Genomic DNA, 144,179 nt, shown 5'->3' with positions numbered 1-144,179 from the left:
TGCTCTCTTGTGCCCCAATGGAAAAGCAGGGCAGTGGCCACATCTAGTATATATGTACACCAATGAATATTTCTTCCATCTGAATTTTTTTAAATATATTATAACTGCAATGACTTTTCAATGAGGCATCTCCTAGACCATGAAGACCATTGCTATAATCAGCTGAAACATGCTACAATATATACACCTTGAAAAACACATCCTATTCTTAAAAAGAAAACCATAATAAGAAACCCATTTAAAAATAAAACACAGACAGTCAATTGGGGAAACATTCAATTTTGTTTTTGAATGTTTGCAAAAGCAGCAGATAAAATTAAGGATGTAGGTGAGGGTAAAATTTTATGTGTAAAACACTATCACTTTGTACCTCTTTCAAATGAAGGCGCCCTCAGCATGTCTTTGTAGAAGGAATAATACACAGCACCAGAACCCTGAAACGTAATTTCTCGTTCAATATCCTGAAAAGCAAAAGACAAAAATCATGCTTTGTGGGTATGAAATGTGATTCAAAACCCTGAGCGTGCTTGGCTATCCTGCAACTGTCCTAAGATTCAGGGCTTTGCTTTATACCCTAAGGGCAGCAAATTAAATTAAAGGAAAAGTAACACAAAAAAATTTTAAGTAAAAAATCTATTCTACCCTGCCCCAATAATTGCCCTATCCTGCAAACCATTTATTATTTTGAATGCTTTAGTACAAAATACCTGTTAAAAGTTGGCTTCCAGTCATTTGAAGAAAGGCGATACAGCGATGCAGGTAAAGTATAAGGGGAAACGTCCACTATGCAGCGATCGACTGATCGAGCCTAGTCTTCCTTCTGTTTAGGAAGAGGTCAGGCTAGGCTCGATCAATCGATCGCCGCATAGTGGACTAGTCAATCACATCACATTTCTGGTTACTATAGAGTATTGGAACTAGAGCTAATTTTGTTGCCTGTGACTAGGTGAAAAACACTGCATTTCGTAATGGAGGTAGCTACATCAAACAGGTCCACAGTGGGCTCTGACAGACAGGTATTTCCCCTGGTGCCAGCCATGTCAAATTTTTGGGTGACAGACAAGGTGACAAGAGGGCAGAGAATTAACAAGGACTAAGCATAATGGTGGTCATTGTACAAAGGCATTATGCTAGTGTTCAGTTCACCCACCATTGCTAACAGCCAATCAGTGTGGTTGGCACTGGGTGAAATCCCCATGTAGCAGAGCATAAAGTTTTCTCTAGATGTAGTAAAGACTAGACACTAGAACCAGAAAATCAGATTTTTGCTTTCAAAGATGTGACGAGTAAATGATAACTGCTAATTGGTTGCCATGGGTTGCCATATATTTGGTGCAAACTTTGGGACTTTCATTACTTTGCCCCTTAACTAGTGCAAATCACATTTGTTTTACAACTTCTTCTCCTCGGAAGTTATCATTCTCACTTCCACCTCAACAGTGACAAATACCTTGATCCAGCTCGCTGTGAATGAAGAACTATTAGCTGTCTTTAACTGATTCAAAACATGCATGCTTGTAGCAATAATAGTCCCCTTTCACTTACCCTCCTATTGGAAAACCAGAACTTGCGCTCATGATAGGTGGAAAGATAAATCGCGTACATCATGCCACTTATGACTGCCCCCATACATCCAACGAAAAGTTTTATAAACCTCTTCAGAATAATATCTGGGGGGGAAGGAAACAGTGTTGAAATCACCTCATGTGGAAATGAGTAAATAACTGACCAAGAGAGAAATACACTGCATATACTGATAAAATAAAGATATACAGACATTTGAATCAAACAGAAAATGAAGTGACATTTTTATCAATCAAATTATTCAAGCCATGAAGAATCCCTGTCTATTGCTCACCAGTGACCAGAAAGTGGATCAGAACTTCTACCTTTAACACTTTTAAAGAGGAAGCAATCCTCAAGTACTTGAAGCACAAATGGATGTGAGCCACCAAGGGATGGGGTATGGGCTATGGCTCATGGTGTCTCCCATTAGTGATGTGCAGGTCAGAAATAACCTAACCTGCACCAAACCCTAAACTGCGAAAACTTAACCCACAAATGTTGCACCAAACCCGTACCCGCGTCTTTCCGCTCTGCACACTACGTCTACATGTGCCTTAGTTTCCAAAACAAGGACAGTCAAAATACCTTATATATCATAGCTCTTAAGAGTGGCTTCTGAATGAACAGACCACTTTGATCCCTCTATAGACCTCCAAGTATGGCTCCTGAGATGGGCTGAGATTACAGTTAATTGGTTCTTATCTGGACATTTACCTTGTCGGTTCAAACAAGCAGAAAAAGCAAATATGGCAAATACCAATAAATATGCATAGTAGGAATTCAAGCTATGCTATAGAAAAAATTTACTGCAGTGTTAACCTTAACTATGAACAGGGTCTGAACTCCTTTTAAAAAACTTATACTAAACTCAGAGTATTAAAGCATTTCAAAACAAGAAAGTCTCTATAACTTAAATCAGGGATCCTCAAACTTTTTTAAGCAGGGGGCCAGTTCATTATCCATCAGACTGCTGGGGGGTGGAATAAAGTCCACCCACCGTGTCCTCATACTATGGCTTGCTCCCCGCTGCTTCCTCCTGTTCCCCCCCTGCGTCCTTGCATCAGATCATAGTGGGGGTCCGGGTAAAGTACCTTGGGGAGCTGTATCTGGCCCACGGGCTGTAGTTTGAGGATGCCTGTCATAAATGCTATGTACACTTGAGCTATTTTTCTAATTGCCTGATTTCAGATTTATAGGCCATTCCCAATAAAAGCAAAGTGCTCTGTCAGGAGACTAACTGTGGATCCTATCAGACCTTACACTCCCAGGATTTTTTTTTTGTAAAAAAGAAGATTATATGAAATGAATGTGCTTGACAATTCCCTTCCTCTGTGGGCTGAGCTACAGCGAATTGTGGTGCACAAAGAATGGTCTGTGCAGTTCCTGCACACTGGGCTGAGCAATGAAATACACCTGCTCTGTGAGAAGGTTCCCACCGCCTTGTGTAATGTGAGAGGCCAAGGTAACCTGCAGCATTAGGTTACAGACAGTTAGCCACAGAGGTTGCATGAGATGGAATGTACGCAACGCTACACTGACTCCACTATTAATGGCAGCGTTATTATTTATATAAGATGGCAGATAGCCTGTCTTCATCTAAACTTCAATTCCCATTATCCTCCAAACCTACACTGTATGTGTAGGCAGTTTATATTTGCTCATATTCTCAGCAGGCATAGTATGTATAAGCGTCTGTTTTACTGCTCAGTTGCACCATATAGAGCAGTGATCCCCAACCAGTGGTTTGTGAGCAACATGTTGCTCCCAGTGGCCTCAACGCAGGTGCTTATTTATGAATTCTTGGCTTGGAGGCAAGTTTTGGTTGCATAAAAATCAGTTGTATTGCCATCAGAGCCTTCTGTATGCTGCCAGTCCACATAGGGGCTACCGAAAAGCCAACCACAACCCTTATTTGGTACCCTCATGAACATTTTTCATGCTTATGTTGCTCCCCAACTCTTTTTACATTTGAGTGTGGCTCATAGGTAAAAAAGGTTGGGGACCCCTGATATAGAGAAACGAAAACAAATCAATACTTACTGGTACCTGTAATATCATGACCAGTAACACCAAGAAATGTAAATATTTCAAATGCATTTACACAAAATGTTGCAGGAGAAGAAAGATACAAACCATGGGCCCCTGTATAGGACCACAACCCACAATTGCAGAAATCACCCTTCTGAAAAACAGCCCTGCTGTGTTTAACAGCAGGATTGGCAGGTGCTGTGGCACTGAAAGTCAAGAGGACAAACATGGTGACCACCAGCACAGCTCTGATTTAGGGCTAGGGCTAATGCCCAACGGAGCGAGTTAGTCCTCCACGACAGATCTCTGCTATCGTGGGTGAATGACCCCTCCAAAATGCCTTTCCACCAGCAACAATAAGAGTCACCGGTGGAAAGGTCTATGCATCACTTCGGCTTTCCAAAGCCACGCAAATTTGCCTGGGGATGGAAAGGCATTTTTGAGCAGTTAGTTGCCCACGATAGCAGAGATCTGTCGCAGGCGACTAACTCACTCCATGGGGCATCAAACTAAGGGCTCTGGCACATGAGGAGATTAGTTGCCCACGACAAAACTCCCTGTTCGCGGGCGACTAATCTCCCCGGATTGCCATCCCACCGGCGAAAATGCCGGCGGCGCGTTTTCAGTGAAATTGAGCAAGTTGCTTCGAGAGGCGCTGCCGTGTATGCCATCCCACCGGAGATTAGTCGCCCGAGACACGGGAGATTTGTTGCAGGCAACTAATCTCCCTGTGTGCCAGAGCCCTAAGACAGAAGGAGCTACTTAATAGCAGCTACTTGTCAAGGCTTCAAAATACCAGAAAATACCCTGCCATAGACAATACTAAGAACTGCCTTTACAGTAAATTATCAGCATTATCTGCAAATTAATTTAATGTGGTGCCACTAGAAACAAAAAAAAACAATGGCTTAGGCATGCAGGTGAATGGGGCAAGGATCTGTCACATTGCATGAAAGGAAAACAAAAACTGAGCAATATAATCCAATGGCAGACAAATGGGAGAAGCCACATAAGGGTTAAAAAATACCAAATTGTCATTATCATAAAATGAACAACAATCTAACCCTAACACACTTACATTTTTGTAGCCTCTCTTTTTTCTTATTATCTTTGTTTTTTTCATTGGTTGTCGGTTCCTCTTTTTCAGAGGGATTGCCTTGTTTTCTTTGCCTCAGTTCGTTCACTTGGGAACCTGAAATCAAATTTGAAATATTGAATTATCCATTGTGCTGAAATCCATGTTTATGTGCAAATACTAGAATACCTCTATCTACATGGTACTAAAAGTTATATTTAAGGCTTATATTAAGCCTTGCCTGTCCCCCAAAATCTTTTGTGAAGGCTTTGGTTTATCCACTATATATAGATTGAATGCATCCCTGTTTCCTTCCTGTCTAATGTATAAAAATAATATGGGTAGCGGATACAAGTGAATTCAATGTTTCAGTGAAAGATCTGATGGGCGATGGACACATATTTTTGTATATGGCCCTGAATCTCAAAGCAAGGTAAAGAAGGCAAGAAAGAATTTACTACTTACCCTCCATCTCCATTCTGGCAGCTTTAGTGTGAGCTAACAGTGCTGTGCTCTGTCCTCTGGTTGGTACTTATGGCTGACTGGCAGTTAGCAGTATGATGGGGGCACCATACTATACTGAATGGAACATTCTGGAAATAAGCCCAACCTGCGGTTTATTATTTTGTGGAAGAATCCTGCAGGGAATTCTAAGGCTGTTTCACCAGGCAGACCTGTAGGAATGACAAAAACATCCTGTGTGACATTAATTTATAGAAAAACGTTATACATGGACTCTTTAAACTAATCCTAAACTAAGCTATAATGTTTTTAAAATTTGATTTGTTTGCTCAGACTGGAAAATATAGTGAATGGATAACTGAGGAATTGGCTGACCTGCAAAGAATTGAAAAGGAATGCTGGGAAATGTAGTTCAAAAACCACAATTTTTACATCCCCGATTTGCATTTTGTTCTTTTGCTGGTGGCCTTGCCTACATTTTGAGATGCCAAACCAATTGGGCAATGTGCCATTCTGCTAGATACTGTGAATATTGAAAAGGGCTGACTGATCAGATCATTACACAGAAAGGCTGGCATATCCTCTTCATACAAAATATTGCACTGGCAAAGAGCAGTATACGTACCACATGCACAATGCCCCTGCACAGAACATGGGCAGGCAAACAAAAAAAGGGCATTTTTTAAATGTAAACTCAGTTACCCTTTAGTTGGGTTTATTTATCCCTTTAATAGACTGTAGTTTCTCATGTGCTTCTCACAGAACTCTACAGCAAAGCAGAGCAGCTTATATATAAACTATAACAGCATTAAAATACCAGTTTATACAAATACAAACAAGCCAAGCTGTTCCACAGCCGTGTGAGCAGAGACTCGCCCAGCACCTGATTAGCACTCGCCCAGCACCTGATCTGGGAACTGGCACTTATACTGTAATGTCACCCACTGTGACCTACAGCACCTACATTTGCCCATTTGTGTCTGTTAGTTACCCCTCCCATATAGATTGTAAGCTCTACGGGGCAGGGACCCCCTTCATCTTGTGTTTCTGACTCTTATTGCAACTACACCTTGTATTTATTTATTTATTGTTGTACTTTGTATTTATCCATTATCTTTAACCCCCTGCCTGTATTAATGAATTCTACTGTACAGCGCTGCGTACATAAGTAGCGCTTTATAAATAAAGATATACATACATACATACTAGCCACTAAGCTTCTATAGGTATAGGGCAACACCATGCAGTTTGCAGATATCAGTAAAAAATAGGTAAAAATAAGAGTGAAGCCCCTAATGGAGTTTGTGGTGCAGTTTCAGTTAAAGCAAACCCAGGAAGTAAGGGTTAAGGCAACCAGCAGGCCAGTGCAAACACAGATCCCAAAACTTATTTCCCTATAGATCCTCCCTGTTTTACCTGCTGCCGGTCCTGTGGAGTTCAATGCTGGGCAATGGTAGGAAGCAGAGCCAAATTCACAAGCAGGAAGTGCTGCTGCAGGGCATCTCAATCAAATACCGATACAGCGAGTCAGATGTTACACTTTTCTGAGCAGTCAGTGTATGCAGCACTAAGCACAGGAATGCTAATGCCATTATAGGAATATCTGCCTTTTGCTTTATACTAGAGAGCGACGAATGGCCCTTTATAAAGCACAAGTATATTCCCAATCACTGCACCAGTGACATTTCCAACCCATGTCGCCCTATTCATGGATGGGCAGCCTTAGTTGCTTATAGCAAAGCACACTGTAGCAGCGGATAAAGGCTGTTGCTGATCGAGAATTATATACTATTAATTGCCTCCAAGATGAAATATATAGGAATTCAAGTATGTCCAACTATCAGCTCTTGTTGAACTGCAATTCTCAAACTTTTTTAATAGCCTTCCGCTACCTGTGGCATGCAGAATGTTTTTTTAGCTAGAAAACTAGTTACCCCAAACGCCCCCACATGTTTCCTCCTAAGGGGCCACTATAATACCGAGGGTATTGGGTTATAGTTCTCTCTACCCTTTTATTGGCCCTGAAGGTGCTACCTATCATTTTCTATACACACAAACCTAAAGCGCTAAATCTCCCCCAAACTCAAGGTGTGCAAAGTGGAACATTCCACTCGTGATGCTTTAAGCCCCCCCTCCCGTTAGTCAATGGTATCTCCCCCCCCCTCACGTTAGTCAATGGTATCTCACTTACTGTACAGCGGAATAAGAGCAGCCGCTTCCCTGAGCAAGAAAGGATCCCGCAGCCCAGAGTAATCAATCACCCACCTCACACTGTTCTCCTGACTGGGAGCTCTCAGGTTACACAAGTGGGAGTTTAACAATAGTCATGGTTATTGGTTTTACCAGCACGTACCTAGGGCAACAGTGACTCTTCTGCTCAAGGACAAATCAATGAATCAAACGTGGGATTTATTGTTGTAAAATGACACAGCCCACAGGGTAACTAAGGATATATACCACATGGTCTCTATTGATATATACCACAAAGTACTGGGGTTACAGAGTTGTGCAAAGGGGGTCAACCATTAGCTTCTCCATAATAACTAGGGTTGAACTTATTTTGATAAAATCTTTCCTCCAAAATTTCAGTGAAGGGGCTAATTTTGTTATGTAGTTCTCTTGTCTTGGAATTACAACTGCTGTGTGGTTGGTAGGGGTTAATTTTCCTAGCAACCAGGGGAGAGTCTTCAGATCAAAAAGGAAGATAAACAGGAAAGTCCCTGAAAAAAATGAAGCATTAAAAATGAGAATAGAAGCTAAATGTTGCCAGTAGGAACCATAAGGGAAAGGGCACAGGAAGCATTTGCTCCACTTCTCCCCACCTGCGTGTGCCCTTGCTCAAAAAAACTGGGCTCGGCACATAAAAACAACTGGGCTTATAGAAACAAAAACACCCAGGGAGCGGCTCCCAGCTTAGCTTTGCAGGTAAAATGGCTGCCGGCTTTAGTAAGGAAGATGTGGGCAGAATACCTACCATTTGGCTACAAAGATTTCTACACAGCCCTGAGAGACAAGAGACTTGACTGTATTATGGTGGTTGCACGGTGCAGATGTGGAACAGAGTATAATGTAACTGGGGTGCAAGATTCTCTCAGCCGATTATTCAGAATTCTGAATTTGTCACCCCCTTCATAGTTCTGCATCTTATGTTGCTAAACTATGGGTGCCATGTCACCGCTTTAAAACCTTATGAATTATTAAATGCACATCCGGCAAGGCTATTTAATAATCCATTTAAATGCATGCTGCCTGGCCACACAGTACTATTGCAGTCTGCAGCATGCACCTCATACACCTGCCAGTGGCAGCTGGCATTTCCAAGAATAATTTGCCTTAAAACAGCAGGCAAATGCCACTGCAGGCAATAGGGTTGCTGCCTTTCCAGTATAACCTGCAGGGAGGGAGGGTGATGACAGTCATTTGAGGGGAGTGGAAAGGGTTGGGGAGCTGTACTTGGTAGAAGTGGTAAACATGTTAAGTCACCAATATTTTGGGAGGGGGTCACCCTGATTTACTCTCTCTCACCTGGTCTCCAACAGTGACAGGTAGAGCTGGGCCAACACATACAGGCACCCAAGGAACAGTGGAATTACTAAAGTTTGTGGGTCCCCCCTGCAGAGGAACTTTCATTGCTCCCACCATTGATATTAGCGTGGTGGTGACTCGGGCCCCCCTCCGCATTGTGGGGTCTGCTGGGGCCTTATTTATGCCACTGCCAAAATCAGCCCCCTAGGCCTCAGGCCTCTCTCCATCAACACCCTCTCCATCCCCCCCCCCCCCCCCCCCCCCAGCAACTCCCCCAACTCGTACCTTAGTTGGCACCTTGCCACCACCGCTTCCCAATGAAAGAGCAGAGCAGAAGCATGTGCCCTAGGGTCTTAGCACCCCAGCACTATTGCACCCTAGGTAACCTAGTAATGAGTCCATTACCCACTGTCAGTAATTTGTACCCAAAAGTCCTCTGATATTGCCCAAAGCAGTGGTACAGGGAGTACTGGAAGGCAGGGGGTGGGAAGGAACTGTGCACACCAGGCTCATCCAAGATTCTGTTTCAGGGGTACTCTGCCCTTTCAAGTTATGCTGCTGTATACAAGCAACTACAGTGCCAGTAAATTTGTGATACCAGCCTTGGCTGCTGATTTACTGGCTAGACCTGTAAAATAAGTGTCAACTAAAATAGGTGTCAACCCAACCATAGCAAAAGGGGAGTGAAACCAGGCAATTTGCCCTCCTCAACCTGCTTGATAAGCACAGAGGGAGGGCGAAAGGGGCAGTATCGAGGAGGCTGCCCCAGGGCAGCCTGGGAAGCAGAATCAGCCCTGGCTCCACCCAGAAAGGCTTCTAAAATAACCATTGTTTGCCATTGCCCACACAGACACTGCATCAAACAGGAGAAACATCTTCCTGCCAGATTCACTAAAACCTACACAAACAGCAAAAATTCTACAGAGCAGCAAACTGCAGCCAATGCAGTTGTATCATGTAACCATGTGGTTTACTTTTCTACCAATTAATTGTATGTCATTTCTTTGTGGATTGTAGCTGAATTAATTAGTAATCAATCAGCAGATGTTCCGTCTCTGGATAATCGGATAACTGTCTCTTTAAAACCAACCACCTTTCAAGTCTAAACGCTGGGGGACAATTAGGAATTACACATATAGAGTTCTGCATGGCTGCATAGAAATGAGTACAGTTTGCAGCATGAATCATCATCATCATCATTTATTTATATAGTGTCAGCAAATTAGTATTGCTTCACAATAAATTTAATCAAACATGGATTTTAAAAAGTAACAATAGGATCAGAGGGCCCTGCTCCCAAGAGCTTACAATCTACAGGGGTTGAGGGTGCATGGAAACAAAAGGAATGTGGATACTGATTGATGATTTATGATACATATATAAATGTCTGATCAGGTTTAGATACATAGATACACCCACCCAAGTGGGTCTTTAGGGAACGTTTGGAAGGAAGAGGAGAGTCTGATGGGCCGAGGCAGAGAGTTCCAGAGACAGGCAGAAGCCCGGGAGGAGTCTTGTAGTCGGGAATGGGAAAAAGTTTTGAGAGGAGAATAGAGGTGAACGTCATAGGCAGAACGTAGGTTGCGTGAAGGAGTGTATTTTGGGATCTTTATAAATTTGCTGTATGGGAGGACACATTATAAGGATTATATAATTATACATATAATGATAAAGTCAGTGTTAAAAAATGAAAAGATAATAACATACAATGTATCAGCGTTAATTAGTTATACATATGATTTCCTCTAGGTGGCACCGTCTGACAATCTCACTGTATATATGGGCTGGAGAGGTTATTACTCAAGTAAGGGATTAAAAAGAGAGTTACAAAAACGATTAACTGTTTAGCATGAAAGTAACTGAGGCTTAAAAAGCATAAACAGTTCTTAATGAAACTCATGTAAGGAACATGTGTTGGCATAAATCAGAGTATTATTATTTTTATTTTTTTTTTATTTTAACTTCCAATTATGTTCCAAAAAAAAAAAAGATTTAGGGAGGCTACCTCCCCTGCAGCTTCTAAAATAACTAGCATCCATACCAGGAGATTGAGTCCTGGGTAACACATGGGCATGTTTTCGGAAAATTACATTTTTGGACATGGGAAAACCTATGTCAGTGTAGATTCATGGTTTTTCCTACTCCCCTGTAACTGGAGGAGTCCCAAGCCGGACTTGGATTTCTTACTATTGAGTGCTATTCTGATACCTACTGGGAGCTGCTATCTTGCTCCCTTCCCATTGTTCTGCTGATCAGCTGCTGGGGGGAAAGGGAGGGGGTTGATATCACTCCAACTTGCAGCACAGCAGTAAAGTGTGACTGAAGTTTTCCAGAGCACAATTCAAAAGGCTGTGGCACCCTGGAAAATGAAGAATATGGCCATACAAGGGTGATTTTAGCCTTTAGACCGACAGTTATCTGCTGGTGTATGGGCATCCTCCACGGGCCTACATGACCGAGATCTGGCCTAAAATTGGGCAGATCTCAGTTGAGCAGGTTTGATTTTCCATCGTATCGGCCAGATATCAGTTGGGCAGGCCTGTTGGTGGTACCCATACACAGACCGATAAGTTGCTGACCATATTTTGGTGCTTCTTGTCTAGCAACAAACTGAAAACAATATGACAACTCCCCTACTAAGGGCTCTGGCATCAACGGTGGGGGTAAGTGCTGATGACTGCCACTACCCTTACAAGTACAAATACGCCTGGTATATGAGTCTTGCATAGAACGTTAGTCATGTAAAAGGTTAATGGGGTCTGCAGCAGGTATTGGGCTTAATAGTAATGTTAGCACTTTATTTTCCCTTAAAACAAAAGTAGCTTTCTAAATGACCACTTGGAGCACTCTTGTTAGTGACATATATATTAGCTGAAGCAGCAATATGGCAGAGAGGCAATGTTTTGTGCCTAGAGTAGATAATACCTTCTGTTTAAGATAACAAAAAATATATGTTTAAAGGGGAACTATAACCCATGGAACTATTAGATTTAAAAAGCAAGTTTTTCCACCCAATAAATCTTGTGGCTGGTAGAATCACATGACATACACTAACGAAGGCAATGGCATGGTGGACTTTTTTCCTGGACAGACCAATTGCAATATAACGGACTTACACAATGGCTTTTCTATACTGTCCTTTCATGGGGGTCCAACACAGAGTGATAGCTGGGCAGTTATGGGGAAAAAACAGATGAACTACTGACTAGTGATGTGTGGGTCCTGAAAAACCCAACCAGCACCTGGCCCTAACCTGCAAAATGTTGCCATTATAAGAACAGCACCCAACCCATACCAGCGTCTTTCTGCTCTGTACGCTACTTCTGTGCACGGCTAAAGCTGGCCACACACATGGCGTTCAGGGCTGAATCGTCCGATATGGAGGTAGAAACAATAGGATTTCTACCCCCTTCTGTCGATTCAGCCCTGAAGGCAGATTTTGCTCAGGTGCCTTCAATGGTGCCCGATCAAAATCTTTTAGCTGGAGGAAGCAGGAGAATGCTTGGGGGGCACCCTGGGGGAAGCAGGAGGACACTGGGTGGGGGAACTGGAGGATGCTTGGGCGGGAGCATGCTTGGAGGGAGCTGGAGGATGCTTGGGGGGGAGCTGGAGGATGCTTTGGGGGGGCCCTGGAGAAAGCAGCAGGATGCTGGGGGGAGCTGGAGGAAGCAGGAGGATTCTGGCGGGGGAGCTGTAGGATGCGGGGGGGAGTGGGAGGAAGCAGCAGGAGCGGGCCATAGTATTTGGGGGAGGACCACCAATGTTTTAGGGGGCCCTGGGCTGGCTAGCAATGTTTTAAGGGGTCCCTGCCCTGGCACCAATGCAAAATGTAACCCCTGGCCACAAATGTTTTAGGGGGGCCCTGGCTACCAATGTCTGTGTGTCCTTTGTATTGATGGGGGGGTCACTGGGGGAGGGGCCATTGGGGGCGTGGGAGGAGGGGGGGCCCAGAAAATTTTGTTGTGAGGGGCCCCGTGATTTCTGATGGTGGCCCTGATGGCCAGCTTTAGGTTCCAAGACAGGGAAACTTTTAGAGCAGAGGAACTGCACCCAACCCCACCCAGTCTAACCTGCACCCAACCCCAACCTGCAATGATTGCCCAAATTTCAACCCTAACCTGCCTGACCTAAGGGTAAACCCGTGGGTCCCACATATCAACATCACACAAATCTCTCCAAGCGTGGCCAGCTTTAGTCTTTGTCTGAATCTAAGGCTTTGTTCTATGTTCTTTAGATCTGTGAATTCACCTGCTGTCGTGTTTTCACACTTCCCCTTTACCTTCTCTTTGAATATTCAACATACAGCACCTCAGTTGTTTCCCTAAACACTTTGCTTTCTAAACACAAACCTTGCTTTATAGAGTTTTAGCACCTTCTTTTCATGTCTTTTTTTCTTCTTGCTTTAATCAGTTCTACAATGAACCCCTCAGGATGAAAAAAGCATTTGAGTAACCCCTCCTGGCTGATAATACTGACATATTGTGTGGTGTAGGCAGTTAGATTTTGAGGCATTTGCAGCTGGCCTTTATTATTCTCTGGGGGGGGTCATAAAGTTTTGTACCACAGCTCTCCAGTTTTGGAACTGTAAAAGAAAAGTAAAAAATGAAATCATAGAATAAATCTAGCCTAGGATTGTATCTACTTTCAGTGGCCCCAATAACCAGATTGCAATTTTAATTGCAGGCGGGAGAAATGCAATGTTATAGGCAAATAGTTCAAAAGCCACAGACAATAAAATCTGATTGCCAACAGTGAATTGTCGCAATGTCTTAAGGTGGCCATACACGTGGCGATTTGCCACTAACGTTCAGGGCTGAAACGGCAGATAAGGAGGTAGAAACAATAGGATTTCTACCTCCTTCTGCCGATTCAGCCCTGAAGGCAGATTTTGCTCAGGCGCCTTTTATGGCGCCCGATCAAAATCTTTTAACCCCGCCCGATCGGCGAGTTGACCGATATCAGCAGCCTCCTGTGATATCGGTCGACTCGCCGACTTGCCATACACGCACCGATTATTGTACGAAACGAGGTTTTGTACGATATTATCGGTGCGTGTATGGCTAGCTTTAATCATAAGGTGAAGCTTTGATAGGAGCCTAAATATAGAGCAAGCAGACCCAAGGTCTGTGGAGGCCTTTATGAACTGAAATTCCAGGGCCTGTGTTGAAACTCAGTCTGGAACCTGTTCACCCCACTTTATTTCCTTCTTTAACAATCTTCTCTTCCCTCACCCCCATATTCGTTATGCAGTGTCAGACTAGATCATTGGCATACCAGAAAAACTCTTGACTCTTGGGGGGGGCCCAGTTTTAGTGGGCCCTGTTACATCATTTGACCTATTTCATGGTCCCTATTTTTCTATGGGAACAAAGAGGCTTAACAGATGAATTAATAGAGTATTGTATGTAGAGAAAAGATACTAGGAGAATAAAGCATTTGAGTAAAGAGAGGGGGTAAAAATAGTTTGGAGGGCAGGTCCATGGACTAAGGTTTTTGGTGGGTCCCTGATTCCCAGTCTGACATTGTCCTTATACATTCCCCCATAAATACTCCTTCTCCTTTTTCTTCTTCTTTCATTTGTCCTTTTGTGTTCCCTAAATCATACCGTTCTTTCACCCATCCATGTTTACAATAGTCTTACCTGTAGACAATGGCAGGCACACAGGTATGGGAGAATCAAGTGCTTTACCTAAGAGAAGATATATGGTGCATATCTTTCCATTGGAGTAAGTTATGATCTGATTAAAGATGGACCCAAATATCGCCTGGGTCATTTAACCAACAAGGAGTAAGATGGCAGACAATGAGCTAACCCAAAGATAAGAAGTCTCCTGTCTGAACTCAGAATCTTGGCATGTCTCTGCCTGTACCACTGCACCTCCAATTCTGGGGTGTTTTTGCTTTGGTGCTGACTGTGCCATTATATGCAGGGGTCACTATGTCACATCACCTTTACATACTGGGGATCAGTGTGTTATTACATGCCAGGGGGCAATAGGCCATATTGCCTTTATATACTGGTGGTCACTTTGCCATTATATGCTGGGGTGACTATGTCATATTGCCTTTACATAGTGGGATTCACTGTGCCATTACCGTATATTCGGGGGGGGTCACTATGCCATATTGCCTTTACATAGTGGGATTCACTATGTCATTATATGCTGGGGTGACTATATAATTATGCCATTATATACATGGGATTCACTATGCCATTACATGCTGGGGTTCACCATGCCATATTGCCGTTATATACTGGGGTTACTGTGCCATTATATGGTGGCAATCATTTTGTGATATTGCCTTTATATATTGGGGGTCACTGTTCCATTATAAAAATTAAAAAACAACAGCAGAATAGATATTAAAATAATAATAATCACTGACCAATCAGAGTGATCCCTTTTAAAGTGGTCTGTGAAAACCAGCTTAGTCTGCAATAGGAACATTCACACTCACAATGAAGTCTGAGCTGAGCAGCAGCTGCTTATTAGGAAGGGATTTGGGGGGAAAGATGAATACCATTTCTCAAAGGAGCTCTTTATTTCTAGACACGCGAGTGACATGAGGCCACCCCCTGCAAATAGGGGAAAGGAGATCTTATTATCAGCCGAGAAGTGCAATACAATAAGTGCACTAATATTCCTTGCCTAAAGCTTGCAATGTTTTACTGAGTAGGTGAATTTACACATTTTGGCAGCCCCACACAGGCCCAATATAACGCACAGGTCTATAGAAGCTTACAGCAGCCCCTCTGCCATTAGCCAGAATTTCCAGATTGCCAGTCCTGGCCTGGTGAGAACCCAGGGTAACTTGTGTTTATGATTTTATTAACTCTGCAGTGAAAGTGGTGTAACTTTAGGAAGAACTTACCTTGTGACTGTGGGGAACCCAGCAAAGATGGGGGTGGGGGGGTGGAATCAGGTAACCCACAAGTCTAGCCACAAGTGCATTTCAGGTGAAATGCATGGCCATTTTAATTAACGGGCAAAAGGGGCATTTGCCCAGGGCCAACCAGTAAAGCAGACCCCTCATTTTAATCACCTGGAAGAGCTCTACAATAAGGTTCTATTAATTGTTTTGCCTTTTACTTGTGGCGTCACCATTTTGCCAATTTTCTGGTCCCATGGCTGTTGGTACATGGCACAACATCTGGGGATCATGTCTACTTCAGTGAGTGCAGACCATTTCTTCACTGCCTGCCTTTAATAAACTTCACGTTCTTAAGGGTTATTCTGTGACAAATTTTAAGGGGCAGTGGGGGCCCACCAATGAAATTGTGCCCATTGCCCCCTGGTATCTTGAAGTGGCCCTGATGATAACACATTAATTTGTTGAGGGGCCCATTGCTGGTCACAGATAATAACAGTATAAAGCAGGCCTAGGTCTTTTTATCTGATGATTATTTAGGTATAAGCCTCAAAATTTGTATTTCAGTTTCTTTTAAACTTGAATAAACATGGCTGTCCAGGGCCCCACAAAAAGTGAGCCTCCACTGGACTGCAGTTGCAGATACCAAAAGATAAGGGAGGGCCTAATTGTGAAGAAAAACAAGATGGTCTCACTAGGATAAGATGGAGACAATAATATTTGAAAGCAGTCCTGCTGCCCTTGTTCCCCTGAACTCACAGCAGTGACGGACAGCTGAACTCTCTCCTCCCATTGGCTGCTTGGTACCCCCTCCAACTCTGGGGGAAGGGCAACTCCACTGGAACATCTGGTTTTATATATATATATATATTTATATATATATATATATATAGTTTTCTGCAGTACCTGGAGAGTTAAAGCAAGACACTGGCCAAACGTGTTCTGTGTTTGAATGCAGGAGCTGTTGACATAAACAAATACCCAATATCCAGTTCTACAAGCCGCCTTCACTACTACATTATGCACCTAATATTATATATGCAATATATTACAGATAAACATTAATATTTTATTATTAAAGGCCTGTTTAAAAAAAGCAGTTTTCATGAGCAGATCACTGGCTGGGGCCCCTCGGTGGATGGTAACTCCTTCATTTGCATTTCCCAAAGTAGAACTTGCTGATTCTAGCAGAACAGCTGTTCTGAGAGGCTACAGACTGGCGGCTGGGAGGTGAGGGGTCAGCCCTGTGCAACATGTGCAGCCGCACAAGGCTCCTTCTCAGAAACAAAACAGCAGTTTGAAACTCCTTGGTGACTGCAGCAGCCTCTCCTTAACCCTTTCAGTGTTCCTAGGCAATGTCTCAACAAAAATGATGCCTTTTCAGCTTGCTCTACCAAATTACCAAATCAAACAGACAGAAATGTGGGGCCCCAGATGCACAACTTGCTTATTTTAACCTTATTATAATTTATTTTCTTAATTGTTTTTAAATGATTTGATACCAGAAATCCTTGCAAACAGAATACCTTTGGGGTTAATGTTAGTTGTTAGTCGAGCCCAGAAACATCCAGTAGGGGGCCCCTTTATCTTTTACTGCTCACAAACTGAGTATGTTATGGGGGTCTTTATGGACTTATGAAGGGTAACAGGTTCAATATAATCAGATTCAGATTGGGATTTAAAATAGACCCTGACATTTCAATTATAGACAGAGGCCCCACAGGCTCCATAAAAAGTAACTAAAGCAATGTAATAAGTCTGTCTACATATTTGTGATAGCATATTCAAAACCAGATTCTGGTTCTTTTAAATGGAGACCAGGATCAAACTATAGGGCTCATTTTCTGATCCACTGGACTGAAGTTCTAGAGAGCTGAGGAGTGCAAGGCATATGTCTTTTTGCTTGTTCTAAGACCACTTGTGCCTAGGGGGGTGCTGCTCTTTGCAGGGAGTGCTGAACAGGGTCGGACTGGGCCGCCAGGACACCGAGAAAAATGGTGGTGGGCCCTGGCAGCCCAGATCCGAATCTTGCGGCGCTCCCCCTGCCCGACTGTTCCTCCCCTGACGCGTTAAAGTTATGTGCACTCAGGGGAGGACGCGGGGTGGGGGACCCTGCGGGGAGGGTTAGGGGATGAGGCCGGTGGGGGCATCTGCAGGGCCCCTGGGGCGGGAGCCCCGGTGGGCCCTGCACCCCCCAGTCCGACCCTGGTGTTGAATCAAAAATACAGTACAGTGCTCCCTACAAAATAGAGTAGCATCAGAAGGCACAATCCTTAGAGAAGGCAGTAACCTGTACCTCCTGCTGCTCCGTAACTTGTGCATCTGAATGAAGTGCAAGATCCAGGACAGGTAGAGGGCACACAGCGCCCTATTATGTTTTATGTCCAAATTATGACAACAGCTTACAAAGTTGCAACATCATTTGTCATTTACAAATCCAGTCGCAAGTATGGACACTATTGTTGGTAATACTTGAGTCAAAACACACTGTTGCACTTCTTTACAGTTGTACCAAGGGTCATTGTGCCCCTGCTGAATCGAGTGTAAGTGCACTTCTTGACGTAACAGAACCCTGGAGCTACCAGCAGTAATTTACATTTTCCAAAACTGGGGGAATAGTCCGGCTATGTAGTGTCAGGGAGTGCAGGCCAACAGAGAGGAACAGTGGCCTCTGCCAACTTGTGCATCTAAATGGCGCACAAGTTATGGGGTAGGGACGCCTAAGAGCCTTCCCCTCTTGCCTTTCATAAATAAATGAGCTGCTAAAATGGAGAGCAGAGACCTGAAGCAATTCAGGATCTGAGGAAGGCACTGTGCAAAGTGCAAAAAAAGTTACACTGCAGCAATTTTTGCACACTGCCATCACATAAGTGACACCTACTATAACCTTGAACTGGCAGTAATGTCATAATTCCCACAGTGCATCAGGTGCAGCTCACTGCAAGGATACAATTATGGGAAAAATGCTGCATTACATGTATAATAAACATGCCGATTTGTGTTCAAAATTGTACTTCGCACCCTGCACTTGTGGTGGTAAATGACCCTTGAAAATAAGGTCCATCATGTTCAGCCCTCCCAAAAAATCGAAAAACTACTGTGTATAGGATTTATATATGCAAATCCAACTAATTGTTTCATCTCTCAGGTCACAGTGATCACTTATAAGAGAAATATACAATTCGTTGAAGAAATCTGTGAGTCGAGAGGGTCACATAGGTTTTCCAGCTTTTTGCTAAAGAAATACGTTTTTTTACATCTCTTTTCTTTTCCTTCCTTACTAAAAATGTTGTCATCCAGTACCATTTTCCCTATCCAATTATCAATACACTCCATAATTGAAAGGGGAAACACTTTTTTTCTGTTTGTGGTTTGTTTCTGTTTATGGTCAAGAAAAATAGGGTCCTGGATTATGGATAAATTCCCAATTTATTAACATTGGTAAAAACCCTAACCTATGTTGTTTTTGACTCCACAAAACATCTTCTAAGAAGATCCACCTTTGCAGTGAGAGGAAAACCACCCTTCCTTCCTTTATTTTCCTGATAAACATCAACATGAGTGTGAAGGAATATTTCATTCCAGGATATTGCTGCCTAAATATTTTGACTCCCTGCCTTACTCCTTTGGAAATTCCTTCACTGCCAAAATATTATTGATATGTAATGCCAGACACTGTTTGGGGACCACTTGGCTAGGAGGAAAAGTAAGCTTCATAATCATCATAGTAAATTAATATTGAATGAATGGACCCTGGCTCCACAGGGCAAAAAAACATGAAAAAACAGTTGGGTTTCAGTTGCACATGGTAGGAGAAAGTGTGGAAAATAGAAAGCAATGGCACTCAGAACAATTACAAGCAGGGCAAGCCCTTGCAAATTTTATTGCAGAGGTGCTTGGTGCAAGGGCTTGCCCTGCTTGTAATTGATCTGAGTGCCATTGCTTTCTATTTTATGGAATTGTTTGGGAGGGTGCCGATCCCTCCAGCATTGTGCACCGAGCTCCTCACCTTGGAATGCCAGGGTGTGCGAGGAAGGTCTCCAAGTTGATTAGGAGAAAGAGTGGAGCCATATCTTGAGTACAGTACAAGCTCTGCTCCTGAGTTCTCTTAACCCACCACAAATACAGTAGGTGCCAAACGTAGTTTAAAACTGTCAGAGACATACATTTAAGATGGCTATACATTTAAAGACTATAAGCTGTGCGATATTGGGCTTAGAGGGTTAAGAGCCCAATACAAAATACTTTAAATAAATAAATTAAAAAACAGAGCCGAGAGCTGCATGTAAGGGCAGAATTGTATTCCATGCAAATAACAGATCGCACCTAAGATAACAGACGCAAGGCAGCACTCCTACCTGACAGCTGTTTCTCACCATCAGGTGCTTTCCAAGGTGAGAGCGTACAGAGCAGCTGGGGGGGGGGGGTGATGAACAAAGAAAAACAATGACTAAACACTTATAACACATTTGTATGCTCTACATTTATCATACATTTCTATTTGATTGCTGAAATTACAGAATCGAGGGCCACTATATTTTCAAAACGACCTGCTGAATTATGCTTAATATGGGGTAGTACCCGTGCTGGCGTAGATTTCTTATTACAGGTTATGAGAGAACCTAGGTCCCTGCGATAAATAATACCATGCCCAGTGCTGGGCCCAGCATTAATGGCGCCCAAAGCATGTCCCCAGGCCTTATTCGCACCCCTCCCACAGCCACACTATAGTGACAACTGCGGTGGGCAGAGCTGCTGAGGAGTGGGAGGTGGAGAGATTGCGTTGCTTTTCTGCCTACCCCTGGTTCTGGCCCTGGCCATGCCCCCCAGTGACCACACCATCTGAACAGCTGTTTCTTTTTTTCTTGCAAGGGGGGCTATAACAATGAGAGGAAGATAAGGAAGCCTATCACCAGCCTGCCAGTGAGACAATGGATCCTTAAGCAAGGCTAAACCTGCAAGGTGACACAGTGACATCTTTTTATTAAAACACAAAGTAAATATATCTAAAGGTGTTTTTTAAGTAAGGGAGTCTATAGACCAGTTTTTTACCCTGCATAACTGCTGCAGTGAGTTCCGGTATGAAAACACAAACACATTAAAACACAGAAAAGCCAAAATTCCAAAATTCAGATTTATTCATATAACATTATATAGCACTACACTTAAAGAGATAATGAGACCAGAAATGAAACCTTTTTTATATCTATCATAAAATTGTCTTTGCATGCTATTTATAATTTTGCCCTAAAAGTATTTGTCCAAAGCTTTTACACTCCCTATCTGATCCCTATGTTCCTCTTTGAGGGGGCGGCCATATTTGTGCAGCAGGAGGCCGTTAGCATTAGAAGCTATAACTGACAGGCTCAGAAGGGACAGTCAGGTTGGCAAACAGTCAGGTTTAGGAACTTCAAATAACAATTACTTACAAAAGCAGCCCTAACAGTGAAAAATGATCAACATGACCTATAGGGAAATATTTATGTATGACTCATATTTTCAAAAGTAGTTTTTTTCATGTCAGTATCACTTAGATACCAGAGGCTGAATAAGACATTTGAATAAGTGGTTGAACTTGATGGCCTGTGTCTTTTTTTAAACATCTGCCACTATGATCTCTGTGCAGTTTCTTAGTAATGGCCCCTGTCTCAGCAGTGACAAGAAGACAGGTGTCAGGGAAGAGCTAAATCTTAGGGAACTCACTAATCCCCGGCTATAAAATCCCACATGGAATTCTTGCATAGCAGAGAGAGACACAGCATTCCTCTCTTCCTAAGTAGAGACTGTTTTTCATGGCACAAGAAATTAGCAGGTGGAAATATCAGAACAGATATACATTCAGAAAGGAATAATGATCTATACAGCGGAGATCGGCCTGAAAAACGTGAAAGCATGCATTTTCAGGCCAATCCCCGCTTTGTGTAGCCCAGGCCAATGCTGTACTTATCATTGGAGCGTAGAGGAGCGGATTCACCTCTTTCCACAAGTCTATAAAATGCAGGTGGAGAGAAGTGGATCCTTCACATAGTGTGCCTTTGCTCTTTGAAGGTACTTTTGGAAAAAGAGTCTTCGAACTGCATGTCAGATATTTGATAGAGTGACTTCTGTCACAGCATTCAAGTGAGTTATTTAAAAACACCCACAGATTACATGGAAAATCCTGTGAAAGCATTTATAGATAATATCAGTTAATGAATAACTTTTTAATGGCGGGGTGGCACACACTCGAGGTCCAGCAGCTGTTGAATCTACCATTCTCAGCATTCCACAACAACTTTCAATAGTTCATAAAACCAGGAGGGACATGAGAGTAACACCCATGGAGTACTGGCATAATAAGGGGGGCCCCCTAGCCCATAAATCATTTTTGGGCCCCCAACTGATGACCTGCTATCTTAGCCACACCCCAACTCATGTGCGTGTATATTCTCACTTGTTCATTTGCCATGAGACAGGCAGGAACAAGGATGTAAGGACCTATACAGAAGACCCCAAAGCCTGCTAGAGAGTCCGGGTACCTGAAGCCTCTTACCCTTTACAATAATAACAAGGCTTCTGAATAAACAGGCTGATCTACTGAGTGTTCTTGCACTGATTTTCAAAAAAATTCAATATATGTTTCAACGAGGTTGGTAAACACCCATTAAATAGACACAGGTATCTTCTATGATAAATGTGTCAATTTCTGATTATCAGGAAAATTTGAGCCCCCAACCTTTAAGCTTGCATCATATAGATATTCATAGCCTAGTGTGAAAATCTGTCACACTGCATCAGGAGTAGCAGGCGAACCTGACTCAGGAGGACAGGGCCCCATTGCAACCTGCAGCTCCTATACTTGCACATCTGAAAGGTATGAAAGATACTTATGTGCCTCCTCACCCCTTCCCCTCATCAATACAGAACTGACTTGCACAGTTAGGTCTCTGTGCTCCGAAATGTGTGCAAAGTGCAATTTTTGGATGCAAATCCCCATTTATTTATTTTTACCAGAACTCTTTTACCCAGAATTCTAACGTCAGATATTCCATTTGCACCTGATGCATCAAAATGAGTTTGTGTATCCAGGGTCACAAATTAGGTGCAATTTGCAGCTAGCGTCTCCAGAGCCAATGTTGAAAATGCTGTAATTGTCCAATTCACTGGGTGCAAGTCTGGTTCACCTACTAATGCAAACTGGAGTGGGAACCATTAATACCATCATGTTTAGCATGGGGGAGGCTCCAGGGTACCCCAGTTTCAATGAACAATGAACTTGCACATGATTCATCAAAAGGGACAGGACAAACACAATGGCAGTTAGGGCTTGTGAACCCAAATGTAATCTTTTGCTTAATAAATAACATACATTAATTACAAATATTCACTCACTTTTGTTCTTTCGCACAGGGAGACTCAATTATCCACAGATTTTTGTTTATTTTTATTAGTGGCAACTGCCATACTATTCCTCACTGGTCACTCCTAAGTCACCGTTGGTCTATATAAATGGAAAAGCTGGCCTTTTGATGCCTGCCGCACACCAGAGCAATTAGGCCATCTGCGTGCCCTTTGTATAAAGTGTCCATTGAATCAAATATTCCTATGCCTTTTTAGCTTTACACTGTCCCCCTAGACGTCTGATTTATGCCTTAATATATAATATCTACAATATTAATTCATCCTAAATCTGCCCGTGTCACATCAATCATAGGGACAGGTGGACAAAAGGCCTACAGGCACCTACATAATGAACAAAGTGGAGTAACTGTTGGATTCAGTGTCCTTTTGTTTTCAGAACCATATCGTCTATCATTTCCTTGTTCTTGGAAAATCAATAACAAGTGTATAAAGATGACATAACAATTCCTATTGTAACTAACACAGAATGGTGTAACTGATACAGTTAAGTACATATAGCGTTTTTTAGCATTTCAAATGTTGAAAATGTGTCTTGATTAATTGCAATTCATAGTTAAGGCTGATACCACATGGGGCTAATTCTCAGCCTGAGTTAAAATGCAGCTGGAACCATTGTGTTTGCCCAGGTGCAGGCACATATGACAGATATCAGCCCTGAAATGCAAACTCTTGTGTTTCTTTGCCAATATCCACCGTATGTGCCTGCACCTGGGCCAACACAATGGTGCAGGCAAAGTAGGAGGTTGATGTCAATAAAGGGGGGCATTTTTCCACAGGCTAAGAATCAGCCTCATTTGGCATCAGCGTTAATCTGGCCATACACACAACAATATTACCAAAATTATGTTTTGTACGATATTCGGTGCGTGTATGGTGGATCAACGAGATCACTGATATTGGCAAAAGTCTTGGATGCTGGTCGTCTCGACGATCGGATGGGAAAGGCAGCTTAAGGGAAGGGCAGAAAAATGTAAAAGGGGCCCACAAGATGGGTTGACGAAAATGGCCACAAATGTAGATGCAACCAAACACTCATCTTGCACTAACGTAAGGTAGATGTATTTGTTTTGACGGATTGGGAACAATTTTTCTGTATGGCCATAATTACTGGAATTATAGGGGGTAACAATGATTGTGGGTAAAACACATGGTGATTTACATCCGAAAATGGCATTTTGCACACTGTACTGCATTCATAAAAGACCCTTGTACAGCTAGAGGTAACACTTGACTGCTACATTTTTGTATAAACTTGGTAAATGCTTTTTTTTCAGTGCCTTACAGAAGGTCCTATACCTTCCCCCATTCCCCTGTCTTTTCATAAATATAAATAATGTGCAAACATATAAATCAGCCGGACTGTTGCATACTTGATTTATGTAATTCTCCACCATCACTTGTGGCTCCCAGTCTTCCTGCTTTGCCAGGAACCCCTTATTGGCTAAATATCAATCTCATCTCTATGAAAAAGACATGTGAAAGTAACCTGTTAAGCTGAACATGTATTAGTGCTAAGAATTCCACTGTGTCTAGTCACCCCAGTGCTTTCAAAAAAGGTGACCAGAAAATACTACTTTCTTGGTTTTGGGATTGGTTTTTATGGGCTGCTAGACCTGGGGAAAAATGTGATATATGGAGATAAGCATTTTTAAATAATTGCCCAATATAAAACGTCAACAAATTGTATCTTATCTTTCATTCTATAACTATACAAGACCGATTATTGTTAACTGCTAGTCAGTTGCTATGGGTTACCAAACCAAGTAAACATGTAGCTTCACTAACCCCAGTATGAATTATTTTACATGTTCGCATACAGCTGCTAGCTTTGATTTTGGTTCAGAGAACATAGCTGCTCAGCAGTGACGTTCTATTTATTTGTTGAACTCCTTAGGCCAATAATTGCTTTCTTTGAGTGACAAAGTAAAAAAAGAAACCTTTAAAACCACTAAACTTCGGTGACCTCAGCTGCTGCACCAGGATAAGATACGTCAGTACACAAAAGTGCTGTATCTTGAGTTTATTGAACTCCTTCTGCTGTAACCAGCACCCAACTGGCTGCTTTTAGCATTAGATACCTTGGGGGTTATACAAAAAGAAACCCACGTCATCAATGTTAACTCTTTCCTTTACTAAAAAAGGGGACATTCACCTTTTTAATAACTTACATTGTGTTATAAATGAACTGATTCTAAGCAATTATTGTTACTGATCTTTGTTTGGTTATCAAAATATTAGCACTGCCTGTTTCCAGCATGCAGCTGAAAATGGCATCTGTAATGGGCTTTAACTATTAAAATTAGCCCGTAAGAACAATATGTTGGTCAGAAAATGCTTTTAAAAAAAAAATATTTCACCACTAGGGAGGTACAGGTATGGGATCCTTTATCTAAAAAGCTCCAAATTACAGGAAGGCCATTTCCTGTAGAGTACATTTTAATCAAATAATTAAACATTTTAAAAATGATTTCCTTTTTCTCTGCAGTAATAAAACAGAATTACGGAAAGATCCCTTATCCGGAAACCCCCAGGCCTCAAGCATTCTGGATAATTGATCCTATACCTGTACCAGCCTGTAAAAAAGGCAAATGTAGATAACTAGGATCATAATTGGGATTTATTCATGTTCTATGCTGATGATGACAACTGCAGCAGACACAACTGGAGGCATGTTATGGGGCCCACCATCTTGCCAGTGCAAAATCTTGTCAACAGTACTTACAGGATGGGAGTGTCAGGCTGCTCAAAAACCTATATATCTTAATTATCCAGACAGGTATCACTTTTGCACCTCTTTTTTTCCCGCACCATTTTGATTTGGTACCAAACTTATAGTCTGAAGCACAGGCCCAAAATTTCTGTGCGGCGGGGCGGCATGCCAACCCTAAATTTGTGCTGCCCCAGGCCTGGGACTGGAAATCGGGGCCTGGGTCTGGAACAATGATACCTGTATAGAGATTGCCTGATCATATTTTTTTAATTAGTATAAAGAAAGGAAGGAGGGTAAAGAACTATCCTATTCAATGATACCCTGGCACAGATGAGGACCTATTTAACAAAGAAAAAACAAGTCTCATCCCATGGAGGCCTAAATTCTTCATTTAATCCACTGGCAGGGTTTTGTGCAAGTGCGTCCATCTGTGACGCTGGATTCTGAGATCAGGTAGGGAAAACAGTATTATGTAATAATGTAATAGTTACATGAAAGGGGCAAAAAGTGTTTCACCCTGTTTTAATATCCTGAGAACTTGCAAGGTTTGCATTATGGACGACCTCACTATGATTTTTTTTAAATAACATTTGTAAGACTGCTCAGCCAGTTTGCTTGTTTAGATTTTGTGCTTATACCTTTTAAATTCTGAAATTTTTCGTTCTTAAGTAAAAGCTTTGTCGGCATTGTTTATGCACTGCATGTGAAGCAATAAGTGGTTAAGCTAATTATCTCTAATATGGAGGATATACTTTACAGCAAGCATTACATATATAATTACACTATTATTTGATCAGAATCCTGATAAATAAACTGTACCTTTGTAAGTAAGAAATAAAGCTGGTCATAACATTATTTTTACAATATTCAACATTTTGGGGCTGTTAGTCCTAGGCTGGTCACACATTAAGTTTGTTCAGGCCCCCACATGTGGACTAATGGCATTCTGTTTTTCAGAATTATATATATATATATACAGTGCAACTATATGGAAATTTAAGGAGAACATGTTGACGCAAGTACCTTTAATGTATGGGATTTTTTGTGCAACTGACTGGGCTGACTTGGTTTGGAGCGGCAGAGTCAGTAGCTTTTATGAGGCCAGTTAAAGCCACCATCTGGGACAATAAACCACTACTGGAACAAGTTATAACAGCAGTTTTAAAGTGTTTGGTTTGGTTTCCCCTCATACAACTTAAATTCCCCCAACAATGTCCCCCTAATATTTAGAAAATGGACACAGTTACTCAATCCAGGAGATTAAGCTACACACTAGTCAACTTTTAAATCAAACGATTATTCATCTGGACTTCTCAGGAGAGTCTTTGACTTTACCATCATCCCTTCAGGCTAATTTTGTAATCCAAAGATTAAAAATCCCTTCTGCAGGGTGCCTGTTCTCTAGATGTATGTATATTTATTGAGTTGTGGGGATTTTCTAGGGACACTTGGCCAGGGCTCAGCATGTAATGTCCTTACCTGACAACAATGAGCTCACAAGAGTCCTAAGGGCAAGAGTATGGATTACATTTCCAAATACAGGATACAATAGGACTCACACAATGTTCCACAAACAGTGCTGTGCTCAGACAGAAAATCATTCCTAAGTGACCCTATCTTCACAGCATCCTATAGAAATTTATGGCAAATTCCCTGCCTGCAATGCAATGCAGATTTGATGGTAACAGGTGGATCATCATATAGAATTGCTCATTTCTGCCCTACACGCAATAAGGCTTAGGGGTTGACACTGATAAAACATATTTTATCAGCCTAAGCAACTTTTTAATATATATCTAATAATGTATGTTGGTTAAGATGGCCATACGTGGGCAGATTTCAGCTGCCGACTCTAGTCCTTTAGACCGATTTGGCAGCTTATCGGCTGTATGGGCACCCTCGACAGGCCTACCCGACCGATATCTGGCCTGAAATTGGCCAGATCTTGATGAGGCAGGTTTGATTTTCTGTAGGATCGGCTCACTGATGGCCCTCATGCCCGGCCAAACGATCGAATTAGCTTGATAGCTGATTTGGACTACCTAGGCTGGCAGTGAGATATTATGACCTTTGGGATCACAATATATAGCCCAGCTTCTGCACAAGTTCAAATCAAATTCAAATCAAAACACGCATTCAAATCAAAACACCCCAGAAATTCTTAAATATATTTCTCACAAACAGAGTTGTTTTTTTTTTTAAACAGCAATGGGCAAAGGTATTTAAGAGGCGTGGCTGGAGTTGAGTTTTAAGGTGGTCGTACACAGTGTGACCTCACCAAACGAGCAAATCGTCTCCCAATATGCACACCTATGGCAGACGATATCGTGCTAATTCGATCGTTTGGCCCTAGGGGCATTGACGCCGTCGGACAGAGGACTGCATCAGTGAACCAATGTGGTTCCTGATCTGATGGGAAAATCAAACCTGCACGTATTGCTGGGCCAAATCGGCAGCTGAAATCTGCCCATGCATGCATAGTGATACTGACACTAAAAAACTCTTCAGAATATTAATGTACATAAAAAGTTACCTATAGGTCATGTTGATTGTTTTTTGCTGATAGGGCTGCTTGTGTAATTGTTACTCGAAGTTCCTAAACCTGACTGTTTTGCCAACCTGACTGTCCCTTCTCAGCCTGTCAGTTACAGCTTCTAATGCTAACGGCCTCCTGCTGCACCAATATGGCCGCCCCTCATAGAGGAACATGGGGGATCAGGTAAGGAATGTAAAAGCATCAGGCAAGTGCTTTAAAGGCAACATTATAAGTAGCATGCAAGATAATGTTATGATAGATATAAAAAAAAGTTTCATTTCTGGTGTCTTTAAAGGACAATGAAAGGTTAATATAAATTAAAAGTAAGTCTAAAGGCATTCTTTTTAAGTTATTACTGCATATCTAAATTCCCAGATCCCTGCTTGCTTCTCTGAGATATGGTGCTGGCAGCCTACAGCAGTGTGAAGCCTACAGTGACATCACTGAAATCTCTCTCCCCTTCCTGTAGGTGCCAGCGGCAGCCTTCCTATTCTCTGAGCATGTGTGTAACTTGATCCTGTCTCCTGTTCTGAGCTACACATGCCCACCAGCCAATCAGAAGCAGATCTGGCAGAGGGGAGGGGGGGAGGGAATGAAACACATGTGCAGTATGAAGCAAGGAGGGAAAGGAAGGGAGAATACCTTTTTAGAGATGGCTGCCTGTTCTAGAAAATGTGAAGTAAGTGTGACTGAGTAAATATGTGATTAGGTGAGCCAAAGGTGTGGTGTTTTTACTAAACAATAGGAGGACTATTGGGCAGGATGCTTTTTAAATTTTGACTTGCATTCTCCTTTAAGTCTTACCTGGGAAGTAGTAGTGGAACAACCAGGGGCGGCTATCAGTGGGACGGCCTTAGTACTTTCATGCTGCGCCCCTATCTAGGGGTCCTTGTGATGCTAAGGGCCCAGGGTCAATGTCCTACCTTAACTAAAATAATTAAATTTACAGTTTTTAAGTTATTTGCCTAAATGTTATCTGCCTGTCCCTTGAATGTTCTGCCCTGCTAGTTCTACTAAAACATCCACCTGGAGTCCAGCTTTTACCCCATTGTTTCCAGAGTCAGAACCAGCAGTGCTATAAACAGCTGTTGCACTTACAAACACCATTGAAGCCACTAAAAAAAAAGTTGAAAGAGTCTAGATTGCATTTCATTTTTTATTTATTAAGTTACATTTCTCAGTTTACAATGTCCTTCAAAACACAGTTGTTCCAGTGCCAAAGGCAATAGAGAGATGAAGTGGATATTAGGTGTACCCGTTTTTCTGTGAATTCACTCGGAAAAGACAAAGATGATGAAACCAGGGCAAAACGTCACTTCTTCTCCCAGAAGCATAAACATCCTGCTCGCAATCCCACAGCCCCACTACTAGGGTTCTGTCAGGACTTGCCCTACCAGCAGCCGGCGTTGAAGCCACGCCCCCATTCACTTAATACCCGCCCAAGGGCACGTGTACCACCGCCTGCCTCGCTGCCTATTGGTTCGGATTCTTCCTTAGCCGCGCCCGCTCTCCGTATCAGACCCGCCCCACAGGTCACATGCGTTAACGACAGCCCGCCCCGCGGCTCTCATTGGCTCGGAGGTTCCCCGTGACGTCAACACCGATCAGCTGTTTGCAAACTCAGTTGTAGAACAACAACAAAAAAAGCTTCAGTCGGGAGCGGACGGTTAGCGGGTTCGTGTGCCTCGTATTCCAGCCCGTGGGAATATTCGTTTCTATGAACGGTTTTGTCGTCGTCTACCTCACCCGTTTCAACGGAATTAAGCGGTTAGAAGGACTGCGCCAGCACACAGGATATAAAGCGACCAAAGAGTAAGTAACGGCCGTGTTAAGTGCGGCTGCAACAACAACAGCAGCTAGGCACGCAGTGGAACTATAGCTATCAACTACAGCTAACTGCTTAAAACAGATGAGAGTCGTAGTTCCACAACAGTGCGTAATGTTTTGTGTTGGGAAACTAATTACCAGAGGCCGAAGCCGCCCAGCACTAAGCTTATTGTAGTTGTTGCCTTTCTCCGGCCGGCACCTTCTGCGCCCCCTATTGTGAGACAGTGAGGGAGACGTTCGCTATCTTTGGGAAATGTGCCACAGCGCCCCCTAGCTGGGCCGAGCGTAAAGCAGCATCCTGAAGCCCTGGCGAAAAGGCGTGGCCTAAATAAAAATAGTCCCCCCCCCCCCCCCCCCCGCTTTGTCTCCTTGTTTGGCCTCTGCAGCAGGTTATGTTATGGTACAAGCTGGCGGGCAGCCCTCTGTGTCTCCAGTCAGACAGGGATCCGCTGCTGCCATAAGGATGACGCATTTTCCTGGAACCCTAGCACCAGAGGGGAAACGTTAATAAAAGTACAAAGTGCACACTATGTTGTGTAAGAGTTGCGTGTATAGTGCGACTTGTAGTTCAGTAAGGGCGAAGAAAACGACAAAATAGAATTTTGCCTATTTTAAGCAACTTTGCAGTATGCATTAAAGTTCTTATTGCTTTTTAAGTTATTTGTAAATATAAGTGATATATAAAGCCGTGTGTTTCTATTGGCAGCCCTGGTAGTTCTGACTGTTCAAACAATGTAGCAGAAGGCAGCTGTTTAAAGGAACACTGTCATGGGAAAACGTTTTTTAAAACCCATCAGTTAATAGAGCTTCTCCAGCAGAATCCTGCATTGTAATCTGTTTTTCAATATATATATTTTTTTTATATTTAATGTTGAAATTTCACATGGGGCTAGCCATATTCTTCATTTCCCAAGGTGCCACAGCCATGTGACCTGTGCTCTGATAAACTTCAGTCACACTTTACTGCTGAGCTGCAAGTTGGAGTGATATCCCCCCCCCCTCCAGCAGCCGATCAGCAGAACAATGGGAATGGAGCAAGATAGCAGCTCCCAGTAGGTATCAGAATAGCACTCAATAGTAAGAAATCCAAGTCCGACTTGGGACTCCTCCAGTTACATGGGAGTAGGAGAAACAATAGGTTAGCTGAAAGCTGTTCTAATGTGTAGCGCTGGCTCCTTCTGAAAGCTCAGACTCAGGCACAATGCACTGAGATGGTGCCTACACACCAATATAACAACTAAAAAAAATACATTTGTTGGTTCAAGAATAACATTTTAAATGGTAGAGTGAATTATTTGCTATGTAAACAGTGTCATTTAGAAGTAAAAAGTATGCCATAAAAATCATGAGTAAATCATTATTTTGTCTTTCTGTCATTGACGTCACTGGCATGTGCCAAACCTGACCCTGTGTAGTGAACATGCGTGCCTGGATCCAGCGCATATAAAAATAAATATTAAAAGTTTTGGAAATAGAAAATATAAATAATAATTGAAGGTAAATGGGCCCCTGATCAGACTTGACCCATAGTCATGCAAGTTACAAATGCCTTGCTTGCTGTCTACTGTTGCCCTGTGCCCACTAGGGTGGCCATAGGGACCAGTCTACAGGTCATATTTGTGCAGCATTAGAAGCTGTAACTGACAGGCTGAGAAGGGACAGTCAGGTTGGCAAAACAGTCAGGTTTAGGGACTTCAAGTAACAATTACTTACAAAAACAGTAGAAAAATTATCAACATGGCCTATAGGGAACTTTTAATTTACTTTAATATTTTCACAAGTAGTTATTTGGTGTCAGTATCACTTTAAAGTATGATGGTTCAGATTATGGAAAAATGCAAATTCCCAAGCTATATGGATACTAGATACTATAGCTGTATGCTTGTTTTTAGTGGACTTAAAAAATGAGACACGGTATCAACAGTTTTATTTGTGTAGTAATAATTATCACATTCTTTCTTTTTCTTAAGGTTTTATACAGAACAGTTTACATTTCCTTGTGTATCTCTGGAGTGAGATATTATTTAGCACTTTATCACTGCTTGTGCCACCTTGCTACACCTGAGCCATTACTGTGAGTCGGAAGCACTGCTACCAAAGGACTGTGCTCTGCCTGGGAATGTTCCAGATGCTTAACAATATGTTTGCTAGAGAATGCAGCAATGCCTTAAGCCAAGAAACCAAACTGAGCGAAAAAGAAGATGATGAGTGGATTCTTGTCGACTTCATAGGTATGAATATAATGCAGCTAGTATGTTTTGTCATGTGCGTGTTGTCTGCTAGTACATTCTGTGCAAGTGCAGGGCATACAGAAAAGATAAGCCTAAAAACACCCACTCAACTATGCTTGCCCACAAGCTTCCTCCTGATTATGACATGTACGTAATCTATTCTCATAACTAGAAACCAAACTGTAATTTGTAAAGATGCACAACTGCTGTAAAGCTGGCTATGCAACTTAAAGGAGACATATTGGATAAATGGAATAAATCCCTAATTTTGTAGGCAATTATGAATAATGTACGGTGCACTTTAGGCTAAAAATGAATCATATCTGTAAAAATGGCCCCTTTATTGGAGCTCCCAATAGATCCTATCAGTTCTCAGTCCTTGTTTCAAATGAAGGGTGGGCGTGTCCTAACGGTCAAAGACAGGCTTCAGTTCCACATCAGGTCAGCCTAGCTGAATTAATTACCAATTAGCCTTGTATCATGACATTATTATAATGTACAGACTTCCTTTCTACTCTGCATATACTCTACTCGGGACATATATGGAGGCATAGATCTTCCTTTATTTCATTCATTATTATTCATTTCATTTTTTTCTGATACCAATACAAATCTTAATATGCATTATCCTTCATGATTACCTCATTCAGCTCAAGTGGATCCTGGTTCGAGAGTTTCTGAAGAAGCAGCTACATTTGAAGTCATATCACATTCTGATGAAACATCTGTTCTGCCACACGTTTCAAATACATTTGAACGTTTAGGAACCACAAGTGACTCGTGCTTTATTCATTTCAACCTATGCCCCATGGAGGAGAGCTGGTTTGTGACACCACCTCCTTGTTTTACTGCAGGAGAACTGACCAGCATGGCGGTGAAAACCAGCCCTATGGAAAACCTTCTCATTGAACACCCAAGCATGTCTGTGTATGCTGTTCATAACATGTGCCATAAACCGGAGACTAGTTGTGAATCTGGTTTTCCCAGCCCTGATAGAACAGAGTAAGTATAGTGTAAGTTTCCTGTCATTTTTGTTACATATTTCTTGTTTTTTTGCTTAATTATTTTCTATATTGCTTTAATATGGAGGCCAGTACTCCTTTAGGAATATCCAAATTGTTTATACTTCACTGATTTTTATTCTTTTTCCTCATCCAGCTAGCATATTAGATTATTAGGGTTGCCACCTCACAAACTGAATCCGCATCCTGCACGGCTACTTAAAACTTCAGATGTATGCTGCAGACTGCATTGATTTCTGTTCAGTCATACAGCATACATCTGCACAGAGGGTTGACCCAAGCCTTCTCTCTGTAGACTGTGCGATTGGATTGTATGTAAACACCAAATGCAAGTTCAGTCTGTTTGTACAGAATAAACAGTGTCTGTATCCATCAACCCTTTAATCTATGAATGTGATATACATTATTATAAAACTATTATAAAGTGGCCAAATAGTACTTAAGCTCATTAGTCACAATCATGTTTGTTTTGAAATCCTCTAGTGTGTATTTTTATTTCCATATGTGAGAGTGCAAGAGAGTACTACTGCTGCTGGTAAGCTTCCAGTCCTAATAAAGGGTCTTCAGAGCAACAGGGGCTAAAAAATACAGCCTGGGGCAAATCACCTATGTCTCTCTGCAGTCTGTTTTATACTGCGGCAGAAATGTTACTCTTCTATTTGAAAATATAAATATTGGTTGCCAGCTCACATACTGAATGCCACCATTCATGTGTAGTAGATCAAACAAAGCCTGGGTGCAGTCCATCAGTATATATATTCCAGAGTTGCAAAGAAGATTAACCTCACAGGACCCAGCAGAAATGTTAGTCTCCCAAAAAAATGCACATTTAAAATTATAAGCCCTGTAAATTAATCTTTTCTTTGAATCGTTGAAATATGAGTATGTACAGGTATAGGATTATCCAGAAAGATCAGAATTACAGGAAGGCCATCTTCCATATTAGGCCATATAAGTCAATTTTAATCATATAATTCACATTTTAAAAAATAATTTCCTTTTTCTCTGTAATAATAAAATTGTTCCTTGTTCTGTTTCCTGGATGTGCAGTGTTAGTTTTTTAAATAAAAAGTATGCTGAGATGTATGCTCTTGATTTATTGTAACATTATAAAGAATCTGATCAAATAGCAAATGTAGCTGGTAAATGTATTGCACAATTCCTATTCTAAAATGTTTTTATTTATTTTTAGGTTGGCTACAGAGAATAAAAAAAAGGGTAAACACATACATTGTTCTATTGCAGCTCTTGCTGCTCGAATAAAAGGACTGGAGAACACCAAAATATATCTTGGTGATAAGTTGACTAAACTTCATTTGGAAAAACATCCAAGCAGAAAGGGTTTCCGGCGCCAGAATCTCATTCGAGGATGCCGTTCCCAACAGACCAAGCACAGCAGACTCCTCGTTCACCAGCCTTCCCCACGTCAATACAATTATTGAAGGAATATCCGTGCTTCGTTCCCTGGGTTGAGTAGCAGAGCGACTTGCAATACACAGTGCAGCATACAGGTCATTCTGGTATAAGGGCTGTGCAGGTCTCAGTTCTATACCTTGTTCAGCACATGGTTAATACATTCTTGTTAACCCACACTTTTATGGAGATTTTGTATCTATGAAACATACAGGGACAGACTTATTTTTAAAGATCCTTTAAGCATTTATGTAACGCTAGCGTCGACATAGTCTCCATACAGAAGAAACACTGAAACCGATGCAGTTGCCTAAGAGACTGTCAAAACCAAAGCTAGTGTGTGTTGGTACAGAAAGTACATATTCTGTAGCATTATGGTAATGGTTATTCAGCCAATCAACTCATTATTCTTTGTTGATATTTCTCCCAAACCTCAGGACCCCTCTAATCATTTCTAGACTGAAGTTCCCCACCAGCACTTAGAGAAAATCAATAGAAATAAGAGAGAACACCTCTTTGGTAACTACAATGATTACGGTTAATTTACACATTTTCAGAAATAGGGCTAGAGGGCTTCTTAAATGTTTCTTGGACTAGATGTCTTATCCACTGCCATATGTAAGTGAATTGTACTATGTACAATAATTACTGTGAGGGAAAATTTTAAACAGGGAATAAAACAAAAAAAAAGTTGTATTTCTGATGCAGAACTACTTGTATACATATGTTTTACATGTTTGATATTAGTACATCAAAAGAACATGTCTGAATTTTTATTCATTTTATATTGCTTGTGATGGGTAGCCATAAAGGGAAAAAAGCAATATGTAACAAAATAAAATATATGAGCAGTTTAGGGCGAGACTTATTGTATTTTAGAGAATCTTTATGTTAAGAGAGCAAAATAATAAGAATGTGTTTTTATACTGGGTTTTTGTTCACAGGAAAAGTTTGGGGGGTGGGGTGCAGTTTGAAGCCATTTTATTCACAATCTGTTTTTTACTCAGGGTCACACTGACCTGCCAGAGCACCAGGGGATTTTCCATGGCCCAGTCCCTAGTGAGTACGAGCCTGGTTCAGTTTCCTTCAGCCCTTTTTAAGTTCCACCAGAGGCATATATAACAGCTAGAATATTGGGCACTGTCTGCATCTTTGGAACTAGGAGTCCCACTATGCCCCTAAGTTACTTGAAAATCGCTAGAGATCATTATCAGAGCAGTTTGTGTCCTAATGCACCATACCTGTGTTCTTCGGGTTTATCCTCCCTGTTTGTTTTTTCACTGTTGGTAGGAGAAGCCAAACGCTAAAAAGTATTTGGAGGGCATTTCTATAATGCTGAGATGAGTATGTTTTGATGTACTCCCAGTCCCCTTTAGTTCTGCCCAACAGCTGTATCTTTTGGGCCATTGAAATTATGATTTCATTGTGCATGTGGGACATACAGCAGGATAGGACAATGTATAGGGACATTGAACTTGACACTTTGAAATGGCACCACAACATATGAGCTCCTGGGGCTGCAGGGGTGATGCCATTATAAATCAGGCCTACCACAATATATATACTTTTTTCTGATAACTGTGCTGTTCGGCACCATTTCTACATTTTTAAGGCCTGTATAAAGGCATATAAAAGTTTTGTTATTCATTTAAACTATCAGTATGTATCTAGTAATTATTTTTCTCACTTGTAATTTGCTGATATACCTCCTTTGTTGTCTATATTCAACATTTCTGTGATATTTTTTTTCACACGTAAGCCATAAGATACTGTTAATTGTGCATATTGTAACAGACACCATTCCTTTTTTTTTTTTACTTTAGTCTCTTCGTACAAATGCCTAAAACATAATGTGCGCTTAGATTAATTTTCTTATTTGTTTGACAACTGAAATTACTTGTGATTTTTATCTAACCTACCACTAGAAGGTTACAGAGGTTTAACATCCTATCCATTTAAAGGAGAAGGAAAGTTTTCTTCATTGGGGGGTGCCAAAATATTACCCAGTGATTGTATTTACTTACCTGATACCCCGGCCAGTGCTCCTGATAGCGGAAAACCGCACTGGTCCAGGTTACATGCAGGCGAATGATGCTCTTCTTTGCCCTTTCTTCATGCCAGCTGCACATGCGCAGTAAAGTGAAACACTGGCTTTTCTGCTCAATTGCGCATGCGCTGGCCCCAGGATTGCAGGGAAAGAAGAAGAAAAGAAGAGGCTCATTCGCCTGCATGTACCCTGGGCTGGTGCACTTTTCTCCTAATAGGAGCACCTGTCTGGGGTATCGGGTAAGTTAATACAATCAATGGGGGTTGCCTAACATTTTGCATCCCTCCAGTGCTTTCCTCCTTCTTTAAAGGAGAACTAAACCCTAAAAATGAATATGGCGAGAAATGCCATATTTCATATACTGAAATTAATGCACCAGCCAAAGTTTCAGCATCTCTTTAGTAGTGATGATCCATGCCTTCAAAGTTGTCGCAGTAGGTCACCATACTGAATCGTGTTGGGAGTGTCTGCAACATATTCACAGTGGGCTCTGGGCAGCTGCTGAGAAGCTAAGCTTAGTGGCCGTCACAAAATATCAAGCAGAAAGTCAGTCTGGCCTGTTATAAAAGCTGATGCTACAGGGCTGTTTATTAAATTCAGATGCTAATGGCACTGGTTTCAGAGCTGCCATGTAATGTGACTCTAACTAAATTACTAATTTGCCATATATATATAACATTTATATTCTATATATACAGTATATTGTTTGGGGGCACAGATCTTCCCTGTTAAAGGGCTGTGGTTGCCCCAAAACAGAATGTGCAACATTTCTCCCCCTACTTTGGTTAAAATTTGCTTCTCCTTTAAATACTGCCTTAATTATTAATGTTAAATTTCCAAGACACTATTAGTTATATGCCTTGAGGTCATGTGTAGGTACATGCATGTTTTCTTTGTGAATATTGTGTGAGAGTTAGTGGTTATAATTAAATGAATTAGGGCAGGCTTACTGTAAGCAGCAGGAGGGTCATTTTTTGTTGATCTTCATTATTTATTTTGTATGGTTTTTGAATTATTACTGTTTTTATTTTGCCTGCAACAGAAAATGTCTGGGGTCACCAACCACTGAAAGAACTTCTGAACTACTGTAAGGGTTTAGTTCATTTTAAGTGTTGTTCTTATTTATGATTGCATATATATTTTTTTCTGGATATCTCCTATTGTTCTTCCATTCTGACTTCCAGACAGCTATGTGGATACTGGGGTTCAACCAGATGCAATTGACCTTTAGAGTGGCAGAACAAAAAATAAAAATATTTCAAAAACCACATAAAATGAAGACTTGTATTAGAATACTGCTTGATGATATAGTGAACCAGCCAATGTGGCTGTAGAAAATATAATCTATATAATATATAAAATCTCTTGCCTGGTCTTTTTTGTAAGGTGCTCTGCAGTAGGTGGGAACATTAGAACCATCACATCATAACTGTATTCAAAGTCAACAAAAACAGAATAAAATGATATGGGCAAAGCACACTTCTAGTTCATAGAGCCAACATTTTGAGAAGCCTGGTAGATATCTGGGTCACATTTTGGTTCTGCAATAGATTAGATGGGTGCAGTTCATGCCTTCATGTTATGTCTGAGTTTCCAGGATAAAGTAAAAGGATTATTAATCGTTAAGTTTAATGTTTTCTATGGCTTTGCCAAGTTCTTCCTGTTGTTTCCTGTGATGGCATGTGTTCCCCAGATTAGACTGGAAATCTGGCTGCTCTTCAGAATAAGTGTCAGACTTTGAACTTGATTGCTTAAAGGAGAAATAAAGGTTAAATTACTGGGTCCCAATTTGTTAGGAACCTGCTATCTCCAGGTTGACCCCTTGTACTTCTCCTTCAAGGAATGCAGTAGAGGGTATGACTCTGTATGAAGCAGTCTGATTCTTCCTGAATACTCTGTCTGTGCCACTGTGTGAATATAAACGTGTGTGTGTGTGTGTGTGGACTGTATAGTAGTAATTGTACTCAGGGTCAATACAAATCAGCCGAACATTGAAAATGTTAAGTACTTAAGACATTTGTTTGTGTGTATCCATGTGTACTTTTTTATGCATAGTGTGTTTCAACTTAAGATATATACTGGGTTGTGTCATTGATTTGCTTTCTGTATATAAGTTGTTTTAGCCCTTTTTTTTTTATATATATCTGTTGTGTGGCAGTATGCATAGAGAGGGTATTAGGGTTGTGCGCGTGCTTCATGGCATTGTGTTGTATATTGCCAAGGAACGCCTTGCAATCCATATGCTTCATAGACTGAATGTGTTATTTAGGCGCTGTTTGTGGCACTACATTTGGTAGATGCAGGCATATGTTAAGTACGTTTTGTTTCCTTTTATATAGTTTTTTGTTTGTTTCTTTGGTTGTTGATTAATCAGAAATGTGTATACTTTCACAGTAGTGCATAGAAAACTTGACCAGAGTTATCTTATATAGTATGTTTAAAATATGTAGTAGTCTGTTATGATTATACTGTATATGTATAGCCTTTGTATGGTTTGTTGGTTTTTTTTTTTTTCAGTAGTTGCAAAACTGTATGTTTCAGTATGACAAAGACCACTGCTTATTTACTGTTAAATATACATGAATATTATGGATGCCCAATAATGGAACTGTTCATGCTACAATTTATTTCATTAGGCTTTTTCCTTGACCTGCGCTTATATGCAGGCCAAAAATACGCCACATGTGGCAGTAGCCTTACCCTCTGCATAAACAGTATACACATGCTGCATACACTATTTGCCTTGTGCAAATTATCTGATTTCAAGCATTAACTCATTTCAATACCCCCCCCCCCCCCATGGCAGCAAAGTGTGTATCTAGCATGCTAGTTGTTTTAACCTATATTTCCTGGTTTAGGAAAAATTATTGATTATGGGATAGAAAAAATGATCTCCTATAATCCAGGTATGTATTTCAGAGGATACTTTGGGGTATGTGACATATGGGAGATGCACAAAAGCATCACTGAGTTAGTGGTCTCTCTTAAAAGGGATTTCTGTACAAACAGACCACCCTTCTATGCCTTCTGTATGACTTAATGTGAACCCCATGATATATAAAGGCAGCAATCACAATTAAGGGCATTACTAAGGAAGAAGGGTTTAACTTTTTCATTGGGCATTGTGTTCATTAATCACAAAAAAAAACTTTCCTAATGACCTGCTTTGTGTATCTTCTTTACAGTTTTTCCTTTAATATCATTTCAGTAGACGTTTACAACTTTCTTAATATGAATTATGGAGAATGGAAATGGGAGTTTTGTAATACTTTTTAAAGACATTTTAGTTATTTTAGAATAATATGGCAAACTCTTTGTGGCTTAATCTAGAGCTCATGTGTAGCAAATGTAGCATATTAATGGTTTTAGAAAGCCTAAGTACTATATAGAAAGGCTCTCTGTATTGGTGGCTATTATATAATTATTAAACAGATGTTGCAGAGAGAAATTGGTTTTATTTATACACCGTAAGAGCTAAAATTAATAGAACACATTATGCCTTTGTTGTCTATTGAAAATGGGTCTAGATTGTCATCATAAGTGGCATAATCTAGTAGTAACCATGCTGTTGGAAGGAATGATTAAAGCTCAGTAAGATCATGTTATTGCAGGCCATTGTGTTCATGTAATTAATGTGTTAATAGTGCTGCTTGTTGCACAGTTGCAATACAATGAGTCTGAAGTCTGTACTGCTGTAAGGAAGCAATAGCCTTGCCTTGAAGGAACAATAAAGCCTAAAGAGATATTTATAAAAAAAATCCATCCATAATATTACTTTTACATTTATATCTATAAACAAAACAATGATTTCTGTTGTGTGCCACAAAATGATTTTACCCAATCATAAAACTTGTTCAGGCAAGGGTTAAACTGTGCATCCTCTAACTAGCTGAATGCCTACTTGCCAGCAGATGGTAATGGAGGGGCTGAGGTGGGGGGTGAGCCATCTGCACTAAAACTGACACATTCAAATGACTGTTTAACATAATGGCTAGCTGTCTTTGGTTTTATTGCCTGGCTGGATGTTATAAGAAATATGTATTCCCTCTCTGCACGTGCTGCATTCTATACATCTATCAGTGAGAAGTGCACCAAAAGCAGAATCTGCTGCAGCGCAGCCAAGGGAAATGCTGAAATCGTAGTTCAGCAACATTTGTTTGCAAATCAAATGACAAACATTTTCCCAAAACTCATCGAAATGATGTCAGAAATTTACTGTCAGATTTTAGTCAAGTATTGGGGTGATAATCTGATATATCGCAAGTACCGATGGCAGATTATCCACAATTGATTACAGCAGTTGGTCTGTTGGTTAGACTGGACTCCAACCCACCGGCCTCCAGTTCTACAGCCTGTTCTATGCTGTCTAGCCACAGTTTTATACCCAGCAATAAATACACAGTATTATATTATTTGTACTATTTACCTAATACATTTGATTTTTAAGGGCCCTTTGTGCAGTTCACTTTTAGCTTGTTTGGCTTCAACAGACGTGGGTGCACATTTTGCACAAGTGACCAGGTTACTATCAGGTGTTATATATCAGGTCTGTCCTCACTGTGTTTCAGTATAATTATATAAGAAATATATGCCTTTTAAAAATGTGTTTCTTCTCCGCATGCTAGGGAATACTAAGAGAATAGTTGTTGATTTTATATTCACAATTTGTAGAATTTTTTTACTTTTTGCTCTGGAAAAATCTTAATACAGTACATTTGTTTGTCTTATGCACAATGTCTCAGAGTCAGTATTTTGTGGATGAGATCTGTAGAGGTAACTTTTTTTTTTCCAACACCAGCAAATTGGTAAACCCAAATATTTATTTGACCTAATGAAATAAATTGTAATTCTGAGCAAATTTCCACACAATAATTACCACATGTAAAGGGGTAATGCATCTCTTAGTATAATGTAGACTGATATTGCAAGACAATTTGCTATTTGTAAGTAAAAACTGTGGCTTCATAGATCAATAGTATTTTTGGCTGCTGGGGGCAACAAGCCTCCCATTTGAAAGCTGAAAAGATTCAGAACAGGAAGGCAGATTTTTTATACATATATAAATTTAATTGAAAAGTTGCTAAGAATAAGACATACTATAACACAAAGGTGAACTAACCCTTTAGATGTGTTATTTGTACAGGTAATTGCTATTATTTTGGTGTTTACAACCCCTGTAGAGTGTTATTTCCTGCCCAAACTTTTGGATCTGCTCTTTATGCAGGACTGGGATGGACAGCCCTGTGATGGGCAGGCATCATGTCACAGCTTGGCCATTGTGTATATTGTCATTATTATACCGACAGCACAAAGGCCTGTCAATTAGTTATGCTGAATTGGTTAAAAAGGGAAACCGACAATTCTACAGAAGCCGCATTCATGGTAGTGAACCTGTTACCATATTTTTTCTACTTTATCAAGTGGAAAAACGCCTGCATTAATTGTGCTTAGTAGGGGAAGGCTTTGCTTAATTAGGGTTTCATAATGAGATTCCTAGTGACAGGTCTCGCCAACGAGTGTCGTAGCTCAAACTCATGTTTTGTCCCAAATGGGAGAATTGATAAGGTAGGGGAAATCTTGTCAGATACCTAGTGCCTGAACCTAACCCTAAATAGCCAGGTATAACCTGCTCCCATAGCAGTTAATTCGTCTGACCCTAACTGAGCAATGAAATGACAACAGGCAGGGTTGGAGTAAGGTGCAACATGACATGAGCCTGCCTACTCGGGGCTGACTTGTGCATTAATATTAAGGTGTCAGATTCAGCAGCTTATTTGCCCTTGTATAGGGCCCATCTGAGGGCCTACCTGAGTGGTATATGGCCGAAAATTAGCCAGATGTGGTTTGGGCAGGTTTGATTTTTCTGTCAGATCAAGGACCGCGTCGGCTCGTTGAAGTAGTCCTTACTACAGAGGCTCATATTTCCGTTGTTATTATCCGATTGTTTGGTCTTAGGGCCAACTGATTGTATTTGCCCGATATCACCCACCTTAGGTCGCCAAACGAGCAGCTCTTATAGTGTATGGCCAGCAGTTAGGGTTTATGTTGAAATAATACCATTATACTGTAAGTACTCAATAAATGTTTTGGTCTGAGTGGTCTTCCCTTTCCACATGGTTACTGTACTTTGGCTGTTTGGTGACAGAAGCAATAAGACTCCAAAACAACTTGCTTCTAATCCCCTGTCTTATATATCAACGAGGCAGTCACTTCCGTCCACTTTTATATAAGGAAATACTTTATTACTCTAATTTTTATATATCTTATTGCTTTCTGTATACTGTTGCTAGTATGTTGGTACAGACTGTTGTGAAAAAGGCAAACTCTCTTGTGTGATTGGATAGGTTCTGTTCTTTTTGTTTTATATATAAATCTGCCGGTGACTGAGCGACGGCACGACTGAATGGTTGTTACATTTTCACGCTGTGTTTGCCTGATAAGAACTTGAACATTTTAAAAGGGACATTTCCAGTAAAATAAATTCTATGCATAGACGGCAGCTTATTTCTTGAGCCACATCCTTATAATGAAGCAGTTCTTACTGATAGTGTTTCTGGAGACATGAATGTTGTGTGTAAAGGTTGTATGGTTTGGTGAGCAAAATTTAAAATACAGCACTTTGCCAAAAAGAAAAAAAAAAGGGTAGAATTATTTAACATAAAATATGTATTGTGAATTTGTTGTGAACATTATGTTATACACATCATGATGGCCTTTTTTATTTTTATGTAATGCTCTGTATCTTAATAAATAAAATATTGGTTACTTTATTTGTGGTGGTGTTTTTTTGTGACATGTTCATTGATTTGTCTCAAGCTGAGAATTCGTTATTATTCATTCTTTATAGTTTGTGTAAATTCTTTAGGCAGTTTTTTCATGATAGGTAACCAAGTTTGCAACCATGGAGGCAACTCTTAGCACTGCAGATGTCGCCGAACCCCACTATCTTTTGTATAGGTATGGGGCCTGATATCCAGAATGCCTGGATTGTTTTGCCTTTAATAAGGATTTATTATATCTTAGTTGGGATCAAGTACAGGTACTGTTTTATTATTACAGAGAAAAGGGAATCATTTAACCATTAAATAAACCCAATAGGGCTGTTCTGCCCCCAATAAGGGGTAATTATATCTTAGTTGGGATCAAGTACAGGTACTGTTTTATTATTACAGAGAAAAGGGAATCATTTAACCATTAAATAAACCCAATAGGGCTGTTCTGCCCCCAATAAGGGGTAATTATATCTTAGTTGGGATCAAGTACAGGTACTGTTTTATTATTACAGAGAAAAGGGAATCATTTAACCATGAAATAAACCAAATAGGACTGTTCTGCCCCCAATAAGGGGTAATTATATCTTAGTTGGGATCAAGTACAGGTACTGTTTTATTATTACAGAGAAAAGTGAATCATTTAACCATGAAATAAACCCAATAGGGCTGTTCTGCCCCAATAAGGGGTAATTATATCTTAGTTGGGATCAAGTACAGGTACTGTTTTATTATTACAGAGAAAAAATGTGAATTATTTTATTAAAATGGAGTCCCATACCTGTATTACATTCAGTGTCTGGGATGTGTCATTAGCAAGGTATTTTTTATTTCAAATTCTTTTTTAGATTTAGAGTGTTATAGTTTTATTAAAGAGGTTGTTCACCGTTGAGTTAACCTTTAGTATGAAGTAGAGCGTAATATTTTGAGACAATTTGCAATTGGTCTTCATTTTTGTATTTTTTCGTTTTTTTACTCGAGTATAAGCCGATCCGAATATAAGCCGAGGTACCTAATTTTACCTAAGAAAACTGGAAAAACATATTGACTCGAGTATAAGCCTAGGGTGGGAAATGCAGCAGATACTGCTAAGATTCAATAATCATAATAAATACCAATAAAATTACATTAAATGAGGCATCTGTGGGGTATATGTTTTTAAATAATAATAATATTTCAAAGAAAAACAGTAAACTAGCTCTGTAAGTGGAGAAGAGGGTCAACAAAAACAATATGGTATCAACAATGATACCTTGAGAGTACTACCCCCTAATTTGCACACAAAGGACAGAGGGTGCTAGTCTGGAGGGACCCATGGCACCCGACTCGAGTATAAGCCGAGGGTGACTTTTTTCAGCACATTTTGGGTGCTGAAAAACTAGGCTTATACTCGAGTATATACAGTAATTCACTTTTTGTTCAGCAGCTCTCCAGTTTGGAGTTTCAGCAGCTATCTGCTTGCTAGGGTCCAAATTACCTTAGCAACCAGGGAGCAGTTTAAAGGAGAAGGAAAGGCAAAGTCACTTGTGGGTGCCAAAATGTTAGGCACCCCCAAGTGACTTAAATCGCTTACCTTGTACCCCGGGCTGGTGCCCCTGTTAGGAGAGAACAGCACCAGCCCAGGGTAGCAGCAATCGCTTCCTCTTTACTGCGCATGGGCACGCACTGAAGCAGGAGAGTGAATAGTGGAACAGAGAAGTCGACTTTTCACTCTACTGCGCATGCGTCTGTCATTTAGTCCTTGCAAAACGAAGCTGGAAGGAGGAAGCTCTCGCTACAGGTACCCCGGGCTGGTGCTGTTTTCTCCTAACAGGGGCACCAGCCCGGGGTACAAGGTAAGTGATTAAAGTCACTTGGGGTGCCTAACATTTTGGCACCCCCAAGTGACTTTGCCTTTCCTTCTCCTTTAAACTGCTCCCTGGTTGCTAAGGTAATTTGGACCCTAGCAACCAGATAGCTGCTGAAACTCCAACCTGGAGAGCTGCTGAACAAAAAGTGAAATAACTAAAAAGGAAAAATACAAAAATGCCTTTCCTTCTCCTTTAAATGAGATGCATAGGGGATATGAATAGTGGAGGGCCCTAATAGAAAAGCAAGTTATAAAAAGTAGCAATAACAATAAATCTATAGCCTCACAGAGCAATAGATTTTGGCTGCCGGGGTCAGTGACCCCAATTTGAAAGCTGTAAAGAGTTAGTAGAAGGCGGCAAATAGTTCAAAAACTATAAAAAGTAAATCATGAAGACAAATTGAAAAGTTGCTTAGAATTTGCCTTTATGTAACACAGTAAAAGTTAACTTAAAGGTGAACCACCCCTTTATAGTCATGAGTGCAATTCCATGGGCCTTACTGAAAAGGCATAGTGTTCCATACCCCAGGCTGCAGAATTGCAAGCTTGATTAATGAACCAACCAACCACAATCATAGTAACCATACAGTATTTATGTATGTTTATTTATATAGCACTACTTATGTACACTCCATGTAAAGCAGAACAATACATTAATACATTGAACAGGGAGTCATTACAATAATAGATAAATACAAAGTATGATAATGAATGCAAAGTCCAGTTGCATTAAGGATTTCACAGAGTTAAGTGTCAAAGAGACAAAAGGATGGAGATGGAAATTAATATGACTTAAAATGCCATATTTTATATACTGAACTTAGTGAGTCAGCCTAAAGTTTCAGCATCTCAATAGCAGCAATGATCCAGGGCTTCAAAACTTGTCATGGGGCTCCCCATCTTGGTAAGTGTCTGCGACACTCACATGCTCAGTGGGCTCTGGGCAGCTGTTGGAAAGCTGAGCTTAGGGGTTGTCACAAAATATCAAGCGGAAAATGAGGGTTGCCTGTCATATAAGCTGATTTTATAGGAATTATTATTACATTCTGATGCTAAATGCATTATACAAAACATGTCTAGAACAGCACCGGTTTAATAAAGAAGTTAAGTTGCCCAGAGCCACATTTGCCACCACAGACTTCACACCAATTTATGTTCAGGACATTAAGATAAACTAAAATCTTGAGAGGAGATAGGTCAGAGAACGGATCATTTGCAGTACCAATGGATGAGACAAAATCATGCTCAGGGCGGCTCTGGGTCATACACAGTGGAAAACACAGCAATAAGGCGTAATATAGATAATAACCACCAATATCAATGTGTACTCTTATTGAAGTAAAGCTGGAATTTTATGACAATTACACACCCATGTAAGGGATCCAGAAACTATATTGCCCAATATATTGGGTTCAACTTACAACAGGGTGCTACTGCAGAACATCTTATTGTCTGTAGATATATATTTTCATTCTATGGTGTTGGCTGCTTGAAAAAGGAACTAAAATGTTCTGAAAGCTTGCTATGATTATCTTAGTTAGCCAATAAAGGTATCACCTTTATACCACTTTTGTTATTTTTTATTTCAAAAGGGTTACCCTGTAAACATTTTTTGACTGGCTAACACGGTACATCACCTTTTCCTGCATCTGATATGGCACTAATGCATGTATTATCCTAACTACTTGTATCTTGCAGTTATTAGCCTTAGATTCTTAGACTGATGCCCCCACAATTTGATTTATTAGAATCTGTGACATCCCCTTTGTATGTGGTTGGAATGGTGGCACCAGTAATAAAGAACCACTAGTTCTACCAGCCTTTTTGGCACACTATTGTGCTTACATTTCATGACATTGTGGTACCCAGCATTTCATGGCATAGTCTGGCCCAGCAATCATTTTATGACACACTATGCCTCCAAAGCACACAAAGCCATACAGTGGCCCCCAGACCAAAATCGGAACTGTCCAGCGATATGGTAGGGGCAACATTATTTCCTTAATAATTTACACAAGAGAGTACATAATGCAGTGATCTTCTGAACAGCCAATGCTATGTCAAACCTGCCACTGGAATTTACTGTAGCTGCATACCTAGGTGTGTCCATCTGCCCACAGACCTGGAATAACTCACATGTAGCCATTACCAAAACAAGTGAAAGGGCATTTACATGTTAATCTGAATCCAAAAAAAGCAAAACAAGGCCAACAACTAAGTGCATGTCTATGGGAATAGGGGTATTTGGATGCACAGTTTGATAGGCTGGCTTTTTGTTTTTCAAATTGACCAGGTTTAAGGCTGTGTCCTGTAAATTCCCCTTACATAATGCACTCTTTACTTTCACATCTCAACTGAAATCTTGTGTTCAAAATAAACATCCACTTACCCACACTGAGGGTTGTGCCTTTTCCTTGACTTTCAGTGCATATGGCTAGGACCCCCATGGGATTTAACCCACTTTAGGGTTTACTCACAGTACCTAGGACATCACTGGGAACTTAAAGAAAAAGTGGGGAGCAGATTGTAACCAGAAGCCAGTGGACATGCATATGGTACCCCCAACTGGCATACACACATAATATAAATACAACTGGTTGTATTTATATGCATCTGATATAGGTACCTTATTTGTCATGCAACCACAGGGGGTTGTTGAAATAGAGGCAGCCCTGTATTAGGCAAATGTTATAGGTTTCCCTCTGTTTTAGACCTGGTATAACCTAATATAAACAGTATGATTTCTAATACAAATTGTTTGGACTGACCTTCAGGTTGGAGTGACTAGGGGGGTGTGGGAAGCTTTTAAATATTATATCAATCTTTAAAGGTGTCAGCAGGAAAACAGAAACTAGTTATTTCAGCAAAGAAATTATTGCTTTTGCAGCCCTGCCCCCAGCCAAGGTGCATCTATATAGAGGACAGAATACATGCCTCCAGAATTCTCTTTCTTGAATCACCATAGCTGAGGGGTAAAGTTAGACACTGTTGCAGAAAAGCTACACACAGGAAAAACCCATCAACACAGCATACAGGCAAAGCAAAATGTAAACTTTGGCAAAGATTTTGCTAATAAGGAATAATATACTGCTCCAACCTTATATATGTGTGAATGGACACAAAAACTTGTGTGACCCCTCCAGACTGAGTTATCAGCATATTAACCCCTGGATACCCTGCTGGATTTCTGTCCAGCACTGTCCTAAGCACTCCTCCCCTTGTCGAAATGGCTTGTGCGCATTGACTTTTGCGCATCAGGAAGAGTTAAATGCCTCTTACACTCAGCTCTGCCTCTGGATTTCATAGCAAATTATCTGGTGGTGGACAGAGGGATTTAGGGACACCTGAGGGACACTACTCACTAAGCTGCAGTCCTTGGCACAGGTCCTCAGGTGCCTATATAGAAAGTACAGTCCTGTATGCATGGGCCCTCCCGATGGCCAGATATCTATTGGGTAGGTTAGAAAATCCAGTAGGGTAAGGGCTACATTGGTACATTGATAAACTGTTCTCTGCTGGGCCGTAACTGGATCAGCCTTTGTTCGGTCCAATGCATAGATGGCCAAATCAGAAAGGGCCACAAGAATATATGACTTTGTGCCATACTCGCTTTAGAGCAGATATAAAAGCATGACTGCCATGCCTCTGCACAGGACTGGCCTTATCTTACCTCTTAGTGCAGTCCTGAAAGGACTAGCATGTTTTATGCATTTATACAGATAATCGCCAGCCTAGTGCATGCTTTCCAGATGGTGTTCTCAGGACTGGGGCCTAGAGGGGCTGCTGTAAGATGCCATAGACAGTCACTAATTATTGGGCCCAGGTCCTGGCTGGGATTCACAATAGGCTCTGGCATTTCAAGCACACAGAGACCCAAACACCAGCACCCCACAGGCTCACTAAATAGTGACCATCTGTGGCATCTTACAGCAGCCACACTTACTGCCAGTCCAGGTTTGATTAGGCCTGTGGGGGACCTTTTGGGCCTAAGTGTGCTTAAAATATCATGGTTTAAATCCCAGTCCTGACTGTCCTGTGTAGCTGCACAGGTGGCACACTGGGAATGCTGCCAGTCACTGTTGAAATCCACTGAAAGAGGAGATTACCAGTTCTTGGGGAAATGTCACTTTTGAAAAAGGTGCATGTAATGCACAGGGCCAGGATGTTGCATTCTGGGAAGGTGAACTAATGTGGGTGGGGCTTATTTTTTAGTACAGCGAACGGCACTAAACCAGATTAATAAATAACTCCCTGGCCTATAGAGCTGAATGAAACATCTGAGGCAAGATATGAGGATTTGTATAAGAAGTTCCGGCCAAAGGAAGGACTCCTGCATCAGCCTTGGCCCTAAGTCTTTAATGAATACGAATAAAGTGGTGATTTTTTTTAAAATTAACTTTTATACATTCCAAATAGGGAACCCACAAATACGCAAATAATGCATAATGTAAAACGCGGCTGTACAGCTGTTACTTGTACTACACTACATCTCCCATCGGGCTACGTCAGACACATCCTACGTTCCAACAGCCCTGCAGTAAAGTTCCTTTCTATTGAGCCAGCAGCCAGCAGCCAGACACCTTATCCCGTCCCAGCTGACAGCGCACTTCCACCCACATGCTTTCTGAGCGCTGTGTTTACATTCTCCAGCCGGCCACGCTGTTTTGACATCCAGGGACGCGATTGGACACGTCTTTCCGTAAGCCCCGCCCCGGGGGCGTGCCGACCGTGCCTACTTCACCAATTCAGCGGGAAATTCAAATAGCTACAAAAGAGCGGGTTCAGCTTTCAGCAAGCGTCTGTCTCTGACGGCTTTGATTCTGCTGGGCGCCAAAAGATCGACCCTGTGTGAGTGACAGCAGGGCCGGCTTTTGGGTAGGGCAGAGAAAGCGTTTGCTTTCGGCCCCCAGGATCAAGTGGGACCCCTTGGGGAAAATATTTATGGCAGCACAAAGGACGTTATATGTGGTTTTAACAATTATATTTGTCTATGCAGCAGGCATGGCTGAGCTGTGGCCTTACATCTGTTGTTACAGCTACAGCACATGGCTGATGGGGGATTGTGAGAGCTATAGTTCTGCAACAAGTTGCAGGTTGGGCAGCTGTACATTTTGAAGCTTCTGATTGGTGCCATTGCTGGGACCCCCATTATCTTTAGCTCAGGGCTGGTGAGCCCTAGTATGGGGGGGGGGGCTGGGGGTTAAATATATATTACAGAGGGGAAATATCTATAAATATGGCAATCATGATAGTAAAATTGAGTCATAATATCTCTGCTGCCTTAGAAAACAATACTGAAATGCAGAGCTGTTGGGAAAGTTGGTCACAGCAAAGTGCATGTCACTTCCTTGGTGCACCCTGCCCCCAACCATTGCTGTTCCCTGCATGCTCGCTGGATAATATCTTTGCCCTCAGCCCACTGTGCTGCTTTAGGGAAGGGTAAGCCAATGAGAAGGACACACAGCCATTTTGTAGATTCCAGATGCAATAATTGTGCTGCTTTCAGTCAGGGCTTTGGAAATGTGCATTTTATTTCAGTACAGCACATGAGCAGGTCAGGTTGAGTTATAGTTGCACCAAATGTATGATTGGAGCCTATGATTAAGTGCTGGGTAAGCATGAAACGCGTTAGACTTTGTATATGGGGTGATTGAAATAAATGCAATTTTTTTTTTAATCTTGCCATCTATGCAAGAATATACATTAATTGGTTACCAAATATATGATGCCAAACATGGCTCTGAATAAATGGCACAGAACTAGTTTACAGGCTTATTGGGTTCAACTGGTTAAGTGGGGTATATTGCTAAACTACCAATGGCTGTTGGAGGATTCTGGGAGTGGTAGTACAGCAACAGCTGCACAACAACTGCTTGGAAGATCAGAGGAAGGGAATACCAGTGCCTGGCACTTTCCTCCCTGTATATAGGTTTGCTCAGCTGTTGCCAGAGGCCTACTCTGCCCTTCCGCAGCCAAATGTGCTTTACATTGAGAGAGGTGCTGTTTTTCACCAGGTCTGGGCAGTCACCCCCACTAGCACTCCTTACTTCCTAGTCAGGGGGGAAATGTGTGCGAGCACACAGCAGGAAGTGAGCAGTGCTAATGACATGGCTCTCACACTGTGAGGAACGGGGGCAGTGTGTTGTGGGAAAACTGGTTTTGGAAACATACTTAGTTGGTCGCTGGCGATAAATAATCCCATAACATGACTAGCATGGGCTACCATTTATTTTCTAAGCATTTATTGTTTAGCAGTGACAAATAACTCAAGTTATAACTGAAATTAAACCAAAATGATAAGGTTTCACATGTATTAAACAAGTCTTGCACAGAGTAGTCAGTAAGAAGGCGTATGTGACCCTGGATTCACTAGTAGCAGGCCCGGACTGGCATTCTGTAGATTGTGGCAAATACTAGGGGGGCTGTTGTAAGATGCCATAGACGGTTGGTTTATTGGGCCGGCAAGTAGCTGTTGGGGCCTCTGTAGCAACTCCTGTATTGTGTATCTCAGTTTGGGCCTGCTAGTCTGTGCAAGGCTTGTTTGTTGCAAGTAAAAACCCTTGTAGTTTTGGCCTAATTTCAACTATAACGTTGAGATATTTGATATATCAAACAGTAAATGCCAGCAGTGGATTATGGCTGAAGCACAAGCTAAATACCCCAGTCTGAGATGCCATGTGGGCACTGTGGCTTTAATCCAGTCATGTTACAAGGGATACACATTATTAAGGAGCCAAACCATGAGAGACTTAATGGCTACTTATTTTTAAAATGATAAAAACAAAATGCTAGTTGTCACTTTGATAAAATGACTTTGTGTGTGAAACACGCTTCTTGTAACCAGGAATCGTTATTATAGGCTGTGGCAGATTGCTAAAAATCTTTGCAAGTGTTTTTTCACCACATCATTGTTTCATTATTATTATTATTAACATTTATTTATAAAGCGCCAACATATCCCGCAGCGCTGTACAATAAGTGGGTTACATACATTGGACATACAGAGTAACATATAAGGCAATCAATAACCAATACAAGAAGTGAAGAGAGCCCTGCCCAAAAGAGCTTACAAGTTTCATGGCTAGTTCTGTGGCTATCTCAGTTGGTGTGGGATCTTTATTCTAAGGGTTAAACCCATCCCCCCTATAGAAAATGCATGTAAAGGTAATTCTTGCATCCCCTCACGATAAGCCTTTGCCCTCCCTTTCTCCTCACCCCCAGTGGAAAGAAAGGAAGGTGAGGTTGTGACATGTCTACCCCCTCTTGCTATTCAGCAGTGGGCCAGCCGGTATTGGGAGTCAGGCGCGCATGCGCAGATCCCGCCTGCGCTGTATAAAGAGGCTTGGCGCCAGCTGATCAGCTGAAACCCGGTCTGGGCACTGACTGCTGCTGTTGCTTGCTGGTGAGTACATGGCCTTATTGAGGTGCTTTTTATACTGCTGACCCGCCAAAATTTCTATGGCACTATATTAATACTGCAAGCACTAGTGCAGCCCAGCAATGCTCCGCGTTATAGAACTGCAATGTCAGCCAATCATTTCTTTCATGGAGGGGTTTCATTTCTTTTTATTTATTTTTTTGTCCTTAAAATGTTCGGATTTTATGGGGGGCGGGATGTGAACCTCTATAATCGTTTGATCGATTAGTCCTTGCTCGATGTTTTAATGAAATGCGCTTCTTTCAGTGCCAGACCCCCCCCCCCTTGGGGACAGTGGGTTAGCCTGCACCCTGGCAGCGAGCGGGTTAATGTAGAAGCACCCCAGTGTCCCCCATCTTTATAACAGGGGGTCACGATATAGATGTGGCCCCCAGGCCAAGGCTCAGCCCCCCGAGATGGGCCAGATTGGGTTTATTTTGGAGGGAGATTCCCTTCCCCCCCTGCAAGTCTCAGAGCTGCCCGGGCTGGGGGATTCTTTCATGTTAGATCTTCTTCTTTCTGGGGGTGAGGGGACAAGGGACTGAGGGGTATGTGTGCCCCTGGCCGCCCCATAATGCCCCATCTGCCCCGGGCTGGGAGGGAAAGCTGGGGGAGATTTGGGCGCTCTCGGTAAATTGGCGCGGAACTGGCGCCTCACGAACAAACTGCCCTACAGGCTCCCGGGGCCCCTCAGCTGCACACACAGGGGGGAAAGGGGCCCTTCGGCTGCTCTGTCCCTACAAACCTGGGCTTTGTCCCCCCACAGTCTGTGGTACCGGCCGGGGGAGGCGGAAGGGGGGTGCTTGGCGGGAGTCTGCTGATGAGCTGTCCCTAAAGGGATCCAGCCCTGTGCCCTGCCTGCTGCCCCAGCACTTATATTGCCACTTATTCCCTCATATTCATTCTTTTTATTCATATAATCTCTATTAAGTAATGAGAGGGAGCTGTTATACTGGATTGTGCCACTAGTTGCTTTTTGTCTGCCCTTCACCTCCATGCCCCATTGGCATATCTGTTTGTTATTGTTTTCTCTTAACAAATCTATCTACTATAGAATAAATGGAGCAGAAAACAATGACTAAAGGAAAGGAATATTTTTGCTGAAAATGCTTTATTCGTATGCTTATCCATACTGTAACTTTACTTAACTTTATTTTCGTATGTCTTTTTCAGGTGGAAGTTTCCTCACTTTGGAATAATGTCAAGAAGAAGGTAAATTTATAACACTTATATTTATAATGTACTATGCCCAGCCCACAGAAGTTTTTGGGCCACTTTGCAGCATCCTTTACAACCTATTGAATTCATTGACATTATTGATAAGCTGCTATTTGGCTGATCTGTTTCTTCTGACTCCACTAGTGCAGTTATGTTCTTATGGCAATAAAATGGCCTTTCCATCCCTACCAATCCTAGTACTCCTTAGAATGCCAGTTCACCATGTTGAAGCTTTGGCTCCACTAAGCATACCAGTTACTACCAGGCTTGTTGACAGCTACTCAAATATTAATCTCAGCCATTCATTTTAGATCTGTTTCTTCATGAACAGAAATCAAAGGACAACAAATGTTTTACTCATAATTTACAACCCCTGGAATGGCCTCCTTCTCAAACAGCCATGCTGCACTCCCATTTTTCCTACCTCTTTCCCAAAATGAAAGTAGGGCAGTTGGGTTGATGGGCACCAACTTTATGGTGTTTATTTTTTCTCTTTAAAGCAATTGCCAAAACTGAGTGCACACTGCTAAAGCCACACACAGCAAAGTCCAGAGTGACTTCAACTGTACATGCTCAGTGACTGCAATTGCATTTAGGAGTAGATTTTAAGTGGCATTGCACAGGTCAGGAGGGTCACTCCAGTATACATGTGGTTTTGTTCTCCTTTTAATGCTCATGAGCGAAAAATATTAGTATCTGATCATCATGTTTTGCATTTGGCAATGATGGTTGTGGTAGGAACAGACCCACAGGATATTGGAAGATAGATTAAATCAGTGTCCCCATTGCCCTCGCATTTGGCTGGTATTGATTTACTTTTTGTTGCCATCTGGATGCATATATTGTGTCCTTTACACCCAAATGCATAATATAGCCTCACACAAAAGATATAACAAACTGCACACAATTACACTCTGCTATAGCCTATCCTCATTTTCCAGCCAGAATTGCTTGAAAACAGTGTTGGGAAGTGTAGCTCAGCAACAGCTGGATTTCTATAAGATGCCAATAACTTCAGTCATGTAACTAACAAAATGTCTTCTTTCTAGTGGCCGTCTACAAGCAAGACATGAAACCTCTGACACCGGGAACGATTGCCAGCTTGCAGTTGCAACAAAGAAACGTAAATCTGAGGTGAGCTGTGATTTTTTTTTTTTTTCTCCCCCCAACCCTTTTGATGCCCAACCGGCACACTGCCATACAAGGTCTGTAGAAAGCCCACAATCAACATAGAGTTGGAGAAGGAGAGCACTAGAACTTTACCTGTTGATTGCAGAGAATAATATATATAATTTTTTCTTTTCTTTCAGGAAACTAGCACAACATTTGAATGCCACCAGGATGCAAAACGGCACAACTATGAGATCCAGGTAATGTGTGGGCTTCAAGTATTTTACTCTGTTCCTAGAAGAGTTATCCTAATATTTGAAGAAATATAGAGTAACTTGAGATTATAGGATCCGCATTTAAACTGTCAAAACTTCCTAGAAAAAAACCTTTGGTGTACTCTTAAAATTATCTCTATTATATATATTTTTTTTAATATAAATATTTCAAAATTTTTTTTTAACAGGGCTGCTGGTCAGAGATCACTACAGGAACAGTGACACCTTGTATTCTGATAGAAACCCCACACAAAGAAATGTCGATCTCCACTGACATATCGCAGTTCTCACGATACAGGTTCAAGAATCTCTTCATTAGCAGATCCCCTCTGCCAGAGCTAAGGTGAGGTGTTTCCTTGTGATTATCTGTTGGCTCTTACTAAAGGTTCTAAAAAGTAATAGACAATTTTTTCATGCTAATGTAGATATAATGTGTTCTTGGGGGAAAGGAAATGGACTGACGTTTATATTGCACCAACAAATTTGCCCTAATTATAAATGTACTTTTACAAAACTACTCTTGTAAAATGTGCATACTGTATATAACTCTGAAACTATAATTTTATAGCTGGGGCAATTCAAAAGATGTGTGGATGAAGATGATAAGCAAAGAGTCAAGATATGTGCACTCAAGTCGCCTTCTACAAAATCATCCCACGCTGAACCCAGACATGAGGTCTATTTTGCTGGATTGGCTCATAGAGGTATGTAGAGTTTTGAATCCCTTTTTACAGAATTCTTTGTCAAGGGACATTCGGTCTAAATCAACTATCTAGTTATTCTGACTTGGTTAGGAGCCCTGTGGCCCATCAATGAGGGCAACAATTTCTTCTTAATCAGACTGATTGGGACCGATCATTAACAATCAAACCAAGTAGAATGAGGCCAAACGCAAGGGTCACCAGGGGGAGGTGGCCAGATGGAGCAGATCTTTACCAGTGTTAACCATTTTTATGTGTTACATGTGGTGTTAACCACATTTTGAACAGCATGTATTGGGCTTCAGGGCTGTCTGACTTATTTAGAGGAGGTGGGCAGTGTTATGGTATTGTAATGGGTGGGGGGGAATCTTCATGAATTTGAGGTTTTGGCTCATGAACTTAATGCTTAAGTTTTTTTTTTTTTTCCCCTAGGTATCCGAAGTCTACACGCTACATAGAGAAACCTTTTATCTGGCTCAGGATTTCTTTGATAGATTTATGCTGACCCAAACATGTGTGAACAAAAGTATGCTTCAGCTTATAGGAGTTACAGCACTATTTATTGCTTCCAAATTAGAGGTAAGCTTCAAATCTGTTGGAGGACTCCTGCAAAATGCTCCTGGCTTAGGGTTTCCAAAGCTTACTGGTGTTAAATGGTCCTTAACCAGTGCTGAAAGTATATCTTTTCTTTTCGCAGGAGATCTACCCGCCAAAACTTCATGAGTTTGCATACGTCACCGATGGTGCATGCAGTGAAGATGATATTCTTCAAATGGAGCTCATAATGCTAAAGGTAAATCAAATACCCTGCATGCTTTCTAGAATATGAACAGGAAGTTTCTATTTTTATTGCAGAAATAACTTTTTTTTTTTTCCCCCCCCCCCCCCCCCCTTTTCTTCAGGCTTTGAAGTGGGAACTGTATCCTGTAACTGCCATAGCATGGCTGAACCTATACCTACAAGTATCCTCTCTTAAAGATCATCCAAAACTGCTGCTACCTCAGTATTCTCAGGAGCAGTTTATCCATGTTGTTCAGGTAAGGAGTGTGAAGATATTGCTTCTTGTTCAAAACAATCACTTTCCAGTGATCCCTTTGTTTGTGTTTTATTTTTCATTTTCATGCCAAGAATGCTGTCTAGCCCATTATTTTCATGGCATAGTCAGTTCTTTTCATGGCACATTGCTTACATGTATTTGCCGCTAATTCTAGCTTTTCTCTGCTACAGCTTCTAGACCTATGTATTCTACACCATACCTCGCTTGACTTCCAGTACAGGATTTTGGCAGCTGCTGCTTTATACCACTTTACCTCGACAGAAGTAGTTACCAAAGCCACAGGTAAGTTTTACTGTAGCTTTAAAATGTGTTTGGTTTGTAATGGCCAAATTTGAATTTTCAGGTTAAGACCCAACATTTGACCAGGAACCTTTTTGTAGCTTAAAACAAAGTTACACCGATTGATTAAACATGTATCGGCCATCGGCTACCAACTGGTCATGTTCAGCTGAGATAAGAAGCCTTGTGCGTATTGTGTATTGTCAAAATAGTTCTTGGAAAAGATTTGACAATTTTTTCTTCCCCACCCGCAGGTCTTGATATGGAAAGTATTGGTGAATGTGTTCATTGGATGGCTCCTTTTGCGAGAGTTGTAAAGAGAAGCTCCCCATTTAAGCTTAAAGTCTTTAAGAAGGTCGCACCAGAAGATATGCACAATATCCAGACCCACGCCAATTACCTTGATATGCTGGTAAGTGTATTTACAATTGTTAATTACAAGGGGAACTTATTCATAAATTAAATTCTGTTGGACATGGAGTATTATAAGGGTTCAGCAAACATCCCCTTTAATATATTTACAATCAAAGGGTGGGGGTGCACTGCAAACACTTATGTACAAGGTGGGGTGCAGGAAAAAAAAAATAGAAAAGCAAACCCCTGCATTCATTAAATGTAGAAATTCTACAGATTATAACATCGGGGAGTAAGACTGGCTTCGTGTTTGTGAGGAAGGACAAACAATCTTTTCCAAACACTGAGATAATAAGGAGTGCAGAATTTTGGACAGATGGTATGGATTGGAGCAGCCATATTTTTGCACTACCACATTTATGCTTGTCAATGACGGATGCCTCTGCTCTAAAAATAATCTGGTGACTTCCATATACATTCAGTTCTGAAATGTTAAGCATACCTCAGCTGCCCTCATACAACATGGGATTTAATTGGAATTAAACTCTTAAACTGAATGTACATTTGTGTTCAGTTACCCTGTATGTTAAGATCACATGGACAGGAAGGACCTGTTTGATATAAAGGATTACCTTTTGATAACTTTTAGGATGTCAGACAGTGATATTTTGAGCCAGGTTTGCAAATGATTTTTGATTCTTGGATAATTTAGCTTTTTAGCAGTGGTCAGTTTTGGAATATCAGTTTAAATAGGATCTTAGCAACCAAATGGCTATCAGCCAGGCAGTGGCTTGCATGTGACATTGGTATATGAAATGGAAAGAGTCTGAGCACTATAATATAAAGAAATATTGAATACCATCCACTTGCGCCCACAGCAGTTGACTTGGTTGCCAAGTAGAAATTAACTTTATTTTTTTTCCTTTCTGTAGGATGATGTGAAGGTTCCAGATAGTGATTTGGGTGAGTCTCCTGTGGCCATTGGGGGTATCCTCACACCTCCCAAGAGTACAGAAAAAACTTTCTGAACGATGCAGCTGAAAGCTAGTGGTGCACCTCTCTCCCTGCATTTGAGGATGCAGCCGAGTACTGGAAATGCAGGAAGCCTTAGACTGGGACACACTCTGCCTGGATCTTACCCGTATTTTAACTCCTGTTTTAGAAGTGACTTGTACAGTAGCTTCAAGTTTGCTAACTAATTTATTGCCATGAGATTTTCCCCTTGATGGAGAACATACACTGCCTGTCTGAGGACAGCCAAACCTTTTTACTAAGGTTACTGTTAAGAAAACATGACTATCAAATATCCCCCATAAAACTGCTGTAGCACTGATTACTGCAGTTACTCTTTCTTAATCTGTTCATAAATTGAATTAAGCGCCTTGTTCTGTATGACTGTCCTATCGGCATCAATTCTGCTATGAGGCTACAACTCCCTGCATTCCTGGACAGCTAAAAAGATGATGCTGGGTCTTGTAGCTCACCAACCAGAAGATTATATTTGATATTACAATTTCCCCTACTTTCTGCTTCTATAAAAAGAGCAAATTTGGTTTTGTGGCTAGAGCCTCTTAAAGAGGAACTGTGCAAATCTATTAAACAATGTTAATACAAAATGTTATTTTTATATAAAGAAACTTGTATTTGTAAACATGGTCAGAATTGTGGACATTTTGTAGAAAAATGTCATTGGTAGGGTGTTTTGTATGTATTCTGCTTCCATCTCACTGGTAGAATTCTTGTGCAAGGCAAGTTGTAACACTTTGTGCTCTATATTGTCTGGGCTACCATTGGCCTGTGTAACCCCCTTATGGCGCATCTGGGCTGTTACTAAGCATCGGAATAAGTGGGTGACTGTTTGGAATTGCTCTTTATTGTTATTAGGAAATGCTGATTACCCCTAGTACCTCACCTGCTATGAGGCTATACTGTGTAATTGTATTTACTAAAGCTGAATACTATTAATTTCTATGTAAATTAAATGTTACTATTTATTTAGAAGCTGCAGCTTCAAACCCTTGTATACATACAGCGCACTAGCAATAAATAGTAGTCTAGGAATTCTAGTCCTTTACCCTAGCATCCATAGGAAATCTAGTATCTTAGGTGGAGTGTAGGGGAGAGATCCCCTAACCTAAACATGAGCCCCCCTTCCTTATTAGTAACTGACTGCACTGATCTTCTACCATAGGCCGCAGCGGTGTAATATTTCTCTAAATTATTTATTACTGTGAATAGCATGAAATGGCTAGCATGGGGCGGCAGCAGTTAGCTTGGCAGGCATTGCAACGAAACTGGGCAGCCAATGGAATTAACTGGTAACGTGGCTTTTTCACTGTGAAATACAGCTTTGGGTGCTCTTTCTATGCCAGTACAGAGGGGTTGTTAGACCATTATCGTGCGGCAAACTAGTTCATGGGTAAGAATGTTGCAGTAGGAACCCCTCTGTACCTGCAGCTTCTACATTTGTGTCTTCGTTCGAAGACTTTTTATAACATGCACTGTATATTAATGTAAATAAGTTGTGTAAATTGTAAAGAACTTTTTTTAGAGTGTACATGTGTAAATATGTATTTTTCCAAATAAACACAAGTTCACTTTTTGTAAAAAAAAAAAAAAAGTTTTAATTTGTCTTTAAAGTGGATACAAAAATATTTACATGTTCTGTATTACTTTTTAAAAGTAAAGTTTTGCCATTGATTGCAGAAACTTCTTTTTCCTCCTTTGTGCAGCAAGTTGCAAGACTTCTTCAGGATTACTGGAATTTAGTTCTGTTTGGCCAATTGCTTTAATCTGCAGTAGAGAGATGGTTTAATACAGCAGCACCTATAAAGCCAGACTGAATTAGACATGTTGATCACAGTCCGAAGGCTTGTGGTTAAACCTGCACACAAGTCCGATTTTGGAAAGCAGCCTTGGGTTTCCTCTTTAAGAGCAAAGGCATTTTCCACTTACTTACCCAGTACTTGTTTTGAGAAAGAAGTGCAATCTAGGGTGTAAAAGGCTCGTTTATATGAGCAAATGGGGTTTAATGCGCAACTCACTATGGGGAAAGTGCACTTTTTGGTTGTAACTGACCCCTTGAGGTTACTATTAACACACAGAATGCATATAAATAAATATGCAGTACACATGTTAATGTGCCAACTTCCATGCCAAAGATGTGAGATCTCAGAAAGTTGCATGTTGATAAGGGGTAAATTTAAAAAGGGGCAGCCTCAAGATAACAGGTTTCGGTTTAAAGCTACTCCATGTTTGATCCTTGCGAGGCAGATCGATTCCCAGTGTACAGATAAACAGAAGTCAATATGTGTGTGGTTTTCAGCCAGTGCTGTGTTTTGAAAATTGAATATGAAACTGCCCAGTTACTCACCGCTATCTGTCTTTTATCGGTTTCTCCTCTTTTATGATGTAAATCTGGAAAATGGAATTAATGAAACAACAGTACATGTAATGCCCAGGGGCAGGCTAACTAACATACCTTTTAACTAGTATGAGTGGGTATTTATTTTCTCATTAGGAAGATTTGCTCTCACTCGCTATTCTTATTCTTAATTTTACACCACTCACTGGCCATGCAGTTCCACTCTTCTCAGCCTGCACTGCTTTAATGCAGCCCTCCTCTTCTCTATTCACAAAGTATTCTTTTTCCAGCTGCTTCTTCCTCTTTCCTGCACTCGGCTTCCTCACACCTGCTCCATCTCTCTATGCAGCACTCTCCTTTCCCCTCAGCTCCACTTTATGCAGCAGTGAGCCTCTCCTCATTCATCAATTCCATTTAACCCCAATCATTCATTACTTTTACACTTATCTGCACCCACTTCACATTGCCCCCAACACTCAGCATTTTCCCACTCACCTTCTGCCCCACTACCCAGTATATTTATACATTGCTGGCCCCTTTTCATGTCATTGCACTCTTTCCCTGTACACCCCCCCCCATATATCCGTCCAGCATTTTCACACTTGTACTGCTCCCACCACCTTCCTCACTCCAGTGTGCATAAGGCCACTTTCCCTCATCGCCCCGCCCAATGTTCCCTGCATTTTCCTGCACACCCTCTCCTTCTCATCCACCATGAACTAATTTCTTCCTTCTCTGCTGTCAGCACAGTGATCTGCAACCAGTGGCTCAGGGGCAACATGTTGCTCACCAACCCCTTGGATGTTGCTCTCCGTGCCCCCAAACCAGGTAGTTATTTTTGAATTCCTAACTTAGGGGCAAGTTTTGGTTGAATAAATACAAGATTTCCTACCAAATAAAGCCCCTGTAAGCTGATAGTGTGCATAGAGGCTGCGTAATAGCCAATCTTGGCCCTTATTTGGCTCCTCCATGAACTTTTATGGTGCTTGTGTTGCTCCCCAAGTCTTTTTACATTTGACTGTGGCTCACGAGTAAAGCTGGCCATACACGGGCAGATCCGCTCGCTTGGCGATGTCGCCAAGCGAGCGGATCTTCACCCGATATCCCCACCTACGGGTGGGCAATATCAGGGAGGCATGTAGGCGAATTAGATCGTTTGGCCCTGGGGCCAAACGATTGAATTTACACACGCTTCAATGGGGCAGTCGGTTAGGGGACCGCATCAACGAACCGATGCGGTCCCTGATCCGACTGGATTTTCTAACCTGGCCGATTGATATCTGCCCAATTTCAGTCCAGATCCCTCGTTTCTGCCCCTACACAGGCCGATAAGCTGCCGAATCGGTCCCAGGGACTGATATCGGCAGCTATAATCGGCCCGTGTATGTGGACCTTAAGAAAGGCTGGGGATCCCTGTTTTAGCACATACTGCTCTATATAGGACCCAGCTGGACAGACTTGTGCAGGACTCTACCACACACCTATCTCTAGAGATGCTCTGGAATGAGGCAGAGATGTTCCTTACGTGGGAGGGACAAGCAATCCCTGGCCTGTGGCCCTCATAAGCGGGGATAGAACACGGTGCTTACAAAGCATTTGGGCTACACACGATAAAAGGATACATGTTAGATATTCCAGTATGGTCACATCCCAGATATAATCATAGTAAGAATCCATTCCATCATGGCTGAAAGAAAACAGTCCCATTTTATTAGTGATCACTGTTACCTGCTAGGGATTAAATGTAATTCTAAATAACAACTCCAGTGCCTTTGATGTAAACCTTGTACGCCCCCAAATCTATCCTGTCAATTAAATGCACTCATTTATGCTCCCATTCAGCAGGTAATGCTATCCATTCCAGCTGCAAGGAGTTTGCATGTTCTCCCCATGTCTGTGTGGGTTTCCCCCGACACCCCAAAACACAGAGTCAGGTTAACTGGCTCCTGATAAAATTACCCCTACTGTCTGTGAATGTGATAGGGGCCTTAGACTGTAAACGCTACAGATATATAATAAGTGTAAAGAGCAACAGAACATGTTGGAGCTATAAGATTGCTAGGTTAGTGCTAGACTAAGATTCTCTTATTTGAACAAGAGAATCTTAACTAGTACTGTCTGTGCAAGCCCTTGGCTCTGACTTCCATGTAGTTTGAGGGGTGCAGCAGCAGCAGCAGCAGCAGCAGAATAACAAATATTTCATTCTGTACCATGATGACATGTTGCCTATACAGTTATACTTACCTGTTCTGTTCTTGGAGGGCTTTAAAGGCTGTTTTGTAATCTATTTCCCTGAGAAACTGACACAGTATTGCCACCTGGAAACAGAATAAATGCATGTTGCCTTGTAAAGGGGGGGTTTCGCTTTAAATACAAATTGCTTGCGAGCTTTGAATCTGAATTAGTAGCTTTCATTACTACTGGAACTATTTAATATATATATATATATATATATATATATATAATGTCTAATAACCTCTGGCTTATATTTTGGCCCACTGTACTTTTAATGGATGAACCCTAGGAAAAGATAAGAGGCAAAGGATGGCCCTCAGTCTCTCCCATTTATTGGAGGGCCTTATTAGCCTTGCAGACCTCATGTCTGGCACACAACTGTAGAGCAGACCGTAATAGATCTGAAAGTACTCTGCTAAGTAGAGTCTATTCTGAATGCTTATACATATAACCAGGGGCTAAAGCATGCTGGGAGCTCAAGCATCCAATAATAGTTAGGGAACCAAGGTTAAGAAACACAAAACACAAGTTAAAGGACAAGTCAAGTTCACTGGGCAGTGACAAAGTGATTTGGCACCCTGGGTGGCACTCCTGTTTGCTAAAAAATGCGCCAGCCTGTGGCACTCCATGTGGTGGTTCAGGGAGGGTCCCATTCTGGAAATGGATGGCTTTCACTATTGGGCCTCTGTGTACATAAAATGCTAGGGCCTATTTTGAATTGCAGTCTGGGCTCGGAACACTGGTCTGGTGCAGTTTTTTCACAGGCACAGGCCTGACAATTATATTCAGTGGGGATGCCAAACACATTTCCACATCACCCAGGTAATATGATTTGACTTGTCCTTCAAAGCTGTCTGGGGTATGGCTACATAACCAACGGCAATACCATTCATTATTGCTAGTTGGGGCAAAGCAGCATGCTGCCCTAAATGAGAACCCCCAGTTGGGTGGAACTGGATACTCACTATAGAGATATCTGTGTAATATGCCCTACATCAGTAAAGGGGTGCAGTAGGGGAGGTTAACACTGAAAAGCAGCATGCTGCCCTGAATGAGAACCCCCAGTTGGGTGGCACTGGATACTCACTATAGAGATATCTGCGTAATATGCCCTACATCAGTAAAGGGGTGCAGTAGGAGAGGTTACAACTGAGAAAGGGACACAATATATAAAACAGAACTGAAACAAGGGTGGCTGATACATGGGAAAGCCATTTGTACATGAGAAGTAAATGTGAATACTTACATGTGTGTGGCAATTCAGCATGGAACAGCATTTTATCATTCTTTTAATCACCTGAATATAAACAAACAAGAAACAGTTACTCAGGAACACAGAGCCATTTCATCACACACAGGATAAATGTTTGTGTGCCATATACTAGCGATTTCCAGTCCTCATCTCGGAACCCCGCCAGCATCCGCACACATTTTTAGGCTATCCAATCAGGTAGATTAAATGGAGAACAAATTAATAGCTTAAATACCATGAAAAAAGATAACCAAAACAAACCAAAATTCTATCTAAAAGTTAACACAAACTTAAATGACCCCTTTATTTACTATTTGGGCTGCACAATACATTCTATGGTACCCAAGCCAGGGGTTTTAGTGAGATCCTTGGGCAGAAAGTACTGCACATAGTTACTCACCTGATCTGTATAAACCTCAGGAGGAACTTGCTTGGTAAAGAAATCAGAGCACACCGCCCCTGCCTGCAGATAGTAGTTCAGAGCAGCAGAATACTCGTTTGTTGCTTTAAAAAAACAAACAAAACAATAAACCTCATTAATTCTGATTGTATATGAACCTCCATGTATTGGCTTTGTGGCCATATTTCTTTATTCTACTGCACAAAAGTATAACTAGCTAACAAGCACAAATGTACAATGTGATAAGTATAATATAGGTATGGGATCTGTTATCTTATCCAGAAAGCTCACAATTACAGAAGGCCATCTCCCACAGACTCCATTTTTATTAAATAACCCAAAATTCTGGATATTTTTTTTTTTTGTTGTGTAATAAAAAAAGTTTTTCACTTGATCCCAACTAAGATATAATGAATCCTTACTGGACGCAAAACTGTCCTATTGGGGTTATTTAATATTTAAATGATCTTTTAGTAGACTTAGATCCAAATTACAGAAAAATGCAAGGGTGGCAAGCATTCTGGATAACCGGTCCCATACCTGTACTGGAAAGAAATATGTATGTATATCTTTATTTATAAAGTACTACGTATGTACGCAGCGCTGTACAGTAGAATAGATTAATACAACAGGGGGTTATTAAAATAATAGATAAATACAAAGTATAACAATACAAGGTACAGTTGCAATAAGCTAAGAATCAAAAAAGACAAGAAGATGGAGGCCCCTGCACCATAGAGCTTACAATCTATATGATTGTAAATAAATTAAATATGTAAGTATATTGGGGTGAGCTTATGGCTGCTGAGCAGTTCTCTGTCATGTACTCTCTTCTGCCATCATTATCCCTACATGCAGAAACATCTTTGTACATAATAAACACATAGTTTGTTCAAGCCTAGCATACACATAACATAGCGATGCAGTACTCACCAAAATAGATATCTGCCTGAATGGTGAGCCAGGAGTGGCTGTTAGAATTTATTGTTAGTGCGTAGCTGACCAACTCTCTCACTGTAACGGCCACGGCATCAAAGTCCACAGCTTGAAGGCTACAATATAGAGACATAAATGGTTTAATTAGTGCTAGAGAACTATTTATGCTTCTTTGGAGCCTAAATACACTCTGTTCAGTACACCATGAAAATGTCACAACTTCCTAACAGGTCTATAGATAAGAACAGCAACTCATTGAGCAAACCCTGAAGTAAAACCCCTAGATGAGAAGCATAAAACACTTTCTACTGGAGCCACATACACAAGGCATAATCAGTGGTTACTGGGGCCACGCCTAAGAAGTAATCAGGGGCTACTGAAGCTGTATACGGGGGCAACATGTAAGGAGTAATCAGTGGCTACTGAAGCTGAATACTGGGGCCACATGTAAGATGTAATAATCAGTAGCTACTGGGGCCACATGTAAAAATGAATCAAGGCCAAATGGAGCTGTATACTAGGGCATATGTTAGGACTGGAGAGTGGCTACTGTAGCTGCATACTGTAACTACAGTTTAAGAGTAATCAGTGACTACTGTATCTGTATACTGGGTTAGTCTGGGTAACACTGCACAGATGTGCGGGGCAAAGATTCATGGGGCCTTAAATGGCAAATATAAGCCACCATGCATGGGTTTGCAACACTTGAAACTAGTTTCCATGTGACACCCTGCACTTCCCAATCATGTATGTATGTATGTATGTATGTACGTATATATACACACCTACAAGGAGAGACTAAACAGAAGAGCAACATATCTTACTTTGGAATGCATGATGGCCAGATGGTGATGTGCTCAGCAGTGATATCATTGACAATGTCCTCCTGTAAGAATGATACAAGATGTATCGAATTACTAAAGTAGGCTAAACCAGCAGAAGTTCATAATATACATCAATGTTGCAAATATAGCATCAGCAATAAAACAAAAGCCAGGCTATTGCCCGACACTACACTTACCCGGAGGTTATGAAGCTTGACAAACAGAGACAGCAACGTTGTTAAAACCAGCGGCTCCTAAATTAGAAAGAAAATGATATTACAAAGGTTTTAACACAAATGTAATTTCGTCTTCTGATTCTGTCGGTCTTTGCGTGATGCTGTAATCATTATACCCAGCTCCCTTCGTTTGTTTATTCTCTTATACTTACACGTAATTTCTTAACAAAAGACACCAGTTCATTTCTGAAAAGCAAAAGTAAAAAAGTTGTAAACATGAAAGTGCACAAAATATCCATTATTGGCAATGAATGACAAGCACAGCCTTTGCAAGAATCTTATCAATACAATTCTATCAGGAAACTAAAGCTACAATTAAGACAAAGATTCTGTTGCTACAGCTTAAGCTGGCCACACACGTACTGATGAAATTCGTATGATTTTGGGACCGTGTGTGGGCTCTGAATTATCAGCCGATAATTTTCTTACCATGGTCGTTTAGTTAGGTTAGAAAATTTCTGTTGGATAAAGATAAAATCTGCGCATGTATTGTGTATCTGAAGATATCCTTAGGGGACCAAAGTTATCCAGGAAATCACTTTTGTACGATTGGTGTCTACCAACAATTTCATGTTCAGAACAGCCTCCGATTTGTTAATTTTAGGGCTTTATCCTACAATTTCAGTCTGAATATTAGTTTTAGATTGTTATATTTAAATGTACGACCAATATCTGAACATTCACCCGAGAAGTGAAATGGCAATGCTCTCCTAATGGATACTCATGTTTTGGAAAGATAATGGCCAGTGCAATACTTTTCCCTTGATGTGTCACAAAGCTGCCATAGGCCATGGTTTTAGTATTTTTAGCAGGACCACAAGAGCTAGGCCAACAAAATGGCCAAGGATGGTATCTGACCCACCCCCCACACAGTCCCACTACACCAGTGCTGTCCAACTGGCGGCCCGCTGGCCGCATGTGGCCCGCGACCCCCCTCTGTGTGGCCCCCCACCTGTCTGGCTGCTTTGATGGCTTACCTTTGAGTAAGCATTAAATGGTATCAGTACTGAGATTAACTGGCCCCCTGCATGGCTCTCACCTCAGATTCAGGCTGTAATCCCTCTGTATTGTTTAAAAATGTAATCCCCTATGTTTTTCACACCTTTTAGTTTCTGCATTGTTCAACCCCTGCAGTGTTCACACCTCAGGCTCAGACTGTAGTCACTCCCATTGTTCACTTCTTCACACCTCAGACATAGGTACTGTAGGCAGAGTATGGCACATACAGCCAGCATAGAGCAGGTAGGGTATGGCACACACAGGCAGCATAGGTCAGGGTCGGTATGGCACACAGGAAGGGTAGGGCAGGCAGAGTATGGCACACACAGTCAGGGTAGGGCAGGCAGAGTATGGCACACACAGGCAGGGTAGGGCAGGCAGAGTATGGCACACACAGGCAGGTTAGGACAGGCAGAGTATGGCACACACAGACAGCATAGGACAGGCAGAGTGCTGCCTGTGTGTGCCATACTCTGCTTGCCCTATGCTGCTTGTGGGAGGTGAACCTGGCAGGGGTTTGTTGTGGGAGTTTGTTAGCAGTTGGAAATAGCCATTAAATGGTCCCAAAGGTGTGTAATTATGTACTGGGGGTTGCTCTGCTATCCACAGGGGAGGAGGAGGCATATGGAATTTAAGGGTATATCTTAATATGACTTAATTCTTTCACATATGAATGATGGTTGATATCCCCACAGTAAGGACCAAGCATTTGGGATTTTGCTGTGCTACCACCATTGTGATAAAATGGGTGTGGTTTGAAGTGGGTGTGGTTTCAAAAAGGGGAGTGGTCAAAACTGGCTTCCATTAGCGGCCCTCCACCATGTATGCTAGAGAAATTTCGGCCCTCGGCACCGTAGAAGTTGGACAGCACTGCACTACACCATTACCTGTGTGTAAGAGTTAGTGGTGGGCATAGACCAGTGACCTAAAAAGGGTGTAAAGAGACAAGGAACTGGTCTAATAATGAACTGCTTAAATAGCACAATGCTGTATATACCACACTAAACATCTTTTCTGGACTTGCACCACCCCCTTTGTTTCTCAAAAAGAGTTTTATCCTAAAGCTACAATGTTGCCTCTGCTAATTACTTCTGGTTAGAGTTCCAATATATGAGCTGGCTGTTGCAGCCTTTGCATGTAGAAAGGCATCTGCTGAAAGACCAATGTGACGATAGAGGGAGAACTGTGGTAGTGGAGTTTACCCTCCTAAAATGCAGTTTATCCTATTGGACACCTAAACAGATATACCAGGGGGTTGAACCAAGACTGCCTGAAACACCCAACCCCAGTACATCCACCAGTGGCAAGCACTGCACAGAGGCAGGGTACAGCAAATACAGCAAGGAGACAGAGAGGCACAGGGGTAGATGCAGAACTAGAGTAAGAAAAAAGCAGCAGTCCTAAACAAACAGCATATTACAGTACAGAGTACTTTATAGTACAAATCTTTGCAGTAACATTATTCCAGGACAACTACTGCAGTACAGCTATATGCCTTTATTGGCAAGCGTGGGAAATTACCCATCGCATAGCGTATACTGTAGCTTGGCATCTCTAGTCACTACATACCGATACAAGATTCCCATTGTAGAATCCCGGTTCTTTATCAGACATACTCTGCCGTCATTGGCTCGCTTATGCTGGTTGGAGACACTGCATATCTGCACCACCACTTCCCACAGGTCTTTGGCTGTTCGCCGGCTATCTGGCCCAGGTAGTTCCTTGCATGTGGCTGCCAGCAGCTGTCCGAGCTATAATGTTTTGAATATGTAAAGATGTGAAAACTGCCTTAATATATTCTTTTTGTTTTTGCCTGAGATGGCCTTACCTTGACATACGGGTTATTCTGTACCAGAGCCGGGGGCACTTGCAGTGTTAGATATTCATTTTCACGCCAGTTAAGCAAGAAAGCAACACATTCCTCAGACACAACCTGGCGTAGGGGAATGTCTGTGGGGGTTAAAAAAAAAAAACAACTACCCATGTACCCAAAAACATCTAAACTCTTATCTGCAACATATTTACAACTATTCTTTTAGCTGCAGAACTGTAGTGTACAATGCATTTGGTACATTAGACAATAGACACAACTTATTTTTAGTTTGTGCTTTTGTTGGCACTGGGCTATACTACCCACCTTTTATATAGCTACAATTTTACCAACATCTTAAATTATAAGGCCAATTTTAAAATAAAAATGTGAACCAATGTTAATGCTTAAGTCTTATACTTATCCTGCCACGCCTTTTCCAAGAGATAGGGAATTATGTCAACCTGGATAGCAGGAAAGGGTGTTCTAGAGCAAGGACTAAACACAGCCAACCTTAAACAAACAACAGGCTGTGCCAATATCACCACTGGGCATGAAGCCAAAGTAACACACAAACTGAACTTCTTAACAAAGACAGTGTTAGGTAGGGTAGGACTGGTGGCACCATCTTTCCATTAATTAAAGTGAGTGACTGCGCCTGTAGTAGGTATCGGTTGGAATAAAATTTCTGCAGACACAGTGCATAAATACTCTGAAATTCTAAATTTGAATATAAAAAGATATATTTTTGTTTTTTTTAACACAGATTCCACAGATAAAAAGGAACCTTTTCTCAACTTTACTTAAGCTAGCAAAGTCATGCAAATCCTCCCTTTTTCTATAGTGATGATATAGGTGATGGTTCAGGGACCTCCAGTCCCTCTGTGAGGGAACAGTGAGGGAAGGGTTGCAGTACTCTGCCAGTTGGGACTGGCTCTTTTGAGTCAGGGATAAACTTTCATGGTTTCCTATAAATCTGTGGATATTAAAAAGAAGGGTATATTTTCCCTTTAAAATTGTGTAAGGATATACACAAAAATGCTCTTACCGGGTATTCTCATTTCTAGGTAGCCCCGGACTCTGCTGATCAAGTCTGGTGGAGGGCGCTCCTGACCAATGCTAGCTTCATGGGTGTAAATGTCCAAGAGCAGCATCTCATTAAGCATAACTTGGCGCAGCTTTGGAGAAAATTCAGTCACCAGTTCCAGGCAAGCTGACAGCAGCTGCTTGGCACGAGGGTAGTCCTGGAGAAAATTGCAACAAATTAGAAGCATGTTTATGAGGAGTGATATACAGTCAGTTTACACTTAACTTTATTTTAAGTTTCCTCACCTTTATGGAACATTACTAAAATACTCTTTTTCATATGGTATTTATGGAAACCCTACATCTGTTTAAATTGAGCATTAACTGAAAGAGACACTATAACTGATGTCTGATCCCATGCCTTGAATATATAAAAAGACATGCATGAATGTAGCACCTAATTTATCCTTTGTATTTGTATAGTGAAAAGCAAGTATTCAGGTGTGGGACCTGGAATCCAGAATGCTCAGGACCTGGGGATTTCTAGAAAAGGGTTTTTTCTGTAATTTGTATCTCCATACTTCAGATCTGCTAAAAATCGTTTAAACATTAAATAGTAGAATGGTCTACCCAGCAATATGTGTTCATGCAGCTTAGTTACCATCAAGTACAAGGCACTGTTTTATTATTACAGACAAAAGGAAATCATTTAAAAAAATGTGAATTATTTGCTCAGAATTGACTCTATAAGAGATGGCCTGCCACTAATTCTGAGCTCTCTGGATAATGTTTTTTTTCAGATAAGGGTTCTCATACCTGTACAAGCTAACCAAGCACGCATAGGGTTATGTAATAAAAGGTACAAAAAAAAGCTACATCCCTAATGACCTATAGAAACCAATCAGCAGGAAGTATTAACTGATTGTGTAAACACAAAAACCGTATTGGTTGCTTTGGGTTTCTGCAGCTAGGCAATCTTTTATTACACATAGGAGGTACTGCTTATTTAACAGAAGGGTTATGATGTTTGTGTCTCAGCTTTGTTAAAAAGTTACTGCTCCATAAAGATAAGTAAATACAGTATTGCTCCATTTTTAGTGACATTCTGACCAAGGGGAGGCAGTTATCAAGGGGTAATACTTATTAGTATAAATGCACATTAGTAGGACTCCCTATGGTTTATACACACACACAAAAATCTCCTTGCATAGTGCAAAGCTGATGTTCCCTGGCCCCTTTGCTACTGCAGAGCCAGGAGATAAGATCACTTCATTACCTTAATTGCACTGCAGTGTAAGCCTTTGGCAAGAAGGACGTAGACTAGGTCCCTGGTCAGATTATCTTTAATACCAAGGATACTTCCAGTGTATATGGTTGGCACTTCCCACTAAAAAGAGAAAAATTGATGAGAGATATGGTGCACTCATGGTGCGGCTGCTAATTGTACTCACTTCAGTTTGGCCTATTGTTATTCATTCTATAAAAGTAACAAAAGCTTAGGCATCCATGTCATTTTACTACCCAGCATATGTTTGAGAGTATAAATTAAAAGGACATAAAAAAAACCTATCATAATTTTTTTAAGAATAGTTCATATTGTTGGTTAGTTGCTTCTCTGCTTGTCAGCCTTCTGTGCATAGTAAATATTATAGGAATTGGTATGTGACAACCCCACTAGACAGGCAGACTGGCTTTAAAGGACAAGGTAAGGCAAAATATAATTTTTTGCCCAATAAAAGAAACCAAAACTCTAAGCAGCTTCGCAATATACATTTATTACAAGTTTGTAATGGTTTTTGAGTTATTTGCATATATAATTGCTATTAGAAACAGTGTTTGCCTGTCCTTTTCTATTCTCTGCCCTGGTGGCTCAGACTGTTGAAACATTGTAACCCAAGCCAGCAGAAGACTGACCTTTGCAACATTGTTTAAAAAGTAACAACCAGGAGTTCAACAAATGCTGCTTTCAACAGCAATTACATTTACAAATAACGTTTAAAGCGCTGCAAATTTTTAATTATTTTATATTGGAAAGTTGCTTAGAATTATTTTTTCTTTCATTATGCAAAAAATAATTTTTTGGGGTTGACATGCCCTTTGATGCAAATGTACTACCATCAAAGATTAGGCACTAGTTGGCTCATGTAAATCCAACCAAAAATGTTAGATGGTCTCCTCTCTGTTATATATCATTTCTGCTCCTAGATCAAGGTAAAGCAAACAGGAGGAAGACAAAATAAAATTTTCCCATCCTATTATTTAAATTAAAATCTACTCCTATGTCTTCCTGTCTATTCACTGAGCGTGCTTCCCATTCCCTTTCCTCTCAGCATCTATCCAACTCTACTATAGTTCCCTGTCTGTTCTATTTATCCCCCCCCCCAACTCCTGATATTCTTCCCCTTCCTCCAACATGCTCTGCTATCAGGTCTGTATAGGTATATATGCTGCATAATAGTTATGTGTGCAATTATATATTATATACACACACATTTTAATTGTATTGCTGCCTATGAATAGCTAAGGGTTCCAAAAGCTGGCCATACATGTGGCGATCTGACGATGTTTCGTGCGACCAAACATCGTCAGATCCGCCACACACCATTCAGGGCTGAATCGGCAGGTAAGGAGGTAGAAACAATAGGATTTCTACCTCCTTCTGCCGATTCAGCGCTGAAGGGAGATTTTGGTCAGGCGCCTTCTATGGCGCCCGATCAAAATTTTCAAACTGGTCCGATCGGCGAGTCGGCCGATATCAGCAGCTTCCTGCGATATCGGTCGACTCGCTGACATACCATACACGCACCGAATATCGTACGAAACATTATTGGTGCGTGTATGGCCACCTTTAGAGAAGATGTCTGTTACAGGCAGAATCCAAATGCAATACACAGTTCCTATTTCTCTCCACCTTACTACCCACAACTTTGCTTACATATGCCCATTTGCTTAGCAACTATGCAAAGCGTTGATTACCTTGTTAGACACTGTCCAGTACTGGCTGTCAGAGGTCAAGCCGTTAAGTTCTATCAGAATCTGCCGGATTCTCCATGGGTCCACTGTCAGTATAAGCTGGTGTTCCAGCTGGCCAATATTAACACTGGCAGATGCTGTAAAAATATATCAGTGGATACTTGTGACCATAAACCTATGCTGCAGAGAGACAAAATGCAACTGAAAATAAGATCCATAACAAATGAGGTGCTTATTGTGCACTGACCTGGTAGATCATAGAAGGAAGTGACAGGTTTGGTGCACAGACTGACACGTGAGGTTTTCTTTCTAATGTGTTCCACCACCATCTTGCTCTCTTCGTCTGTCAGCATCTTCATGAAGAGCTCATGGGAGGAAATCATGAATACCAGCTGTAGATCTTCTATCTCCAGACACAGGTTCCTTGGAAGAAAAAGGCACAGGAAAGTGTGAGAAAAGAGCTAATATTCCTTGTAAATTAATGCAGCCTATTAAACTATTGATACATTAATTTCACAATTCTTGAGATCCGGAAGCATTTTTTTTCCGTATTTGATAATTCAGTCCTTTACAGTGACATGACATTAAATGTCTTGGGTCACCTAAATACTAAATCCTAATCTTGCAAATAGGTTTCAGATATATAAATGGAGTTTAATCAGAGTTTTGGCTTAGTACATTTCCCATAATGCCTTCACATCTCATAGAAATCAAAACCATGTAAATCTGCCCCCAAGACTTGAACAAACAATCAGGAGAACTCACTTCAGAAATGTTGCGATTTTTCTTTTACTTGCTTCTGAGGTTTGCTCGGACATCAGTGACCTGGAGCACACCTAAAGGAAACAAAGGTTTGATAAATGTATAATAAACGTCTGCTCCTAATCACTACATGTGGGATTAGTGTATCTAGCAGTTTTTTTTTATTTTTTTAAACAATTGTTTCTATTGAATTGTTTATATAACAGAAGTACATAAACAGCATTGATACAGAAGTGAGGTTAGTTATCACATAAATACAAAGTCCCTTGTTTGCCCATATTTAGATAGTATCTAGCAGTTTACAGCACACCCTTTATCCCATTGTCATATGAAATATAAATTCAAGAATGCTTAATAACTGCCCCACATGTCACTGACATAAAAACTAAAAAGAACAGAGTTTGGAGAATTATAAGGGTAATCAAATACTCTTGGGAAAGGATTAGTTGTTCAACGGTAGGATTCCAGTAAGTGATTCAGCACAGCATTCAGAATGCCACACAAACAAACTTGTGTAAAAATTGCATCCATTAGTGCCACATGCAATTTGCACTTGAAGAGACTGGTGCACTGCTTAGGCATTCAATGGTCAGTGTGCTGTTCAGTCAGGGGCAAATCTGTATGTCCCATACCAGGAGGTATAAAAATGCAAGGTGCAATGTGAACATTAAACATTTTTTTTTTTTTGCACTTTGCCCTCTTTGTAAATGAGACCTTAGTTGTGCCAAGGTACCATGAAGTGCCTCATGTTAAAGGGAACAGGTGAGCAGATAGTTACGGGTTGGTGTAAACAAATAAATGGGAAATGAGTGGGTATATGGCAATGTAACACACTCACCTCAAGAAGAAAGTCTATTTTCTCTTTGCTGGGTCTCATGAATAGCTGATGAAACTGAACAGTAATGGGCCGGCCGTGAACGATATCACAGACTGTGTTGCAGGCACAGACCTTAAAGCAGACCTCAGCCAGTGCTCCATTCCTGTAGGAAATAAAACATTTCTATGCTGATCATACTGATCAATAACAGGTTAGGAAAACTATACACTGCTTTATTTTGGGATATGCAGGCCAACTTTTACCTTTATTACCTTTCTGCACTAACCAGTGTAACTCCTATAAGGGACCCTGTAGTGCAGTGATCCCCAACCAGTGGCTCGCGAGCAACATGTTGCTCCCCAACCCCTTGGATGTTGCTCCCAAAGGCCTCAAAGCATGTGCTTATTTTTGAATTCCTGGCTTAGAGGCAAGTTTTGGTTGCATAAAAACCAGGTGTACTGACAAACAGCTACTAAATAGCCAATCATAGCCAGCAATCATTGGCACTTTTTTGGAACTTTTTTCATGCTTGTGTTGCTGCCCAACACTTTACATATGAATGTTACTTACAGGTATAAAAGGTTGGGGATTCCTGCTGTAGTGTTTCCAGCCCTATACAAACTACAGTTAATAAAGACAGGTAGGCATGCATTTATAATCTCTAGTACTTATTCTGAATCATTATTTAGTTTTATCCTTCAACAGACAATATGATACTCTCCAATATGATTCACCTGCCAGCAGCAATATGGAACAATAAGCGGTTCCAGGTGTTTAAACTATTCAACTTCCTCAGTTGTGAATTTAATCAGTCACAACCCAAAAAATTGAGAATGGCATAACAGCCAACACATACCCTTCAAATCAAAAAACTGGGGCGCAGCTGCCATCCTCTACTACACATATTCTACAATAGACAGGGAATGCTCCAACTTTATATGAACATACTATGCCTATACCAAAACCTGTGTATCTCAGATTACCATGACAGCTGGCAAACATCTATACACATGCTGCTACATATATTATGGTCTTGCTCATTTGTATGTTTAAAAACACATGAATCTTTAACTTTTACCCCTGTTGTGCTTTCTGGAACAACTCTCTCAGCACCGACTGCCTGAACTGGTCCGGTAAGCTGTTGTTTAAGTTATCTTCCAAAAAGATCTTTAATATACCCTGAAATGAAACAAGAACTTAATTAACTTCATTGTTAACAGTAACAAAGTTTAAACAGCATTGATGTTATATCAAAAACAAATGAGACATGTTTATAAGAGACTCTGACAAAATTCCAGAATATTTCATTTAGAATTGTGTTGTCTGCTTAAGGTTTCTACAAAGAAAAGTGAAGTATAAAAAACATTTGTGAGGATAAAAGGACGCACAGTAAAGCTGTACAAAAAAGTATGTAAACAGCAAGTTTAGCACCATGAAATGAATAAACCCAAACAAGGACAGCTGGGAAGTATCTGTGACTACACTGGAGATATTAAAGTAGTATTGCCAATGGAGTTCTCCTTTAAATATATCTCACAATCTACATGACTTACTGGCAGAACTAAATGACCTCCAAATGCCACTGCTGACAGCAATTCCTCTGCAAGATGATTCTGGATTCCCCTATATTTAATAAGACATTCTGGCACTCAATCAATCCTTTGCCATCCCATCTGAGAGCAGAATGGGGTACATATGAATAATCAGTGATTACACCAACTCAGCTGCCAGGTTTGCTTGCTATGACAATGCCACATAACATTTATCCTTCCTAAGGCACTGACTTACCACAGGGTTTTCATAATAAATAGTGTGTCTCTGAAGACTATATTGTTCATACATTGCACTTTACAAATGGCCTGCCAATGCTCAAAAACATGCTCAGCTGTGTGGCATGTAATAAATCCTTGTACTTTAATTCTGCCTGTGAAGTTTCTATGCAGCATATTATGATTACTTTATTTGACCAGTAACGCAAACCTTTACTGTAACTGGCAATTGTTATTGTGTGTAGATGGGAAGGATGAGTGCAACTGGAGTGGATACTGTTTGGAAAACATGTGACCTGGGTTAGAGGCACGCTGAACAGGTTTTGTGAAAAGGTGATTGATTTAATGCAGGGAATTCTCACAACCAATGCATTATATACTGCCCACATATTTTCATTTGCCCTCGGTTACACTCTTCATTACCTGGTAGCTAGAGGTCTTCATGAAACTGTGGATCTGACTGTAAGGTGTAGCCGGCTGAGTGACCACATTTGAAGGTGCAAGAACTCCACAAGCCTCACAGTACCCAGCCAATCTCTTCTCGTCAATGGAACAGTGGTCTGATGCAGCACCAATCTGACAGAAAGAAACCCATGTCAAAGGAACATTATTTAATCGTCATGTACATTTCCAGCTAAACTACTACTTGTTTATACACTATAAACAGGCTTGACCCCCAAAAATATCCCCTAGATGTAAAGAGTTCTGTGCCCCATATTAGAAGAAGAATTTACTGTAGCTCCTGTTCAAGACCTTCATTACATACTGCAGTAGTGCAGGATTTTCATGCAGTTTGGAAGCTATGCAGGCAATCTTATTGTAGTCATTTTTAACAGAATTTTTTGAGAGCAGAGTGGAGATGTGCCCATTGGGCTTTTGGCTTTAACTAATGCATGTAAGCTGCAGCATATTGCAACTTCAGCTGTCATGTCTCTTTGCTTTAGCAGTTACATCCAGTTTCGCACATTCTGGTTCCAAGGCTTTACTAAACATTAGAAACACAAAGACACAACAGGATGTAAAGAACCCATGAATTACCTTTGAAACCAGTTGCTTTGTTCTGAAAAAATGATCCCTGGCTTTCTCATAACATGATGAATTTGTGGGTCCTTGCTGAAAATAGACCGTGCCCAAGTCATAGCATCCCTGCCAAAAACAAACCACACACACAATGACTGAAAATTCAACTGTATGTCCATGCTATACACACCCATAAAGGAATCATGAGCTCCAGTGCATATCATATTCTATGCCAGTGATCTCCAACCAGAAGCTCGCGAGCAACATGTTGCTCACCAACCCATTGGATGTTGCTCCCAGTGGCCACAAAGCAGGTTCTTATTTTTGAATTACTGGCTTGGAGGCAAGTTTTAATTGCATAAAAACCATATGTACAGCCACGCAGAGCCTCCTATAGGCTATTAGTCCACATAGCCAATCACAGCCCATTTTTTCCCCTTCCATAATCCTTTTGCATGCTTGTGTTGCCATACGAATATGGCTCACTAGTAAAAATGGTTGTGGATCCCTGTTCTACCAAAGATGACTGGCAGTTAAAGGGGTTATTCACCTTTAAATTAACTATTAGTATGATGTATAGAGTGTTATTCTGAGACAATTTTTGTTGTTTATTATTTGCCTTTTGTGCTTTATACAGCACTCTACTTCAGAATTTCAGCAGCTATCTGGTTGCTAGGGTCCAAATTAACCTAGCAACCAGACAATCAAATGAGAGTCTGAAATATGTATAGGTGTGGGCTTTAATATGAAAATGAGCAATAAAAAGTATCAATAACAATAAAATTATAGTGTTAGAGGATTTTTTTTAGATATTGTGGTCAGTGACCTACATTTGAAAGCTGGAAAGAGTCAGAAGAAGAAAGCAAATAATTAAAAAACTATAATACTTTACCATTCTATAATATACTAAAAGATAGCTTAAAGTGATTTTATGGGGTACTTTTTTTATTTCTAAACTACACTGCTTAGCAAATAATTCACTCTGCGATTTGAAATGTTAATCTTGAACCAACAAATGTATTTTTTTAGTTGTAATATTGGTGTAATATCTGAGCCTGAGCTTTCAGAAGGAGCCAGCGCGACACATTAAAACTGCTTTCAGGTAACCTATTGTTTCTCCTACTCCCATGTAACTGGAGGAGTCCCAAGCCGGACTTGGATTTCTTACTATTGAGTGATATTCTGATATCTGGGGGGTATCACTCCAACTTGCAGCTCAGCAGTAAAGTGTGACTGAAGTTTATCAGAGCACAAGTGATATGGCTGTGGCACGCTGGGAAATGAAGAATACAGGTATGGGACCGGTTATCCAGAATGCTCCGGACCTGGGGTTTTCCGGATAAGGGGTCTTTCCGTAATTTGGATCTCCATACCTTAAGTCTACTAAAAAATCATTTAAACATTAAATAAACCCAATAGATTTGTTTTGCCTCCCATAAGGGGTAATCAATAAGGGGTAATCAAGTTGGGATCAAGTACAAAGTACTGTTTTATTATTACAGAGAAAAAGGAAATCATTTTTAAAAATGTTATTTGCTTATAATGGGAGTCTATGGGAGATAACGGGTCCTATACCTGTATATAATTTTGATGAAATGTAGAAATATAATTTTGTGAAATTTCAAAATTTAAATCCATTTGTGTTTTTGAAAAACAGATTACAATGCAGGATTCTGCTGGAGAAGCTCTATTAACTGATGTGTTTTGAAAACAACATGTTTTCCCATTGCAGTATTCCTTTAAAGGTGCAAAACCCCTTTGAGGCATGACTGAAACACGGATATTGTTTTAGTATTATAAACAATAAATCAGAAATGTCTGTGCTTAAAAAAAAAAAAAAAAAAAAAAAGAAGAGATAAAAGCTGTTCTCCTGCCAAAATGCCTTGCTATCGCCCCCCCGCCAAAAAAAAAAAAAACTGCCCACCACCTGCCAAACTAAATATTTTGCTTATAAAGGAGTTGGTTTCTTTTTACCTGGCATTGCATTTCTTCAAAACTAATTTTTAACCCAGCAGTGGAATTTTCTGTTTCTCCGTTCACCATTCCAGGCTCCACAGCCAGAAGGTCCAAGGTCCTCATGGTATGGACATAGAAGTCCCTCTTTAGTTGCAAGGCTCTTTCAAGCACAGTTATTGAATCTTCTGCCTGCTCCTTAAGCTGCAAAAGTACCAAACATTGATTATTTTCTAAAGAATAGTCTTTGGCTCTGGATCTGATGGTGCTTCTTCTCAGTCACTTGGACTGATCGCTCCACACAAGACTTCAGATGTTAGAAAAGCACAATGGATGAACTGCAGTAAAGAACACAACATAAGTGATTCTAGAAGCATTTATGAATGCTTACCACTTTCAGAATATTTTCAGTGAGCTCTTTTTCCTGCTGAATTTGACTCATTCTAAAAATACAAAAAGCAAATTAGAAATAATTCACTACTAAAAAACTTATTTCATTGTGCTCAGTTAAACTATGTCAATAACAAATGTTGGCAAAAAAAAAAAGTTTCCAAACAGCACGTTTCTATTATAGGTACATACACATACTTGTATGCCCATTTTATTACAAACACACACAGAGAAGGCATCATGCAGCTGAGCATTCATTTTTGTGTTGACTGCCATTATTAGGATGCAGTGAAAAGCGTCACCATTTTGCAGTCAGTCAATGAGGCCACTAACCTAGTGTCAGTAGAAAATATAAACAATAGAAACGCACGCAAGTAACACTTACATGGCACCAGCAATAAAGTTTAGCAATGCAAAGGCCAAGCCTTCCATTCCAGCTGCTTAGGTTTTCACTTATAAATAGGCAATTCTCTTGCAGATAAGCAAATTATTACACATTATTATAAATTGATCTTCAAGAAACAACTTACACATTAGGCTGTAGTGGACCCTGTTTAACAGGTTTCACAGGAAAGCCGCTTTGCACAATAGTTCTGATGGCCCTAATGTATAGAAATTACCATAAATCAGGAAAAACAAGTAACTTTTCATAACATAACAAGCCATTAGAACGTTAACATGAATTTTAAAGAATTCTTTTATTGTCCCTATACAGGGGTAGGAGAACATAGGTGTCCCTTGTAATACCCCAAGCTTGAATGTCATATAGAAGCACAGGCTAGAATGTTCCCTATACCCATCTGTCAGGTGTAAATTCAGAACTGATATTTTTCCCATGACATAACTGTCTAGTGCCTCTTAGCATTAAAGGGACACTCCAGCTTCTGACCCAAAATTTGTTAAAGAGCCCTCACAGGGAATTGTGGGATTTGAATGACAGAGGCTAAAGGCAGACTTAGGACAGTCAGCTACTGTTACATTTTATTTAAGTCTCAAAGTAGTCAGCCAGATCAGCAGGGGAACAGGGAACTGATGAAAACCATATTATTACAATAAAAATAGTGAAAAGGCTGCATATTTTTCAACTGATGTATACTGCAAAGTTGCTTCAAATTTTGTTTACTTTTCAAAAAGCTTAAGTTGTGTTTCCCCTTTAATATATTTTGCCATGCACATTTAATTATTCTGTACAATTAGCAGATCACACAACTGTGACATATGAATAACATAAAACAGAGACATGAAACAGGCTTTACATATGGCTATAGATTATGGCGACGGAGTTCCCGGATATTACTGGCACCTTAACTGGGGCAGGTTAATTACAACTGGCTGACCATATATCTGTACCCAGTTTCTAGGAAATTGCATATATTTGGTCATGCCCAAATGACACTTCCAAACATATCACACCCCACCAATGGGTACTGCCCACATTTTTGCCAGTGTTGTAATGACAATTTATTGAACTAGCAATGCATGACAATAGCTTTGATTAGTCTATACATAAATGTATAATATACATATATCTGTTCCACATATTTTGTAACTCAATAACAATATTCTGCCTGACAAACGTAAGCATTTAGATTAACTGAACAGTCAAATATATATATTTTACCATCTGTTGTACAATGTGACAGCCATGACGGTGGTTGGAGGCAGGGTCGACAGGTCTAGGTCCACATGCTTTGTTCCTGGAGGTACTTTGCTTACACACAGCAGCTCATTCAGTAGCATGTTGAGAACAGGAACTGACAAGCTACAACACATTTAGAGAAAAGAAATAATAATATTGACATAATGCTATACATTGTGTTGAAGCCAGAAACTGAACACAGGACAAAAAATAACTACTAATAAGGGTTCAGTTATGAACTTAGGTGCAAAACTGAACAAGGGCAGTTCTTGTTAGAAACCAATCTGAAATAAGATCATAAGGTCAATCTACCAGTACAAAACTTGAATCATAGAACAGATTGGTTGCCATGGGCAACTGCACTTAAGCAATTTTAGTACCTATCATAGTATATATGTCTCACAGCCTTTGCTAGTCACTATACTTCTAGAGAGCAGCGGTTTTCAAATCCTGATAACGATTTTAGACCTAGACGGTTTGTACAGACACTTATGTTTTGTTTACAGAACAACAACATCTTTTGGAATAGACATATTAAAAGAAGTTCTGCTACCAAACACAGAGGCTCAGTGGGTATGGGTAGCACTGCTACTTTGCAGCGCTGAAGTCCTGAGTTTGATTCCAGCCAGGGCACTAACTGCAAGGAATTTATATGTTTACTTGTGTCAGTGTGTGTTTCCTCCGACAGTCCAAAAAAGAATACAGGTAGGTTAAATGACTCCTCATAAAACACAGGATTAAGGGACCAGGCTTATATTCCCACATGCCCAAGCAGACCAGATCAGAAAGAAGTGTCCAAGTCACTCAAAAGTATATTGCTGGCATTGAAAACTTTTACTCACTCCATGAGAAACACCATTTATCACATGAAAAAATAAAACCGATCTGCTGATTAAACTAAAACAATATATTACTGCCTTGTTTGTACCTTTTCTCCAGTACATCAAGATTCCATTTTAAATAAGCGGCCACCTTTAACGCCAGTAACTTGAGAGTACGGTTTCTTTTGTTGTCAGTTGGGGGCTGGACCTGGTTCTGTTCATTCAAACTGGGTTTGGACGCCTGCTCAAGGAACTGGACAATCAGCTGAACAGGCGGAGGGTCTAATAATAAAAGAAAAGATCACACATACAAACCAATATCATAAACAATTTTAAATCTTTAAATTCAACTTAAGAGAGAGCTAGAGCCTACAAATGAATATGGATAGAAATGCTCTATATTATATACTGACTGCAGAGAGATTCAGCAGCCCTGTAACAGCAATGATCCAGGGCTTCAAAGCTCTCCATTATTGATCTTGGTGGGCCATCTTTTAAGACACATGTTTAGAGTTCTCTGGGAAGCTGCTTGACTGTCACTGAAGCTGATGGTACAGAGTTGAAAATACATATATATGTGTGTGTGTGTGATATATATATATATATAATATATATACGCACACACACATATACACATTGTATTGTATTGTTTGTCAGTCCCTAAGCTTAAATAAGTTAGTAGAAAGATAATAAGGGAGATACAGGGGACACCTTTAAAAAAGCCAAAACCATAAAGAATTTGCAGCTAAGAAATAACCCTATTGTCATGTCCTTCAATAACAAGTCCTAGAACTGTTAGCAAGCCATTACATTCCAAGAGACAATATACATTGTTTGGGTTTTAAAAGTGATGGTCATGCAAGTATCTAATGGATTTTTTATTCAGGTAAAACAAATAAAATGAAAATCCATCATTTTAACGCAGTTCATAAGAATAACATTTGTTAATTACCTGAATCAGACTTCTGGAGGTGTTTTTCCAGAAGAGAATCATCAAGCAAAAACTCAAACCATGACGTCTGGGGCGGGGTACACGGCCGGCTAGAGGTTGCCGCCTCTCGATCTGCTGCTTCCGCACTCATCTTCTTCCCCTGCAGCTTATCACTGCTGGAGTTTTTCTTTTTCATCTGATCAGGAACACCGGACTGTAACAATACCACAGTATATCAGACTGGAGGTTAAACACACAGGGAACTCTGGCTCTACCTGTCTATGAGCACAAGAACATCAGTGTAACGTCATTCATTCATCAAATGATCATACAGCCTCCCTCTCACACCATTTATGTTTAAAGAGGTTGTTCACATTTGAATTAACTTTTAGTATGATGCAGAGAGTAATATTCTAAGACAATTTGTAATTGCCCTTTATTGATTATTATTTGTGCTTTTTTTTTTTTTTTTTTAATGATTTAACTTTTTGTTAAGCAACTCCCAGTTTGGAATTTTAGAAGTTGACTGGTTGCTAGGGTTCAAATTATCTTAGCAACCAGAAAATGGTTACAATGAGAGGATGGTATATGAATAGGAGAGGGACAGAATAGAAAAATAACTTATAAAAAGCAACAAAACAATAAAATTGTAGCCTCAGAGAGCAAAAGTTTTTTTAGTTGCTCCTCCCCCAAATGACAGCTGGAAAGCAGAAGACATATAAGTCAATAATCGTAAAAAATAAATAATTAAGCCCAGTTACAAAGTTGCTCAGAACTGACCATCCTATAACACACTAAAAGTAAACTTAAAGGTGAAGCAACCCATAAGGGCTCTGGCACACGGGGAGATTAGTTGCCTCACGAGGCTTTTTCGCTATTTCCCAAAATCACGCCGTCGCGTGTGCCATCCCACCAGCGACTTACATGTTCGCCGGTGGGATGGCAGGTGAAGGCAACTCGGGGAGATTAGTTGCCCGCGAACAGGGAGTTTTGTCGCGGGCGACTAATCTCCCCGTGTGCCAGAGCCCTAAATGATCATGGATAGTAAGGCACAGCCTGAAAGAGTAGCCATTGTGAAGCAATATCTGCCCATAAGGGTGAAGACACACTGAGCCACTAGTAGCAGCTACTTTTTTCATGGCTACTAAAAATAACTTGCCATAGACAATACTTAGACCCGTGACAAGTAGCCGTGACAAGTAGCTGCTGCTAGTAGCTGTGTGACTTCACCCTAAGACAACTGAAATGTTTGAGTCAGTATTAAAAAATAGGAACATTAGCATGAAGCTAAACATAGAGTTTCAGGGTGAAAGCTAAAGATACCCCGGGGTGCTGCAGGTTGCACAACCCTCCTGTATGTATTGAAAGCAACTAAACGCGATACTAGGGACCTAAAACCGGCCGAGAAGACGAGTTACCCCATCCCGCCTACAAACTTCCATAAAACCAAAGAGAGTACCCAACACTTACCTTTCCCCTATGAATAAATGAGTAAGACAGGCAGCCGGATAAAGACTCCAGGTCGCGATACAAAGACGTCACGCCGCATCACGTGACAAAAACACCGACGCAGCGAAAACACGTATTCCCCTAGGCTGGCTCTCTACCAATAGGGAGTCACCTCCGCAGCCTGCCCTTCCTCCGGGTCACAGTGCAATGGCAGTGCGGGCTCTGCTGAAGCCTTGGGCACCCGTGTGCCGGGATAACACCCGGAGGAACAGCGGGCAGGCAGCGGGGTACTGTGTGGAACTGGTCAGGTACATCCCCACAATGTCTGCTTCCCCCAGGCTCACCCACTGGGCGAGAGTTACTGTGAGCGCATAGGGGCAATGTTACTGCTCATAGTACCACATGGTCTGTAGAAGCCTTAGGTATTGGACCCCTTATCCGGAAACCCATTATCCAGAGAGTTCTGATTTACAGAAAGGCCATCTCCCATAGACTCCGTTTCGATCACTTAATTTGCTTTTTTAAGTACCTTGTACTTGATCCCAACTAAGATATAATTACCCCTTATTGGGGGCAGAACAGCCCTATTGGGTTTATTTAATGGTTAAATGATTCCCTTTTCTCTGTAATAATAAAACAGTACCTGTACTTGATCCCAACTAAGATATAATTACCCCTTATTGGGGGCAGAACAGCCCTATTGGGTTTATTTAATGGTTAAATGATTCCCTTTTCTCTGTAATAATAAAACAATACCTGTACTTGATCCCAACTAAGATATAATTACCCCTTATTGGGGGCAGAACAGCCCTATTGGGTTTATTTAATGGTTAAATGATTCCCTTTTCTCTGTAATAATAAAACAATACCTGTACTTGATCCCAACTAAGATATAATTACCCCTTATTGGGGGCAGAACAGTCCTATTGGGTTTATTTAATGGTTAAATGATTCCCTTTTCTCTGTAATAATAAAACAGTACCTGTACTTGATCCCAACTAAGATATAATTACCCCTTATTGGGGGCAGAACAGCCCTATTGGGTTTATTTAATGGTTAAATGATTCCCTTTTCTCTGTAATAATAAAACAGTACCTGTACTTGATCCCAACTAAGATATAATTACCCCTTATTGGGGGCAGAACAGCCCTATTGGGTTTATTTAATGGTTAAATGATTCCCTTTTCTCTGTAATAATAAAACAGTACCTGTACTTGATCCCAACTAAGATATAATTACCCCTTATTGGGGGCAGAACAGCCCTATTGGGTTTATTTAATGGTTAAATGATTCCCTTTTCTCTGTAATAATAAAACAGTACCTGTACTTGATCCCAACTAAGATATAATTAATCTTTATTGGAGGCAAAACAATTCCTGTTTAAATAATGTTTTTAGCAGACTATAGGTAGGAGATCCGAATTACTGAAAGGCACCTTATCCGGAAAACCCCGAGCATTCTGGATAATGGGTCCCATACCTGTACTTGTTACTTTGTTTTGACCTGTAGAGTGCAATGTTATTGATAGATATAGATATATTTTTTTTCATGCAGGCGTTTGGTGGTAAATTCTTTAATAAAATGCAATTTAGGGGCCCATTCATTAAAGTCCGAATGAGTACAAATGGAAAAAATTAATTTTTTTTCTAACTTTTAGAACTGTGCGTATTTTCTGCATTTTTTTTTCGTTAATTTCCCCAACATTTTTTACTTTTAATTTGTGCAACAAAATCTTATGTGTCGCAACGAGTGCAAAAGTTTCGTATTCATTCAAGCTTCAGTATCGTGACTGGTTGGAGCTGCAGAGTGCCATTGAGCCCTATGGGAGACTTTCCTTGGGCCGGGTTGGAGCTGCAGAGTGCCATTGAGTCCTATGGAAGACTTTCCTTGGGCCAGGTTGGAGCTGCAGAGTGCCATTGAGCCTATGGGAGACTTTCCTTGGGCCGGGTTACAGCTGCAGAGTGCCATTGAGCCCTATGGGAGACTTTCCTTGGGCCAGGTTGCAGCTGCAGAGTGCCATTGAGTCCTATGGGAGACTTTCCTTGGGCCGGGTTGGAGCTGCAGAGTGCCATTGAGTCCTATGGGAGGCTTTCCTTGGGCCGGGTTGGAGCTGCAGAGTGCCATTGAGTCCTATTGGAGGCTTTCCTTGGGCCAGGTTGGAGCTGCAGAGTGCCATTGAGTCCTATTGGAGGCTTTCCTTGGGCCAGGTTGGAGCTGCAGAGTGCCATTGAGCCCTATGGGAGACTTTCCTTGGGCCAGGTTGGAGCTGCAGAGTGCCATTGAGTCCTATTGGAGGCTTTCCTTGGGCCAGGTTGGAGCTGCAGAGTGCCATTGAGCCCTATGGGAGACTTTCCTTGGGCCGGGTTGGAGCTGCAGAGTGCCATTGAGCCCTATGGGAGACTTTCCTTGGGCCGGGTTGGAGCTGCAGAGTGCCATTGAGCCTTATGGGAGACTTTCCTTGGGCTGGGTTGGAGCTGCAAAGTGCCATTGAGCCCTATGGGAGACTTTCCTTGGGCCAGGTTGGAGCTGCAGAGTGCCATTGAGCCCTATGGGAGGCTTTCCTTGGGCCGGGTTGGAGCTGCAGAGTGCCATTGAGCCCTATGGGAGACTTTCCTTGGGCCGGGTTGGAGCTGCAGAGTGCCATTGAGCCCTATGGGAGACTTTCCTTGGGCCGGGTTGGAGCTGCAGAGTGTCATTGATTCCTATGGGAGGCTTCCAAAATCATGCACTGAAGCTTCAAAGTCAGGTTTTCGTGCCGTTTACGATCGTTCAGATACAACATTTTTGGAACTTTCATATCATACCACAATGCGAATTCTTACGCAATTATCACACATCAGAAATTTTCGTATTCCTAAACGTACTTTTAAAAGTCTGAAATCCGGACTTTGATAAATCAGCCCCAGAATGTAGGTATTATTTCCCATTTGTTAGATATAATCAGTATATAAGCCAGGTATGTCCAGTTTGCTGCCTTCTGGTTATGTAATGTTTGCAGGGAATTGTAGTTGCACAGCAGCTGGTGGGTTGCTAGTTGGACATCTGTGATTTATGTGAATCCAGCCCTTTACCATGGAGGCTCCAGTCTTCCTGCATTGCAATTTACTGCCCCCGGTTTGTATAATTATACAATTATAATCATGTTTTCAATGCAAATATAATAATTTTGCAGCCATCATTTGTTTCAATAGAATTGTAAAACTGTACAGCAAGCAGACACTGCGACTGCAAAAAGATTACACAAGCGAAATTACTGTAATTAAGGGCATGGGTGATTTAATTTACAAATAATTCACTGCTAAGAGCTGCATTACAGAGAATAGTCCTGCACTTAAGGGCAAATACCCATACCTGGTGCACTCTTACCTCCAATTTGTGCCTGTATGTTACCCAACCACTTAGATTGTAAGCTCTATGGGGCAGGGACCTCCTTCCTACTGTGTCTCATACCACATGGCACTTACTCCCTGTGTATTTATACTTATTTATTGTATTTATTATAACACTTGTCCTCCCTGTGTATAATTTTGTATATTGTAAGACTGTACATCGCTGCGTACCCTTTTGGCGCTTTATAAACAAAGTTATACATACATACATAGGGTCTATATGTTCAAATATATTAAAAGTAGTTAGAAAAATCTAACAATCGCTAAGACTGGAAAAGCAGATTTCACCATTTTCACCATCTGCACATGTTCTTCTTCTACAGTTGTAGTGATTTATTATCAGATTTCTGTTGATTTTCTATATATTTGTACATACTGACCATATTCATGGTTCATTCAGTGAAGAACAAGCCCAGATACCTAAGGGTTTGATTATCAATTACATTTATTTCTATTTATTAACTTATTCCACTCCTACTTTGCAGATACTTACCTAGAACTGTACCCCATACGCAACTTGAAGTCTTCTGGTTTTTGGTCAGGAATTTAAAGGAATACTGTCATGGGAAAACATGTTTGGTTTTTTTTCAAACCCCATCAGTTAATAGAGCTTCTCCAGCAGAATCCTGCAATTGAAATCCATTTTTCAAAAGCACAAACAGATTTTTTTATATTTAATTTTGATATTTCACATGGGGCTAGCCATATTCTTCATTTCCCAGGGTGCCAAAGCCATGTGACCTGTTCTCTGATAAACTTCAGTCACACTTTACTGCTGAGCTGCAAGTTGGAATGATACCAGCCCCCTCCCCCCCAGCAGCCAATTAGCAGAACAATGGGAAGGGAGCAAGATAGCAGCTCCCAGTAGGTATCAGAATAGCACTCAATAGTAAGAAATCCAAGTCCGGCTTGGGACTCCTCCAGTTACATGGGAGTAGGAGAAACAATAGGTTACCTGAAAGCAGTTCTAATGTGTAGCGCTGGCTCCTTCTGAAAGCTCAGACTCAGGCACAATGCACTGAGATGGCACCTACACACCAATATTACAGCTTTTGGTTCAAGAATAAAATTTTAAATGGTAGAGTGAATTATTTGCTATATAAACAATGTTTAGTATTGAAAAATAAAAAGTACAGCATAAAAATCATGACAGTATCCCTTTAAAAGCAGGAATACAAAATCTGCTGCAGGATGAGGCCGACTTCTGGTTAGGCATGTGGCAAACACCAAAATTATCCAGAGAAGATTTGGCAGAATACCAGACTAAATTGAAATTCTTCATTGCATAATTAAATCTGAGCTTAATTTTTGTCAAGTTTCTGTTTCTGTTATCAAGAATGCTCGGGACCTGGGGTTTTCCAGATAAGGGAAATTTCCGTACTTTGGATCTCCGTAAATTAAGTCTGCTAAAAATCATTTAAATATTTGCCTCCAATAAGGAATAATTACACCTTAGTTAGGATCAAGTACAGGTACTGTTTTTTTATTACAGAGAAAAGGGAATAATTTAACCATTAAATAAACCCAGTAGGGCTGTTCTGCCCCCAATAAGGAATAATTACATCTTAGTTGGGATCAAGTACAGGTACTGTTTTATTATTACAGAAAAAAGGGAATAATTTAACCATTAAATAAACCCAATAGGGCTGTTCTGCCCCCAATAAGGGGTAATTATATCTTAGTTGGGATCAAGTACAGGTACTGTTTTATTATTACAGAGAAAAGGGAATCATTTAACCATTAAATAAACCCAATAAGACTGTTCTGCCCCCAATAAGGGGTAATTATATCTTAGTTGGGATCAAGTACAGGTACTGTTTTATTATTACAGAGAAAAAGGAAATCATTTTTAAAAATTGGAATTATTTGCTTATTATTGAGTCTATGGCAGATGGCCCATCCGTAATTTTGGAGCTTTCTGGATAATGGGTTTCCGGATAAGGGATCCCATACCTGTATATACATTCTTTTTTTTTAAAAAAATAAGCCATTGTAATATGTCATTTTTTAAGGGGTAATAGACAAAAAGTTCAGTCAGTTAGGGTTATGTAAAAATGGTTTGTAAACCCCCTATATGGTGGCAAGAATATTTGTTTCCTCCATTTGAGGAAAAAGGTTCCCTGGGCTCACATACTTGCCTTCCCTTGTGTAATATGGAGGCACAGGTCAGCTGTGATATACTCACCAAATAGTGAACACATATCAGTACTAAATGTTTGTGATGTAGGAGGTGGTGCGCTCATAAGAAGAATTTAAATACATGCCCTGTTGCTATCAAATGAGTAATATTCTTATAGTAAAACAGTGATGCACTCAGGGACTTCTTAATTAGCTTGAAACATTTAATCATCAAGGTTTTGGTCCCACTAGTGGACTTTTGTCAAGATACCCAAAACTCTTTTTTTGGGTGTCTTTGTTTTACTATACGAGTACTGGATGTTTAGTATGGCTTTCCTCTATTCAGCTTAAATGCTGATATTACTGGCAGAAGAGGAGGCAGCAGTAGGGGTTCTCTCTGGGGTATTGGTTGCAGGGAGGAGGTAAGCGAAGCGGAGCAGCAGTGACTGAATCACTGTAAATAAATCACCACTGACACAAACAGAATCATTCATAAGGAAGTGAGCAAAGGGGAGTAGCTGAAATAACCAGGGTCTTCAGTGTCAGTAGGGTTGCAGGTCCCATCATTTATTTCTTCCTATGAATTCAGTATTTGAAGGAAATGGTTTTTGCACTCTTCTCATGTCTGAGAAATTGTTCACCTACATTAGGGATCAGCCCTTTATAGGCATACGTGGAATTCAACCAAAGATAGATGTCATACATAGATAATACATCATTCACATCCCTGCCCCAGTGGAGCTTACAGTATAAGGTATCACATTCACACATGCTATGGTCAGCTTTATCTCGAGCCGATTAACCTGCCGACCAAATTGTGCTGTGGCTGGAATTAAACCTAAAACCCCTGCGCTGCAAAGCAGCAGTGCTAATTATTGTGCACGCATACTTATACAGGTATGTGATCTGTTGTACGGAAACCATTTATCCAGAAAGCTACAAATTACAGGAAGGCCATCTCCCATAGATTTCATAGTAACCAAATAATTCTCATTTTTAAAAATGTTTTTTCTTTTTCTCTGTAATAATAAAACAGTACCTGTACTTGATCCCAACTAAAATAGAACTAATTCTTATTGGAGGCAAAACAATCCTATTGGGTTTAATTTATATTTAAATTTTAGTAAACTTAAGGTATGGTAATCCAAATTACAGAAGATCCCTTATCTGGAGAATATAGGTTCCATAACTATATTAAATGATTGTGTATACTGGTAAACACATATATTATCTATCTTTTCTGCAGAAAGCGTGACTATGAAGGCTTTTTGTGCACATTGTTACTACCTCAAGAATCTCAGAATTCTGTCTTTGCCCTCCGAGCATTGAATGTTGAACTGTCTCAGGTGGGTTGCTCTGATCCTTGTAATGTCTTATTATTATAATAATTTGTTCATGGTTATTCTGCACAGACTACTGCAAGAATGGCAAAACTTTTGTCAGTAGTCAGTATTGATTATATTGTCATACAATAAATATACAAGAGAAAAAGCAATGCAAAGTAAAATGTCATTGTCCTGTGGTATACAACTTATAGTAGTAAGCAGACTTACTATTGACTACCAATACGCTTTCTTAATTTAAGTATTCTAAACACTGGAATTTTCTTGGTGAACACATAAAGAAATAATTTTTATAGTAGTTTTAAGATAAAATATAGAAAACACACTTGGCATATGGTATAGATCAAGGATCCCCAACCTTTTATACCTGTGAGCCACATTCAAATGGAAAAAGTGTTGGGGAGCAACACAAGCATGGAAAAGGTTCCTGGGGTGCCAATAAGCGCTATAATTGGCTATTTGGTAGCCTCTATGTGGACTGGCAGCCTGAGCACCTGCTTTGAGGCCACAAGGCACAACATCCAAGGGATGGGGGAGCAACATGTTATACCCAAGCCTCTGGTTGGGGATCACTGGTTAAGATTGTAGGTCCAGTTAACTTCATTTTCCTTCTGTTATAAAACAGAATGGCTTATATAAATAGTATATTAACACATTCTGATATATTCTACCAACTTAAACGTCTGAACTAATTAATATCTACTGTGCCATGATACTTAGACAGACATTGGCAAGGAAAATAAGCCATGCTTGAGCCTTTTCTCTATTTTCTTGCTTGCAAACAACAGGCGCCTCCCTAGCTCTATGGAGATGGTTCTGCGTATACTGTTATCAGAACCAGTGTCCCTAAAGACAAATTGGGATTAGTTTCCTGTTACTTGAAAATTAGCACCACTAAATATACTGATGCATGCTTGTAACAATAAAAGAAAGTATAATAAGAATATATAAGAAATCCTGATAGAGCCACTGTGAATGGAAGCTCTGGATATAAATACATGATATCTGACCTTCTAATGTGATAGAATACTTTGTATATGAAATTATATTTTAATCAAGAGGCCATTAGATCATCGCAAGTCCTGTCTATTTGCCAGAGATTCTGTTTAAAGGACATGGCAACCCAAAAATAATTGTTTTGACTAACAAAACAAAACATAATTCTAAGCAACTTTACAGTATGAATTTATTGATTTTTAAGTGCTTTAAAAGTTAGTAAATGGAATTAATATTGAAAGCAGCATTTGCTCCTGTTACGATTGTTTAAGCAAAGTTGCAAAGGTCAGTCTCCTCCTGCAAGACAGGTCTGTCAGTCTTGCAAAGTTGCTTGGAATGTTTTCTTTTTTCAGGCAAAAATTATTTTTTTTTCGCTTGACCAGGGGCACTGCTGCTGCTCTGGCAGCTCCGACAAGTTACCAGGGGTCGCAAAAAGCAGATCCAGGTAACTTGGTTTTTAAATCGGTATGCAAGTGCTGGTTTATTCTAGGCACTCTGTGTTTAATGCCGGCAAAGTTTATAATAGATACTATGAGACCTGGGGATGGAATGCTTTTGTATGTCTGCATAGCACATCATAGCATAGTGTTAGCTTTAAAATGTTAAATATATTTATTATTATGATGCTTTGTGTTTTGCTTTCTATGTGGAAGGTGAAGGACTCGGTCTCCCAAAAGAGCCTTGGTTTGATGCGGATGCAGTTCTGGAGGGATGCAGTTCAGGATATATACAAAGAGACCCCCCCACATCATCCTGTCGCCCTAGCGCTATCCCAGGTAATGACTACAATGCTTTTTTTCTATAAACAGAAGACATTAGGGCTCAATGTAATGCAATTTTATGTGCAATGTATTGAATGGCTCAGCGGTGTGCCTTGCGAGGATTGATGCATCAAGCCTGATCTAAGGGCTGTGCGGTTGAATACCTATTTTTGATCCTAAAATGTTCTTTATTTTAATACAGGCAGTCCAAAGGCACCGTCTGACCAAAAGATGGTTCATGAGGATGATTGATGCAAGAGTGAGTGCCAGGTTGTGTTTCATGTTATTTTGATTTATATTTGCAGTTTTATTCAGTCCATGCACAAAAGCTTTGCTGCCCAAATAGATTTTTTGCAAGGCTTGTAACTTCTCTACTTTAGATGAGTGCCACACCTGACTCGGCTTTGAAAGTCTGGGGAGGGTCATTTTGGTCCCAGTACATGGCAGCAGCTTTTGCCACTTGTAAATTGTGTCCTTCTAAAGTGCCAGCAGAGTTCAGTGAATTCCAATTATCTTGGTTACAACATTAGCTTCCAAAGCATTTACTCCAAACTTCCAATTTAATTAAACTCAACAGAGATAGCACTGAAGCTGAAATACAAGTTGAATTGCCCATGTTTGTGCACCATGAGCCAAGCAATGCAGGAGCCAATAAAAGGATTACATAGAAAGCAATATCCGTAAAAGGGAATAATATGTAGGATGTTATTAAAAGTCCATGTCAACGCTATGGATTATCCAGTCGTTTGCTTGTAAATACATTCAGTTTGAACTTAGAGACCAGGTTCAAGGGAAGGGAATTCCTATAAAACTGGTCCTCTCTTTGCTTCCAAAATTAGTTTTTTACTTGACAGTGAGCATTCCAGCTGAAATGCAGTTTAAGAGCAAGGGCACACTTAGGCCATTACCGAAACCTTGCATGAGCTTCCTAACTCATAGTGGTCTTTGACCCTATTTTCTTGTCGTTTTTGGTCTTTTCCCCCCCGCTGCACAAAAAAACGCAAAGAGAAGATCAGATAATTGGACCCAATACTCAGCGTGAGTTAGGAAACCCACTTGAGGTTTCAATAATGATAGCTTAAGCCAGAAAGCTTGAGCAATTATAAATAGGGCCTTTAAAATAGGGTCCACTTCTCTCTGCCTGGGTTTTGGCGGATCCCTTCCTATATGCCCCCAAGTCTAGCTGTGTGACCAGGAACAGTGTTGGCCTGAGTGCAGCTACATGGAGTGGAGATCGGCCTAAAAATACATACTTTTTGGTTTTTCGGGCTGATCTCCACTCCATGTATATGCCATAGACAATACTGACAATTGCCATTGTCTGTTTTTGTAGCTGTGACAAGTAGCTGCTACTAGTTGCTCCATGTGTCTTCACTCTTAAGGTGGCCATACTTTACTGAGGTCGCCAAGCGAGCGGATCTTCTCACAATATGCCCACCCACTCAGTATCGGTGACTAATCGGGGCGATTTACCTGTCATAGATTAATATACAAGTTGCCGCTTTAAAGTCGCAGCAATTAATTGGCACAACGCAAACAACACATGATTAGTTGCGCCGACTGGTATATTAATCTATGGCAGCTAAATCGCCCCATGTGTCTTTGCCTTTATCTTTCCATCTCCTATTTCTATTCCAGTCATTCCTTTAAACCCTAGCAAGCAGGTAGCTGCTGCACAAAAAGCTAAATAACTGGGAAACCATAAAGTTAATTTAAAGGTGAAAAACCCCTTTTACTGGGGCCGCACCAGCTACTTGCCATATTGGAACAACATAACTAGATCTGTAGCAGATACCACTGTAAAGATTACAGTGCAGTGGGGGTGGGAAGGGGCAGTGTGAGCCAAAGGCAGGGTCAGCCTGAGAGAAGGGCCTGCCTCAGAACTTTCCTACCTTTATGAGTAAGGCCTGTCATGCTTACTATAGGGAACCCCCAGACCTCTCCTATTTGACACATCACTGCTGAAATACCAGGAGGCTTAAAAGTGCCCACAGGCTAACAATGCTTTTTAGTGTGAGTGCTCCTCGCTCCTCTTTTGGGATATATATATATATATATATATATATATATAAATGTGTGTGTGTGTTTTTACTGAGGGACTGATCTAGGGGCAGAAATAATTTCCCCATCCTCTTGAAAGCAATATACACATTTAAATAATAATTTACCTTTAAGGGAAGTGTAAAAAAATCTGTGAGAGGTGAATACGTTATGACTGATATTCTTTAAAGGGTCCAATTACAATGTCATTATAAACCTGATGTATAAAATACAGTACACGTTAAAAACAGTAGTGCCCAGCACTGAAACCTGTATATAACAACCAATACACGTTAAAAACAGTAGTGCCCAGCAGTGAAACCTGTATATAACAACCAATCAGCAATTAGTTATATCAGAGTAATCAATTGAAGGCAACTGGTACAGGTGACTATATGACAGGAGAGCTAAGGTAGCCTTTACATATACAAGCTCAGTTTCCAGAATGTTTTTTTCTTGCTTGGTTGTTAAACCTAGAGAAACACTGCCACCTGGTGGATTTTCAGTTTCACAGTTTTATTTCAACAAAATTGGAAAATTTCAAATAGGCTTATAGTTTCTCAGTGTTTTATCTGACCTGATATTACTGTCTCCTCTTAATCCTTTGGAATTGCATTGTATATTTGTGTTGAAGCAATTTAAGTACACTAAATTAAATTAGGACCGTTATAAAGATAAATTCCCTTGAAACGCAGCCCCAAAGCAGGTTGCCACCATTACTGTAATTTACTGTAGGTTTGGGTCAGCCATGTAAAATGTTATACTTTCAATATATTGTAAATACACACAGCATTTAATTAAAGCATGTATACCAACAAAACATTTGTATGTTTTCCCTTTAGATTTACATATATATATATGTATATATATATATGTATATACAGTGGTGTGAAAAACTATTTGCCCCCTTCCTGATTTCTTATTCCTTTGCATGTTTGTCACACTTAAATGTTTCTGCTCATCAAAAACCGTTAACTATTAGTCAAAGATAACATAATTGAACACAAAATGCAGTTTTTAAATGAAGGTTTACGTTATTAAGGGAGAAAAAAAACTCCAAATCTACATGGCCCTGTGTGAAAAAGTGATTGCCCCCCTTGTTAAAAAATAACTTAACTGTGGTTTATCAATTTCAATTTTCAATTTCAATATCAATTTCTGTAGTCACCCCCAGGCCTGATTACTGCCACACCTGTTTCAATCAAGAAATCACTTAAATAGGAGCTACCTGACACAGAGAAGTAGACCAAAAGCACCTCAAAAGCTAGACATCATGCCAAGATCCAAAGAAATTGAGGAACAAATGAGAACAAAAGTAATTGAGATCTATCAGTCTGGTAAAGGTTATAAAGCCATTTCTAAAGCTTTGGGACTCCAGCGAACCACAGTGAGAGCCATTATCCACAAATGGCAAAAACATGGAACAGTGGTGAACCTTCCCAGGAGTGGCCGGCCGACCAAAATTACCCCAAGAGCGCAGAGACAACTCATCCGAGAGGCCACAAAAGACCCCAGGACAACATCTAAAGAACTGCAGGCCTCACTTGCCTCAATTAAGGTCAGTATTCACGACTCCACCATAAGAAAGAGACTGGGCAAAAACGGCCTGCATGGCAGATTTCCAAGGCGCAAACCACTTTTAAGCAAAAAGAACATTAAGGCTCGTCTCAATTTTGCTAAAAAACATCTCAATGATTGCCAAGACTTTTGGGAAAATACCTTGTGGACCGACGAGACAAAAGTTGCACTTTTTGGAAGGTGCGTGTCCCGTTACATTTGGCGTAAAAGTAACACAGCATTTCAGAAAAAGAACATCACACCAACAGTAAAATATGGTGGTGGTAGTGTGATGGTCTGGGGTTGTTTTGCTGCTTCAGGACCTGGAAGGCTTGCTGTGATAGATGGAACCATGAATTCTACTGTCTACCAAAAAATCCTGAAGGAGAATGTCCGGCCATCTGTTCGTCAACTCAAGCTGAAGCGATCTTGGGTGCTGCAGCAGGACAATGACCCAAAACACACCAGCAAATCCACCTCTGAATGGCTGAAGAAAAACAAAATGAAGACTTTGGAGTGGCCTAGTCAAAGTCCTGACCTGAATCCTATTGAGATGTTGTGGCATGACCTTAAAAAGGCGGTTCATGCTAGAAAACCCTCAAATAAAGCTGAATTACAACAATTCTGCAAAGATGAGTGGGCCAAAATTCCTCCAGAGCGCTGTAAAAGACTCGTTGCAAGTTATCGCAAACGCTTGATTGCAGTTATTGCTGCTAAGGGTGGCCCAACCAGTTATTAGGTTCGGGGGCAATTACTTTTTCACACAGGGCCATGTAGGTTTGGATTTTTTTCTCCCTAAATAATAAAAACCCTCATTTAAAAACTGCATTTTGTGTTTACTTGTGTTATCTTTGACTAATAGTTAAATGTGTTTGATGATCAGAAACATTTTGTGTGACAAACATGCAAAAGAATAAGAAATCAGGAAGGGGGCAAATAGTTTTTCACACCACTGTATATAGATTTACAAAACAGATCAGATTGGTTGGAAAATTTTGTAACTTAATGAACAGTTTTGATATTTTGTTTGCATTATTCTGCAATGTCAGAGGATAAAATGCTAGAGAGCAAAATTAACTGTATCCAGTACATGGGTGGGTCCAGTTTAGATTTTGTGCCGTTTGCAGGGTATTTCAGTAGTTTTGGGAAGGGTGGGGTAGGAATAATGATAAGAGGATTTTGGCTAAGAAGAGTTAACAAAGATATAGAGGGGGTAGGGCTGAGCATTATATAGTTAATTGGTACAGTTAGTCTGAGCTGTTTTACAATTAATATCCCCTTTTGTTTACGCTGAGAGGCATTCATTTGCATTTACAGAGAGTTCTGTGTCTCCAAACACTTTTAAATCAGTTGGGATCTGTCTCTGCACAGCTTCATTCTGTATATCTCCTTTATCTACCATAATCTCATCATTAATCTGCCGGTGTATTTACTGGTGTATTTGTAAGAGTTGTTCCAGTTTTGTTTACCATGAGTATTAATAGCAGCCCAGCTGTTAGGTCATGGACCTGTTACAGGTAACATGTACTGGTAGCAAATTGTGTGTAATTCCTTCTATTATTCCGTGTTTGCCTGGTAGGCAGGTTTGTATCTAATGTCATACGAGGCAACCAATATTGCAAAAGGCTGAGGATATCGGCTGACTCGCCGATCGGGCCGGTTAAAAGATTTTGATCGGGCTCCATTGAAGGCGCCCAAGCAAAATCTACATTCAGGGCTGAATCGGCAGAAGGAGGTAGAAATCCTATTGTTTCTACCTCCATATCTGATGATTCAGCCCTGAATGTCTGTGGAGGTGGTCGCAATGGACCAATGGTCGCAGGAAAGATTGAAAATTGCTACGTGTATGGCCAGCTTTACTTAGCTGCATCCCAAGCTTCACCAACCATAGGAACCAGCCGTCCCTCAACTCCAGCTCTTTGCTTTTTATTGATTTTTTTTTCAGCAGCTGTTGGGGACTGACATCCCAGCAGCACTTACTGCCACATTCCCAAGAGATACCCACCTACCAGCAGAATTACCTTACCCACCATGTTTCCTATTTAAAGTGATACTGACACAAAATATGACTATATATAGAATATCATTGTACATGAAAAGATATCTATAGATTGTGTTGCTCATTTTTTACTGATATGTCTGCTTTTGTAAATAATAGTTGCTTTAGGTTCTTAAACCTAAACACTAATGGACTACTGCAGCACAAATATGGCAGCCCCCTCATAGAGGAACACGGGGGATCTGATAGGGAATGTAAAACCATCAGGAAGTACTTCAATGAAAAAATGATAAAGCTTATGCAAAGGCAGTGTTATGATATATTTAAAAACAGGTTAATTTCAGGTGTCAGTATTTCATGGTTATTGATTACCAGATTTGTTCAGTAGACTGCCATTGAACTCTGTAGGAAGCCTTCCCTTCATTATGGCTCTCCTCTTGTAGAACGATTTACAATGTCTGTTCTGTTTTATGAACCCTAGTGTCGTTTGATTACAGGAACAGAACCTGGATGACAGGACTTATCGGAATATTCAAGAGCTTGAAACATATGCAGAGAACACGCAGAGCTCCCTGCTGTATCTTATTCTGGAGACGCTGGGTAAGCAGTTTGGATGTTCTGTGGCACTATAGGTAGCACTGCTGCCCTTACTGAGCTTGGGTTTCCAATAAATGCCTATGTGCTTTTTGTATGTTTTGTTTCTTCTAGAGTTATTGGATGTCACATTGCATATTCATGCTGTATGTTCTGCGTGTATAACATGCTGACTGTAAGCTAAATTCTTTTGAAGGTATAAAAGATGTCCAAGCAGACCATGCAGCCAGCCACATTGGAAAAGCTCAAGGCATTATCACCTGTATGAGAGCAGTACCCTATCATAGCAGCCGACGGCAGGTCTTCCTCCCCATTGATATTTGCATGTTGGTAAGTAAAACCTGGTGATGGAGCGGCGCTTGGTCCCACTAGAGTGGCTGGTAAAGGGTATATGTCCCACTGTGTTTATTAGTATTGTGTTGCTATTATTTAATTAATATAACCATTAAAGTTTAGCAATGCGCTTTCTAAGAGTGCTCTTCTGAGAAATATGTTTTTATATTTTTAGCCAACTCCAGTGAGACAGCCTTCTTCTATCAGTTTGTGGTCCCTTAGCATATTGTGTCTGTGCCTGTGTCACAGAATAATTACCCACTGGAGTAGTATAGCCCTGTATATGCTACACAGTAGAATAAAACTGCTAATATTTTGTTATATGCAACTATACTACATAGTAGTAATATAAATATTTTTTAATTAGATACAAATAACAGTCTGTACTACTAGGAATGATTGACCAGAAGGTTCTTTTGCTCCAGAAGTGCACCCCAGCACAAACATTTAAATTTGAAATTTCACATAGGGCTAGCCATAGTCTTCATTTCCCAGGGTGCCACAGCCATGTGACCTGTGCTTCAGTCACACTGTACTGCTGTGCTGCAAGTTGGAGTAATATCAGCCCCCTCCCCCCAGAAGCCAATCGGCTAGTGTTAAGGCCCCCATACACGGACCGATAGAAGCTGCCGATATCGGTCCCTTGGACCTATTCGGCAGCTAATCGGCCCGTGTATGGGCAGAAACGAGCGGCCTGGCCGACCGATATCTGGCCTGAAATTGGCCAGATATCGATCGGCCAAGTTAGAAAATCCAGTCGGATCGGGGACCGCATCGGCTCGTTGATGCGGTCCCCGAACCGACTGCCCCATGGCTGCAAATGTAATCCGATCGGATTATTTTTTTTTAAAGCCACTTGCTACCCGATATCGCCCACCCGTAGGTGGGGATATCGGATGAAGATCCGCTCGCTTGGCGACATCGCCAAGCGAGCGGATCTTATAGTGTATGGGGACCTTTAGACATGAACAGCACCCAAGCAAGAGAACCACTGTTTTGCTATTATGCAACTTGGATCCTATTGAAAGTACACTGAGTGGAGAAACAATAGGTTAGCTGAAAGCAGTTCTAATGTGTAGCGCTGGCTCCTTCTGAAAGCTCAGACTCAGGCACAATGCACTGAGATGGCGCCTACACACCAATATTACAGCTAAAAAAAAATACATTTGTTGGTTCAAGAATAACATTTTTTAACATGGTAGAGTGAATTATTTGCTATGTAAACTGTGTAATGTAGTAAAAAAAAAAGTACACCATAAAAAAATCATGACAGAATCTCTTTAAAGGAGAAGGAAAGGTAAAATCACTGGGAGGGGGGCAAAATATTAGGCACTCCCCAGTGATTGTAATCTCTTACCTTATACCCCGGGTTGGTACTCCTGCCTGGACAAGGGATCCTCTTCCTTCTGTTGTCTATTTTTAGGATCCCGGGGCCGGCGCATACGCTGTAAAGTAAAGAAGCAGCTTTTTTGTTAAAGGTCAACGTTTCACTCTGCTGCGCACGCGCCGGCCCTGGGATTCCGAAGTTAGAGGAGAGAAGGAAGAGGATCGCTCTCTCACAGCCACCCTGGGCTGGTGCGGTTTTCTCCTAACAGGGGCACCAGCCTGGGGTATAAGGTAAGCAATTACACTCACTAGGGGAGTGCTTAAAATTTTAGCTCCCCAGTGATCATACCTTTCCTTCTTCTTTAAAGCTGTAGGCTCCATGGGGCACACTGCGAGAAAAGGAACCTTAAGCCCATTTATTTCTAGTAATACTGACACTTTCTTATTGGATTTTTTTGCTGGGTATCAGTTAAAGTTTTTATTTTATCACCTTTATTTTATTGTTGCCTTTATATCCATAGCTGTTGTTTGCCTCATATTACCTTCGTATTCTGGTATGGTAGCTATTTGCTTAGTCAATGCGTCCTTCTCTCATACTGTTGCCGTAGCAACACGTTAAGGTTTCATTAAGAATCTGGAATGTGAATGAGAGCTATGCATGATGTGTACTTGAAAGTCTGTAATCCTTCATTGGGCCCAATGGATGGCTGATTCAGTATCTTATTAATAGAGAAGCTCAGTTCTCCTCTCTTACACCAGATATTTGTGTGTGAGTTTTAAGGAAACTTAAAAAGGATTAATATCAGAACTTGGATAAACTGAAAATCCCATTGCAGAGGCAGCCTGCCTGTTCCTCCCAGCAGCCAATGGGTGCTAATTGGTAGTCACTACATACTGTGCAGTATATCCAGATTTCCTTGCCCAGGTTTGTGCACAAGGTGCCGGCAGATCTGTCACTGATCAGGGCGCCCCAATAACTGTGAACTGCCCTTGCACAGTGTGAAATAAACAAAATGAACCCAGATGTTGACATAACTTGTGTCGAAGGTTAGAATGTGGAATTCAAAAACATACCCCTGAGCATTGCATAGTGACTGAGGTTGAAATAGGCATTCTCTATCAAGTTTAACCTTTTGCTCAGTAATTATAGTTATTACATGGTTCCCTTATATATTTTCCCCCAGTAAGTTTTTCTCAGATGTTACCGGTCCCAACATGACTAGTCTATATCCCGCTGTAGTGAATGATATGGGAGGGCACCCCTGCTGTAGTGAATGGTAAGGGAAAGGGCGCCCCTGCTGTAGTGAATGGTAAGGGAAAGGGCACCCCTGCTCTAGTGAATGGTAAGGGAAAGGGCACCCCTGCTGTAGTGAATGGTAAGGGAAAGGGCACCCCTGCTCTAGTGAATGGTAAGGGAAAGGGCACCCCTGCTGTAGTGAATGGTAAGGGAAAGGGCACCCCTGCTGTAGTGAATGGTAAGGGAAAGGGCACCCCTGCTGTAGTGAATGGTAAGGGAAAGGGCACCCCTGCTCTAGTAAATGGTAAGGGAAAGGGCACCCCTGCTCTAGTGAATGGTAAGGGAAAGGGCACCCCTGCTCTAATGAATGGTAAGGGAAAGGGCACCCCTGCTCTAGTGAATGGTAAGGGAAAGGGCACCCCTGCTCTAATGAATGGTAAGGGAAAGGGCATAGTAGTGAGTAGTGAATAGTAGTGATCCTACGTGAGAGTTCTGTATCAGCTGATACTACAGCATTTAGAGCATTTGGGAACAGTGGGTGAAGCTGCAGTTCTGCAGTAGCTGTAGCAGCCCCCATCAAGCCCTATCACATCATGCAGGATATTTCTGTACCTGGACATACGCCAGCTGCTGAACTCAGCGCAGCGCCACGTGCAATCATGCATGGAACAGTGCACGCACATTGGCATTCACATTGGCTTTAAAGTGCACACATTGCCCTCAGGTTATGGCCGAGACATTCTGATAAGTGAAAATGAATCTTATAATTCTGTATGGCAGCGCCTCTCATCCCTGCCATGGCTATAATCTCATGCTAATCCCCTTTACATGCCGGGAGAATGCAGAACACGGCAGGACAAAGGATAAGCATTTCAGTAGATCCGACACTTATATCATAGGGTTTATTTGGAGTGCGGAGCTGTCGTTCTGTTGCACTGCAGCCAGGGAGTAATACTGTGATATACTATTAGATTCTGTATTATAGCTGATAGAAACTGAAATATGACACGTGCTTTGTTCAAACCTGTGCTTAGTTGTTCCATGGGAAGATGGATAAGTATTGTGTTAAATTCTCTCTGTTCTGATGAGGAACGTGGAGAAAATTCTCTCCTGTCTCCATAATGGACCATTCTCTGGGTCAGCCTTAAACTAAAATTATTAATAGCAGTAAACTAACTAGCAACCATCCCTTCCCTGAAACTATCTAATGTATCTGCCAGTACAGGCTCTAAACACTTGCCCCTTAAGGGCAGTGGCAGACGGGGAGATTAGTCGCCCTGCGACAACGAAAATTTGTCGCAGGGCAACTAATCTCCCCACAATTCCACCCCTCCGGCAAATCGCCGGTGTAATGGCATACGCGTCACTACTGCTTGCCGAAGTCGCCCTGAGAGGACTTCTGAAAATCGTAGCGACGCAAATGCCATCCCACCAGCGATTTACGTTTTTGCCGGTGGGGTGGAATTGTGGTGAGATTTGTCGCAGGGTGACTAATTTCCCCATCTGTCAATGCCCTAAAAAGTAAACTGGTCTTCTTTTCTTTTATTTTGGATTTCACAAACCCGTGTGATAAAAGAGTTTTAAAATGAACATAAGATATGTGCCCTCCTTAGCTAATACTGTACTACACTAAGTGCAGGAACTCTCATTGTTTCTCCCATTATAGCACTTGGCCACTAGAAGGCAGCAGAGGGCAGAAGGATAGACTTGACTGCTGCTCTTGTTTGTTATTAAAAGCAGATTTACACAACAGGACGCTGGGCTTATTCAGTAATAAAAACAATAACAGTAGAGAAAAAGAAATGAACTTCAAGTGCCCTGTGTCTGTCCCTCACATTTCTCTGGAGGGAGCCCATCCATGCTCAAAACATATTGATTCTTTGTTACAAATATAAAGATGTATAAAGATGTGATAAATTGAGGATTTTCTAGAATTTTCAGCTGCCATTATATTGTGTGTTTCCCCTTCTCCTATTAAAGTTACACACTTTACATTTCTAGTTCTGTGCAGTTCTATGGGTCTCTTTTGGCCAAGGCTGTGCGGATGAACCGTTGGAACAGAGCTATTGACACCCTGTACTGATCAGAGTAAGGCTGATGTCAGATGAGACGTAGGGCGGATATTTTTGGCAAGCGGAAAAATGCTTGCCGAAAATTCCGCCCTACGCCTCCTACTTGTGCCTGCTCCTGAATGAATACGCATAAAAACGCAAGAGTTTGAAAGTCTTGCGTTTTTATGCATATTTCGGCTACATGTGCCTGCACCCGAGCGTATTCCATTCATTCGGGTGCAAGCACATGTAGGAGGCGTAGGGCGGTATTTTCGGCAAGCGCTATTCCGCATTTCTTTAGCTTGTCCTGGCTAGCTCTGTGTGTAATGGATTATTATCCTTTATATAGAACTAACATATTCTGCTGCTCTTAATAGAGAGTTTATATCATTTACATTGGTCCCTGCCCCAGTGGATCTGCAGTGTAAAGATGGCCATACATGGGCGGATTAAAAATGCAATTGAAATCCTTTAGACCAATTGGGCATCTTATTTGCCCATGTATGGGGTTTCCTGACAGCCCTACCCAACCAAAAAAATCAGCGTCGGATCGGGGGCGTTAATCTCCTTATTTTATCCCAACGCGTTGTAGTCAGTTTTATCCGGAACCAGTTAACCTGTATGTTTTTGGAGAGTGGGGTAATATTGGGGTACCCAGAGGAAACCCACACAAACCCTGGGAGAATATACTGTGCATGGTCCCTGCAGGTAGTGACCTGGCAGGAATTGAACCTAGGGAGCAGTGCTACCTACTGCAACCTAGAATATCAGCACACATATCTTTGTATATATTTTCTTTTCTGCAAAAATTGCTTGTATTTAATTAATTGAAAATAGATTTTTATTTCTATCCTATGACCATCTCTGCCAGGGGAAATTACTTTGCCACGTGGAATTATGCAACTCTCTCCATCTGTCTTTATGCGTGGCTGCAGCTAGAATGTGGAATTATGCCTTCACCATTAATCCTGAGAGCAAGTATGAGAGTATTCAGCCATGTTAGTACAGGTATAGGATCCGTTATCGAGAAACACGTTATCCAGAAAGTTCTGAATTACAACCATCTCCCATAGATTCCATTATAAGCAAATAATTCAGATTTTATTCTTTTTTCTCTGTTAATATAAAACAGTACATGTACTTGATCCCAACTAAGATATAATTGATCCTTATTGGGGGCAAAACAATCCTATTGGGTTTATTTAATGGTTAAATTATTCCCTTTTCTCTGTAATAATAAAACAGTACCTGTACTTGATCCCAACTAAGATATAATTACCCCTTATTGGGGGCAGAACAGCCCTATTGGGTTTATTTAATGGTTAAATTATTCCCTTTTCTCTGCAATAATAAAACAGTTCCTGTACTTGATCCCAACTAAGATATAATTACCCCTTATTGGGGGCAGAACAGTCCTATTGGGTTTATTTAATGGTTAAATGATTCCCTTTTCTCTGTAATAATAAAACAGTACCTGTACTTGATCCCAACTAAGATATAATTAACCTTTATTGGGGCAGAACAGCCCTATTGGGTTTATTTAATGGTTAAATTATTCCCTTTTCTCTGTAATAATAAAACAGTACCTGTAATTGATCCCAACTAAGATATAATTACCCCTTATTGGGGGCAAAACAGCCCTATTGGGTTTATTTAATGGTTAAATGATTCCCTTTTCTCTGTAATAATAAAACAGTACCTTTAAGTTATGGAGATCCAAGTTATAGAAAGATCCCTTGTCTGGGAAACCCCTGGTCCTGAGCATTCTGGGTAATAGGGCCCATACCTGTACTCCATCCTCTATACATCACAATTAGTTAGAGACATCAGCCGTCCGTCACATGTGGCTGTGGCCAGACCTGGACTGGGATACAGAATAGGCCCTGGCATTTCAAGTACACAGAGGCCCAAACAGCCCAATAAATAGTGACTGTCTATGGCATCTTACAGCAGCCCCTCTGGCATTTGCCAGAACCCACAGATTGCCAGTCCAGGCATGGCCGCTGCCTTCTATGATATAGTGGGCATAGCTCACTTTAGCCCACCTGTGCCCATTTTATCATCAGTCAGTACACTTGTGGCACTCTGTGTGGGCATCACATAAATACAAAAAACAGTTGTTGCTATAAATCTTATCTCCAAATGAGTGTTTTCCTATGAGCTGACATGAAAAGATGATTATAGCCAATTAACTTGTTTGACTTCTCCATTCCAATCCAAACTGAAAGGCTGCCTTCTGTGCGGCATTGGCTTTAGTGCCTGATTTATTCATCTTGACTAAGCAGCCAGACCTCTGTGGATTTCCTTGTTAGCCAATGTATCTCTAGGGTGTGAGGCTTGTTTATGCCATAGCCTATAGCTTGATATACTGCAGCTCAATCAGGGCACAGATGGCAGTGCTAAATGCAATTTCATAGAAAATAAGGGATTATTTCTGTATCTTCTATTTACTGTTTGATTTCAAAGCTCCCTGTTCATACCAATCAATTGGAAGATTAAGAACGCTTGGCACTTGTGCCCATAGACTTTACTGGCTTACTTTATAGGTAGAGGTTAAATCATTTTAAATTTGATAACAAGTCTGATATTGCGCAGGTTCCAGAGGGACAAAGTAGGTGAGTTTTGTGTCCTTCAAGCTTTTGCTTAGTATATACTTGTCCAGCAGTAATGGCTCCTATGGTGTAATCCTGACATAACTGGGGGCACGGCCAGCCAATTGGGGCCATCAATGGCAATCTACATTCTAGATATAGCCTACTGCTTTGATTTTGTTATAGTTGCAGCTAAAGAAAGTGCTGATAATGAGAAACAATCAAAACACAAGAAAAGAAAGAAAGAAACAAAGTAATAAGGTGATGACCATTATCCCAAAATATAACAGTGATATAATGCCTGCATGTAATCAAATCATTTTCCATAAGGAGCCCAACAATATGTCATCAAAACTTCATGCCTCCCAACTTTCCCAATTTTCGCGGGACAGTCCCTCTTTTAACAGCTCAACCCGCAGTCCCGGATTCTTACTGAAATGTCCCTCATTTCCCTTTGATCTCCTGCACTGAAGCTAAAAAAGATACAAATTTAATTAAAAAGTAGCTTTTGGCAGAGAGCCTAGAAATCTTAACAAGCTATACATTCACTTAGATACATTGTTTCTCAGACTTAATTAAATAAGTGGGCTTTAAGCAGAGAGCCCAGAAAATTATTAAGCCCTAACTGCACTTCATAGAATTGTAACTAATAAGCTAAACAGGTCTCTTGGGGGAGCTGAGACTTGCAGCTTAAAGGGCAATTTCACCTGCATTAGTAAAAATGACACCAGAAATGTGTTCAAACTTTAAATAACCTGGCAAATTTAGTAAAATGGGAGTGTTATTTAGGGGGATTTGGTCGCAAAAATGGGCGTGGTCAAAAAAAACATTTAACCGCGTCCAGGCGGCTTTTCTTTTTGTCCCTCTTTCCATTTTTCAAATGTTGAGAGGTATGAAACTGGCTTAATCTAGGTGTCTGATGGATCCAAGGACACCAGGGCTGAAGAATATGCAAGGCATCGAAATTAAAGGGGAAATAAACCCGTGAATGCTGCACGCCTCTCTCTAATATTATATATCACATAAAGCAATGCATATATAAATGTCTTTACATTGGCAAAGTGCGCTTGTGCCCAATATTCTTTAATATGGCAGATTTAAGTTGAGGAAAGTTACCATAGAGATCCTTAAAACTGATTTATTTTACACTAAACACAAAGCAAAACAGATTTTTTCATATTTATGTACAAATAGTTGTGATCCAGTTTCCTAGCAGACATTTGATATAACCCAGTACAAGGGTATTGGTACATCTATATAGCAGTGAAATTAACTCTCTCAGACATTATTTACTACATTATGAGGTTCCAGGTATTGGAACAGACAGAACTCAGAAACATAAAATGCAGAAAGCTCTCTGTCCACTTTCTACACATTTTTAAAATATTTTTTTTCAGCTAATTGGGTTTTTATGAATGTTCTGCAAATATTTTACTTAATTTATTTCTCTCCCTCACTCACTGTCTCTGTATGCCTGAACATAACTAGTACTAGACTTACTCCTAATATACCATTAAGTAATCTTACAATACTTATCTAAGGCCCATTTAGTCATTATTGCCTTTGTAGGGAATTATTTACTGTAGACTTTAGAGGGTGATGTAAATTATATGACACTGAAGATAAACACTCAGCCATGTTTATCTTCAGCAGAGGATAATTCAAAGCAGTGGAGATGGACGGTACACTGACTATACCCTTTAGGTTAGTGCCACAGGGGGCAGATTTTCTGGCTGCGGATAGGCACAGGCCAAACAAGCCCTGTGTGGCACTAGCCTTAAGGCTGTGTTGTCCGTGCAGTTTTACTGGCTCTGCTTTTCTCAGTCTGAGAGCAGCAGTGCCAACGTTCCGTGTGTCAGATGAGTCTGATTCTCAGGCTGCAGATAAACACAGACCAAGAAACTGCCCCTACGCTGGCATTAGCTTTTCCCTGTGCCTGCCCCTGGAGCCAGTGTGTTGGTCTGAGTGCAGGCACACAGAGCGGATTTGACTCCAGAGCGTATGCATTTTGGTGCCAAAATCTGCTCCTTGTGCCTGCACCCAATCCCATGCAGTGGCTTCAGGTGCAGGCAGAGGGAAAGGCTGATGCTAGCATAGGGGCTGCTAAAAATCTGCCCCTTCTGCCATTAGCCTTAGGCTGAGGGCACACAGTGTTTGCTTCGCAGCTCTCAGTCTGCATTTTTTTTTTTAATCGCATTTGGTCACAAACACTCTGACCCAAATCGGGATGACCCCGTTGTTTGGACTGTGAAGCTAGGGAGATGCATCAGATGATGACCACATTGGCTAGTTGGCATGGTCCTCTAAACTATAGACCATGTGGAAAGGGGCACATCAACGCCCCAATGCAGTACTTCCAAATGGGCTAATATACTTATGACTTGGTCTGCAGAGGCTGAGTGGCAGCTTTAATAAGCCTGCATATGAATAATTTCGTTTTTACAACCAAGTGTGTTAGCATGCACTATTCTGGTTACAGCCACCATTGGTGCGGCTAAGCATTTTTTATGTCTTTGTACATTAAAGGAGAAGGAGAGGGATAATCACTGGGGTGGATATTGTATTGATATAGCTGAAAAGTGCACTGTAACTGGGTACTTCTGCAGAATCACCATACTGCCATCTTCTTTTTCTTGTTTGAAAAGTCAAACCTAAAAGCACAAAGATGACTTTTCACTTTACTGCACGTGCGCACTGGCCCAAAGCAAAGGGCCTGGGCCAAGGAGAAGATCTAGAATCAGAAGATGCAACATGGCGCTCCTACAGAAGTACCAGACCGGTGCAGTTTTCAGCAAACCGGAGCACTGGCCCGGGGTATCAGGTAAGTGATTATAATCACTGGGGGGTGTCTAACAGTTGGCCTAACATTTGGCGCCCCCTAGTGATTATACCTTTCCTTTTTCTTCTTCCACCCACTGCAATGACTTTCTTGATTGCAATAACACTGGAAAATCCTTGGCAATTAAAATGATAATATGTTCTGTTCTGTCAAGCTGCTTCTGTAAATTGTAGCTAGGGAACAGCAAATCCTGCAATATAAAGACTTTGTTATAGAACAGATCTTGTGTTTTAAGGATTACGTGCGTTACCTGAGCAGCCATCTCCTTCATTGGCATCTACACAATCTTCTAGAAGCCGATGCCAGTAAAAGGGCAAAAGATGGTGAAAGATTGTGTGGAGAGGAGGGTTATGCACAAACATAACACAAACCATGTCAGGTTTATAGGGAATTCCTTATGCTTGATATTTTTCCAGTAGATTAATTTTCCTATCACAGTGCAAATATAACCTGTGTACAATTCAAGCAGTTGTAAAACCAAGATACAGGTCGAACCGTGTGTAAGATTAGATAACATTTAAGCCTAGTATTTAAGATTGACAGCCTCGTCATCTAGACCAGTGCAGCGCAACTTCTGTGGTACCGAGGGTCGGAATTTTTCTGGCCTACATGGTGGAGGGCCGATAATGGAAGCCAGTTTTGACCACTCCCCTTTTTCAAACTGCACCCACTTCAAACCACACCCATGTTATCACGAGAGCTTTTAAGACCATACCCACAGATCAATGGTGGTAGTGCAGCAAAAACCCAAAGGGTTGGTGCTCGCTGCAGGGATATCTCCCTTCATTCATACGTGAAATAAGTTTATTGTGTCATATTAAGACATACCCTTAAATCCATATGCCGCCACCACCTCCTTCCCTGTGGATAGCACAGTAACAGCCAGCACATGATTGCACACCTTAGGGACCATATAATGACTATATCCAAATGCTAACAAACACACACAGGCAGCATAGGCAGGCAAAGTATGGCACACACAGGCAGAATATGGCACACACAGGCAGAATATGGCACATAGGCAGCATAGGGCAGGCAGAGTATGGCACACACAGCCAGGGTAGGGCAGGCAGAGTATGGCACACACAGCCAGGGTAGGGCAGGCAGAGTATGGCACACACAGCCAGGGTAGGGCAGGAAGAGTATAGCACACACAGGCAGCATAGGGCAGGCAGAGTATGGCACACACAGGCAGGGTAGGGCAGGCAGAGTAAGGCACACACAGGCAGCATAGGGCAGGCAGAGTATGGCACACACAGACAGCATAGGGCAGGCAGAGTATGGCACACAGGCAGCATAGGGCAGGCAGAGTATGGCACACACAGGCAGTATAGAGCAGGCAGAGTATGACACACACAGGCAACATAGGGCAGGCAGAGTATGGCACACACAGGCAGCATAGGGCAGGCAGAGTATGGCAAACACAGGCAGCATAGGGCAGGCAGAGTATGGCACACACAGGCAACATAGGGTAGGCAGAGTATGGCACACACAGACAGCACAGGGCAGGCAGAATATGAAACACAGGCAGCATAAAGCACTAATTTGAAAGTTGAGCTATTTATGCCCCCTTCTGTTATAAACAAAGTAGTTTGTTTAGAGCTACCTCTTAAACAACCTCCCTTCTAAGCAGCAGCCTTTGAGTGGGCCGTTATCAGAGGCTACTCACTGGACTGGTAATTAGTTTTATCAGCACCTCTGTATTTCTGCAGGACAGGAATTAACAGGAAGTACTAAAGTGAAGCTTTATTCTTGTTTACTGCCAGAAATAACAGAAACCATAGATATGGGAAACAAGTAGGATCTTGAGAACTTTTACCAGGGAAGAATGTGCTTGGCATGCATGTGTCTATGGCTTCAGTGCCAAATAGAGGAGTAATTCTGATACTGAAGGGCTGCCATTGTATTTCATTCTTTAATAAACTGATAAGGAACATAAGGAATAATATAGAACTTGTGTGTTCACAGGAAATTTTAAAGTCATTTACAGACTGGCACCTTTAAGAAGTGTGTGCTTCTTCTTGATGATCTGGGCCAGTTGTGTAATTCCAGAGCAGCGCAATTCCAGTCTGTTCAGCCATCAGAGACTGAGAATGTAATTGAATTTCTAGACCTAATATAATCACTACATCCATTCAGCCTTCTGCCTGGTCTCTGGCATTTCATTTTAGTTTTGTAAAGATCTGTCATGAATCAGGCTAACCTGCATTTGGTATCAAACAATACAGATGCGCTGATGATAGTTTTACATGCAAGAATACCAGCCCCAAAGCCGCAGTCACGTGTATGTCTCAAAAACTCAAATAAAATAATGGGAGTCATTTCTAATGGTGCATGTAATTATGCGTTTAGTGCAATGCACCCGCAGGGAATACCCACTTACTTTACTCTAGACCAAGGTGGTTCAGGTTGCAGATTAGGAACTGTCACTTTAAAATGTGGCAGTCAGCAGTTACATACATACATATGTGCCATAATACCTGAGGTTAAACAAAAACACATAAGCAGGAAACTTAAAGTTGCCAATTTATTAGGTTCCCCCCAGTAACTCTTATCACTAACCTCTTACCCCATATTGGCTCTCTTCTTCTTTTAAAATACACTGGCTAGATGTAGGGGGTAAGTGTTTTGCTCAGATAATTCCTATGTAGCCCCCCCCCCCATACACACACTTAATATGTCTTCATTTAGCCAAGATAGGAATGGTGATGGCTCCATCCGTGAATCCATCTCACTATACATCAAGCTGTGACCTTCCTAGAATGAAGTTGGTAATTAATTTTTCTCCCTCTCAGCACAGGGCTTCACAAGAGGATTTCATTAGAGGCAGTCTTGAGAAAAATGTCAAAGATGTCATATTTGATATTGCCAGCCAAGCCCATGTTCACCTAGAACATGTAAGTATGTCTTATGTTTCGTAAGATTTTCATACACGTGACGCGAGTTGGTGGGGATATTCAGTACGAGAGGGGAGGGAAGATGGGATGCATCATGCTGCATATAATGTTTGTATTTAATTATTGTAATCCTATCCATTCTTATATTTTGGCACTGGACATTTTTCTCTACTTTTTGTTTAATTGTATGATAGTTGTTTTTAAGATGATGAGGTAGGAACCTTCCGGACCAAAATATATTCTGGCATCCCTTAATTGATAATGTTACAGATTGATAAAAAAAAAATGACCATATTAGTCACTTCCCCGTAGTTCTAGAGCAGGGATCCCCAAACCTTTTCACTTGTGAGCCACACTCAGATGCAAAAAGTGTTGGTGCACAAGCATGAAAAAATTTCCTTGAGAATGCAAAATAAGGACTGTCATTGGCTATTTGGTAGCCCCATGTGGACTCCTGGCATCTGTGCTTCCAAAACTTGTCTCCAAGCCAGAAATGTAAAAATGGGCACCTACTTTAAGGCCATTGAGAGCATCATCAAAGTGGTGGTGACCAACATGATGTTTACGAGCCACTGGTTTGGAATCACTTTTCCAGAGAAATCAAACACTGCACTTACAGCCATATCTCACCCTACTTATTCTTCAGGCTGGTCTCACATCTGCTTCTTTGTTTCCTCCTAAGGGGCCCAGCCCCACAGTATGGGAACGCTTGGTAAAGAGGTTATTGTCTTACCCCACAAGCATGATTCTCACTGTCAGCCTCTATAGGCACAGAAATCTCTGAGAAGAAATGTCATTGTTTTTGCATAACCACATGTCCTCCACACCCAGAAGTACATTTAAATGTTTCATGTCTAGGCTTATTTGTCAGACACAAGAATGGACAACCAGCCACAGACCTGTGTAAGTAGTGCTTTCTTAGCATATGCGTTTAGAGCTGTATTTAGCTACGTGAGGTTGCATAATACATTCATTATAGGCACTCATTCCTGGCTTTTGCAATCATTACTGGAAATGAAGTACAAATGTGTACTATAGGGAAGAAAAGAATGATGTTTTTTTCTGGATGCTTCAGTGTAATTCAGAGAGGGTTATTAGGGACTGTAAAAGAAACAGAGAATGAAGGAAGAAGATAAACAATATAGTAATTGTGTTTGTGAAGTAAAAGTTCATAGCTGTAAATCTGAGTATTTGTTCTGCTAATTCTGTTCATTAAGTGATACCTGTATCATTAAGTGAACTATGGGGAGGATGCACCTCTTTCCTGGAAAACAATATTTCTCTTTGTGCTTTTGTTGGTGGAGTTACATAACGAACAAATCTGTGTCATTTGCCATTACAGGCAACATACAGTGAATTGTGCATTGCAATCACTAGGATCAAAATTAAAAAGATATAGCCAGAATACAAGACTGAAGGTGGTCCAAAATTTGTTTGTTTGGCATGGTCACCAAATGAGCAGATATTTGCCCACTCTGGTCACAAACTTTGTGATCCAGCTGACCCAAACTTTTGGTACTTGAGTTACTTATCAGATTCTAAACAGCAATGTGCTGTGGGCAATCATCCTCATTCAGCTATAGATCAGGGTGGGTCAAAATGTAAAGGCTTCCTCGGGCCAGTTTTCCTGTGGACCTCCTATTAATTATTATGGCTTCTAGGTCTTTCTGAGCAATGTATAGGTTTATTTTGTGTGAGAACATTATTTTTATTGTTTTTTGCCCCTGAGAATTGTATGTAGGATATTTGCCTCCCTATGGGGAAAACACAAGTCATATAAAAAAAAGTAATTAACCCCCAAGAAAACATATGTGGACATATCAATATTTGATCTTTATTCAAGTAATATATAAAGATATAGGTGATGTAACCGAAAAAAAACAAGAGAAATTTATTTAACAACAAAAAAAATACCAGATATGTCTCCTGAAAATGACATTCAGATGCACCAGATCAAGTATCATGCCTAGACTGAAAGAGCCCTCTGAGGCCTTTAGAAATAAGGTTACAGATTTCTGTGCATCTGGGAAGGGATTTCAGAAGATTGACAAACAGCTGAATAATTAATCATTCCACTGTTTGGAAGATCCTCTACAAACACAGAAAATTTCAAACAACTGCCTGCTTGTCCCGGCTAATTCCTCCTGACAGCAGAACCCAAGATGCTGAAGGTAGCTCTCACCATTATTGATGACAAAGATAAAGTTTAAAATTGCTCTGAACAGACAAGGCAAAGAAGAGAGAGTTATTTGGCCAAAGTTCAGGACATGTTTGCTGAAGACAACAGCCAGTATTTGATCAGAAGAACCTACTAACCAACTGTAAAGCAGCTGCTGTGAATGACAGGGCCGCCATCAGAAATCATGGGGCCCCTCACAACAAAATTTTCTGGGCCCTCCTCCTCCCACGCCCTGCCCCCCAATTCCCTTCCCCCCCAGTGATCCCTCCCATCAGCACAAAGGACACACAAACATTGGTAGCAAGGGCCCCCATAATACATTGGTGCCCTGCAGCAGTGCCCCCATAATACATTGGTGCCAAGAGCAGTGCCCACATAATACATTGGTGCCAAGAGCAGTGCCCCCCTAATACATTGGTGCCCAGCAGCAGTGCCCCCATAATACATTGGTGCCCTGCAGCAGTGCCCCCATAATACATTGGTGCCAAGAGCAGTGCCCCCATAATACATTGGTGCCAAGAGCAGTGCCCCCATAATACATTGGTGCCAAGAGCAGTGCCCCCATAATACATTGGTGCCAAGAGCAGTGCCCCCTAATACATTGGTGCCAAGGGCAGTGCCCCCTAATACATTGGTGCCAAGAGCAGTGCCCCCCTAATACATTGGTGCCCAGCAGCAGTGCCCCCATAATACATTGGTGCCAAGGGCAGTGCCCCCATAATACATTGGTGCCCTGCAGCAGTGCCCCCCTAATACATTGGTGCCAGGAGCAGTGCCCCCCTAATACATTGGTGCCCAGCAGCAGTGCCCCCATAATACATTGGTGCCAAGGGCAGTGCCCCCATAATACATTGGTGCCCTGCAGCAGTGCCCCCATAATACATTGGTGCCAAGGGCAGTGCCCCCATAATACATTGGTGCCAAGAGCAGTGCCCCCTAATACATTGGTGCCAAGGGCAGTGCCCCCATAATACATTGGTGCCAAGAGCAGTGCCCCCTCTAATACATTGGTGCCAAGAGCAGTGCCCCCCTAATACATTGGTGCCCAGCAGCAGTGCCCCCATAATACATTGGTGCCAAGAGCAGTGCCCCCATAATACATTGGTGCCCTGCAGCAGTGCCCCCATAATACATTGGTGCCCTGCAGCAGTGCCCCCATAATACATTGGTGCCCAGCAGCAGTGCCCCCATAATACATTGGTGCCAAGAGCAGTGCCCCCATAATACATTGGTGCCCTGCAGCAGTGCCCCCATAATACATTGGTGCCCTGCAGCAGTGCCCCCATAATACATTGGTGCCCTGCAGCAGTGCCCCCATAATACATTGGTGCCCTGCAGCAGTGCCCCCATAATACATTGGTGCCAAGAGCAGTGCCCCCCTAATACATTGGTGCCAAGGGCAGTGCCCCCTAATACATTGGTGCCAAGAGCAGTGCCCCCCTAATACATTGGTGCCCAGCAGCAGTGCCCCCATAATACATTGGTGCCAAGAGCAGTGCCCCCATAATACATTGGTGCCAAGAGCAGTGCCCCCCTAATACATTGGTGCCCAACAGCAGTGCCCCCATAATACATTGGTGCCAAGAGCAGTGCCCCCATAATACATTGGTGCCAAGAGCAGTGCCCCCTCTAATACATTGGTGCCAAGAGCAGTGCCCCCATAATACATTGGTGCCAAGAGCAGTGCCCCCTCTAATACATTGGTGCCAAGGGCAGTGCCCCCATAATACATTGGTGCCAAGGGCAGTGCCCCCATAATACATTGGTGCCAAGGGCAGTGCCCCCATAATACATTGGTGCCAAGAGCAGTGCCCCCCTAATACATTGGTGCCAAGAGCAGTACCCCCATAATACATTGGTGATCAGTGTGCCCTTCAGCCCCCCCCTAATACATTGGCGACCTGCAGCAGTGCTCTTCGGCTCCTCCAGCATCTTCAGCAGCACCCTTAGATCCTTACCGGGCGACGCCTCTGCACGTCTGTCTCCACGCGAATGGAGACAGGCCCTTTTAAAAGGTTGCGCCCCGTGCGTATGACGTCACCCATACACGCGGGGCGCAACCAACCAATGACAGGGCCCGGATTTTATTAAAGGGGGCCCGAGCGACTAAGAAAACTGTAGCACCGCCGGGCCCCCTTTAAAAGTAAAAATTGCCCGGGCCCGGTACAGCTGTACCCGCTGTGCCCCCCTGATGGCGGCCCTGGTGAATGATATCATTTGGGCTGTGTTGCTGCATCAGGGCCTTAGGGATTTACCAGCATAGAATCCACTATGAATTCTGGAGGATAATGTGAGATCAACATCAAAAGATTGAAACTCAACTGAAAGTGGACCTTTTATGTCAGAGACTGGTAGACCATTATAAGAATCCCCTTCTGCCAAAAGGGCAACAACAGGTACAAGAGGCAAGGGTTTACTTTTTCCACAAAAGGAAATGGCATATCTGTTTTAGTTATATTATTTTATGTTACTTTTGTGCATCATTGTTTTTTTGTTTTTATTCAGTTATATCACTTTTATCTTTATATATGGTTTAATGAAGATCCAATATTAATATGTCCACATGTGTTAAAAAAAGAAAAAAGTTTTAAAGGGGTGTCCTGCATGGCTCTGCAGAACATACTAGATATCATGGCCATACCGCATGCTGTCAGCCTGCCACACACACCACTTAGGGTGAAGACACACGGAGCTACTAGTAGCAGCTACTTGTCATGGCTACAAAAATAGACAATGCTGATCATTTACTGATAATTGTCTTTATGTGTGTTTTAGCAGTGGCAATTGTTAGTACAGGTATAGGACCCATTATCCAGAATGCTCAGGACCAAGGGTATTCCAGATAAGGGGTCTTTCCATAATTTGGATCTCCCTTAAGTCTACCAAAAAAATCAATAAAACAGTAATTAAACCCCATAGGATTGTTTTGCATCCAATAAGGATTATTTATATCTTAGTTGGGATCAATTACAAGGTACTGTTTTATTACTACAGAGAAAAGGGAAATCCGTTTTAAAATTCAGAATTATTTGATTAAAATGGAGTCTATGGGAGATGGGCTTTCTGTAATTCGGAGCTTTCTGGATAACGGGTTTCCAGATAAGGGATCCCATATCTGTACTGTCTATAGAGGGTATTTTCATTAGTAGTTCTAAGCAGCTGTGTGTGTCTTTGCCCTTAGACTGGCCACTTGTCAATTCACCCACCCATCTGTTTAAGACATACTAGTGCCAAACTGGGTTATTATAAATAAAACTGGTCTTTGTTCACCAAGCATTCATAGTCCCAAGTTTTCTAATAATATGTCAGAATCTCAATATAATAAGTTTTAATACTTTATTCCATCTAATTTTTACGTAGAATATATAAGCCTGTATGTGAGTTTTTGTTGAATTTAACTGACACGTTGCAGCTTTGTGCCAATGATTCATATGTTTCCTCAATCACATCTGCTGCGTTTGTATCTAATGAATAAAGCATTAAGAGAAGATGGCCTTTTTAAGGAACAGATGTTAAGTTGCAATGGAGCTGTATTTGGTTCCAAACATTTATGTGTGTTCTGCAAAAAATATGTAAATAATATGGGCCCCCCTGCAGGTAAGTACTGATTCCATCCAGGTCAGTGATCTATTTGTGTGGGTGGGCATATATCTATAAAACGTACCAAGAATCAGCATCCATATGTGCATTATGATTGAAATGATTGATAACTACATCAATATATTCATAAACCTGCAGTATATAGAGCTGGAGAAATGAACAACATTGCAATAAAGAGTTTAACTTATTATGGTTATTGTGTGCTCTCATAGAGACAAATGGGCAGCAACCTGTGCTCGCTGGTGGCTTAGCAGGCTGTCTAACTGGCGGCCAGCGGGCCAGATGTGGCTCCATAGACTGCTGTGTATGATGATGTAATTTGCCCCACAAACACACAGTTTTCCAACTAACTGCCCCCCCCCCCCTATGTGGGCACCAGTAATAGGGCTTTTAGAAATATCTAGGTAAAAAAATGACTAGTTGCCCTAAATCTCACATTTATTGGTACTTCAGAATGGACTTTATAAACATCTATGTAAACCAATAAGTATTTACCCAACATGTCATACTAATTGGCCTTTATGCTGGACCCCCATCCACTGTTTTAGCCCCCTTAAGTTAATATCACAGGTTTAGGCAGTTATACATAGCATAACAAAAGTGTGAAAGTGCCACATAGAAAGTGCCCTTTACCAGGGGAGGCAAAAAGCATGTTATAATCAGCTAATTATGAGGTTCCAGCTAGTCTATTATAAGATTATTTTCTACACAGACTCGCGACTAGTCTTAGTTGAAAGTTTATAATAATCATTTTCCTTTTCATTATGTTTTTCTGTAAGTTAAACTGTAAGGTTGTACAAATGAATTTGTTTCCAGCTTTAGGAGTTTAATACAAACACGCTGATTAGTTCAGGTACATTGTGGGCTCTTTCCTTTTTATTCCATGAAATCTATGAAGGCTGTGATATAACATATTTTCTAATATGATTTATAGAACATTTCCTGTTTCCTTGGTAACAGAGTAGCAAGATGGTGTTATTTAAAGCCCTGTCACTGGCGAGTAGTGGTTTCTATGTACAAAGCACCTTGGGGTGTGGGTGCAGGCAGTAGTGGACAGATACCCACATCTGGGTATTTCTATTACCCCAAAAGCAAGTATTTTTTAGTTATACAAAAACTATTTTTATATAGAAATTTTCAAAATCTTTTGCCAATTTTGGTGATCTGCGTGATCTGCGGCCAATAATTCAGGCAGTTGTGAGAACCCTGAAGCTTCAGCCATCTTCAGAAGTGTAAAGGTGGCCATAAACAGGCAAATTTAAGCTTCCGATTCGGGCCCTTTAGACCAATTTGGAAGCTTCTCTGCGTGAGGCCCTCCGACAGGCCTCCGCGAACAATATCTGCCCATAAAATCAGCCAGATGCCGATCAGCCAGGTTTGATTTTCCCATCAGATCAAGAATTGCATCAGCTTGTTGATATGGTCCTTGCTCTCATGGCTCATATTCCTGATGTTGTAATCCGACCCTAGGGCCAAACGATTGGATTAGCCCAATATTGCCCACCTTAGGTGGGAGAAAGATTTGCTCGTTTGGTGACCTCGTCAGACCAGGGTATCTTAGAGTGTAAAGCCAACTTTAGTATGTTCCACCTGTGTTGGTAAGTACACTGCCCTCAGATTGGAACAGTGATAGGAACTGACTGAGAAGCACCAATTACAACTATACGAAAGTGCAAGGAGCACCTTTTAGATGCACATAAGGTTAATTAACAGAATATTTTTGTGCAGAGATTGTACATGATGTTCAGTCATAAATTACCATTACAGTTTTTTACCCTCTATGAAATGCCCCTAACGGGGAAGAGCACAAAGTGTTAAAGCAATTGGTTGGTTTTTTAGTGCAAGTCTTGGATGGAAGGCTTATGGTTTACTGTTGCTTGATGACAAGAGACAGATGTGCAACTGAAGGGGAGTCATTGGGGGGGCACTATTGGGCTTCTAATGACTGCTGGTGTCATTAGTTATTACTCATTGCCTTTAAATGGCACTTATAATAAAAATGTTAATAATGATAATAGAGCTCACACTCTGACTAGAGGAAACAATGCCATCTGCACCAACAGCGAGCTCCCAGTTTGGACAGCCATGTTGGGACTCTATGCTAATAAGGAGTATCCCAGCTCTCTCATTATGCCCATGCATAGGACCGAGGGAGAAATCCCCCAATCTTACAAAACACATATGTACATAATGGGCCAACTGGGAGACTCACACATTATGTGCCTGTGTCTGACCAACCCGGCCTGCTCTGGGAGCTCTCTACTTTTGTTTGCCATATAATGGTTGCAAGGAGCATTTTGTGGCCCAAATAATATTGTTTTCCCCAGCGAGAGTGCAGGCTCTATTAGCACACACCTCCAGTGGGGGAAACTATGATAAGTGCCCTTTGAGCTGCAATTTTCATATAATTATTTTATAAGAACATTTTCATGCTGGTCTTAATACAGTGTCCATAATAAAAGAATAGAAGAATAATGCCAACTCTCTTGTTCTCTCCTTTCTTTTAGGCTCGGTCTTTTAAGAAAAGAATTCCAAAATCAGCCTTCCCTGCCTTTAATATCACAGTAAGGTTTTCTATTATTCCTTCCCACATTGGGCTTTCTTGGTGCCAAATATTTTTTATTGTGCCCTATGTCGTAATCTGTCATTGTCAAGGTGCTCTAGAGTCTAGATTTGTAATCATAAATTTCTTTGTGAATAGGCTAAATAGATACAATGGTATATTGGAAGGTGCAAAAACATGGACAGGTAATGGCCACAATGAAGGAAACACTAGGAATAGAAAATGTATTGAACGCAGCTAAATCCAAGGTCTGGTTCCTTAGATAATACAGATGCTACCATACATTCATACAAAAGGTTCTGCTCTTAAGTAGAATTCTATCCCTTAGGCATTACTACAAAAAAGACAAATTAATTTTTTAGAGGTATTTTAATGGACTTTTAATGATCCCATATATTTAAGGCACCCGTGTGGAAATGCTCTCATAACGTGACTTCATTTGAAGCATAAATATTTTCTGGCTTTATTAAAAAGAAAAAGAAATCACACTTGTAGTGTAAAATAAAGAAAAGTCAATGAAAAATATCTTGGGTTTTGCTACCATTTATTCCCCCCCTGCCATCTGCTAGTAGCTTCAGCCTGCAGACCTGCCCGTGCTGATGTGCTCTCAAGCATGCCATAGAATTCCGCATTGTTCCACCCTACTGTTTTTCCTATTCTGATGCTATAGCCTTAGAAGGTGACCCGTCCTTATCAATTGCAAGGCCCACTTTGAGCCATTTTGCCGAGTCCCCCTTGGACTTAAAGGCATACTTTTGTTGATTAATTGCTTGCCGTGATCTGGGGGAGCTTAGGAGAAGCTTAGTGAATCCATCTCCCCAGCATGCTGTCATGTGTCAGTCACTACAGGATGTCCACCAGTGTATTGAGAGAGCTCCTAGCTGGAGATGGGATCCAGCAGACCTGTGGGAAAGTGATATGTAAGTTAGAAAGTTAATGTTACCAATTCACTGAAATGCTGATTGCGACTGCTAACTCTGCAGGGCCCCAGTGGGCACGTTGCCCAATAGGTAAAATCAGCCTAAGACCAGCCCTGCAGCCCCCCATGGCTATGTGCCAGCTCACTGCACTCAATGGCCAGCTGGTCCTTTTTGAAAAGACCAGATATATTACTTATCCATGATGATAGTGCTTTTAATTATTATTATCACATATGTATAAAGCACCAGCATATTCCTTAGTGTTGTACAGTAATAGGTTTACAAAAACAGCCAATAGCTGCTACATGAGGCAAAGAGGGCCCTGCCCCAAAGATTCCATCTAAAATGGATAATACAGTATGAGAATGTGGGTTCTTATGTACACGAAACAATCACTCTCTTCATATTTGTATTTATAACCTCTGCTTAAATAATCTCCATAATAACCAAACCAACTTGTGATGCTAAATTTGGAAACATGGCATCCTCCACTATGGTACAACATATAATGTGTGTGCAGGTAACTTCCCAGTGCAGCATCTCTACCAATTTGTGTTGCTTAGCAACAGCTAAAAAATACCCTACAAATTATCTGTAGACCAAGGATAGGTTCTGCTTGAGTGCTGTGCCCTCTCAGTGTAATGGTCTGTAACACAAGTTTGACTTTTCTAGGTCGCCCTGGATTGGCATTTAAAAACCCTTCGAAAGGCTGACTTCAATATATTCCATCCAAGCTTACAGAGGAAAAATACTTTGCTTCCGTTATCTTTGTATGTCCGATCATGGAAACAATCCTACTGAAATATATAAACATTATTTAATTTCTAAAAACTCTCTTTATTCTTTTTTTTATGTATGTCATTGCTCCTTTGATGTCAACACAATGATGGAGTCCACATTAAATCTCTTCACACATCTCCCCCTTGGCACCGGCTTATATGTATCTTACTGAAGATGGATATTTATACAGCAAATTACTTTATAAATCTATAAATGGCTAATTTAGTGTCCAATATTGAAGGCTTTATCAACCAAAATGGTACATGGTCTACAGAGCTAAACACATCAGCAAAAGCATATGGCTCTTAATATGGAGCTGAGAGGAGAAAGATGTGATACATGAAATGAGTGAATAGAGTTTGGATAGAAGAACATTTAGAAGCCAAATCTGCCTAGGATTAGATGGTTAATATGAAGCTGGAAGGTGGGGAACTGAAAGGAAGTAGATTAAGAAGTAATTTATAGAAATGACCATAAAAATATTAAACAGCCTTCTACAGATGTTTTAAGGACAAATGAGGTAAGGGAAGTCACACCATTGGGAATTAGTCAATTTAAGGATGATAACCAGAAATAACCATTTAGTAGAACTAAATTTTGTGTACTGAACTTATTGCACTAGCCTAAAGGTTGGGATCCAGGCCTTTAAAGTTGTGCTCTCCATCTTGGATCTTGTTAGGAGTGTCAGTGGCACTGCACATGCTCGGTGTGCTCTGGGTTGCTGTTGAGAAGCTAAGCTTAGGGTTCGTTGGAAATCAGGCAGAGAATGTGGTTTGCCTGCCATAGAAGCTAATGCTATAAACTTTGATTTGCCACAATAAAAATTGTTTTTTTTTAGTCATTTGTTATGGGACAAAACCGCAACAAATCCAAAAGCAAAAATGTGTCATCTAAAAGCTGTTGAGATCATGTCAATGGCAACTATCTTTTTTACAACTGGAAGATCTTTGCTTTGTGGTTTTGGAGGTTTTCAGGTTTTTTTGACATTTACATTTATGCGACAATACAAAAAAGTCACAGTTTTTATGTTTTTTCTGTGTCTTTTTTCGTTCATACTTTTTCAATTCAGATCTTTTGATAAATGACTTACATTCGTGGAAATGAGTTTAGTCGTGGTTTTAAAAACCTCTAAAACTATGAAAATGAGAATGTTGATAAGGTTATTAAGCTCTAAACTCTCATTATACCTAAATCTGCCCCCTAGTGTGATGGTAAAATAAATAATAATAAACATACAGTAAATACAATTTTGAAAATTCTTCTTGATTTTTCTCCGTGCTTCCTGCATTGCACAAGGCTCCCATAGAATTTAATGATGAAGCAATAATAATTCTCAATAACTCTACAAGTGAAGTAGATTTCCATTCAGACACACTGGTAAGCCCAATATGTAATCAGGACTTGGTCAGATATTGATCAAGAATGTTGGAAAATGCTGTTAAATAACAAGTTGGGCTGCTGGTGTGGAGCTCTGTCATTGGTTGTGGATGGGTCCCCATAATAATGGATTATTAGCTTGTGAGATAAATGATTGAATGAGCTTGATTTGGCCAACCAATTGAATTGACAGCCCTTGTTTCCAAACACTAGGCCTAGTAACGATGAATTAGGGAATGTACTTGCCCTTATTTTCATTTGTAGCTTGAGTCATTCATCCAAGGTACCTGTATTAGGGGGGGCTTTTCCTGAAATACACCACGAAGGACACGTGTGGGAAGATAGTGTTATAAGTAACAATACTGAATCTATAATACAGTGAATTATTGCTCTTGTTTATTAAGTTCCAAACATATGGTTTCTATGCTTTCTTAAACAATGAACCTTTGAATAATACATGTGTGTAGCAATTGTCATTGCAGTACAGCTGTTAAAGTTCATGGACTCATCTACATCTCCTGACAGGCCGTGAATATAGTGGTAGAACAGATATGGTGCCCGGAGCTTGTAATCCTATTGTCCTCTCGAGTGCCTCACCTTATAGGGAATCAGTTGTGGGCTTATTGTGTGTTAATGGTTTGGGCTGAGGTCAAGGCTTTGTGCAACTCCCATCTCTGCAAACCAATTTGGCATGAATCTTGCTTTGTGTGCTAAATATGGGAAGAGATTGTCATGACTTTTATGGTGTAATTTTTATTTCTAAATTACACTCTTTACATTGCAGATAATTCACTCTATCATTTACAATTTTATTGTAAACAAATGTATTTTTATCTGTAATATTGGTGTGTAGGTGCCATGTCAGTGCATTGTGCCTGAGTCTGAGCTTTCAGAAGGAGCCAGCGCTACACATTAGAACTGCTTTCAGCTAACCTATTGTTTCTCTTACTCCCATGTAACTGGAGGAGTCCCAAGTCAGACTTGGATTTCTTACTATTCAGTGCTATTCTTATATCTATCACTAGGGGAGCATTTTTTAGCAATTCAGCTGTCAAGAAGCTATTGTCTTGCTGCCTTCCCATTATTCTGCTGATTGGCTGCTGGGGTCGGGGGGAAAGTGTGACTGATGTTCATCAGAGCATAAGTTACATGGCTGAGGGCACCTGGGAAACTAAGTATATGTTTAGCCAATGTAAAATTTTGATATTAAATCTAAAAATCTGTTTGCAGGAGCAGCGCTATTAACTGATGCATTTAAAAATGTTTTCCTTTGACAGTATTGCTTTAAGGTTATTTATTTGAATTAAGTTTCTGGATAATTATTGCCATATTTTGGAATTGGAACCAGTAGTTGAGCTGTTATGTGCTGTCTGGATAGCCTATATTTGTGACTGCTACATGTTTGGTTTTCCATTGTAAAAAGAAAGTTACACCCAAAACAAAACAGGTTTAATCAACTAACATAAAACACAAGCAGATTTAGGGTGAAGACACATGGAGCTACTTAGAAGCAGCTACTCATCACATCTACTAAACACCAGAAAATCCCCTGCCATAGACAATACTGAGAATTGCCTCTGGTAAAACACACGTAGAGACAATTATCAGTAAATGATCAGCATTGTCTGTTTCTGTAGCCGTGACAAGTAGCTGCTACTAGTAGCTCTGTGTGTCCTCACCCTTACTGGAAGGCTTCAATGTAACATGAATTGATGGCAACTGCGCTTACTGGCTGGCCTAGAGCTGTGCAGCTAAATATGAAGAATAAAACTGATATTGTGGGACTGCCTGTTTAATATATATCAGAACATTTCTGATCCTGTAAGAATAGATTCTGTACAAAGCGTGCTTACCAGATGCCGAGAAGTGCAGAGGAGTAGTGTGATTTACCCAGACTGTAAAGTGCCTATAGAATGTCTCTAACATCTTTTCTTACATTCTGTCTGGTTAAGTTTCTCTAAAATGTTCCTGCAGCTAAAGGTTCTTGTATATTAAAAATAAAGGAGAACTTTTGCAGAGAATGCCATTTGTTATTGTACAGCAGAGATTCCTGCACATCCACTCGTTATTGTACCGTAACAACAGGGTCGGACTGTGCAGGGCTGCTGCCTTAAGGGCTCCTGAGCCCCCCAAGGGGCCATGGCCTTCACACCCTCCACTGGGGCCCCCAACACCCATCTGGCCCCCCCACCCCAAGGGAGACTGACAGCTTGGGGGAGTGCCCGGTGGGATTGGGTCTGAGCCAGTGGGTTTTTTCCCAGTATCCTGGCAGCCCAGTCCGACCCTTAGTAATAATTTTGCATGTTGTTCTTCACTTTTTGTATACCTTATATTAATTACTATAAACAAAAACTTTGGGAGTGAAATCATTCCTCTGTATATGTCCATCGAGTAAAATTTTCCTGATGGTCGAGAAAGTTTAGATAAATCTTTAAACTTTGTCAGGAAACTTTCTGAATTCCCTGGTTCAATTTAAGAAATAACTTAAAGGGGCTGTTCACCTTTGAGTGCTATTCTGAGACAATTTGCAATTGCAATTTTTTTTTTATTTGTGGTTTTTGAATTATTTAACTTTTTGTTCAGCAAATTTCACTGGCTATCTGGTTGCTATGGTTCAGATTACCCTAGCAAGCAGGCAGTGGTTTGAATGTGTAAGTGCAATTTGAATAGGAGAGGGACTGACAAGAAAGATGAGTAATAAAACATAACAATAAAATTGTAGCCTCGCAGAGCAATAGTTTATGGGCTAAATTCTCTGTGCATTCTCTGCATTCTGCATTCTCTTAAATTCTTTGTGTGTTCTCTGCATTCTGCATTCTCTTAATTCTCTGTGTGTTCTCTGCATTTTGCGTTCTCTTAAATTCTCTGTGCGTTCTCTGCACTCTGTGTTCTTTGCATTCTGCGTTCTCTTAAATTCTCTGTGTGTTCTCTGCACTCTGTGTTCTCTGCATTCTGCATTCTCTTAAATTCTCTGTGCGTTCTCTGCACTCTGTGTTCTTTGCATTCTGCGTTCTCTTAATTCTCTGTGTGTTCTCTGCACTCTGTGTTCTCTGCACTCTGGGTTCTCTGCACTCTGGGTTCTCTGCACTCTGGGTTCTCTGCACTCTGGGTTCTCTGCACTCTGTGTTCTCTGCATTCTGCGTTCTCTTATATTCTCTGTGCGTTCTCTGCACTCTGTGTTCTTTGCATTCTGCGTTCTCTTAAATTCTCTGTGCATTCTCTGCACTCTGGGTTCTCTGCACTCTGTGTTCTCTGCATTCTGCATTCTCTTAAATTCTCTGTGCGTTCTCTGCACTCTGTGTTCTTTGCATTCTGCGTTCTCTTAATTCTCTGTGTGTTCTCTGCACTCTGGGTTCTCTGCACTCTGGGTTCTCTGCACTCTGGGTTCTCTGCACTCTGGGTTCTCTGCACTCTGTGTTCTCTGCATTCTGCGTTCTCTTATATTCTCTGTGCGTTCTCTGCACTCTGGGTTCTCTGCACTCTGTGTTCTCTGCATTCTCTTAAATTCTCTGTGCGTTCTCTGCACTCTGTGTTCTCTGCATTCTGCGTTCTCTTAAATTCTCTGTGCATTCTCTGCATTCTCTTAAATTCTCTGTGCGTTCTCTGCACTCTGTGTTCTCTGCACTCTGGGTTCTCTGCACTCTGGGTTCTCTGCACTCTGGGTTCTCTGCACTCTGTGTTCTCTGCATTCTGCGTTCTCTTAAATTCTTTGTGCGTTCTCTGCACTAGCGATGTGGCCCCGACGTGAAAAAGCTAAGCGCGGCTTAATTCATTAATTCATCAATTCAGTTCATCAATGGAGCCATGCAATTCAAAACTTATCTCACTGTTTATCACGTGAAAACTCTTGTTCATATTGCTGCAACCCATCTGGTCCCTTCAGATATGGAAAAGTGACCTTCTCTTGCATTTGAGTTCCTATATATACACGTGTAATAAATGGAGTGTTAGTCTCGGTCAGACCTTTACCATTTATTGTTGACTACATTTTAGGGAATGTTAAGGAGGCCATACACGGGCTGATTTCAACTGCTGATATTTTATACCAATTCAGCATCTTATCTGGCCGTGTATGGGCTGACATCTGAAATTGGGCAGATCTCAATTGGGCAGATTTGATTTTTCCATTGGATTGGGGACCGCATCGGCACCTATGCTCGCCATTTTAATTCGATCAATTTGCCTGAAGGTGGACATATTGGGAGAAGATCTGCACGCTTGGCGACCTCACCAAATGAACGGATCTTCCAGTTTACTCCCAAGTAAATTCTATAGAATGGGTTAAAATAGCTCAGTACCTGTACATCCTTTGCCCGTAGAAAGTACACAAATATATATATACAGGATGTGTGTGTGTGTGCTAAGATAATACATAAGCTCCTCTATTACAGACTGTTAAATCTAAGAACATCTGTAGCTCAATTTACATCCATCTCCCAAAGTGGCATTGCACAGGCAGAAAGATAAATGCATTTAAGTAAAAATTCTATAAACTAAGAGATCTGTCTACTTTTTCCTTCTTTGACATTAGATGAGGAAAATTGCAGGAAAAAGCAAACTTTCTGTTCCGAGTTATGTCAGTTGGGAGCCTGCCAGTTCAAAGGAATTACTGTGGGATTGTTCCCAAATCATTTCTGTTTAATAATCTTATGCTGTTGCACTGAAATGAGCAATGCAGTAAGGGTTAAATTGACTAACGTTTGTATTTTTTTCCCATGATTTGTGTTTTTTTGCACTAAAAAAAGCAAATTTCATGATTTATTATGCGTCACTCTGTGGCTACTAAAGCAAATAAAGTGCTGTCTTGTATAAAAAAGGGCATTGACTCAAGGGATGAGAACATAATTTTGCCCCTTTATAGGTCCCTGGTAAGGCCTCACCTTGAGTATGGGGGTCAGTTTTGGGCTCCAGTCCTTAAGAAGGATATTAATGAGCTGGAGAGAGTGCAGAGACTGCAACTAAACTGGTAAAGGGGATGGAAGGGTTAAACAAAACACTTTCAAGGTTGAGGTTTCTCTGGAGAAAAGGTGCCTGTCAGGGGACATGATTACTCTTTACATTACAGGATATTATTAACAGATAACTGGAAATCTTTTTTTACATAGAGGCATAGGGGGTTCTTCACAGCGAGGGCAGTGAGGTTGCTGAATGCCCTGAGGGCAGGCCCGGATTTGTCCTAGGCCCGGGCCGCGAATGGGGGTCAGGAAATCAGGCGCTGCCTGAGGGTCATGTTCTGGGTTTACTTGGAAGGGTTGAACTTGATGGACTCTGGTCTTTTATCAACCCTATGTAACTGTTGAGATGGCAGGTTCCCTTAAATATGAGTGGCTTCAATGATTTCTTGGACAAGCAAAATTAGAATAGATAGAATAGTGATTTCAAGATATACAGTTACTGTATATACTCGAGTATAAGCCTAGTTTTTCAGCACCCAAAATGTGCTGAAAAAGTCGCCCTCGGCTTATACTCGAGTCGGGTGCAATGGGTCATGGCTGCCCGCAACCAGACCCTCCAGTGCCCTGGCCCGCTCCCAAATTCATCTTCATTTACCATCCTCACCTGTCCCATTCTGCACTAGACATTGCACTTTATATTCTATATAAACTACAGTATATATAGTTTTAAAGGATTTTACCTCTTTGTGTTTTAGCTGGGTTGCTGATTGAGCTAAGGGGGTAGTACTCTTAAGGTATCATTGTTGATATCATCTTGTTTTTGTTGACCCTTTTCTCCACTTACAGAGCTACTTTACTGTTTTTCTTAAAAACACATACCCCACTGATGCCTCATGTAATGTAATTTCATTGGAATTTATTTTGATTATTGAAACTTAGCAGTAGCTGCTGCAATTCCCACCCTAGGCTTATACTCGAGTCAATAAGTTTTTCCAGTTTTCTTAGGTAAAATTAGGTACCTCGGCTTATATTCGGATTGGCTTATACTCGAGTATATACGGTAGTTTATATTGTATAGGTATGTGTATATCTAGTTTATATAGTATAGGTATGTGTATATCTAGTTTATATAGTATAGGTATGTGTATATCTGGTTTATATTGTATAGGTATGTGTATATCTAGTTTATATAGTATAGGTATGTGTATATCTAGTTTATATAGTATAGGTATGTGTATATCTGGTTTATATTGTATAGATATGTGTATATCTAGTTTATATTGTATAGGTATGTGTATATCTAGTTTATATTGTATAGGTATGTGTATATCTAGTTTATATTGTATAGGTATGTGTATATCTAGTTTATATTGTATAGGTATGTGTATATCTAGTTTATATTGTATAGGTATGTGTATATCTAGCTTGTATTGTATAGGTATGTGTATATCTAGCTTGTATTGTATAGGTATGTCTATCTATCTCTGTGTTCATAGGCTGGCACGGCTTCAGTATTCTCACCCAGGTACTTTCAACCAGTTTTGAAACTACAGGTCTAGAGCCGTAGTTGCACTTCCACATCTGCTGTTTGACATTTCTCTACCTGTTTAGGGTGAAAAAATGAAAGTGTTGGCGCTGCAAGTCCCCACGGATGTGATTAGGGCTCCGGAGCAGCACTATCCTAGACGTGCAGGCAGCCAGATTCTCTTTGCTTCACTTGCTTTTTACATCATCAAATGAGAAAATGCTTAAATAGATAGAAATGTGTGTGGGTTGGCTAAACATGTAGTGCTTGAATGCAGCCCTGTGACTACACTGAACACTATTTACAGATCAGTAAATTATCTTCCCTGCCACTTAATGTTATAGAGATTCACTGCATAAAATATACAGATCCCAATTGTTAATGTGTAGCCATTCATATTTACAGGGTTTTGTACCCCAACAACAAAGACCTCTCCTCAAATCCATCCCACCTGTGCCAAAGCCGTACCCCAGCCGTGTAACTGACCTTGTCCTCCTGCTGAAGGGTAGATCCCAGAGCAGAATACAATGAATATTTAACTAGCAGGGCTATCCTATAAATAGTGATGTAAAAGGAATGTATGGGGAGACAAGGTTCTTGAATATTTATAACGAAAAAAATAAACCTAGCTAAGCAGTCGTTGCCCAACTGCAAATCATTTTATTCTACATTCAATATCCATTACTTTGTGCTAAGTAGACATGGTGTCCTATCTGAACATCGTACCAGCTTTGACAAGTGTTTTTTTTCTAAATGTAAAGGACATGTTGACCCTGGGATTAAACAGGGCGTATAATGCACTGCTGCTGTAGGGAGCTGGAGCCCAGTATAGAAGCAAATGCAGTATCTGGAGTGCACCCTGTATCTCCTTCCATGTCATCTATAATGCCTAAATCAAGGCAGGAAGGTAGAAGGTACAGGTATGGGATCCGTTATCCAGAAAGCTCCAAATTATGTAAAAAACCATCTCCCATAGACTCCATTTTAATGAAATAGTTCAAGTTTTTAAAAGATTTCCTTTCTCTGTAATGATAAAATAGTACCGGGGGGCAGGGAGCGGGGATTTATATGTGAGTGGGGGGTGGGTGAGTCTGTGCTGGGCCCCTCTGAAGATTTTTTTTTTGCAAGGGGGCCTGATGCAAAGTATTTATACCACTGTCTGAAGGTCAGTTAGGGTAAAGGTGCCCATACACGGGCCAATTCTAGCTGCTGATATCGGTCCACATCCATTGCATCCCTGTAGTTCTAATTCGATCGTCACCCACCCGTAGGTGGGGATATCGGGAGAAGATCCGCTCACTTGGCGACCTCATCAAGCGAGAGGATCTTAGCGTGTATGGCCACCTTAAGAACTGATATTCTGTCCTAGATATTCTTGAAACTTTGGCTGAGTGGTTGGTACAACAAGGTGGGCCTTTATCTGTAAGTTTGTTATGAGTTACAGCCATACCTCCCAACTGTCCCTCTTTTGACAGCTCAACCCGCAGTCCTGGATTCTTACTGAAAAGATTCTTACTGCACTGAAGCTAAAAAAGATACAAATTTAATTAAAAAGTAGCTTTTGGCAGAGAGTGCAGAAATATTAACAAGTGTCACCTGCAATATACATTGTTTCTCAGACTTAATTAAATAAGTGGCTTTTGGCAGAGAGCTCAGAAAGGTAAAAAGCCCCCCTGCACTGAGATACAATTGTAACTAATAAGCTAAACAGGTCTCTTGGGGGAACTGAGACTCGCAGCTTAAAGGGCAATTTCACCTTCATTAGCAAAACTGTAATAACACATAAAACAAGACCCCAAAACCCCCAGAAATGTGTTCAAACTTTAAATAACCTGCCAAATTTAGTCAAATGGGAGTGGTATTTAGGGGGTGTGGTCTCAAAAATGGGCGAGGTCAAAAAATGTCATTTATTTTTGTCCCTCTTTCCGTTTTCAAAATGTTAGGAGGTATGTACAGGGGACCCTGACCAATGGGCCTCCAAGGTGAGCTTGAACTGAAAAAGTCCTACAACTGCTGAGCTAGAGGGTCAATGTAGTGAGTTTATTTCATCTGTTGGCTCTGTTTTGCTCAACTGTTTCCAGTGTTTATCCTTCTGCATTTGGCAAAGGACATGGGTGGTCACAGTGTTAGAGCTAAATTTCCAGTAAGTAAAAGAAAGAATAAATTGTCTCTATAATTTACCAGAGGTGGCTGTTGCTGCTCCCGGTAAGGTTTTCACCTTACTTATTGTCACATAAGCATTTTCCATGGTTTGTTTTGCTGGATAAAACACAGATGATGTCCCATTCCTGTGTATGTCTATGGGGCATTAATCAGAGTGTGACTATAGAGCTCACCATGCCTGTCTATTCATGCCTATGGGATTTGTAGAGGCGTATTTATCAATGGCTGAACTCATTACTCATAACCATTAATAAAAACACCTCTAGGAATCCAGTAGGAATAAATAGAGAGTGGGGGAGTCTTTACAGAGATCGAAATTCTACACATTTTGAATTGCTGTCACTTTAATTGGCACTTATGGAGAAGGGAATGATGAACTCATTTATGTAGAATGAATCTAGAAGGCAACTGTTATTTTCTTGGTATGATTTTATATATAGGATGGAAAATACTCTATTTCCTTTAGGCCATATCACAGAGGTTTTTGAACTGTTTGGCTTCAAGCCTCGCTTTTCTTATATTAATTACAGTGAATTGGAAAAAGGGATCATTATCCCATAGAATGAATAGCTTTCACAACTGGGCATCAGGCTGACAGCTCTCTCCTCTAGCACGGCCATTTGTCCTTGTCCTGATCAAGCAGTCAGTTACAGGATGGGCGTAAAAAAAAAAAAAATCTGCAGATCTGCAAGCAATTAAATGTATGTTTCTTGTGCCAATGCACCCTCAGAATGGAAATGAGGCTTTAGGTGCAAGATAAGGCATACATTACCATGCTCCCATTTAGTATTTGTCTGATCTCAACATCTCAAGCAATCGATAGGTGTCTGTGACTGCCTGTTTGATGGCCATTTTGTCATGGGTGTAATTATAGGCAAATTACTAGCCACAGTTATCTGCCTAGATAAATTATACTGTTTGCCTCATTAGTAACTAAAGGTCCCCATACACAGGCCGATTGTACAGATGCCCATATTGGTCCCTTAGACCGTTTCGGCAGCTTATCGGCCCGTGTAGGGGCAGGAATGTCGGGCATGCCTGACCGATATCTGGCCTGAAATTGGCCATATATCGATCGGGCATGTTAAATGATTTAGTCGGATCGGGGGCCGCTTAACTCGTTGATGTGGCCCCCGAACCGACTGCGCCCATTGCCGCCGTTATAATTTGATTGTTTGGCCCCAGGGCCTTATGGCCCTGTATCTTCCATGCTACTTGTTAGAGACCAGTGCAGGTCTAATCAGAAAGTCCCCACCATTAACTCATGACCTGCATGCAGACCCGCAACCAGTGTTTTCAGCCACTCAGATCCTCAGTTGCTTTAACCAGACTTGCTAGGTACCAGAAACTGGAAGTGGCATAATCTGAAGCAAGTAAGGCAGAGAAGCTTTGGGACCCACAACCAGACCTGCAAATGCAGTTCCGACCTGCCCCCGGAGGTTTTTGTGCTGGAAATGTGTGTGCATTAGTCAGAAAGCATTTTATTAGTGAAGTAGAAGTCACAAGGTCCCACAGCAGAAACATTTTCATTGGATATTTCCAATAACATATATTGAACGTGTTCATTAGACAGGGATCCAACTTGGTTTCTTGTAGTCCTAATCACCCCAAAAAGTCACCGGCTCTGCTGTCCCACTTGTTATACCACTGGTTCTATCAGATGTTTGTTTACACTACACTGAGATGGATTCTGAACCTAGTGTTAGGGCTCAAAGATGGTGCCCTATGTTGTTTAGGGTGGGTCACCATGGCCCCCTTAAATACTGTGACATTTGCTCCCAAAATATAAAATAGTAACCAATTTTAGTTTACACGAATTACTGGGACTGGCAAGTGTGCCGAGGGGTTTATAAATCATTTCTGTTCTGTAAAGTCCTAATTTGAGTCACTTTAGGATTAAGAAAATGCCTTATTAACTAACTTGTGGCAAAATAATGATATCGTTTCCTGCCTCTTGAGTTATATTCTATGCAATTGTGCTTTTGGCAGTTTTGGTTCCTGTTCGGATGGGAATGAAACGCGTAAGGCAGCATATGGGGTCTGCATGCATTTAATATGGATACTTGAATAAAAATGTGATTTTCTCTTGCAGATGTCTGTGGGACACAGGGACCTTGGGGTATAGTATCTACTAGCAGGAGGCAGGACACTAGAAGAGGAAGAAGAGGAAGAAGCCCTCCTCCCTGCTACTATACCCCCTGTCACTTCCTGAGTGAACCAGTTTTTTTCTAGTGTCCTAGGAGACAGGATCATCTCACAGCTCTTCTGACAATCTACGGCCAGATTTAATCTGGCACCAGGGGTTATCCTACAGGGCCTCAACAGAGTTCCCTCTACAGGTTTCCCCCTACGTGGGATCTCAGCACCGGGGCCAGTAAGCCTCCCTTGGAGCGGGCCACACAGAAAATCCCTGCCGGACAGCGCAGAAGCTGTCCGGTGTCTCCCCCTTTCAGATCTGGATCCTCCAGGTCAGTGTCTGCAGCCCTCCAGCAGCCCAGGTTCAGCCGGTCCCACAGCCCGCCAGCCTGCGCCATGCGTTCCACCGCATTCCTCTTGCGTTCCACCGCGTCCCCCTTGCGTTCCAGCGCGATGACGTCATCGCGCGCCGCCATTTTCGGAGCACTTCCTGTTTTCGCTCGCCTTTTGCTTCGCGCCACTTCTCTCTGCTCTCCATCCTGATCGGACGTCTCTGCCACAGCTCCTTACTGCTCCTTTGGATTCCTCAGACACAGGGCCGGTATCTATGTAGGAGGGGGCGCTGGTAGGGGAATAGCAGGAACGGGCAAGGCTGTGCTGGGTCTGTTACTGGGTCTTTTACCTGGCTGTTATATCTGTCTTTAAGCTGCATATATATTCCACTACAGTTGGGGACCTCATATTCCACTGAGTGTGTTACTGTGTGGGGGGACTGCTTTTTCTCTGGAAAGCTTCTATATTGTGTATATATATATATATATATAGACTTTCTGATATTGATATATATATTTATATATATTGTGCAAAAAAAAAAAAAAAAAAAAAAAAAAAAAGCACATATTATCCCTGCTTGTTTACCGCATCAAAGCCAAATCTGTCTTTTTTGCTGAGTTTTTTTCTCTGTCTGTCTGCATAACCTGCTCTGTCTCGTGGCAATGGCAGAGGGCATTCCAGAGGGTCCCTTTTCCAGGGGGGCTTCCAGCTCCTCCAGAGTTAAATACTTAGCATGCGCCAAGTGCTGCAAGCGTCTCCCATCTGGCAGAAAGGAACCCCTTTGTTCCTCTTGTTCCAAACTCCCGGCTGAGCCCCTTTCCCAGGCCCTGGATACGCTTCCTCCCCCTACCCCAGAGGCGGCTTCTACTCCCGCTCTGGCCTTGGATGCTCCGGCGCAGACCTCATCCTCCAGCCAGGACCCTCCTCCCTGGGCGGTTCAACTTTCCACCGGCATCCCTAAGTTAGCAGCTTGTCTAGACAAGCTGCTAGATCGTCTGGACAAGGATGAGCCCCAGCCTTCCAAGTCCCTCAAGCGACAAGCACTCCTCCGCCTGGAGGATTACAGCGACACAGAGTCCCTACACGCCTCGGCCACCTGGGAGGATCAATCCCTAAGCGAGGGCGAGATTTCCTCCGACGGGCCGGAGGACTCCGACAACATAGCCAAAGCCTCCCCTGAGGCTATCGACTCTCTTATTGCTGCGGTCATGTCTTGTCTTGACCTCAAGAGCACAGAATCCACCTCTGAGGCTTCTTCCTCTCTCTTCAAGCGCCAGAAGAAGACCGCCTCCGTTTTTCCTTCCCATGACCAACTCGACTCCATCGTACAATCGGAGTGGGATCACCCTGAAAAGCATTTTCAGGCCTCTAGGCGTTTTCAACGCTCTTATCCTTTTCCCCAGGAAGCCCTGGATAAGTGGTCCACCCCTCCGTCAGTGGACGCGCCAGTGTCCCGCCTGTCTAAGAACACAGCTCTTCCCGTCCCGGATTCTTCCTCTTTCAAAGATCCGATGGACAAAAAGATGGAGAGTTTCCTCAGAGCCACGTTCACTTCCGCAGGGGAAAGCCTTCGCCCGGCCTTGGCTTCGGCCTGGGTCTCACGGGCCGTGCAGTCATGGTCTACTTCCCTTCTGGAGGGCATCTCTACGGGCTCTTCCAGACAGGAGCTTGCTCTCCTTGCCTCTCAGATTCGCGATGCCTCTGAATATCTTTGCGAAGCCTCTCTAGACTCCGCCCAGGCCATCAGTCGGACTTCTGCTCTTGCTGTAGCGACACGCCGCTCTCTATGGCTGAAGCTCTGGTCTGCTGATATGTCATCTAAAAAGTCTCTTACCACTATTCCCTTCAAGGGCAAGCTTCTCTTCGGGCCAGAACTCGACAAGATTATTAGTCAAGCTACGGGAGGAAAGAGCACCTTCCTCCCCCAACCTAGGAACCGTTCGTCCTTTCGTAAGGGCCGCTTCTTTCGTCCCAGAGGCTCCAAGCCCGGTCCTTCCAGAGACTCCACAACCCAGAACTCCTCCAACAAGCCCAGGTTTCAGACACGTTCCAAGTACTCCTGGCAGGGCAGACGGCCCCAAGCCAAGCCTACCGACAAAACCACTTCCGCATGACTACCCCAAGGGGGGAAGTCCCATCCCCGTAGGAGGAAGGCTTCGTTTCTTCCACGAAGCCTGGCTCCGTCTCACTTCGGACCCCTGGGTGCACAGGGTCATATCGTCGGGTTACCGTCTCGAGTTCCAATCCAACTCTCCAAACAGGTTTTTCATGTCTCGACTGTCCCAGGACCCCCTCAGGCAGTCCGCCTTCCTCTCTATCGTTCAGGACCTGCTGGACGAGAGAGTGATCATGCATGTTCCCCCAGGAGAAAGATTCCGGGGATTCTATTCCAATCTTTTCCTGGTACCCAAGCGAGACGGGTCCTTTCGTCCGATACTAGACCTCAAGCAGCTCAATTCCTTCCTCCGGTTTGCCCGATTCAAGATGGAATCTCTCCGGTCGGGGATTGCTGCTATGGGCCCCAACGAGTTTCTCGTGGCCCTGGACATAAAAGACGCTTACCTACATGTCCCTATTTTCCCTCCCCACTGGAAATACTTGCGTTTTGCTGTCAAAAACCTCCATTTCCAGTTCACGGCCCTCCCCTTCGGTCTCACCTCAGCACCGCGCATCTTCACCAAGATAATGGCGGCTGCGGCGACATCCCTCAGATCTCAGGGCGTCTCCATCACACCTTACCTGGACGACCTTCTTCTCAAGGCCTCATCCCCTTCTCTGGCAACATCCCAGCTGAGCCTGGTCATAACTACGCTGACATCTCTGGGCTGGAAGATCAACCGAGAAAAATCCCGTCTTACCCCATCGCGCCGGATGCCCTTCCTGGGCATGATCTTCGACACAGCACAGCAGAGAGTGTTCCTCCCCCCAGATAAGATCTCTCGGATCCAGGACCTCAGTCGTCGTCTGATCCATTCCACATCTCCCTCCATCCACCTTGCAATGCAGGTTCTGGGATCCATGGTTTCTGCCATAGAGGCCGTCCCCTTCGCGCCATCTTGCCTTCCGGGCCCCAGAAGGGTGCTCAGGCTTCTAAGACCACAATCTCCCGCTGGATTAGGGAGGCTATCCGCAGAGCATACATTGCCAAAGGGAAGTCGCCGCCTCTCCGTATCAGAGCCCATTCCACCAGGGGAATTAGCACCTCCTGGGCCTTCAGAAACAGGGCCTCAGCCGAACAGGTCTGCAGGGCCGCTACTTGGTCCTCCATTCATTCCTTCACCAAATTTTACAGATTTGAGATATTTGCAGCATCTGATGCTCATTTTGGGAGAAAGGTACTGCAAGCAGCAGTTGCCTGAACCCGCTTCTCCCACCCTTCTTTCATGGGGCAGCTTTGGTATGTCCCCAAGGTCCCTGTGTCCCACAGACATCTGCAAGAGAAAAGGAGATTTTTTGATAACTCACCGTTAAATCCTTTTCTCTTAAGACGTCTGTGGGACACAGGGCTTCCCCCCCGGAAGCGGTTCCTTTGGAAGGTTCTCTGCCTTATGTATATAGTTCTGTTTTACTGTCTATTATCTTGTTGACAAAACTGGTTCACTCAGGAAGTGACGGGGGTATAGTAGCAGGGAGGAGGAGCTTCTTCCTCTTCTTCCTCTTCTAGTGTCCTGCCTCCTGCTAGTAGATACTATACCCCAAGGTCCCTGTGTCCCACAGACGTCTTAAGAGAAAAGGATTTAACGGTGAGTTATCACAAAATCTCCTTTTTTTTTTAAACTGACATTTTGGGGCACATTTACTAATCCACGAACGTCCAAAACCGTCCGAATGCGTTTTGTTTCATAATGATCGGTATTTTTGCGTTTTTTTTCATCGCCGTCGCGATTGTTTCGTATTTTGCGCGACGTTTTTGTTGCCGTTATGACTTTATCGTATATTTTCCGCGACACTTTCGTCGCCGTCGTGAAAAATTTGTATTGGTTTTTCCGCCGTTTACTATAGCGCAATACGAAAAAATCGTGATGGTGACGAAATAATCGTGCAAAGTACGATAAAGTCGCGGCGGTGCCGAAAAAGTCGCAACAAATACGAAACAATCGCGACGGCGACAAAAAAAACCGCAAAATTTTCGTTTCCAATCCGGTTTTTTTCCCCATTCGGATTCGAGGATTAGTAAATGTGCCCCTTTGTGTTGAGTTTGTGACACTTATTTGATATAAGAGTTTTGGTTCCTGACCTCAAATCTAATATATTTTTTCCCAACATGAGTCAGCCACTCCCTATAGTAGAATTAGACCTACACTAAACATTGTTTTCCAACCCCAAACTGACACATGGCACAGTTAGCCATTGTGTTTCGGGAAATATCAATGAAATGTATTTTATAGTATCTCTCAATAGAGGGTATGAGATCAAATAAGAAAATTGCAGGGTTATTTACATGGCCAGCTTTAGAACCAACACAAGATGAGTTCTACTAGATAAATATATACATAATCTATATTGTTTTGATAGTTAAAGTGTTTTTTTCATTTATAAACCATAAAGTTTCCTTGTCTCACAATATCCGTTGTCACATACATAAACAGCATTAAACGTATGGCGTATGCTCCAGGTCCAGCAAGAAATAAAAGACATTACTCTGGTAGGATATTAGAAGAGGAGACATCTCTACACGAAAGACAAATCCGTGGCGTCAGCGTGTTGTACGTGGATCAAACAGCTTGTTCTCCAACAGAACTCATTAAAAGCAGCTTGAGAGTCATTATGTGCAATAAGAATAGCTAAGAGGCAGCCGAAATGTGATTAGATGATGATTAATACCTCTTATGAGCAGTTTTACATCCATATAGAGATAGTAATATGTCAATGTAACGAGGTTTCTGCTGCTCTTTTAAAATAATGAAACACCTTGAATTCCTTGCTTTTTATCACATACTGTGTGTAAAAGCGCAGGGATTTTCAATTTATGACCTTGACAGGCACAGGCAAAGCTTAATGTTCTTAAACGACCCAATTTGGCTTAAACCCAAGTGAGACTTTCAGTGCCTGATATCATACAGAGAGCAGGGCTTTAGCCTGTGCTTACGGCCATTTCTGGACCTTCTAGGAACTTGTGGGGCATTAAAAGCTTTGCGTGTCTCCCTTTATATTCACGTGATGCTGAATAATAATAAATTTGGATGTTGCAAAATAAATGAAAATTCGGTATATTTAGTCCACATACAATAAATATATACCCATATATACCCTCTGCTTTATTCAAACCCAGGTGTGCCAAGCATTCCATTCTCACGTCTCTCAGTTCCTAATGCCCAGGCTAGGGGAACTAGGGGTAGGCAGAAGAGGCACCTACCTAGGGCGCAACAGTGGGTGGGTGCCAGGCAGGAACCTCTTTTTCTTACCCTTATTTCCGTTCCATTTGCCCCCGCTGCCCACCCGTGTGCTTGCGTATGCACGTGCACCCACAAGAGGGGGGGCGGACCAAGCAGGCTGGGTTGCCTAGGGCGCCCAGCCGGCTTGGCCTGGCACTGTGCACGGGTGTCACTTTCGGCAGTTGCATGTTTAGCAAAGGGGTGGATCTTCCTCTTTGGCTGCATCTGTTGACTTAGGTGGATGTTCCACTGAGCCAGCCATCAGCAAAGCCCCAATAAAGCCATATGCCCCAGAGGGATCTTTACCTTTGGCGAAGTCAGGGAGCAGGGACCCCATGAATGAGGAATAGTAAGAGCAGGTTAGTTCTTTAATAGCACTTTCTAGGAAAATGAGACATTCAGCTTTAGTTAGAAAGAGGAGAAACCAGGAGAGACAGCTGGGAGTGTTCTTACAGGCTCTGATACGAGGGTATCAGTAATAGTCTTCTCCCTGATCCATGTCTGCTGTAGGGGATCTACTTCATGCAGTGTGTTCTCCATAGTCGTGCATCATTTGCCATCCCATCTGCATTTGTGAGTATTTACTGCATAACCCTGTGGATCATTTGTATTGGACAATAAAACCAATTCTGTTCTGTTTTGCTGCAAGAACCTTCTGACGTCCTTTTATTCTGTTACTTTGCACACAGCTCATGTGAGTTGTAGTTGCGCTACCTCCCCTCCAGGAAACATGTAAGACTATAATGATCATTAAGTCCTTAAGGGAATCAGGTCTGCAAATGATACATCCTCTCTGCCTCCTTATGGAGCAATAAAGTGTTCCGATCAATCCCACAGCTAATGGATGGGATCTGTTCTATACCTGTTACCCCCAGGGAGGAGACATTATGTCTCTGTTCTTTCAAGTCTAGTGGTATCTGTCCCTGCCTTGATGACACGTATGTGCTTTAAAAAGTGATCCAACTTTCTAAGGTTAGAGCTGAGATCTTGAGCTGGAATTGTACAATCTCCCAAGAGGAAAGGGGTACCTTCTATTCTGTCTTATCCTGACATCAGTATCTCCTTTACCCCTAATCTAATGTCAACCCAGGCTTAAGGTGGCCATACATGGGCCGATTGTAGCTGCCAATATCGGTCCCTTGGACAGATTCGGCAGCTTATTGGCCTGTGTAGGGGCAGGAACGAGGAGCATGCCCGACCGATATCTGGCCTAAAATCGTCCAGATGTCGATCAGGCATGTTAAAACATTTAGTCGGATCGGGGACAGCATCAGCTCGTTGATGTGGTTCCCGAACCGACTGCCCCATTGCCGCCATTATAATTCGATTGTTTGGCCCCAGAGCCAAACGATCGAATTAGCCTACATTTTCCCCGATATAGGCCCGGGCATTTCAAGTACCCAGAGACCCAAACAGCCCCCACCAGCCCAATAAATAGTGACTGTCTGTGGCATCTTACAGCAGCCCCACTGGCATTTGCCTGAACCCACACATTGCCAGTCTGGGCCTGCAGAGGAGATACTTGTCATTGAAAGCTGAGCACTCATACAGTTACTATAAAGCCATATCTCACACGTGTGACAGAATAGAATTTAATTAAAGTAAGTGGCTTAAACGTTCCTAGTGCAGCAGTGTAATTACTGCCTGGATCTGAAGGGAATATCTCCCCACACGGAATCTTCTAAAGTATTCTCTCTCTCTGCCGCTATCTTGTTAGCAGGTCTGACCCTGATTAGAAGCAACTAAAAAAAGCACCATTTCTGCATTTTCTAAGGCAGGCCAAGAATTGAACAACAAAAGCCAATTTCCCCAAGCTTGGGCACCATCTGCATGGATTAAATCTCTACAAACTGACACACAATGATGGGGTTTTGTATCATATACAGAACCCAAAAGACGAAGAAACTGTTCCACAGAGTCAAGGACAAGTTATTCTTCCTGAATCATGTCAAATATGGAGTCTAAGTGGCATTTAACGGTGGTTTTTGACTGAAGGTGCCCAAACATGGATACTGACTGCCAACGTGGTCAACCGAAATACTTTTGTGGACATTTTTTTTAAAAACTGTGGTGGGTGTGCCCAAATAAGTAATAAATTATGTGTTTGCTGGCACAAAATTATTTGTCTTCACTGAACCCAATATTTGTATGCGCACATATGCTAGGACGCTGCAGCCATGAGGCGAGTTGAGAAACTCATCCCGGGGGCGAGAGTGCCCCTGAAAGCAGAGCGATGTACGATATCTGCACTAAAGACTCTGCCCCTTCTGATAACAAAAAAAAGCGCAGATGGGAGAGGGGGGCTAGGGGTCGTAATGCTCCTGCATGTAAAAACACACTGCTTACGGGGAACATTGGTGGCCGGCAGCCTATTAGCCCCGGTATAGACCCAAAACTCCTTGATGGACAGGTGATCAGGACTGGGTCAGATGCAGATGAGGCCATTAGGAATTTCCCATTAGCTGTAGATGAAGTTCATGTACGTTGGTAAATATATATATGTATAACTGTATATGCTGTAAAATCTTTTAATGTAGTAAAGTACACAGCGGGAGGGTTAGCATTATAATACATAAATCAGTGTAAATCCTGCTCCATAGAGCTTACAATCTAAGTACATGGCCACTGGTTCAGCAAGGATCCCCTCTGTGATCTGATTATTGTTCTGAGAATCGCACCATCATATTAACCTAACCTGGCCACCAAAATGGCAAAAATATAAATTGTTTTGTGCAAAACTGACGCAGCGCACTGAGGGAACCCTGGTTTGGAGGTGACAGTAGTTCTTGGGTTACCTGATTCGGAACTGAAGGCGGGAAGGACTGAGCGAGACAAAGCGCAGCTTTAGGAAGGAGCAAAGAGAGCATTCTGATGCAAGTACATTTAATGCACAACTCACTGCAGGGAATGAGT

The 144,179-nt window shown here is 41.4% G+C and overlaps 5 protein-coding genes across 7 annotated transcripts in view; 3 read left to right on the top strand and 2 right to left on the bottom strand.

The window, feature by feature from the left end:
* Positions 1-7,769, bottom strand: part of dpy19l4 (dpy-19-like 4) — a 25,794-nt gene extending 18,025 nt beyond the window's left edge. Inside the window, exons 1-5 of one of the 2 annotated variants that reach the window (XM_004915115.4) lie at positions 7,323-7,769; positions 5,135-5,343; positions 4,673-4,786; positions 1,546-1,670; positions 371-461 (exon numbers count right to left, since the gene is read on the bottom strand). In XM_004915115.4, the coding sequence (XP_004915172.2) occupies positions 371-461; positions 1,546-1,670; positions 4,673-4,786; positions 5,135-5,147 (343 nt within the window). In that variant the 5' untranslated portion in view covers positions 5,148-5,343; positions 7,323-7,769. Of the gene's footprint in view, positions 1-370; positions 462-1,545; positions 1,671-4,672; positions 4,787-5,134; positions 5,344-6,547; positions 7,220-7,322 lie in introns of those variants that run through there. The other variant, XM_004915114.4, reaches the window with a different exon arrangement.
* Positions 7,770-29,703: 21,934 nt separating this feature from the next.
* tp53inp1 (tumor protein p53 inducible nuclear protein 1) lies at positions 29,704-43,483 on the top strand. Its single transcript, XM_002931531.5, has 4 exons — positions 29,704-29,985; positions 31,971-32,231; positions 32,882-33,233; positions 34,446-43,483. The coding sequence occupies exons 2-4, from the start codon at positions 32,120-32,122 to the stop codon at positions 34,693-34,695; spliced, it is 714 nt and encodes a 237-aa protein (XP_002931577.2). The 5' UTR covers positions 29,704-29,985; positions 31,971-32,119; the 3' UTR covers positions 34,696-43,483.
* Positions 43,484-52,725: 9,242 nt separating this feature from the next.
* ccne2 (cyclin E2) lies at positions 52,726-59,359 on the top strand. The gene is given in 12 exon segments (NM_001016267.2): positions 52,726-52,734; positions 53,923-53,961; positions 55,017-55,101; positions 55,278-55,337; positions 55,541-55,695; positions 55,921-56,056; positions 56,486-56,632; positions 56,751-56,846; positions 56,956-57,090; positions 57,281-57,392; positions 57,644-57,801; positions 58,676-59,359. Coding segments are annotated over 11 exon segments (1,194 nt in total). The 5' UTR covers positions 52,726-52,734; positions 53,923-53,947; the 3' UTR covers positions 58,772-59,359.
* A 993-nt stretch (positions 59,360-60,352) lies between these two features.
* Positions 60,353-85,392, bottom strand: ints8 (integrator complex subunit 8). Its single transcript, NM_001097404.1, is given in 28 exon segments — positions 60,353-60,536; positions 61,117-61,160; positions 62,730-62,794; positions 63,352-63,425; positions 64,589-64,639; positions 64,995-65,098; positions 65,928-66,046; positions 66,755-66,816; positions 66,952-67,008; positions 67,143-67,176; positions 69,559-69,740; positions 69,818-69,939; positions 70,848-71,043; positions 72,102-72,212; positions 73,802-73,935; positions 74,046-74,221; positions 74,564-74,634; positions 75,399-75,540; positions 76,456-76,556; positions 77,570-77,722; positions 78,185-78,292; positions 80,141-80,323; positions 80,511-80,562; positions 81,040-81,111; positions 82,131-82,271; positions 83,077-83,251; positions 83,922-84,114; positions 85,371-85,392. Coding segments are annotated over 27 exon segments (2,976 nt in total). The 5' UTR covers positions 84,052-84,114; positions 85,371-85,392; the 3' UTR covers positions 60,353-60,419.
* Positions 85,393-85,461: 69 nt separating this feature from the next.
* On the top strand, positions 85,462-123,733 carry ndufaf6 (NADH:ubiquinone oxidoreductase complex assembly factor 6). 2 transcript variants are annotated; one of them, XM_002931530.5, is made up of 9 exons: positions 85,462-85,657; positions 92,103-92,202; positions 93,849-93,971; positions 94,159-94,215; positions 100,050-100,152; positions 100,343-100,476; positions 113,319-113,420; positions 121,707-121,763; positions 123,355-123,729. In XM_002931530.5, the coding sequence occupies exons 1-9, from the start codon at positions 85,557-85,559 to the stop codon at positions 123,481-123,483; spliced, it is 906 nt and encodes a 301-aa protein (XP_002931576.2). In that variant the 5' UTR covers positions 85,462-85,556; the 3' UTR covers positions 123,484-123,729. The 2 variants fall into 2 exon arrangements, with proteins under 2 accessions (XP_002931576.2, XP_004915176.2); XM_004915119.4 differs by lacking the exon at positions 85,462-85,657 and adding an exon at positions 88,332-88,463 and having other exon boundaries at positions 123,355-123,733.
* Positions 123,734-144,179: the final 20,446 nt, after the last annotated feature.

This window comes from Xenopus tropicalis, chromosome 6, assembly GCF_000004195.4.
Source record: "Xenopus tropicalis strain Nigerian chromosome 6, UCB_Xtro_10.0, whole genome shotgun sequence".
NCBI lineage: Eukaryota > Metazoa > Chordata > Amphibia > Anura > Pipidae > Xenopus > Xenopus tropicalis.
Note: the sequence above shows the minus strand (reverse complement) of the source record. Positions and strands in the feature narration are given on the sequence as shown.

Coding starts and splice junctions, on each gene's coding strand:
- tp53inp1 (XM_002931531.5), top strand. CDS start 32,120: ATGTTCCAGATGCTTAACAATATGTTTGCTAGAGAATGCAGCAATGCC. Junction 32,232..32,881: donor GATTCTTGTCGACTTCATAG/GTATGAATATAA, acceptor TACCTCATTCAG/CTCAAGTGGATCCTGGTTCG. Junction 33,234..34,445: donor CCCAGCCCTGATAGAACAGA/GTAAGTATAGTG, acceptor ATTTATTTTTAG/GTTGGCTACAGAGAATAAAA.
- ndufaf6 (XM_002931530.5), top strand. CDS start 85,557: ATGGCAGTGCGGGCTCTGCTGAAGCCTTGGGCACCCGTGTGCCGGGAT. Junction 92,203..93,848: donor TGAATGTTGAACTGTCTCAG/GTGGGTTGCTCT, acceptor TCTATGTGGAAG/GTGAAGGACTCGGTCTCCCA. Junction 100,477..113,318: donor CCATTGATATTTGCATGTTG/GTAAGTAAAACC, acceptor TCTCCCTCTCAG/CACAGGGCTTCACAAGAGGA.